The 138125-nt window shown below is 49.9% G+C and overlaps 7 protein-coding genes across 15 annotated transcripts; 4 read left to right on the top strand and 3 right to left on the bottom strand.

Moving 5' to 3' along the window:
* The first annotated feature begins 1620 nt into the window (after positions 1–1620).
* Positions 1621–16113, top strand: LOC120227891 (SEC14-like protein 4). Its single transcript, XM_039225923.1, has 12 exons — positions 1621–1689; positions 4329–4404; positions 10265–10308; positions 10622–10681; positions 10820–11008; positions 12465–12560; positions 12848–12908; positions 13874–13957; positions 14287–14393; positions 14470–14609; positions 14694–14863; positions 15974–16113. The coding sequence occupies exons 1-12, from the start codon at positions 1636–1638 to the stop codon at positions 16111–16113; spliced, it is 1221 nt and encodes a 406-aa protein (XP_039081854.1). The 5' UTR covers positions 1621–1635.
* Positions 16114–28256: 12143 nt separating this feature from the next.
* On the top strand, positions 28257–36287 carry LOC120227892 (SEC14-like protein 3). The gene is made up of 11 exons (XM_039225924.1): positions 28257–28321; positions 28584–28627; positions 28762–28821; positions 29911–30099; positions 30993–31088; positions 31726–31786; positions 32922–33005; positions 34116–34222; positions 34613–34752; positions 34849–35018; positions 35869–36287. The coding sequence occupies exons 2-11, from the start codon at positions 28616–28618 to the stop codon at positions 35988–35990; spliced, it is 1041 nt and encodes a 346-aa protein (XP_039081855.1). The 5' UTR covers positions 28257–28321; positions 28584–28615; the 3' UTR covers positions 35991–36287.
* Positions 36288–54164: 17877 nt separating this feature from the next.
* On the bottom strand, positions 54165–57041 carry MTFP1 (mitochondrial fission process 1). Its single transcript, XM_039225875.1, has 4 exons — positions 56852–57041; positions 55970–56097; positions 55357–55589; positions 54165–54372 (listed from the first exon to the last, which is right to left on the bottom strand). Exons 1-4 carry the CDS (start codon positions 56916–56918, stop codon positions 54300–54302), a joined length of 501 nt encoding a protein of 166 aa, XP_039081806.1. The 5' UTR covers positions 56919–57041; the 3' UTR covers positions 54165–54299.
* Positions 57042–60054: 3013 nt separating this feature from the next.
* Positions 60055–81017, bottom strand: SEC14L2 (SEC14 like lipid binding 2). 4 transcript variants are annotated; one of them, XM_039225909.1, is made up of 12 exons: positions 80748–81017; positions 78512–78587; positions 74063–74106; positions 73627–73686; positions 73180–73368; positions 72021–72116; positions 71785–71845; positions 71309–71392; positions 66649–66755; positions 66403–66542; positions 66086–66255; positions 60055–60311 (listed from the first exon to the last, which is right to left on the bottom strand). In XM_039225909.1, the coding sequence occupies exons 1-12, from the start codon at positions 80799–80801 to the stop codon at positions 60181–60183; spliced, it is 1212 nt and encodes a 403-aa protein (XP_039081840.1). In that variant the 5' UTR covers positions 80802–81017; the 3' UTR covers positions 60055–60180. The 4 variants fall into 4 exon arrangements, with proteins under 4 accessions (XP_039081840.1, XP_039081837.1, XP_039081838.1 ...); XM_039225906.1 differs by lacking the exon at positions 80748–81017 and adding an exon at positions 80458–80529; XM_039225907.1 differs by lacking the exon at positions 78512–78587 and having other exon boundaries at positions 80748–80796.
* A 12299-nt stretch (positions 81018–93316) lies between these two features.
* On the top strand, positions 93317–100346 carry RNF215 (ring finger protein 215). Its single transcript, XM_039225732.1, has 9 exons — positions 93317–93682; positions 93920–94063; positions 94547–94618; positions 94699–94784; positions 95202–95358; positions 98730–98849; positions 98929–99072; positions 99318–99420; positions 99510–100346. The coding sequence occupies exons 1-9, from the start codon at positions 93398–93400 to the stop codon at positions 99530–99532; spliced, it is 1134 nt and encodes a 377-aa protein (XP_039081663.1). The 5' UTR covers positions 93317–93397; the 3' UTR covers positions 99533–100346.
* Positions 100347–102044: 1698 nt separating this feature from the next.
* CCDC157 (coiled-coil domain containing 157) lies at positions 102045–116779 on the bottom strand. 5 transcript variants are annotated; one of them, XM_039225715.1, is made up of 12 exons: positions 116568–116755; positions 113428–113580; positions 110887–111145; positions 108988–109159; positions 107591–108236; positions 106789–106866; positions 106239–106429; positions 104777–104905; positions 104395–104563; positions 103189–103328; positions 102450–102538; positions 102045–102363 (listed from the first exon to the last, which is right to left on the bottom strand). In XM_039225715.1, exons 3-12 carry the CDS (start codon positions 111132–111134, stop codon positions 102126–102128), a joined length of 2100 nt encoding a protein of 699 aa, XP_039081646.1. In that variant the 5' UTR covers positions 111135–111145; positions 113428–113580; positions 116568–116755; the 3' UTR covers positions 102045–102125. The 5 variants fall into 5 exon arrangements, with proteins under 5 accessions (XP_039081646.1, XP_039081636.1, XP_039081651.1 ...); XM_039225705.1 differs by having other exon boundaries at positions 104729–104905; positions 116568–116750; XM_039225720.1 differs by having other exon boundaries at positions 104729–104905; positions 107798–108236; positions 116568–116750.
* SF3A1 (splicing factor 3a subunit 1) lies at positions 103322–137565 on the top strand. 2 transcript variants are annotated; one of them, XM_039225699.1, is made up of 16 exons: positions 103322–103403; positions 119787–119908; positions 124265–124472; positions 125580–125837; positions 129013–129087; positions 129791–129941; positions 130294–130487; positions 131372–131489; positions 131785–131970; positions 132862–132983; positions 133089–133334; positions 133901–134108; positions 134624–134778; positions 136001–136102; positions 136214–136285; positions 137080–137565. In XM_039225699.1, the coding sequence occupies exons 1-16, from the start codon at positions 103392–103394 to the stop codon at positions 137179–137181; spliced, it is 2331 nt and encodes a 776-aa protein (XP_039081630.1). In that variant the 5' UTR covers positions 103322–103391; the 3' UTR covers positions 137182–137565. The 2 variants fall into 2 exon arrangements, with proteins under 2 accessions (XP_039081630.1, XP_039081622.1); XM_039225691.1 differs by lacking the exon at positions 103322–103403 and adding an exon at positions 116884–117048.
* The last annotated feature ends 560 nt before the right edge of the window (positions 137566–138125 follow it).

Raw genomic sequence — 138125 nt, 5'->3', positions numbered from 1 at the left:
GTGAAAATAGTAAAACTATTCTGTATGATACCACAATGGTCAATATATGTCACTACATATTTGTCTAAACTCACAGAATGCACACCACCAAAAGTAAGCCCTAATGTAAACTATAGACTTTGGGTGATAATGATGTGTCAGTATAGGTTTAGCAGTTGTAACAAATGCCCCACCCTGGTGGAGGCTGTCCAGAGTGGTGGAGGCTGTGTGCATGTGGTGGAGGGAACAAAGTATATGAGACGTCTCCATACTTTCCGCTCAGTTTTGCTGTGAATCTAAAGCTGCCCTAAAAAATAAAGCTTACTCATTTTAAAAAATTCTAAATTGTAAAACACTTAAAAAGAAACAAATGAAATCAATTTTAGTAATGTATCTTATTTATCCCAAAATTTCAAACAAAAATGACTGCAACATATAATCAATATAAGAAATTAATTAATGAAATCTTTCATTCTGGGGGTATTAAGTCTTCAAAATCTGACATGTATATTTTACACTTACATCACATCTTTATTCCACGCTAGTGACAAGCCATGGTCCCAATACTTAACAGCCACATGTGGCTCATGGCAACCAGATTGGTCAGTACAGATCTAGAACTTGCTTCAACCTCGAGGGAGGATAGAGGGGGAAAGGTTCTGGTGGCCTGATTTATCTCCACCTCACTTTCCACCTGCTCCTCTCTTGAAAATTCCTGTCCAGCCAAGCTGTTTTCTCACCTTTTCCAGTGACCTCTGCCTGGTTCCTGGATGTTGTCCTGGCCACCTGTGTCAGCCGCCCACCACCCTTGGCCTCCTGACTCCTCCATCACCCCACCGGGGGCTTCAGCCACCCACTACCACCTCCCCTTCCCCAGCCTTCAGGCTGTAGATCTTACCTAGGAGCTCACCACCATGGGGCCATCCCAGAATTTCGACCTCTGCAGCTCCCTGCTCTGGTGAAAGCATCAATAATAATGATGATGATTATGAAACAATATTCCTAACATTGCATGCTGACTGGCGGTGCAGTGCCAAGCTAACCCGTGGCGGATCATCTTATCTAATCCTCCTGACCATCTTGAAGGCTGGAACCATTTTGCACATAAAGGCTTCTATCAGCTGGTGAGCACAGACAGAGTCCAGCCTGTGTTCAAGGCCGGCGGGGGGGAGAGGGGGGGAGCTTGGGGGCCTCAGGGCAGAAGGTCCTGGGGATCACCTAAAGGGTTGAGCCAGGTTTATAAAAGGTTCCATATTGCTGGAAAGACGGTCTAGGTGTGTTCCCCAGAGCTTGCCCACATGTGTTTTATGCCTGCCACCTCCCCCCCTTCCCCTGCCACGCAGGAACCGGTAGAAGCCCCAGGGATGAGGGTGCCTGGAGGTGGTGGCACCTGTTGCCCTCCCCTGGAGTCCGCGCTCCGGGACCCCTCTGGAGCACGTCACCTCCCAGCCCCGGGTTGGGTGAGTCCTGGCCACCGCCGAAAAACAACCCGAGGGGAGGGGAGAACTGGGCGGGGCGGGGCAGGGCTGGTCCCTGGTCCTCTGGGTTGAACCGATATCTGATCCGCGGGGCAAAACCAGGGGGCGGCGAGGGCTGGCGGCGGGCGAAGACTCCAGGCACACCTACGCCCCGCGAACCCCTGCAGCTGCGGGCACCATGAGCGGCCGAGTCGGGGACCTGAGCCCTCAGCAGCAGGAGGCGCTGGCCAGGGTGAGAGGCTTCGCGGGCAGGGAGGCTTGGGTAGGGGGCGTGCTGCCTGACGCTGCCCACCCGGGCTGGAGCCTCCATTGTTCAGATGGAAAAGGGACCCTGGAGAGTGTGCCTGTCCAGCCTTCTTGGTCCGGGGCGCAGTTGCTGAGGCGGCCTTACGCCGGACAGCACACTTGAGCCTTTCTCTGGGCTACACGGGGTGGCAAATCCAGCTTTCCACTCCTGCCCTCTCAGGACCACAGAGCCTTGACCCTTGTCCCCTGGTAGTGGGGTAGGGTGGTGCTGCCATCCCTCTGGGCAGCTTCGGGCAGACAGACGAGCAGATCTCCTCCCAGAATTGCAACATTTGTTTGGTTTCTTTTTGGCTCCCCGGGGGTCCAAGCCTTCTCCCTGTTGTACATGTTTTCATTAAACAGGAATGGGCTAGTTTTGGTGACAATCTTGCAGGCTGCAGCTGAGAGTGTCAGCCCATGGGGGGAGGGAGGGCATATTCAGGTCTTGGGTACCACTGCATTAATTTGGTTTGCAGATGTCAGGGCCTAGAAATTGTGACTTCAGGTTAGGGGAGGAGGGATTACAGGCCTGGCTCACACTTTGGACAGCTTCACACTCATGGAGAATAGTTTCTTTTGTGGCTCCTACCCTGGAAAGGGTCCTCCAGGGAAGAATGAGGATCCCCGATGAAAGAGGGGAATCCTGGGTGAATTCCTAACAAAGTAAAGAAGGGTCCCAGGTAAAGAGTGGGGTCCGTGGGTGAATTCCCAAGTAAAGAAGGAGGTGCCAGGAGCTAAGGGTCCTGAGCAGAGGGAGGTGTCCCCAGGTGAAGGAGGAGGGGGAGTCCCCTGGTTAGTCCTCTCTCTCCCCACTGGTAATGACCTCAGGGGGAAGCCCCAGCCACTAGGCTCATGGGAAGGGCTGGACACCTGGACTTTGGGGGTGAATTATGATGACGATGCTTATGGGTCAAAGAGCTTTAAATAATGTAAAAAGTTTATTCTTATTTTTTCTGTTACTTAAAATAAATGAATGGTAGTTGTTTAAAACTTAAGGAAAAGAGAAAAAAGTAGGAAAAAGAAGAAGTCACCCATGGTCCCAAAGGTCTAGACAGCCATGCCTAGAAGCATTTCCTTCTACTTTTTCTTAAGCCTGGTTTTGACCACCTCTGGTTGCACTTTCAGAGACTACTTTCTCCCTATGGCATCTTTGTTAAGGTAGTATTTTCTTCAAGTTACTCCAGACGCTTTCCAGCACCTGCTTAGTGGCTTTCTGTCTTACTTGACCTGCTTTCCAAGGATGGAGTGGCTTTAGGATTAGAAAATGTGGACTGTTCCTAACCTTGCAGCTCCCCCTACTCTGTCCCTGGAGAAGACCCTCCACCACCCGCCTCAGTGTCCTCATCCACAAAGCAGCGATGTGAGTTTGGCTCCTCCTGCCCTAGAGCACATCCTGAGGTTCAAAGGAGGGATTCTGGTAATCTGGAAGGGCAGAGGGGTGCAGAGTTATTGTTACTGTCTTCGCTCCCACTGAAAAGCTTCCTCAGGAGCCCAGAGGTTGCAGCTGATCAATGTGCAAGAACCTCCATTCCAAGTGCCTGGGGGGCTGGGCTGGGGGTGATGATAGTGCATGCTGTCATTCGTGTGACTTGTCAGCACTGGAAGTGTTTAAGCCTATTATTCATTTTTAATTATATGAGCAATACATGAATACATTCTCATTTTAAACATCATCCATGAAGCTAAAGGAGGTTTGGTGGATGGCTGTCAAGATAGCTTCCTGTGGCATTGCTAACACTGGCTTCTAAACCATAATCCCCATTCACAGGTCCCCCTGCAAACCCATTCCTCCAGGACTTGCCTTCGGCTCCCTTAATCCCCATGGACGTGAGGTCTCCTCTCCGTCCCACACCTGAGCCTCAGTCCCATGCCCAAACGTTCAGCGGCTTCCCCAAACTCTGCCAGTAGGAAGAGGTTCTGACAGCAGGTCAGCTCCCCTCCTTCTCCAGCCTCGACGGCACCTGATGAGGCATCCCTGGCCCTGCTGACCTTTGCCTGGGATTGTTTCCACAAAGACTCCACTGTCCAGAGCTCCAGGCAGCCCATGTTTGCTGGGTGCCCACATTTTTTTGGCACCTGCTGCAAGCCAGGACTGACACTAAGTACTTTACCTGTGCACACTCCTTTGATTAGCACAGGTTTATCTTTATCCCCACTTCACAGATGAGGAAATTGAGGCTCAGAGCAGTTAAGTAACTTGCTTCCAAATCTAGACCCTCTAGACACAGTATCAAGGGCAAGGTTCCTAAAATGTTCTGGTTTGCTCACATCAGCTTCACCAGGGATCTTTGTGAAAATAGGGATGGCAGGGCTCCACCTCAGTCCTATAGAATGAGGATCGTGGGGAGGCGGACAGCCTTCAAAGTTTGAGAAGGACCCAACTCTTCCTGCCATGGTGGGCTGAGGGGTGCTGCATTCCCACGTGGCAAAAAGGTCCAGGCAGCTGCTTCTAACTGTGCAGGGTCCCCCACCCTGCAGGGTCCCTGGACAGGACTGACTGGCAGACTGAGTTTGGGAAGAGTCAGTGTTGGGGTGGGAACCGTAGGGGTCATGGGAGCCACTTTGACCATTATATCTCCCCCTCAGTTCCAGGACAACCTCCAGGACCTGCTGCCCACGCTGCCCAATGCTGATGAATACTTTCTCCTGCGCTGGCTCCGAGGTGAGGCTGACAGGGTCAGGAGGGGAAATAGGGAGAGAAGGTAGAAGGGTTTCAGGAAAGTGGGTGGAGCTTTGGGAGACAGTGCTACAGAGTGGGGAACATAGGCTCTGGAATCAGCCTCCTTTAGGCTAGAATATGAGCTCCCCTCCAAATCAGCATGGCACAAAAAACCCATAGAGCCTCAGTTTCTTCATCTGTAAAGTGGGGATGGGACTACCAAGGGTTATTGTAAGTGTTAAATGAGAGGGTGTGGTGTCAGGCACTTGGTGGGCACATGGTCCAGGTGAGGTTAGAGTTCATACCCGGGAAGTTCTTAGGATGATCAGCCTTGAGTCCGATAACCCTGAATATACTCTTCAGGACTTGCCTTTGGGTCTATCTCCAGTTCTTTGAAGACAGGGCTGTGTCGTCCTCTTTGGGAACCTGGAAACCGAGCAGGTGCCCAGCAAACACTTCCAAAAGTAGATGCAATTAAAGGTAGAGAAGGAGTTTCTTCCAGGAATTGTCACAGTAGCATAAAATTAGAATAACAGAAACCTTAGGGAAAAATTCATTTCAATTCAGCACACCCCATGGAATAGATTTTGAACTTGAACCAGAAGAGCTGTCAGAAGCCAGGCTGGAAAGTGCACACACGGTGTGGTGATAATGCCAGCCTTGGACTCAGGCAAACCTGCTATTGAATCCCAGCTTTGCCATGTGCTAGCAGTGTGCTTATGGCAATCACCCACTGTCTCTCAGCCTTACTTTTCTCTTCTGGGTAATGGGTGTAACACTGCTTCCCACCTTTGAGATGCTGTGAGTCAGACATGAACTCACGGGCGTGCACAGTGTCTGCACAGAGGAAACCCTCCCTTCTGTTCTATTCTATTTGGTCACTATTTTAAATTACCATTTAGTTTTTTTTTAATATCACAATTTTTTTGACGTTTATTCATTTTTGAGAGACAGAGAATGACAGTGTGAGTGGGGGAGGGGCAGAGAGAGAGGGAGACACAGGATCCAAAGAAGGCTCCAGGCTCTGAGCTGTCAGCACAGAGCCCAATACAGGGCTTGAACCCGTGAACAGTGAGATCATGACCACAGCCAAAGTCAGATGCCTAACTGACTGAGCCACCCAGGTGCCCCTTAAACTACATTTTCTACAAGCTATTTTTAGGTCGGTTTGGATTTACAAAGTGTTGTGAAGATAGTACAGGAAGCCACCATATACACTGCACCCAGTTTCTCCTATTATTAACAGTTTTTATTCCTATGGTTCACTTGTTACAGTTAATGAACAAATATTGATACATGATTATTAAGTAAAATCTCTATTTAGATTTCCTGAGCTTTTCTCTTCCAGGATCCCATCCAGGATGCCACATTACACTTAGTTGTCATTTCTCAATAGGCGCTCTTGGCTGCAGCAATTTCTATTCTGTTTTTGACAAGTTATGTCCATGTCATTCTCCTGGGCTAAAGAAGGAGTGAGGACAGTAGATTCCTTTTTTTTTAAGTAATAAAAACCCATTGAGAATTCCAGGGATGGTAGTTATCGCCTCCCGACCTGGAGGGAGAAACCAACACTGTAGGAAATCACTCCAAAATCAACACGATCCCAACACCTCTGGCCAACACAGGAAGGAGCAAAATCATTCCCCTGAACATTGGTCAGGCTTTGTTCATCCAAGAAGGGTTGGGAGGACAGATGCAAAAGGGACCATCACATGATACTGGGGGTGAGATGGGGGTGTGTTGGGCCCCAAGCTGGCTTCTCAAAAACCAGGGAAGAAATAGATCCACTTCTTCTCTGGGGGTGGAGTTCATCTGGTCACCAGCTCAGTTCTTACCCTTGATGAGGCTGTCGCTGCCCCGGGTAAAACTTTCATCCTGTAGGCTCAGGACAAGGTTGTCAGCAGTGAGACAGATATGGGTCTATGATGTGGCAGTCGTCTTGGAGATGTTCTGGGCCCCCCAGATCTTGTGCAGTTTGAAATAGCCAGGGTTCTTGCTCAGGACTTCTCCAAGGTGAGCAAGTTGGGGTTAAGGGTTCACACTAGGCCCGGTCTCAATGCCTGGCCCCATCCTTGCTCCTCTAGCCCTTCTCTGGGCTGTCAGATCCAAGGTGGTTCTCAGATAGCTCGTGCCTAGTCCCACTTTGACCCCCAGACAGTAGATTTCTTGAAGCCCCTTGATACAGCATCAGCCCTCTCTCCTCCTTTGGAGTCTTTCTGGGATTAAAAACCAACTTTTCAGGTACCTGGTGTGTCCTTGAGAAAGGAGTGAAGTCACGGACCCTGTAGGCTGCTGGGTTAAGGGAAAGGAAAAGGACTTAAGGTTGTAGGAGAGGGATCAGGTGTCCGCATGCATCTCATTTTCTGTTGCAGCAGACCTGCTGATGTGGCCCTGTCCCCTTCAACTTCACCTCTGTGGCCACTCCCTGACTCATTAGCTTAAAACGAGGCAACAAGGAGAGTGATCACTGGGGCTGAACTTAGAGCCTTCCCCATCAGTCCAGAGGCAGAGAACCCGCCCTCTGAAGTCACTTCCTTTTGTTTTCTTTATCTCCATCCCATGACTGCATCTGTCTCTCCCACTCAGATGCCAGCTCCATGAGGGCAGGGACTGTGCCTCCCCCATACCTCCAGCCTGGCACATAGTAGGTGCTACTAAAAAAGTTATGAGGGTCCATCAACAGTGCCCAAACCGCTTTCTATAGAACAAGAAACCACCCTGGTTCTCAGAAGAAAAATCTATAGACACCACAGAGATTTTTAAAAAAATAGTTTATTGTCAAGTTGATTTCCATAGAACACCCAGTGCTCATCCCCACAAGTGCCCTCCTCCATGCCCATCACCCTCCTTCCCCTCTCCCCCTCCCCCATCAGTCCTCAGTTTGTTCTCAGCATTCAAGAGTCTCTCATGGTTTGCCTCTCTCCCTCTCCCCAACTATTTTTCCCCTTCTTCTCCCCCATGGTCCTCAGTTAAGTTCCTCGTAATCCACCTATATGTGCAAACATATGGTATTTGTCCTTCTCTGCCTGACTTATTTCGCTCAGCATAACAGCCTCAAGTTCTATCCATGTTGCTCCAAATGGCCAGATTTCATGCTTTCTCATTGCCATGTAGTATTGCATTGTATAGATAAACCACATCTAAAACAGAAATTTTTTAAAAAGCTAATAAATATTAAAGAGATGTCTGGGTGGTTCAGTCGTTTAAGTGGCAGACTTCAGCTCATGTCATGATCTCGCAGTTTGTGAGTTTGAGCCTTGCATTGGGCTCTGTGTTGACAGCTCAAAGCCTGGAGCCTGCTTTGGATTCTTTGTTTCCCTCTCTCTTCAGCCCTCCCCCACTCATGCTCTATCTCTCTCAAAAATAAATAAATGTTAAAAAGGTTTAAAATAAAAAAATAAAAAGCTAATAAATCTTAAAGACATGTAAGTGTGCTACAAAGCTTCCCTCTTTCCCAAACTCAGACTCCAATGGCTTTACAGGTGAATTTTTCCAAAGTTTTAAGACTAGCTAATACCTACTTTTACTAATTGTTCGAGTTGCTTTGAAAGTTGGGACACCTGAGTAGCTCAGTCAGTTAAGCATCCCAACTCTTAATTTCAGCTCAGTCATGATCTCACAGTTGTGAGATTGAGCCCTGCATGGGGCTCCATGCTGGGTGGTATAGCCTGGTTAAGATTCTATCCTTTCTCTGTCTCTCTCTCCTTTTGCTCCTCCCCTGCTCGCATGCACTCTCTATTTCTCTCTCTCTCTCTCTCTCTCTCAAAAAAAGTGAAAGTTACTTTATGAGATTTGAGTAAGTTTGATTCCAAAATGAGATCAGGACAATAAAAGAACATTCTAGGCTTGTTTCACTTATTAATGTAGATGTAAGGAAGTCTAAATAAAACATTACATAATAGAATCCAATAGGGTATTAAAATTACATGGCATGATGAAGGGGAAAGAATAATTCAACATTAAAAAATCTATCAGTGTCATTGCACACATTAATAGAATTAAAAATGAGAAAGTACGTGGCTATCTTAATGCAGGAAAAGCATTTGAAAAAGTTCAAATCTTATTTATAATATAAAAACAAAATAAAAGTCTTACCAAACTAGAAAGAGAAGGGAATTTCCTTGGTTTGGCTTTGTAATGGTAATGTAGCAAAAATCTTACAATACATGTTATGCTTAAGTAGAAGTTTTAGATTAATTTTCTTTAAAATCAGGAACAAGGAGTGCACTGGGATGACTCAGTCAGTTTAGCATCTGACTTCAGCTCAGGTCATGAGCTCAAGGTTTCTGGGTTCGAGCCTCACTTTGGGCTCACTGCTGTCAGCACGAGCCCACTTTGGATCCTCTGTCCCCTCTCTCTGCCCCCAGATGCCCGGGCTCTCTCTTTCAAAAATAGATAAAACATTTAAAAATAAATAGACAGACAGATAGATAGATAGATAAATAAAATCAGGAACAAGGAAAGGATGATATCAAGCAACATTACAGTTTAAGCAGAACTAGAGACCCTTGCCAATGTTATAAGTAAAGAAAAAAGTAATCAGTGGTATAAAGGCTAGAAAGGAAGAGTTAAATTTCTTTCCTAAATTTAGAAATTTCATTTTTAAAATAAAGCATCACATTTTCCATTAAAATGAATTTATTTCTTCAAAAGAAGTAGTCACAGCAATAGTTCCCATTTGCTGAAGTTACTGGGACCCAGGTAATGTGCCAAGCACTTTACATGTTTTATCTCATGTCATCCTTTGAATAACTGAAAAAGATACTATTCCTATTTAGCAGATTAAAAAACTAAGAGTCAGAGAAGGTAAGTGAGTTGCTCAATGTTGCACAGAAAATAAAAGAACAAAATCAGAATTCAAACCCAAGTCTGTTTGACTCCAAAGTCCATGCTCCTCACTACCCTTAACATTAAAGGGGTCGGGGCACCTGGGTGGCTCAGTCAGTTGGGCGTCCGACTTCGGCTCAGGTCATGATCTCATGGTTTGTGGGTTTGAGCCCCACGTCGGGCTCTGTGCTGACAGTTGGCTCAGAGCCTGGAGACTGTTTCGGATTCTGTGTCTCCCTCTCTGTCTGACCCTCCCCTGCTCACACTGTCTCTCTCTCTCAGAAATAAATAAAACATGAAAAAATTAAAAAAAAAAAAAACATTGAAGGGGTCTGTGCTCCCATGGGGATGTCAAATATTACAGGCTAAATCAGCCCCTGGAATGAACAGTTTAAAAAGTCCTGGATACTGAAATCAAGGGCCTTTGATGTCTTCTAGAGGATTAAAGATCCTTGCTGTTATTTATTTAAAAAAATTTTTTTTAACATTTTTATTTATTATTGAGAGACAGAGAGAGACAGGGTATGAGCATGGGAGATGCGGAGAGAGGGGGAGACAGAGAATCTGAAGGGGCCTGCAGGCTCTGAGCTGTCGGCACAGAGCCCAACACAGGACTCTCAAACCGTGAGATCATCACCTGAGCTGAAGTTGGATGCTTAACCGACTGAGCCACCCAGGTGCCCCGAGAGCCTTGCTTTTAAAAATAATGTCTAGAGGGACCTGGGTGGCTCAATTGGTTGAGCATTCGACTTCAGCTCAGGTCATGATCTCACAGTTTGAGGGTTTGAGCCCCTGCTTTGGATTCTGTGTCTCCCTCTTTCTGCCCCTCCCCCCCTCACACTCTGTCTCTCTCTGTCTCTCAAAAGTGAATAAATATTTTTAAAATTTTTAAAAAATAATAATGTCTAGACTCCCAATTTATTCTTGGGGTGTCATGAAAGCCTCAGGCACCCCCACTGTTTCCTCATGAGTTTTTAAGAAACTGTGAATTCTAGGTCCAGTCTTAAGCCTCCTCTTACCTTGGCTCTTCTTGCAGCTTGGAACTTTGACCTGCAGAAATCCGAGGACATGCTCCAGAAGGTAAGGCCCCATTCTCATGAATGTCCTGCCTCCCACACACTGTACCCCAGGGATCATCAGCAAAGAGTGGAAACTCTTGCCCTGTCCTATTCTCATGTGTTTCCTCCCTTCCTGCTTAGATCCCTTTCTGCAACAGACCTGGGTCTCTCCCAGAGCTCTTCCTGGCATTGTCATCCCCAGTTCTATGTCAGTAGAGCCTGGGGATGCTCTGGCAAGGTCTTGGGGCTATAGGCAGAGGGATTTGGCCTGACGCCTCAGGTGCCCTTAAGGCCTTTGTAGCAGGCAGTCCTCAGGTCCTGCCATTTCTCTGCAGCACATAGAGTTCCGGAAGCAACAGGACCTGGACAACATCCTCAACTGGCAGCCCCCAGAGGTGAGCCCCATGTAGCACCCCCAAGATAAGCAGATGTCCCTCAGACCCCCTCCCCCACACACCACATCCAGCCATCTGATAGAGCAAGGACACGGCCTGGTAGGCTGGTTTGAGTCAGGATCTCACCCCTGTGCCCAGGTGATCCAGCTGTATGACTCTGGTGGTCTGAGTGGCTATGACCATGAAGGCTGCCCTGTGTGGTTCGACATCATTGGGACCCTTGACCCCAGGGGTCTTCTCCTGTCAGCCTCCAAGGAGGAGCTTATCCGGAAGCGCATCAAGGTCTGTGAGCTGCTTTTGCGGGAGTGTGAGCTGCAGAGTCAAAAGGTAAGTGACTGGGTCCAGGATGAAAAGCACATGGTGGGCCCAATCTGTCTAAAGGGTGATACCAGCACCAGGTAGAAAGGGGAACCCGCCTCTGCTTTTTCCCAAGCCTCAGCACTCTGGGCTTTGGTGGAACGTGGCTTCTCGTGCAGTCACCAATCCATGAGCCTCTCACATGTTCATGGCATTCTCTGTGGGCAAGTGTCAAGGATCACCAAAGCCCTTTCCCCTCTGACCTTGGGTGAGATGTTGACCTTGGGTGCAGTGAATTCTCTAGTTCTATTTCCTGGGAACCCTAGGAACAGTGGATAGTCAGCTTTGCTTATGGAAAAGATGTTTCCAGTTGTAAACTGCGTAACTATAACATCCGATGGGAGAGCCATTGCTTTCTCAACATCCTTGAGAGCAGCGACCCTTCAAACTTGGTGCATCCATTGTGAGTCCCTAGAAGCTAATATGGAACTACTACAGAAAAAAAAAATTGATTTCTGTGAGGCATAGAGCTTCCAAGCCAAGAAGGACCCACACCACTTTCGCAGAACTTCTCTTTGCCCTGGCTCTGTGTTTCCTGGTTCACACCCTTCAGAATGAATCCAATGCCAAGCATGATCTGTTGACATTGAGTCTGAGTGTCTACATGAGCCTAAGAAGACCACTGGCAGGGAGCTTTTATGTCACTGTGGGATGAATTGCCTAGTGATAAGGACTGGGCCTGCGTCCCCAGTGTCTGTCATGGTATTGGACACAAAGTAGGCCCTCTGCACAAAGATGTGTGGCAAGCCTAAGAAAATTGCAAAGCATCCTATTTAGTGCCTCTAGTTTGAATAGATGTTTGTCTCTCGAACAAGGTGGCTGACCTTATGGGGTCACAACAGTGTCTTCTACTTACTTCCTGGATGTTTCCAATTGGAGGTGATAATTGCGGTGATGATGATACTAGTAACAACATCTGCTGATATTTACCAGGGGCCAGTGTGTGTCAGGCACTGGGCTCTTTGTGAGTTATTTCACTGAGTCCTCACAGAAATTCTATCAGAACCTGGAACTATCCCCATTCACAGAGGAAGGAAATAGGCTCAGAGTGCTTAAAAACCCACCCAAGGCCACACAGCCTGCCAGCAGCATAGCTCTGGTTTGACACACCATGGGACCACAGATGCTGGCTGGCAAAATATGCTATTGTACATGGAGATGCCCAATGAGTGACAAGTGAGATCTTTAATTCTACAGTTAACTAATTCCAGGCAATCCTGTTGAGCAAACAGTGTGACAAAGGTCACTGTGCCAGCGCTCAGATGCAGCATCTTCTTAGATCCTGGGTGGGCTGTTTGGAAAACCCTGTGGGCAGTTGGGGGTGAGAGTAACTGGACAGTGGAAGTAGTGAGTTCCAGGTCTCCCTGGCCAAGACCTCTTGGCTGGAGTTGTTGCCTGACCTGTATATCTGTGCTGTCCCGTGTAGCTGGGCAGGAAGATCGAGACGGTGGTGATAGTGTTTGACCTGGAGGGGCTCAGCCTGAAACACCTGTGGAAGCCAGCTGTAGAGATCTACCAGGAGGTAGGTAGGCAGCTTGCTTGAGACTAATAGGGAGCCACCATCCACACCAGCTTCCCATCCATGGAGGAGGAGTTGCCCCCCAGAAGCTCCTAGGGCAGCCAGAGAAGCTGGCCTGGGGTTTCCCCCTCCAAGGGGAAAGAGGAACATGAATATCACAGAAGAAGTACATCTCATGGGGAAAGTGGATGACCAGGGGGTGGGCTCTGGTCTCAGCAGTATTAGAAGCCACCAAGTCCAGGCATAGAGTGTGCTGGAGCATGACTTTGACCAGACTTTTCTTGCCACAGTTTTTTGCCATATTGGAAGCAAATTATCCTGAGATGCTGAAGAATTTAATTGGCATTCGAGGTGAGCCTATAATGGGGGTGACCCTTTAGGGAAAGGGGAGGGGGAATAGAAGGGAACAGTGGTATCACCCAGTTCAGGGCTTCTCAAACCATCATTTGAGATGATCAGGTTTTTTGTTTTTTCAGTCAGTCCTTCATAGACTGATACTTTGGGAATATACAAAATTATGCTCTGGTATGTAGCAGCAAATGTCAAATAAGTTCTGTTTCTAAATGTACACCCTTAGTTTCTTTACCTCTCTGGGTGTTGATTGGTGGTAACAGGTAATTCATGGACCACATGGGTTGATAGACATGCTCTGAGTGGGAATGTTCCCTGTCTGTGATGGTTGTAGAATGATGGGGCCACCATGTGTATCCTGGGGTCAAATGATCTGCTTTCTAATCTAGCTAGCTCTGTGATTTTGATCAAGTCTGCTTAACTTTACTGAGCCTCAGTTTTCCCAACCTGTAAAATAAGGGTGCAGTGATACCTCCCTGTAAGGCAGCTGTGAGGTCACATGAGAAAATCTATGGAGGAGTAGTACAGAGCCTGGCCCACAGAAAGCACCCAGTAAGTGTAAGCAATTCAGGTGGGACATGAAGTCTAATGCAAATGCCGCATCTACTTGCACCCAAGAGAATTCCAAGACAACACTATGAGACAAGGCTACACTATGAGTGTAGGAAAAAAAAGAGGCACCATTGGGAAATCCACATTATTGACACCCTACAACTGGGTAGGGGAGGCAGCCATTTATTGAGAGCCAGACACTATGCCAAGTGTTATGCATACATTGTTTAAATTTCTCCATTTTATAGTTAACAGCACTAAGACTCAGAGTGGGTGAGTAATTAGCTGAAGGTCACACAGCAGGAAGTAGCAGAATCTAAATCTATCCACTCCTATCCAGATCATGCCCTTGGCCATGAGTATACCTCCAAGTCCTCTAGTCCAGCTTCCCAAAGGAGTTTCATGTGTTTCAGCCCCCAAGCTCTTCCCTGTGGCCTTCAACTTGGTCAAGGTATTCATGAGTGAGGAAACACAAAGGAAGATAGTGATTCTGGGAGGTGAGTGACTTGGTCTCCTGGCTATGCCCATCTCTGCATCTGCCTGAAAAACAGAGGTCAATGTGAAAGGCCCCATTTTTCCCTGACTCGTCCTGACTCAGGTACCAACCTTGACCTGACCCCTGCTGTCCTTTGCACACTCAGATGATATTTCAGGCCCGAGACCCCAGCCTGGGTGGCCACATAAAACATTTGGGTGCTCTCAAGAGTAGGTGCATAGAGGAGCAAACCAAGGACACATCAGGTTTCCTCCCTGGACTTGACTCTTTTCCCCTCTGTCAAGCATACCTGAGTCCTCACAGCCCCCCTCCCCCATCTTGCTCCCACAGGCAACTGGAAGCAGGAGCTGCAAAAGTTCATCAGCCCTGACCAGCTGCCCATGGAGTTTGGGGGGACCATGACTGATCCTGATGGCAACCCCAAGTGCCTGACCAAGGTACTAGGTGCCCAGAGGATAAGAAGGGAGGGGTGATGGCTGGGGTCAGTGTTCACTCACCAGCCCTTACTCATAGATCAACTATGGGGGTGAGGTGCCCAAGAGCTACTACCTGCGCAACCAGGTGAAGATGCAGTATGAGCACAAGATAACTGTGGCCCGAGGCTCCTTTGTGCACGTGGAGAATGAAATCCTATTCCCGGGCTGTGTGCTCAGGTAGGGATGGCGGCCACTCCACACCTGGGCACAGATGGGCACAGCCCAAGCAGGTGGTCATTAGTAGGGCCCTGTCCTCTGCAGGTGGCAGTTTGCATCACATGGGGCAGACATCGGCTTTGGGGTTTTCCTGAAGACCAGGATGGGGGAGCGGAAGCGGATAGGGGAAATGGTGGAGGTGCTCCCCATCCGGCGCTACAAAGCCCACCTGGTACCTGAGGACGGGAGCCTCACCTGCCTCAAGCCTGGCGTCTGTAAGAGCTGTAGGATTCACAGGAGTCTTTTTCTCCTTCTGGCAGAGAAATGAGCTGATATCTCTTGCCAGGCTGTCCTGTTTGCCCTCTATTTCCAGCTCTCGGGGAGGGTATGGGCATCTGTGCAAGATTCTAGATCCTGTGGTTGCCAGGGGAATTGGCTTCAAGGTGTTGGATCTGGTGAGTGGCCCCTGGGTGTGGGTACAAGGGTAGAGTGCATTTCGGAAAGTGGGATGCACAGCCCAGAGCCATAAACTCAACTCCCAGGTAGCCCTTACACAGCACTCAACAGGCTAAGAGACAGGTAAGTAAACAGCCAGGGGCTTAGCTTTGGGAGTCCCAGCCTGCCCAGGTGCATAAGCAGACCCACTGTGGGAATCCCAAAGAGATGATTATTCCATGTGTTTATCCTTCATTCTCAGGCCACCCAAGCCAGATGAACATATTCCTCAGAAACCATACTGACCTTCCACCTCTATCAGGAACAGAACTAGGAGAAGGGGAACCCAATGTTGAGGAGGATGGGTTTTACTAATGCTTTGCTTAATACATACCTCATTCACCTTTGTGGAAAGGGAGAATTAGAAGGGTTGAGACTGAGAAATCTGGATGACTTATCACGTCCCAGAGTTCACTTTGCATCTTGGCATTGAAGGGAATGCCTTCTTTGAAAGGCAAGATGGAAAAGTGACTTATGGAGCTCGGCCCTCTCCTCTGGGGACAGCAGGGCTCCTCTCTGGGTTGGAGCATCAGGATAAAGGAAATGTATTCCTTCCCTTCCCTTGCTCAACACTCATTGGATAGTCCTATCAACCTCAGTAGGCCTCAGATTCCCCATCCTTAAAGTGGGGATGATATAGTACCTTCTGTGGGTCTGCTTTGAGGATTCAGAGAGCTATGGGCGCGGATGTGATGCCTGGCACATAGAAGGAGCTGGTGCGTGCTCCTGGTTATTATTTTTCCTTTAGTTGGCACGAGGAGATGGTCTTGAGAAGTGGACTGGAGGCTGGGTAGTGGCTGACCATCCACAGCCCTAGGCCTATTCCCAAAGGCACCAGATGTGCAGATGAGTCAGGTTTACTTTGCCTGATGACTTCTCCACCCTTGCAGATGTTCTGCGCTTTGACAACACCTACAGTCTGATACACATCAAGAAGGTCAGCTACACTGTGGAGGTGCTGCTCCCAGACAAGGCCTCTGAGGAGAAGATTCAGGGTCTTGAGGCAAGGAGACCATCTCCAGTGCAATGAAGACCTCGGCTGTCTCAGTCCCTGTGCTTATCAACCACTTAGCACCCCCTCCCTATCCCCTTCCCTCCTAGGCGGGGTGGTGTTTGGAGAAGCCACTTCTCCCCCCACCCCCTGCATTACCATCTCAGGTCTTTGTGCCCCCCGCCCCTGGCAGAGCAGGAAGGGGACATCCAGTGCATAGGCCACCGTGAGGATTCAGACAGACATCTGATCCCCTGTTTGCAGAGACTGAGAATGGGGATGCTGAAGATGAGCCAGAGTCCACCAAGAGAGGGTCCTACCAACAGAAGCTGCCCTTATTGTCACTCCTGACGAGGTCCACCAGTCTTGGGACTCACCCACACCTAGTGATCCAGCTTGGGGGTGTGTGCATGAGCCCCAAGCCATGCAGCGGCTCAACGTCAAGTCTGAAAAGCAAGGAAGCCCCCATCTCGGCACGTGGGTGCTCAGCAGGGATGGACAAGGCCAACTGGAGGCAGCTGGGTGGAGGGATGGGGCCAGCTACGTGGTGGAGCTGAGGGTCTTGGTTCTGGCAGGGCACCAAAGCCCCTTCAGAGTCACCTTACTGCCTTTGGAGGGAAGGTCAGAAACGGAGCATGAGGCCCAGTGGGGATAACCATCAGGAGGAAAAGCCACGCTCAGCCACATAGAACTAAATGAGCAAAAACTCAGTCTCTCAGAATTCTCAGTGACCCCTGCCTCTCCCTTCTCACCTGCTGTGATCCAGCTGACATTCAGCTTTGGTTCTCTCTGGCTCTGAGTAAGGACCAGGATCATAGCAGAGCTGGAGTGATCTGGAACATGCTGGAATAAGGTAGAATGTGCCTGGGTATAGCTCTCATCCCAAGGTGCTCATCCTAGACTCTGATTTACTTCTTGGAGACCCATTAAGCTTTTCCTCCATCTTTGTGTCTCACTAGGGGGACAGCTAATGTCTGCCAGCACCCCACCACCCCACCCTAAATGTGACTCAGTAGCTGGCCAGTGATGGCTTCCATTTCCCAAAGGCTGGCTCTCCTGGGCCCCACAGCCCACAGTCAGGACCACCATCTGCTCTCCTGGATAAACTGCACCCAACAGAGCAGCCCTTGCCCGGAATGAGCCAGTGAAGCTGCTGAGTGGTCAGATGTCCCTGTCAAAGGATTCCTTGCTGCAAAGCGTTAGCATCCTGGCCATCAAGACCTTTGCCAGAGACCTGAAGCCTCAGCAAACACCAACATCCAGGTGTTTTGCAAACAAGAAGCTGGTTCTGGCCCCTTTCTTGTTCTTGGATTCTGTGATTTCATTTTCACTGTTTAATAGATTTCCTGATTTCCCAGGGCCTGTTCTTCCCAGGCAAAAAAATGATGAGGCGTGTGAAGGTGAGTCTTCAGGTGAGCTCTGTGAGGTCCTTGGGGCCTCTGGCCCACCATCTGTGGCAGCCTCATCACCCATGGTTCAGCACACAGTCTGAACAGGGGCTCTACTGCTATGGAAAGCCAATGAACTAAGGAAATAAAATGTGAAAAGCCAGGGCACTGAGGCATCCCTGGCCCAATGGTGGTTGAAGAGTTTGGCATGAAGAAAAAACTTCCATGCCAGCTCCAAGGAGACAGCTTGGGGCTGTCAGGCACTTGCAAGCACCGTTACTGCATCCCCAATATAAGAGGCTTTCCCAGCACTCCCACTGCACTGCGTGACCACCCTCTGTGCAGCCTCCCCAGATGCAGAGACACTTGGTCATTCCAGAACCGTCTTCCTACTGGGCTGGCTGGGATTGTAAGGTTTCCCCTGTCAGGTTTCCCTGGGCTCACCTGTTGTCCTGACTGGGGGCTCACAATGCCTCACTTCTACTTCACATACTTCACCTAAAAACAAGGGGTTCATAGATTTGAACCCTGATCTTTGCTTTTCCAACCACCCACACCTATTTTCCACCATCAGCACAGCCTCCTCTGGCTTCCTTGCAGGTAGCAGATTGGCCCATACCATGCACAAAGGTTTAATTTGCACTGGGCTACCTGGGCAGTAACAAGTCACAGAGGGGTCGGATATGGGTACCAGTGACTGAATCCCAGAGCCGGCAGAATGCACCTCATGTTAAGCAGTGAGTACAGTGGTCATCTTCAGAAGTGAAGACAGGACATCAGGTGGATAGAGGGGCATGTCTTCCACAACTCCATCCCTGACTCAACATCATCACTTTTTTACAGGAAAAAAAAGAAAAAAAGAAAGTAGCTCAGAGAGGAGCTGGCTCACCTAAAGTTTGCTTCTTCCTTCCATTCGTTCATTAGTGTTTATTGAGAGTCTGTCCCCAGTGCCCAGGCACTGCAGGCCCTGGAGACACTGGGGGTGTTGGGCTTACCCAACTCTGTGAGCAGGATGCTTGTCTGTATGGAGGGAGGCCAGAGTGACTCTGATGGGCAGTCTCAGGTGGGCAGCTTGGTGTGGCAGGAGCCAAATTCTGGGGGCACATCCAGCCAAAAAAACCCTATGGGGGATCAGACGTGCTTTGCCCAAGGCAGGGACCCCTGAAGAGAGAGCTGAGGGTTTAGGCAAGCCTTCCAGGCTGAGGAATGGAGTGAGGGCAGCTGTGGGATGTTTGAAGCCAGAGAAAAGCCAGTAGGGCCCTTGGGTGATGCTGGTAATAGGTCACTGATGTTTGCTGTTTCTTTGTGAACAACTGAGTACACATTAAGTGATCATTAATAAAACCATTTCATAATGGAGGTTACAAAACAGAGACTTGTTGTTCATCAGAAAAGAATGACAAAATCTTGGCAGGCAGCCATGGATCAAAACTCTTGCTCAAAATGAGGTGGTTGGAAATAGTCAGGCCTTACCTGTCCAGAGGAATGGGGGCGGGGCCTGTCCTTCCCTGGGACATATCCCCTAACTGGAGAGCTCCACAGTCTGCAGGGCAAGCAGGCAGATAAGCAGGCTGGGGGGTACCCATCGGTTTTTTTGAGGGCAGTTGGAAAGGCTCCCTTGCCCCTCAATCTCTACCTCAGTTCAGCTCACCTTCCAAGTCCCCAGGCCAGAAAGGACACCAGCGTGGGACAACCACAGCAGCCCAGAACAAGTCTTAGCAGGGCTCCAGGCCATGGCCCTCAACAGTTTGTACAGTTCCTTTACATGCATCCCTGAAGCAGACAGGGATTATAGCCAGGAAACCAAGGCTCAGTGAGAGGAGTGCCTTGGGCCACAGCTTGAGTGTTCAGTGGCAGAGTTAGAGCCAGCACCTGGGTTAGCGGCCAGCAGTGACCCTGCCCTGCCTTGCAGGGGAGGAGAGAGTCAATGTGGGCAGGTGTGCTCCTGCCAGGGAGGGCCAGCCTGGGCCAGAGGGCCCATAAGTGGGACAGTGTGGCACCGGCCAGAGGCTGAGGCAGCTGCCTCTCTATGGGATGAGACAGTGCCAGCTCCTCTCCATGCCTACGGTGTGCTAGGCCCAAGCTGATGCAGGAAGCATCATCCCCTGTTTACTGATGATGATGAGGAGGCCTAGGGCAGGAAGTGACTTGTCATGTCACACAACATAAAGAGTGGAAGGTAGGACCTAAAGTGGGGTTCAGGTGTGCCTGGGTGGCTCAATTGGTTAAGCAGCTGATTCTTGGTTTCGGCTCAGGTCATGGCCTCACAGTTCATGAATTCAAGCCCTGCACTGGGCTCTGCACTGGCAATGCAGAGCCTGCTTGGGATTCTTTCTCTTTCTCTCTCTGCCCCTCCCTCACTTGCACTGTCTCTGTCTCTCTTGAAATAAATAAACTTAAAGAAAAAGAAGACATGAGGTGGGGTTCACAATCCAGATAGGCCAGGTGCTAAATGTGCACATTGGGTGGGCAGGCTTCACACTTGGTGACTTCAGAGGGCAGGCAGCTGCAGCAGACTTGAGCAAACGGCATTCAGCTGACATTGGCGACCTCCACTCTCAGCTACCAGGGGGTGGTGTTGAGCCAACTGTTCCTCTCCTTGTGGCGGAAGCAGGAACAGGGCCCCTCAGCATCCCGCTCATGAAGGCTGGTTTTGCAGGCGGGTTGAGGTGAAGTTCACTGGGCCTGAACTATTTGTGGGCTCATCTGGAGCAGCAGAAAAGGTGGTCCCACCTTGGTTCAAATCCTTGTTCTGCCACTTGCCTGGCTTTCTTTCTAAATCCCTGTGGACTCCATCTTCCAACCTGCGCCTGCCACCCTAGTCAGGGCCTCCATCATATCTTGCTTGGATTATTAGAAAGGAGTCCGTGAGTCTCCCTGTGCCCATTCCCACCACCTCCCATGAGACTCCACAGGGCAGCCAGAAAAAAATCTTTCTGAAATGAAAATCTGATCATCACTTCCTATATAAGCTCTTCACTGGCTCTTCATTCCTCCCCCCCCCCCCCAGGAAATGTTTGGTTTCATTGGTGGCTTATAAGGCTCTTTGTGACCTGACCATGACACCCCCATTGCAGCTTCACCCAATGACTTGAATTCACCAACTCGTCAGACTCCTTTCTGCCTCCCTGCTTTTGCTCATGCTGTTCCCTCAGTCTAGGACTCCCTTCCCAGTCTTGTTCTGCTCACCCTCAAGGTCCTCCAGGCCCTTTTTTCCTTGCCAAACCCCCTGGTCCCTAGCAGAGTGAGAGTCTCTTCTCCATGCTGTTGGAACAAGAGGGCCAGTGTTTATTATGCATTAGAGTCATTGTCTGCCTCATGTCTGTCTCCTATTCCCCACCAGGCACCAGTCCAGGCTACACTCCCCAGATGCTCAATAAAACCTTACAAAAACAGTAGATAACCATTTACTGAGTGCCTATGCAGGCCTGCTGCCCTTATGCTATCTTGTTTAATCTTCATGGGAGCCTTGTCAAATAAATATAGTCATCTTGGTTATATAGGAGAGGAAAGTAAGTCTCAGAGACAGTCATTTGCTCAGTGATGGCATCAAGACTGGAATTCAGGGGTGCCTGGGTGGTTTGATCAGTTAAGCATCCAACTTCAGCTCAGGTCATGATATCACAGTTTGTGGGTTTGAGCCCCGCATCAGGGTCTGTGCTGACAGCTCAGAGCCTGGAATCTGCTTTAGATTCTGCCTCCCTCTCTGCCCCTCCCTGGCTTGCACTCTGTCTCTCTCTCTCTCTCAGAAATAAATAAACATTAAAAAAATTTTTTTAAACAAAAAACAAAAAAATCAAAGACTGGAATTCAGGATATTTGACTCCAGAGCAAGGTGTTTACCTTGCCCATCCACCCCCAGAAGTTAGGTCATACCAAGAGCACTGCCAAAAAGCGGAGCCAAACAGCATGACTCAGCACCAGCAAGAGACCCAAGTAGGGGTTGGACAACCACAGAACAGAGGAGAAGGAACCAGAGAGGATTGGCTTGGCTTGCTGTACCCTTGTCCTGGAGTTGATAGTAGGCTGGATGACCAGCCTGTCAATAACTATAAAAGCCAACATTATCGGGGCACCTGACTGGCTCAATTGGAAAATTATAAAACTCTTGATCTTGAGGTCATGAGATCAAGCCCCACATTGGCTGTAGAGATGACTTTAAAAAGTAAATACACTCCTATAAAATAAAATAAAATAAAATAAAATAAAATAAAATAAAATAAAATAAAAGGCAATAGTATTGGTCACTTACTTTGAGCCAGGTGGTGGGTGGTTACTGGCTTCTAACTATCTCAGTAGCCTTATAAGAGAGGGATGTTATTTGGGGCAAATAATGTTCACACAGAACGTTAAAGGTGAAGCCAGGATTCAAACCCAGGTACCCAGGGTTATGTTACATCACCATCCATTTCTGAACTACTTGGGAATTTTTGCTCAGAGTTGGGAGAGGAATTACAGCTGCTTGGTGGTTTTTTTGTGGTCACTCCCAGACTCAGCCTCCCCACAATAGTCTTGGGGACTGCAGGTTTCCCAAAGATGGCAATAAAAGCAGAGACCAGTTTGGCATGAAGAACTTGGAACACACAATACCCTTATGGTGCCCCTAGGTATTGTGAGAAGGGATATGCCAGCTCCTGCTCTGGGAAGTGTATAAGCCACCCTACTTTGCAGCCTCCTTCACTATCTGCCCCCATTTTTCTATCACCATATCAACCCATTCCTATGATAAGCAGCATATTAAAGAAGGAAGGAAAGGCCTGTGAACTTGACCAGCTTTGTCACCAACTCAATTTTTGGGGATCTCCTCCAGCAAGAGTTTTGACTTCTCAGTGGCTCTTGGCACTCCAGGGCACAGACATCAGAAGCAACTATACCACCAACATCATCATCACCACTGTTCTACTAAATTTTACTTTTTGATCACAAAGGGAAATTAAACAATGAGGAATATATACCAGAAAAAAATTAGAGCTGCCAGGTTGCAGGATATATAGAAAAATCAGTGTATTTCTATACATTAGCAACGAATATTCAAAAAATGAAATTAAGAAGACAATTTCATTTATATCAGCATCAAAAAGTAAAATACTCAAGAATAACCTTGACTAAAGAAGTGCAAGATTTGTACACTTGAAAACTACAAAATATTGTTGAAGGAAATTAAAGACTACATAAGTGAAAAGACACCTATGTTTATGTTTCAGAAAGCTTAATACTGTGAAGATGGCAATATTCCCTAAAGTGATACACAATTTCAGTGCAATCTCTACCAAAATCCCAACTGCATTTTTTGCAGAAGTGGACAAGCTGATCCCAAAGTTCATGTGGAAACGCAAGGGACTCAGAATAGCCCAAAATATCTTAGAAGAGTAGAATGAAGTTAGGGAGGACTCACACTTCCTGATTTCAAAATATTATACAAAGCTGCTGTAGTCAAAACAATGTGGTACTGGCATAATGATAGACATAAAGATTAATAGAATAGAATTGAGAGTCCATAAATCCACTCAGCTATGGTCAAGTGATTTTCAACAAGTGTGCAAAGACAGTTCAATGGGAAAAGAATAATCTCTTCGCCAAATAGTGCTGGGACAACTGTACTACAACATGGATGAACCTTAAACATTATACCAAGTGAAAGAAGACAGCCACAAAAGACTGTATGATTCTCTTCATATGAAATACCCAAGACAGGGAAATCTGTAGAGATAGAAAGTAGATTCGTAGTTGCCAGAGATTGGAGTAGGGAAGCAGGAAATGGTAAATGACTGCTAATAGGTACAGGGGTTGTTTTTGGATGGGGAAGGGTGATGAAAATGCTCTATAATTAGATAGTGGTGATAGTTGCACAACCTTGTGAATATACTAAAAATCACTGAATTGTACACTTTAAGGATGGTGAATTTATGATATGTGAATTATAACACTTAAAAGTTTTAAAATTATTTATTTTTGAGAGACAGAATGTGCAAGTGGAGGAGGGGCAGAGAGAGAGAGGGTCTGAAACAGGCTATATGCTGAAAGCAGAGAGTCTGACACGGGGCTTGAAGCCATGAATTGTGAGATCATGACCTGAGCCAAAGCTGGATGCTTAACTGACTGAGCCACCCAGACACCCCTAAAGATTTTTAATTTAAGAAGGAGACAAAACTGCCCAAAAGTAAAGATGAGAAGTATACTGTCTCAGATTGCTACCTAGAGCATCATCAGAACTCTGGTAAGGCACCCCCAATTCCCCTCCGTCTCCCCTTTTCAGGCCATCCCCATCTCACCTTACAGCCATCTGAACCCTTGCCACCTGCCTCTTCCCAGCAGCACTCACCCTACGGTGATGCTTCTCCTGGGCCCCCTCTGTACTCGCCCAACTGGTTCTGGTATGACCCCATCTAGGGGAAGGTAGACAGAAATGTGACCATGCTGGGGCCCAAGGGACCTGAGGGAGCAGCTTTTTCACATTTCCTAGCAACCCCCTAGAAGGAGGGATTCCAGGGTGTGGTGAGGGTGGCTCCATATGCCCCCCTGCCATTGTTTGCCTCTGTGACTGTTGCTATGTTCCCCCGAGAGTTTGGCAAGCTGGTAGCTAAACACCATCTGGGGATTTACTTGGAGAAGACAAGTAGTGGGTGAGGGGTGGGGGTTCTCTTTTGCCAGGGCCTTTGTTTCAAAGGAGGGAAGTTAATTCTGCTGCCCTCAAAACACTCTGTAGCCTGAGGAGTGTGGACCCAGGCTTCCTAACACACAATGATGATTTAGACCATTTATTGAACACTTACTATGTTCCAGGCACTATGTTAAGTCCTCCAAGAGGAGACAAGCCTGGGCTGTGGTTCTGGTGCAGGTTCCACAATCAGACAGGCTTGGGTTCAAATCTTGGCTCCCCATTTTCTGGCTGAGTGACCTCAGAAAATTTTCTTAATCTCTCTGAAATTCCATTTCTTTGTAGAATGGGGATACCCTTATCTGTTTCCAAATGGTCCAATAATGATGTAATAATGCTCTGAGGAAATGCTCTACAAATGGGAGACTATGAGCTCCATGCAGGCAGAGACCTAATCCATCTTGTTTACTGCAATATCTCCAGAACATTGCACATGCTCTTCACTTTCCCACCCCCATGCCTTTTCCCATGCTGTTCCCTCCACCTGGAATGCCCTTTCCTCTACTCCAATCTCCATTAACTGACATCCTTCCTTTCACTCAAATACCACCTGCATCCCATTGGGGTGACTTCTATGTCTGGCTCATCTCCCTGATTAGGATGGAAGCTCCTGGATCTGAGATTGTACAACAGCAGAGCACTTAATTGCATGGACATAACTCTGACTAAGTTACTTAACTTTTCTATACCTCAATTTGCTTAAATTAAATTATTAAACGAGCTTAATAATGGTACCCCTAGGGGTGTTCTGAGGCTTCAATGAGGTAATGCATTTAGGATGGAGCTTGGCATGAAATAAGCCTTCAATAAGTGTAGTGAACCTGCACTGTTCAATATGGTAGCCACAAACCACATGGAGCAATTTAAAGTAAAATTCGTTAAAATTAACCAAAATTGAATTTAATTCAATTCTTACTTTAATTCCTCAGCCTCACTAACCACTTTCCTATCTAACTAGAAGCTACCAAATATGTCCAATAAGACAGCCCAAATACAGAACATTTCCATCATTGCAGAAAGTTCTATTGGATGCTGCTATGGATGATGATGCTGTGTGCACAATAGGCGCCCCTCCTGGCTCTCTCTGCTCAGACTCTGATGTCCCTAGAATAACTGGGGCACCTCACACTAAAAGGGTGAGGGAGAGAAAGGAGACTGGTGGGAAATAGGCAGGATTAGGGGCTAATGAAAGGGCAGTGGAGAAACCCAATCTCCACCTGCTACCAGCCTGGCAGGAAGTGGGTGTGGACAGAAGCCGGGGACTTTGCAGAAAGACGCTGGAATGTGAAGTGGGGTGGAGTTGAGGTGTGGAGTTACCTAACTGCTCCTGAATATGCTTGGTCAGGTGCCTCAGATGGAAGGAGATGGCCAAGGATATCCCCCCTTCTCCTTCTGGGCCAGACTCTATTAGGGCCCAGAGCAAAAAGAGTGTTCAGCACTAACTGATGTCAGCTAGGCTAAAGAAGTTGCAAGATAGCCCAGGAATGGGGACACAGGATACTTACAAACAGGGAGCCTGGGAGAGTTCTGGGCAGAGTGGCTTGTGATAGCCCAACCATTGGGGCTAAGGCTAGCCCAGGGGTCATTTCAGCCCATGTGGACCACCTCAAGTCCTGGAAGAGGTGATCACATGAATGTGCTGTGATCTCAAGCAGATGTGCTCCTGGTTTCTTTATAGACAGCCATTGATAACATGGCCTCTGCTCTCTTGGAGTTTCTGGCAGCTGGACAAGAATAATCCCATAGACGTTATGACCATTGACGGTCTATATATCTCCTTAGATCTTCCCTCTGACTGCATAAGGACAAAGAAAACACTGATAGCCCCATTCCATAAATGAGGCAAGTGACACTCAGAGATGTTATCCTGAAAGGGAGGTGTCATATAGGAATGGGGAGCAGGGCTGGCCTTGCAGGCATGTCTAATGGTGGAATATTCAGGCAGCGTTATAGAAATCAAAGAACAGGGAAATCCTCTGGGCTTCGTTCATCACCTCGCATACTTGGTGGACACCCCTCACTGATGAGGTGTTTTGAAATCACAAAAAACAGGGGTGCCTGGGTGGCTCAGTAGGTTAAGCATCTGACTCGACTCTGTCTCCTTAGATCAGGAGACAGATTTTGGCTCAGGTCATGATCTCAGTTTGTGAGTTCGAGGCCCATGTCGAGCTCTGTGCTGACAGCGTGGAACCTGCTTGGGATTCTCTCTCTCTCTCTCTCTGTCCCTACCCAGCTTGTGCATACTCTCAAATAAATAAACATTGAAAAAATCCTAAGAAACACCCTTACTGCCCCCCAAGACCATCAATATGCACCACCTCTCCCTTAGGGCCCAGGGCATGAGGGATCGCAGTGATGGAAAAGCAGGCAACAGGGTGTGGGGTACTCAGCCCTTCCCCATGCTGAAGGTGCAGGGTCAGCATTGCATCATAGGATTGGAAAGACATCAGGAAAAGTGGTGACAGCTCTGTGGGAAAAAACAAGCCTTTAGCAAGGACACATTTGAGTTCCATTTCTCTGCCCCAGCCTTTCTCTTCTAACATATGGATGCTTGGTGAAAAAGAATGTGAGTTTCCCACCCCAACAAACTGAATAAATTGTTTACTACCCTGATCAAGTCCCAAACTCTTGCCAGTCAGAGCTGGGTGTAAGGGGTGACCTTTGCATAACCCCAGGTGTTAGGTCTCTTCATTAGGGAGATGGGTAGACTGAGGATGGGGAGATAAAGAGTGCTGGCAGGGAACAGTCCTCACTCCTTCTGACATTCCCCCCTTCTCTGGAGGCCTGGGAGCATGGGTGGAGGTTTTACAGACACACAGTCTGGGCTCCCAGGCCCTCTGGCACACTATCCTGTGCCCGCCTGCCCCCCCAGACCTGTCTCAGAGCCAAGCACGGGACCTCACTTAATCTCAATTATGTAACGTGCAATCCAACAGTTGGCCAAGAAGGAGGTGCCTGGAGCCACACCCAGGAGTGGGGCAAAAGGCTCTAGCTGGGTCAGGACCACAGATCAGGCTGGCTTGGCTTCTGCCTGCAGTGGCCCACACTCTTCTAGACTCATCCAGACACCATGAGTGGCCGAGTTGGAGACCTTAGCCCCAAGCAGGCAGAAACCCTGGCCAAGGTGAGACACCCTTCCTCTAAAGCCCCAGAAGAAAAGAGTTGAGGATCAGGGGAAGGGGGTGGCCAGAACCCTGCCCCACTCTGTTGGCTTAGTGTGTCTTTGACATTTTCTCTTCGCTGTCACCTTACCCAGCGCCAAGCTCCAAAGCAGCCAGTGACATCAGCTCTGTCCAGGGGAAGAGTTGAGTGAACAGTACCACATCCAAGCAATAATAGTGTGTGTGCCAGATCAAACTTGATTTCTCATGTAGGAACCAGGACTAGAGAGCTTTACCAAACAACTGTCCCTTTCCTATCCCTTTCAGGCCCCTTAGGTGGGAGCTGAAGAATGCTAATGGTCTGCCCCTCTGAGTCTGTTCCCCCTTCTTCCCCAGGACCCTGAAAGATGACCTGTCCGTAAGAGCGAGAGAGACAGGGCGGGGTGTGTTGTCATCCGCACGGTCAGGGGGAGAGGACATGTAATCACTAACTGTGCTTTTGTAGAAAATGGGATGAAAAAAGGCAGAAGCCTTGGATAGGCCAGCACATGGAAAGAACTATGAATATCTCCATATTCCAATCCACTTACCCACCTCCCATCCACTCATTTATCCTTCCTTTCACCCATCCCTCCACCCCACCCATCCATCTATCCATCCCCTCTGCTCTCTATTCACTGACCTATTTCTCCTTCCTCTACTCACCTATCTCTCTTTCCTTCCATCCATTGATTTCTCCTTCCTTCTTTTTCCATCCATCCACCCACTCATCTGTCCACCTGTTCCTCCATCCATTCTTCTTTCTATTCATTTACTTAGTATCTATCCTTCCTCACATTCACCTACCCATCTATCCATATATTCATCCAATGATCCATCTCTCCTTCTAGCCATCTGCTCACTCATCTTTCCATCATCATGCAACAGACTACATGCGTAAGAGAAGGCATGATGAAAATAATTATTGGGTCTGAAGGCCAAGGTTTAGTGCAAAAGGCACTTTAACCAGCATCTCCCTTTGCAGTTCCGAGAAAATGTGCAGGACGTGTTGCCTGCCCTGCCCAATCCTGATGACTATTTCCTTCTGCGCTGGCTCCGAGGTGAGGGCAGAAGTGGGGGGTGGGGGGCACCTGGGTGAGGGGCATTGAGAGGGGTCTGGTCCCAACTGCTCCAGAACTCTCGGGATCTAGCCACTCCCTCTCACTTCACATGTTCAGGTCCAGGAGAAGGGAGGGTGCAGGGAATGAAGGTCTTACCCAGGCCCCCAGTGCTGTGCCTAGCTCCTCACAGCCCAGGACAAGGACAAGGTAACTACAAGGTAGCCTCTTTCTTGCCTCACACCTTCCTTACATCTTCACACAGCTCGGAATTTTGACCTGCAGAAATCAGAGGCCATGCTCCGCAAGGTGAGACCCATCCACCCCTAGGGATTTGGGGAAGGGCTTTGTGGGGAACAATCCATGCCTTGAGCCCCCATCTCCATCCCCTCCTCAGAGGTGCTGGGAGTCCAGTGGGGCCTTACCTCTTCTCTCTCTTTCAGTACATGGAGTTCCGGAAGTTCATGGACATTGATCACATCCTTGATTGGCAGCCCCCAGAGGTGAACCAACACCCCTACACACACACACACACACACACACACACACACACACACACACACACACACAACAGGTTTTTACAGACATAGCATTCAAGCAGCCTCTGGCTCACTGGAGAGCATGAGTGAAGGCCAGAAAGCCCGAGAAGCTTTTAGAACTGCTCACAGCCTACAGGGACCTCTCCTATAATAATTATGAATATTTCCTGGGTGCTTATGAGGTCCTGACCTGAGTTAAAACTTTAGCCACATGAACTTATTTAGTCATCACAGCTCAATGAGGTGGGTACAATTATCTCCATTTTACAGATGAGAACACAGGTCCAGCAAAGGTTAAGCAGCCTACTTGAAGTCCCACAGGCCCAGTATGGAGCTGGGATTTGAATTCACAAAACTGGGCACTTCACCACCACAGTTAGCTTGTGCCTCTGAGCCCTCACCTCTAGGGTCTTGCTCAGAACATTATGTCTGTTTAGTGAAGAACTCCTGGGACTGTTCTCTCCAACTCCTGTGTAGCCCACCAAGGAGTTGGAGAGAACAGTCCCACACACTAGTACCTTAGTAAAGCAATGGACATGGTTTCATTTGTAGAGCATGAGCTCTACAGGCCAGGCATTGATACTGGGAACTTTCCCTAGCAGTCCCCTAAGGGAGGAATTATCCAAGCCATTTTACAGAAGAGGGAATGGAAGGGGACTCAGAGAGGTAGTGTCACCTGTTCAAAGATGCACAGCAAGGAAGCAGTAGTGTCTATATTTGAACCAGGTATGTTGGCTTTCAGAATCCATGTTTTCCATCACTAAACCAACTTCTCTCAATGGAAAGGGATGTTGGGAGGGGGGTCAGAATTAAGGGTTTCGGAAGCTTTCAGCCAAGCCTAGGTAAGGCCTTGGCTCTTCCAGATACTCACTGTGAGCAAGGCCCTCCCCTGAGAGTCCCTTAGTTTTCTCACCTAGACAATAGTGCCACCTTCAGGGAAAGGACAGTGGTTGTATCATGCTGTGTGTAGGCTTGGGCCACCCAGGTCAGCCTAGTCTGGGGATCTCCAGGGAGGTGGGTAATGCCAAATTCTATGTATCTTTCCATGCCCAGGTAATCCAGAAGTACATGCCTGGAGGTCTGTGTGGTTATGACCGGGATGGCTGCCCCGTGTGGTATGACATCATTGGGCCACTTGACCCAAAGGGCTTGCTCTTCTCCGTCACCAAGCAGGACCTGCTTAAGACCAAGATGAGGGACTGTGAGCGCATCCTGCATGAGTGTGACCTGCAGACAGAGCGGGTGAGGCCCAGGCTGAGGAGGGGTGGGCCCACGTGGGAGGTGAGGCTGACAGGGAACACGGTCCCAGGAACACACTTGTGCTCTCTTCTATCACTATCAGAGGACTCTGGGATCAAACTTCAGCTCTGCTGCTTCCTAGCTGTGTGGTCTTGGAGGGTGGTCTCACATCTCTGAGCCTGTTCCTTACCTATAAATAATAAATAATGGTTGCAAATATTAAATGAGATATTGCAAATGTATGGCCCAGCACACAGGTCCTCATGCATATTTCTCAGCACTAGTTACTGTTATTGCCTCTGAGTCTTCCCCTGCTGTTCCTTGTGTCTGGATAGCTCTCCCCCTAGCACACGACTACCTCCGACACTTCCGTTAGCTCTTTCCCTTCTTTATTTCAGGTCTCAAACTTAGATGTCATCTCTGAGGTCCCTGTCTGGGTTAACGTGTATTCCCACAGTTCCTGTGCTGTTTATTTGCAGCATCTATCTCAGAACTTACAGTGATCTGGTTGCTTGTCAGTCTCTCTATGCAGACTGTGAACACTTTGAGGACCAGAACTGTGGATTATTGAGTATTATGTGTTATACTCTCAGTGTCTGGCACAAAATAGGTGCTTCATAAATATCAGTTGAATGGCAGTAAGAAAGGATGGATGGGTAGGTCAGTTAGTGGGTGAATGGACAAATGGACAGATGGATGGATGATAAATGGATGATGGATGGATGAATGGATGCATGTGTGAGTAAATAAATTCACTGTTTTGTCTACTTGTTCCTTTGAGGACAGAATAAAGGACAGGGAGATTCCCTGAAGGGTCATGTGCTAGGGTCACTATGTCCCAAGTTCTGAGCCTGCACTCTAAACCTAGGGACTAGTCTTTGTTCTCATCCTTGCAGTTGGGGAAGAAGATTGAGACTATTGTGATGATATTTGACTGTGAGGGCCTGGGACTGAAGCACTTCTGGAAACCTCTGGTGGAAGTGTACCAAGAGGTGAGGAGAAGGCCCCTGGGTGACCCTGCCTGCTTTAATGATGAGCTTGGCCTGCTGTGACCTTCTTGCTCACTCAGAGCCAGGATTTGGTAAAAGATTGTGGACTTCCTAGGCTCCAGCATTGCAAACTCAGAACCCAAGGACCTTAATGTGTTTCCCAAAAGATCTCACAGAACAGACCTCAGAGTCAACACTGTACTGACACCACAGGGTTCACCTTATGCCAACCCTTCCCAGCTCTGTCATCCCTGGTTCTGTGACTCCAGCAAGTCACATCATCCTTCCATTTTTCAGTTTCCTCACCTACAAAATAGGATATTGACATTCTGCATTTCAAAGGGATGTAGGGATAGTCTAGTGATTTGATATGTAAATTATGTACACAGTGCTTGGCAAATAATGAGCATTTAGTATACAGTAGTCATTAATATTACTATAAGATTTACTCTAAAAATTCTTATTATTAGAATGTGGTTGTTATAGTCTGACGTGGAAAGATCTCCTCCAGAGGCGAGTGGAAGTGATGGAAAGATCTCCTCCATAGCCCTTTGAACACTCCAGATGGGAGATTGCAAAGGTAGCAGGAATAGGAGAAGATGCGATGTAGGCTCTGATGGGGTTTTTCTTGGTTCCACAGTTCTTTGGCCTCCTTGAAGAGAATTACCCGGAGACCCTGAAGTTCATGCTCATTGTGAAAGGTGTGGCAAGTGACTTCACTTTTTTGTGCCTCTGTTTCCTCATTTGTGCCCTGGGGACAATAAAAGTGCCTTCTTTCCTGGGTAGTAGCGAGGCAGATTGGTTGCTTGGCTGTATGAAAATCACTTAGAGTACCTGGAACAAAGTACTCCATAAATAGAAATGTCTATGGTTGGCCTTACCGTAAGAAGAGGCAGTTCCAGCACTAGCTCTTCTAGGAATCTTCCCTCTTATTTCCCACCCACATTGATCTCTCCATTCCCAAACTGCTTGTGGCACTGGCACCTGAAACAGCCAAGTCTCACCTTTCCTATCTGCTGCCTTCTGGAGGCCTGTAGTTGTCTTGTGTGTGTTCACCCTGGTTTTTCCCCCTGAGTTGTCTACTCCTTGAAGGCAGGGCCTCTGATTTTCCACTTCTGTTGTATCCTTCGCAGACCTGGGACCACGTAGATGTTCAATAGGTATTTGTGTTGTTGTTTGACTGGATTGGTAGATGGAAGGGTGGGTGGATGTTTGATGGTTGGCTGGTTATTTGGGTGGTTGGTTGATTAGCTGCTTAGTTGATTGTCTAGTTTACTGGCCAGTTGGTTAGCTGTCTAGTTGAACAACTGGTGGTTGGTTGGATAGTTGGTTGGTTTGTTGATTGGTTGGTTTGTTGGATAGTTGTTAGTTTAGTTCACTGAGTGACCAGCTGGCATTTTGGTGGGGTAGGTAGGTGAGTAGCTAATTGGCAGATTGGTTGGCTGGCTGACTGGTTTATTGCTTGGCTGGATCTTATGCTGCAGAAGGCAATTGGATGGGTAGTTATCTGGTTGCTTAATAGACCGATGGGTTTTCTAGTTGGCTGATTTGATAATTGGTTGTTTGACTATTTGGTAGGTTGGCTGGTTGACTGGTGGGATGATTAGAAGATAAATTGATTGGCCATTTTGTTGATTGGTTGATACATTCGATGACTGATTGGGTGGTTGGTTAGTTGGTTGTTTGTTGGATGGTCGACCAGTTGTTGGACTGTTTGTCAGGTGCAGGGCATTTTCCAATTCATGACTCCTTCATATTATTGGCTATGGATGTTATGGAGAGAATGGCCCAATGGAATTATTTTCTCCTCCATTATCTCTGCTTATATCTCTCCAGCCACCAAACTGTTCCCTGTGGGCTACAACCTCATGAAGCCCTTCCTGAGTGAAGACACTCGCAGAAAAATTATAGTATTGGGAAGTAAGTAATTCCAGATCTATCCCCTGAGCTCTGTGCCATTTAGACTCAGAAATTCATCTCCAAAAGTGAAGCAAAATGTTTTGCACTACAGAGTCTTTCCAGTTACCTCTTCCTCATTCCTTCTCTTTGGTGACTAAGGCCTTCACAACTTCCTCCTTATCAGTTTCAGTTTGGTTGATAGTCAATCTTTAGGCTATGAGCCTCATTTTCCTTTCAACATTCATCACCTCAGTGCTTCTAAAGGCAGTTTGGGCTGAGATGGATGAGAAAGAGCAGCAGGAAGAGGAGATGTGATCCAGAGAAGAAAGGGTCAACAAATGCCATTTATGTGCTATATGATACCCAACAAGGCCCTTGACCTCCTAAGGCTTTAAAGCCTCCTTGAGAGAGAAGCTTGGTTGCCTCACTAGGTTAAGCATCTGACTTTGGCTCAACAGTTTGTGGGTTAAAGTCCTGCATCAGGCTCTGTACTGACAGATCAGAGCCTAGAGCCTGCTTCGGATTCTGTATCTCCCTTCCTCTCTGCCCCTCCCCCACTTGCACTCTGTCTCTCTCTCTCCTTCTCTCAAAAATAAATATTAAAAAAATTAAAGTCTCCTTGAGACAATTAGATAACTCTTTTTTTAAAAGATTTTTTAACCTTTTATGTATTTTTGAGAGACAGAGAGACAGAGTATGAGCAGGGGAGGTGCAGAGAGAGGAGATACAGAATTGGAAGCAAGCTTCAGGCTCTGAGCTGTCAGCACGGAGCCTGATGTGGAGCTCTAACTCATGAACTGCGAGATCATGACCTGAGCCAAAGTTGGCCACTTAACCAACTGAGCTACCCAAGTGTCCTGAGACAATTAGATAACTCTTATCTTCATTACTCATGACTGGAAGACCCTCAAAAATGTGCCAATTCCATCAGCTAGGAGGAAACATGTTTCCATAGCAACATAATGCTGGAAGACATATCCTGCATCTTGAAGCCTGGGAGGCTGGGGAATTGGCCCTGGAAGCCTAGTCCCTGTAGGCTTTCTCCCCAAGCTCAGGTCCCCCTGGTGGGAATGGGGGACTGACAAGCCCCATCCATGCCTAATAACAACCCTTCAACCCCTCTGCCCACAGACAACTGGAAGGAAGGTTTGCTGAAACTCATCAGTCCCGAGGAACTGCCTGTTCAGTTTGGGGGGACACTGACTGACCCAGATGGGAACCCCAAATGTTTAACTAAGGTATGAAGAGCCCAAGACAGAGGAGGGGAAAGGAGTAGAGCTGAGTGCCTTTGACACCCACTCATTCATTCCATAAATGTCTATGGAGAAACCCCTGTGAGCCAGGTTTTGAGCTTGACAGTCCCAGCCCTACAATCATCAGGCTCTCAGCAGCTGTAGAGGCAAACAAAAAATGAGGAAAATTTGACTCAGAAGGATGAGCTGGAAGGGGAAGTTTCCAGAAGAGGCCTTGACTCTGTAGGGTCAGGGAAGGTTTCTCAGGGGGTGGGAGAGGATGGGATGAGCAGGATACTTCCAGAAGATGTTGAAAGCATCTCAAGCAGATGAAACAGCACAAACAATGCAGTGGCCAAAAGAAGGAAGCAACCTCATTCAGTCCTGTATCTGCAGATAAACTATGGTGGAGAGATCCCCAAATCCATGTATGTGCGGGACCAAGTGAAGACTCAGTATGAGCACTCAGTGCAGATCAACCGTGGCTCCTCACACCAGGTGGAATATGAGATTCTGTTCCCAGGCTGTGTCCTCAGGTAAGATCCAGGCCATCAACCCATCCCTGGCTGGGTCTTAGACCCTCAGGTTCCCATCAGACTGAGCAGGAATTTGTCCCCTTCCCACCCACCCAGGTGGCAGTTCTCATCGGATGGTGCAGACATTGGTTTTGGGGTTTTCCTGAAGACCAAGATGGGGGAGCGACAGCGGGCTGGTGAGATGACAGAAGTGCTGTCCAGCCAGCGCTACAATGCCCACATGGTGCCTGAGGATGGGAGCCTCACCTGCTCAGAAGCTGGTGTCTGTAAGTCTACCCTGGCTGGGTCCCAGCTCTGGAAGGCTGGAGTCACCTGTCTTACAGTTTAGAGGGGGAAATAGAGGGTCAGTGACCGCCCCACCAGGAATATACAGCCTAGGTTAGTGCTATTCATTCACACAGTTGCTCATTCAGGCCACACTCTCAAGCATTTACTACACACCAAGAGCCAGAGACATACAGGCCTTGCAGAGAGTGAGAGCCCTCAGGACAGAGGACACAGGCAAGGGACAATAGGGCAGGTGCAACATTTCACAGGAGGAAACTGGGGCTTTGAGAAGTAAATCAACTTGTCCAGAGTCACATAGCTGACTGTGATGCCAGGGTACCACCTCAACCTAATGGTAGCTGCATAACCCTGGGCAAAATCTTACCAATCTAGACCCTTGGCTTGCTCACCTATGAAACAGAGATTACAACCCCTGCCTCTTGGGGTGGTTGTAAGGAAGTAGAGGGTGTGCACAGGCCTTATCCAGCACCTCACCTTATCCAAGAGGGCTGGGAGGCCTTTGACACTCCCAACTGCCCTCCTCACACTCCTACAATGAAAGTGTCCAAGTGTGGAGACAGCAGGATGCACTAGCCATTGTTCTTATTGCCAGTTGATGCAACTAAAGCCAGGCTGGGCACACACCAAAAGCAAATCAGTGTCTCTTTACAGACATGGCTCAAGGGTGACAGCTCCCATGGGAAAGGGAACAGGAGTAGTGGGAACTTGGCCCAACTTAGCAAACACAGCAGTTAGGAACACAGCCTGTCTTCACTCCTGTGGCCAGGGCAAGGACACGGGGAGTACGAAGCCAGTCCTAACTACCCATCTGTCCATTTGTCCCTACAGATGTCCTGCGGTTTGACAACACCTATAGCTTTGTCCATGCCAAGAAGGTCAGCTTCACAGTGGAGGTGCTGCTCCCAGATGAGGGAATGCAGAAGTATGACAAGGAGCTCACCCCTGTCTAGGCAGCTCCTTCACTTCTCAGAGACCCCTAGCCCTCTCATTTCTCTATCTATATCCCACCCCCTCAGAAATTGATCATTACTTCTCTTGACACTGTGAGATTAGTGAGTAGAGAAAGAAATGCCTTGGGGAAGACTTATATGCTGTGGTTAGATCAGGAAAGTTATGAGAGGCACAATTTTAGAGGATGCCAAGATTGTAAAGAGGGAGAAACAAGGCAAAAGCAAGAGGAAAATGTCACTGAAACCCAAGAAATAGGAAAATGAATCCTTAGCTTTTGTCCTTACTTCTTCTATGGCATTTGTGTGTGTGTGTGTGTGTGTGTGTGTGTTTGAATTTCTTCCCTATGATCTATGAGCCACGTGGGTTACAGATGTATCTAAATTGTTTTTACCTCTACTCCATATACTCAATGTATACATATGAAGTTGAATGAAGGTAGTGAGCAGGTAATTCATGGGTATGCCTGACAAGAAGGAACCTCACCTGGAGCAGGTTTCAGCACCTCGGACAGAGACAGGGCTGTGGAAGGAGTCAGGTGATGCAGCCCCTAGGTTTCTGGGAGTGGCTGCCCCCTCAGGCAGGTAGGAGATGCCTACATAAGGCTTTGTCTGACTCAGGGCACACAGCTTTCCCAACCCATCACTCCAACCAGTACTCAGTTGCATACTGTTTGGTCAAGGAAACTCATGGCAAATTGGGCCAGGGCCTATGCTTCTAAACCTAGCATGCTCCACTATTTGCATGGGCTCTGAGAAGCATGACCCCCTGACACCCTCTATGGCCCTGGGTGACTAAGGGAGAGGTCGGGACTCCCTGATGTTCTTCCTTCAAGTCAGACACATGGAGACACTGGCTTGAGCGCTACATCTTGACACAACTCTTGCCAGGAGGAGCAAAATTACATAGAGAATGTGGGTGGGTGGGAACCAAAGGGCTGGCTGGTCCTTGGGAATGAGTTGCCCAGGGCCAAGCTGCTGGAGTGAGCCAGAGTGGGGGGCCTGACTTTGAAACCAATCAAGCAAACGTTCAACCGTGGCTAGCACTTTCTCTCTGCACTTACAGACACAAGATTTTATCTCCACTTTATAGATGGGAAACTGAGCTCCCAAAAGGCACTGGCCTTGTTTCATGTGGCACATGGATGGCAGAAATAGCACTGAAGTTAAGGCTACCCTCCCCAACCTGCTCACTCCCACCAAATTCATGTTACTATAGCAACGTGCCAGAACAAGACAAGACTGCCAACTCTCAGAGGTAGGAAGGGTGAGGGAGGGAGAAGGAGAGGAAAAGGAAAAGAGGGTTGTTAGATTTATGGGGGGAAATGCAATATTTGGAACATATTTAAAATTCATTGTTTATCTGAAATTAAAATTTAATAGGGCATCCTGTATTTTATCTGGCCACCCTACAAGTGAGGGAGAAGGGAGAGTGAAGCAAGGGAGAAAGGGAAGAGGAGGATGGGTTCACTCTCTTGGAAGGGAGAGTGAGCCAAGGGGTCCTTGGGAGAACGTGGCTCAGGCATCAATGATGCAGGGTGAATGGACAGGGTGGTCTTACCTTTGCCCCCAAGGGAAAGGCTCCCACATTGCAGTGGGGTCAGAAGGAGGATGAGGGGGTGGACCCTTTGCACCCTTGAAGCTGAGGCAGCCATGAACACCACTGGATGCCCTCATTTGCCCAACCTCCTCTATTGCCACTCAGAGATGTCACTTTGAACAGAAGGATACTTGCTACCAAGAGACAGGGCAGCACAGGGAGCCCAGGCCAGGGCTGGAGCTGAGAACCAAAAAGTGTCCCTCATCATCTGCTAACACCCACGGCAAATCAGCTCCCACCTCATTTCCACCATCAGTGGGGCAATAGCCCTCCCCAGCTCCCAGCCTCACTCAGGGGTCACTTAGCTCCAGTTCTGAATGTCCAGGAGGTGGTGTGGAGGGAGGGGAAAAGGCCCTACTTTGTTACCTTGGCTGATGGGCACACGACTCCAGCAGTGGTCAGCAAGCAGCGTAAAGGCAGAAAGACTGAGGTCTGCATGCTCTCTACAGTATGTGAAGGTCAATTACCTTTCAGTTCCAACGGCCCAGAAATGACTGGGAAGGAAAGGCTTCATCTGCCCTTGGTAGCTACAGGCTGTTTCCCATAAGAGGGATCAAATTTGGCAGTCTGGGACACTTACCATGCAGGACCCAGGCCAGGGCAACCCATAGGCATAAAACAAGCCAAATGGTGCCAGATAGGCACCTTTCCCAGAAATCCATCACTGCAGTAGCCTCTCCAGAGAGCCCACGTTCACATCATGCAGTTACGAGGTCATATGTGACCCCCAACACACAGTGCTAACATACACAAGTGCCTGAGAGAGTTAAGGCAAGACCAGAGCACCAGAGAAATAGAAAAATTTATTGTGTGTAAATAAAAGAGTGGCTTAGTTGTCTTCTGAAGGGCCTGCTGCCTCCAAGCTTTCTTTGATGGTAGACTGGGACACCATATCAATCTCCTCCTCAGAAGAGGGTCTCTCCATTGCCACAGCTATGCTTCCAACTCCTGGGCAGCCAAGGGGACGGTGCAACATGAAGGCCTGGACTACCTTCTTCAGGGCCAGCAGGAACAGAATCAGCAGCAGAGTGACACATCTGAAGGCCAACACCACAGCCACCAAGTGCTTCAGTGTCTTGCAAGAGGCTGGGAAGGTTGGGGCCAGGGAGTAGCTCAGGACTGGGAGGAGCGAGGCCTGCCACACAAAACAGCTGGCACAGACCTTGAGCCCAGAGTTATTCAAAGTAGAAAAAGAAAAACCAGAAACATGTGGGGAAACAGGATGTGGCTTGGGATAGGACAGAGCAGGGAGATCAGGACCAAGAGCAAGTGTCCATGGGCCTGGATGGTGGAACCTGACCTTTTGGGGCCTAGGCTGCCTCCCAGCCCTGCACCTACCTTTAAACCATGATATCAGCAGCTTCTTAATTGTCAGTGGCCGCATGACTACCATATGGGTGTTCTCTTCATCTGGGAACTCTGTGGAGGGGAAGCTGTTAGCCCTGGAATCTTCTTCCCCTCCCAGTTTCTGGCAGACACCCAGAGCCAGGTAACTCCTAAACAGGTTGTGTCCAACAGCTAAATGGGGGCAGGAGGCAAAGGGCAATGAGATGTCACCTAACAGGGTTTAAGAGAAAATACCTAAAGAACACAAATATCCATCCACAGGTACTGATTCAATTCTAATACCTCCATTCCACGGACTACACCATCATAAATATAAACGAGGTATCTGACCTACAGAGGTGTCTGTAGAGTATTATAGAAGGTTAGAGAACATTATAAAAATTGGACCATTATATTAATGTGTATATACAACAAAAGCTGCTTGGATATGGTTACACTAAGATGTTAGTTAACAATGGTTTGAATTGTAGGTTTAAATCTTTTTGAAATCTCTAAATTGTCTTGGATGGTTATATATTTTTTATATTTGTTTGGTAAAAGGGGCAGCAGAATGTAATTAGCATACACATCATGAGGTCCTGTCACCAAGCAGAGCAAGCTTCCTCCTCACAGCACCCATACGGGTTACCCAACAGCCCACAGCCCACTCCACCGAAGCTACAATTTTTTCCTGGCCCCTACCCCCTGATTCACCACCTTATCTACCTTCCCAGCCCAGGGGCTGTGCCCGTGGCAGATTCAGTAACATCCATCCCCCCACACAAGCCAAAAATCCCCAGTAGACCCTCTAACCTGGTCCCGCTCTACTTACCATGGCACTGGCCTCTTTTGGGGTGGGAAGAGCCAAAGTCACAGCAGTCACACACAGAGCTCTCCTACTTATCTGCGAGCTGCCAGTGGTCCAGACAGAAAGACATGCTCAGTCAGGAGGGTAGGAGGGCGACAGTCTGCCCCGTGTCCCAATTCCAGCATGGCAGTATTAGCTGGGTGACAGCAGGCCATCACTTGGCCTCCCTGGACCTTCCTTTCCCTGGTTTTCCTCTATCAGGGAGAGGCCGCCTATACCTCCAGGGTAAGGATTTCCATTGGTACAGATGAAGTATCACAGTACAGGGCCAGGTGAGGCTTTTCAACCTCTCTCCATTGCCCAGCTTCCAGGACCCAGGGCCCACACATCATGGCAGCAAACATGCTCATTTTAGAAATGGGGCTCCAAGAGTCCCACATCTTGAAGCAAAGAACACTCACCTATATAAGGGAGTATTATAAAAACAGGATTTCTGACCAGACTTGAAGGGTCTTGTCCAACTCCAGATGCTCACCCAGCAAATGATACACACCTGGAAGGATGGACTAAGGAAGAATCTGGGACCCCAACACTCACTTAGAGGTTCTTCCTGGGCGCCCATGGCCCCTGACACAGACACCCACGTGTAGGACTACATCATACCTAATTTATCCCCCACCAGCTGAACACTGCAGGGAGGAAGCCAGGCCAGTCTGTGGGTGGCACAGCCCCAGTCTATTACAGGCCCTTAGAGGGCAAGAAAATTCTTATTTCTCCTTTTTTATGAGAATTTCCTCACTGCAGCCCTGGTTTCGAACAGGGCCCTAGTTAAGCTACAACTTGGTCAGACACTGGGTTCTATGTAGCTGTTAACTTTCATAGGAGAGTACAAAAATGTTCTTCTATGCAGAGAAATATGCTTAATGTTAAGAGTGGGGGCCAGACACAAATTTTGTAATGGCACATAGAATCCCATTTTATAGGGGCTCCTGGGTGGCTCAGTTGGTTAAGTGTCTGACTCTTGATTTCACCTCAGGTCATGACCTCACAGTTCATGAGTTCAAGCCCCACTTTGGGCTCAGTGCAGACATCATGGAGCCTGCTTGGGATTCTCTCTCTCTCTCTCTCTCTCTCTCTCAATCTCTCTCTCCCTACGCCCCGCCCCCCCACTCACATGCACTCTCACATGCTCTCAAAATAAATAAACATTAAAAAAAAAGAATCTTATTTTATAAAACACTAACTTAGCATATACCAAAATATTGGTGATTCTCAGGGTTTCAGGATTTTCATTTCCTGTTCTATGCATGAATTAACAAGTAATGTTGAGAACAGAAAGCAAAAGTCAAGTGTCAAGTATGGCTCTTTGTAAATAGACGTACACTTAGGAAATTCCAGTACCATCTTGGGACAACCACCAAGCAGTAACGGTTGTCTATTGTACATCTGTGTTTCCCATGATGACAGTATCTTAGGAAGATACAAAGGAACAAAGCTCCAAGTAGTCCCAGGCTTTCAGCGCCCAGAGGGACAGAAGCCATGGTTCCCCAGGTTCCCTCACCCACAATCACACTTACCAAGATCTCTCTGGGGTGAGTGGACAATGCCAACACCCACCCCCAACATGCAATCCTTAAGCCAGGCCTGATCCCAGACTTGATCCCACACATGGAAATGTGAGACCCCCGAGGGACTCACCTTGTGTTCAGAGCTGCAGCCAAAACCAGGGCTGTGGGTGCTATCCCAATTCCAGATCCCTATCCCATTGCCATTCTTAGGGGTTAGGGTTGCCAGATAAAATCCAGGGCACCCAGTTAAATCTTTTAAACTTTAGTATAAATCAGTCTCATGCAATATTTGGGACATATTTATACTTTAAAAAATCCATTATTTATTTGAAATTCAAGCTTAACTTGATATCCTATATTTTTATTTGCTAAATCTGTAGACCTTATCAGGGGATCCAGCACCCCCTTTCTGGGCTGACCTCCAGTTCTGCCCAAAATAGTCCTGGGAAAGGAATCCAGGTAACAGTAAGAGAGTCCCCAAAACCTCCAGCTGGGCCTGAGACATGGCCCTCACCTCATTCTCTCCCACATCATCGTTGAGCATGAAGGTGTCCACGCTGAACTATAGTGTCTCATTATCCTGTCGGAACCAAGGGCCAGACCTGGAGCCTATTGAGAGGCAGCCTATTGGGGGACAGTCAAGGGGACTACAGGCATCTTCAACTCAGAGACTAGCAGGAACAAGTTTCCCATGAATCCACAGAGAGGCTCATATTATGGGACCGTTTTGCTCCTTAAAGCCTCATTAGAGAATGTCCACCCCATTACCAGAGTTCAAGGACAGCCTTGTGGTTAGCCTAAGCAAGGGGCAGATGTTACAAAATCAGCCACAAGTGACAAGACCTTAAGGCCTCTACAGTGACTCAACAGCTTGCATCCTCACTGGCAAGGATAGTCCATCCTTTGCCAAACTCACAGCCCAGGTGGGCAGTTTCAGACCAGACCCAAAAAAGGGCTGGTCACCAATGACCAAGTGCAACAAGATAGATCCCTCTACATCATTACACCAATGGCCCAGCTAAGCAAGACTCCAGGGTAGGGATAAGCCCCTGCCCTCCCTTTCACTCTCCCCATAGCCTCATAGACCCTTGGTTGAAGACAAGGGTGTATATTATCTGGGAATGGTTCAGGTAATGGCTCTGAGAGCCCGCACACTCATCCACATAGTTTCATGGCCTAGTTTGACACCGGCTGGACGTGGGCTTCAAGAGTCAACCATGAGCCTTCTACATAGGGAGAAGCAAGGCATCTGGGGTAAGAGAAGGATGAGGGTTATTCCTGGTAAGAAGTCATGGCCACCTCCTAACAAGTATCTACTGCATGCCTGTTAGTCACAACCATAATTCCATTTAATCCTGAATGGTCCTAGAAGTGTTTTCTATACCCATTTTACAGGTGGGATGATGGAGGCCCAGAGATGGTTGAACCTCAGTTTTCTTACTCTGGTCTCATCTACCAAATGGGTGAACACCTGTTCCACCAAGGGCAGAAGACTGAGGCCAGACACAAGATGGTACAGGTGGATCACACTCTGCCCCTCCCCCTTAAGCAATCCTCCGGGGTCCACACTCCATCCCCCTCCACTCATACTCACAACAGCCCAAGACTCAATATGCAATACCTGGAGAATCAATTGCAGGGGTTTTGAGGTGTGGGGTGAAGACTTCTGGAAGGGATCCTTCAGAGGGTCAGGCCGGGTCCATGACAGGCCAGCTGCAACAGAACTGTTTGCCTCCTGCCCAAGGAGCAGCCTAGGCTGAGTGGCTGCTGAGAAAGAGGTGCCACAGGTCAAGGGGGTCCAGTGGGTCCCCACAGCCAGGCTGAAGGGCCAGACCTGGGCAAGTTACCCTGGAGGAGGTAACAGGGGGAGGGGAGGCCAAAGAGAAGCTGCTCAAATAAGCTTGACCAGCACTGAGTATCATCATAGCTGCCATCGGGGGCAATTTCACACACACTTTGTGAGCTGCACAACCACTTCTATTTTTCAGATGTGGAAACTGAGAGGTGGGAAGTCCTGCTACCATCTGCCCATGGTTGTTACATGCAGCTTATCCGCCGCAGAACTCAGATTCAAACTCCTAAGCAAGGGCTCTTCCAGAAATATATTTAATATTTTAAAAAAATTTATTTTCTTTATATTTATTTATTTTTGAGAGGGAGGGAGAGAGAGACAGAGAGAGAGACAGAGAGAGAGAATGTGTGAGCAGCAGAGGGGCAAAGAGAGAGGGAGAGAGAGAGAATTCCAAGCAGGCTCCGACCTATCAGCAAAGAGCCCAATGTGGGGCTCAAACTCCTAACCCATGGGATCATGACCTGATCCAAAAATCAAGAGATGGACGCTTAACCAACCAAGTCACCCAGGAGCCCCTCTTCCAGAAATATTTAAAGGTTGGAGTTTTTCATATGGCAAAGATACCAAATGGCATTAAGATGAAAGCTAAGTTTACCTTTACCCTCTCTCTACCAGAAACTTCTTCTCATCTGTGTGAGCAATAATGTAAAAGCGCACTCACCCCTGCATGGCCCCAGTTAATTCTTTTTACCATTTGGGTTCTTGACCACCTCGCCACACTGTCTCAAGAAGTATTATCTCATCCCAGAGGGCAATGGGCAGACCAAAGGCCAGAAAGGAATTTTAGGCTTTTTGGGTGTCCATTTGTTTTTTTTTAAGATAAGAATTTAAGGCATCTGTTTAACATTTGCTAGGTGTTTACTGCATGACAGGCTCTGCCTTAGAAGCCAGGGGTGCATAATTGGGATGGGCCTTTGCCCCCCAAGTTTGGCCTGGCTGGGGAGCCCGAGCCTCAAGAAGCAGGACTGCCCTGGACTCCAGGAGGGTTCTTCTCAGCCTGGGACAAGGCTGAAAGGTTCCCAAGAGGCAGGGTGAAGTTCAGGGAAGAAGAATGGGTGACCCAGGGTTCTAATGTCATTAGCTTGCAGTGGGGGGAACATCAAGGAACTCCAGGGACTGGAGGCTTTAGGAGGTGAGGTCAAGCTTTGAAAAGCAACCAGCACAGCAACTCACAGGCCATCAGGAAAGAAGTTCTCTCCTCCAGGTAGCCCCAGGATGCCAAGTCTGGGTCCTGCTGCTCCCAGGCCAGACAGTGTGGGGTGGGGGTGGAGGGCAAGCTATCCTCAAGGGGGCTCACCAGACGCACTGCTGATGGGGGAGGCTCAGCTCAGAGAGGGCAGGGGGAAAGAAGGGCCCCACTCAGCACTCCAGCTCCCAAGGGAGCCCCATTGCTTAGACCTTACCCAGCTGCAGCAAGACCGCAGCAACCTGCAGAAGCCCGCTGGGGGCGGCCATAATGAAGAAAAACCACTACTGCCCTCCCAAGCCCCCTTAAATTGGCCCAGAGGAGGCTGGGAAGGGAACAAGCCTCATCTGGAGCCCACAGGTAAGCCAAGGCATGGCTGAGCTGGGTACAGGCCAATACACTTCCCTACCAGCTCGCAATGCCTCCTGATTTTTTTTTTTTACAAGTAGTTTATTGTCAAATTAGTTTCCACATAACACCCAGTGCTCATCCCCACAAGTGCCCTCCTCCATGCCCATCCCCCCTCCCCCCCACACCCATCAGTCCTCATTTGTTCTCAGTATTCAAGAGTCTTTCATGGTTTGCCTCTCTCCCTCTCCCCCACTATTTCCCCCCTTCTTCTCCCCCTTGGTCCTCTGTTAAGTTCCTCCTAATCCTCCTATACGTGCAAACATACGGTATTTGTCCTTCTCTGCCTGACTTATTTCGCTCAGCATAACACCCTCAAGGTCCATCCATGTTGCTACACATGGCCAGATTTCATTTTTTCTCATTGCCATGTAGTATTCCATCATATAGACAAACCACATCTTCTTGATCCATTCGTCCGTTGATGGGCACTCAGGCTCTTTCCATGTTTTGGCTATTGTGGAGAGTGCTGCTATGAACATTGGGGTACATGTGCTCCTTTGCTTCAGCATTTCTTTATCCCTTGGGTAAATTCCTAGCAGTGCTATTGCTGGGTCATAGGGGAGTTCTATTGTTAACTTTCTGAGGAACCTCCACACTGTTTTCCAGAGGGGCTGCACCAGTTTTCATTCCCACCAACAGTGTAGGAGGGGGCCCGTTTGTCCACATCCTCGCCACATCTAGAGTCTTCTGATTTGCTCATTTTAGCCACTCTGACTGGTGTGAGGTGGTATCTCAGTGTGGTTTTGATTTGTATTTCCCTGATGAGGAGGGATGCTGAGCATCGTTTCATGTGTCTGTTGGCCATCTGGATGTCCTCTTTGGAGAAGTGTCTGTTCATAACTTCTGCCCATTTCTTCGCTGGGTTGTTTGTTTTTCAGGTGTGGAATTTGCTGAGTTCCTTATAGGTTTTGGATATTAACCCTTTATCTGATATGTCGTTTGCAACTATCTTTTCCCATTCTGTCAGTTGCCTATTAGTTTTATGGATTGTTTCCTTTGCCATACAGAAGCTTTTAATCTTGATAAGGTCCCAACAGTTTATTTTTGCTCTTGATTCTTTTGCTTTTAGGGATGTGTCAAGTAAGAAATTGCTGCAGTGGAGGTCAAGGAGGTTGTTTCCTGTTTTCTCGTCTAGGGTGTTGATAGTTTCCTGTCTCACATTCAGGTCCTTTATCCATTTTGAGTTTATTTTTGTGTATGGTGTGAGAAAATTATCTAGTTTCATTCTTCTGCATGTTGCTGTCCAGTTCTCCCAACACCATCTGTTAAATAGGCTGTCTTTTTTCCATTGGATACTCTTTCCTGCCTTGTCAAAGATTAGTTGGCTATATACTTTTGGGTCCACTTCTGAGTTCTCAATTCTGTTCCATTGGTCTGTGTGTCTGTTTTTGTGCCAATACCATACTGTCTTGATGATGACAACTTTGTAGCAGAGGCTAAAGTCTGGGATGGTGATACCTCCCGTTTTGGTTTTCTTTTTCAATATTACTTTGGCTATTCAGGGTCTTTTGTGCTTCCATACAAATTTTAGGATATTTTGTTCTAGTTTTGAGAAGGATGCTGGTGCAATTTTGATTGGGATTGCATGGAATATGTAGATTGCTTTGGGTAGCAATGACATTTTAGCTATATTTATTCTTCCAATCGATGAGCATGGAATGTTTTTCCATTTCTTTGTGTCTTCTTCAATTTCCTGCATAAGTTTTCTATAGTTTTCACCATACAGATCTCTTATATCCTTGGTTAGGTTTATTCCTAGGTACTTTATGGTTTTTTGTGCAATTGTGAATGGGATCCGTTTCTTGATTTCTCTTTCTGTTGCTTCATTGTTGGTGTATAAAAATGCAACCGATTTCCATATGTTGATTTTGTACCCTGCAACTTGGCTGAATTCTTGGATCAGTGCTAGTAGGCTTCTGGTGGAGTCTGTCAGGTTTTCTATGTAGAGTATCATGTTGTCTGCAAAAAGTGAAAGTTTGACTTCTTCTTTGCCGATTTTGATGCCTTTAATTTCCTTTTGTTGTCTGATGGCTGATGCTAGGACTTCCAGCACTATGTTAAACAACAGTAGTGAGAGTGGACATCCCTGTCGTGTTCCTGATCTTAGGGGGAAAGCTCTCAGTTTTTCCCCTTTGAGAATGATGTTAGCTGTGGGCTTCTCATAGATGAATGCCTCCTAATTTTAGAAAAGACACCAAAGTCCTCCTTACTGACGAGGATTGAGTGAGGTTTGTAAGAGTTCATGCTGATGGAAGGCTTCCGCACAGTGGGCTTCATGTTCTCATCTGTAGAATGGTGATGGCACCTACTGCATTGGCTCTGATGGAGGTTATATAACACAGTGCTTAATACCGTGCCTGGCAAACAGTAAATGCTCCATCCATGTTTGCTGTGAATGTCTTTCATAACTTTTGTCCAAGGGGAGGGAGGAGCTTGATGATGGAGGGTGCTGTACGTCAAGATGATCCTGTCTGGGAGAAAAAGTCAAGAAGCGTTCGTTCATGCTGCAGGTACCATCGGAGCTGGGGCTGGGAACATGGAGGTGGAGAGGACATGGCCTGAGTGAAGCCACAGAGGCTAACACACAGGACACATCCAGGGAATGGTGAAGATTCAGCAGAGGCAAGAATTCAGGTGCAGGCATGAGTCATGGTGAGAGATGAGGCTGCCAAGACCTCAAGGCTCTGAATGTGAGGCTGAGGTGTTTGGACTGGATTGTGGGGGCTGTCCAGAGTCATGCGAGGTATCAGAACGGAAGGCCTTTGGGGAGATTCAGCCACCAGCATGATCAGCTCAGAAGAATGTTCCTTTATGCATTGGGCATTTAAAGATTTCCCAAGATCTTAATTCGTACAAATAAGACCATGACCATCACCTTCAGCTGCACATCTTTGGATGATCATCCAATTATTTTCTCTGAATAAATTCTTAAGAGTGAAATCCTTGAACCATATAATTGACATAATTTATATCTGGATTAGTCATCAGATGGGATGATTCAATCATTTGCTCTTGAAGTAGAGGTCACTTGACACACTGATAATAGCCAGTATTTGTGGAGCTCTCTCTGTGAGCCCTGCTCTGGCAGAATGCTTTGTGAGCCATTTCTCCTGTAATTCTGGCAGCAGCTTTAGGAGATCATTATAGAAAATTGTACGGTGAGGAAACCGGGGTTCAGAGAGGTTAGGTAACCTGCTCATAGTCACACAGCCTGTGAATCATCTCTGCCCTTATTGTGTAGAGACCCACAGACTGGAAGGCAGTAGGGACAGAATCAGAATTGGGTTGAGGGGAGAGAGGTTAGGAGAGAAGGGAGAGAGGGAAGTTGGAAGAGATGGGGAGAATGTGGAGTTATGTGAGCAGGGAGAGGTTGGGGGGCAGACTGTGTGAGCTTGGGCCAGTGACTCCAACTCCAGGAAACACAGATGTGGTTGTAAAGAGTAAATGAGCCACGTCACAGAAAGTGCTTAGCACAGGACTTGGCGTAGGCCCCCAGGGGTTCACTAGCATACTGTTCTCAAAAACCCTGGAGGCAGTGTGAAACAGCCAACAAGGCATGTTTGGTGGTGCTGCCTCTTTGTGGTGATGCTGAGCATTGCATGAAGGTGGCCACCGGGGGGGACCCACCTCCCAGAATGCTCTTGGACAAAGGCCCGGGGAGCATTGGGAAAAGACAAGCCTTCCTGCCTGCGAATCCCAAAAGGGGCCTGCCCCTCCTTTCAGGCAATGGAGGAAGTATCGGGCTGGAGGGAGCCCAGAGGAAGCTCCCAAGCCAGTACTAGGGGGTCAGAGGCTACCCTGAGGGGGAAGGAATTGAGTGGCTTTAGTCAGGGAAGGGTGGGTGGGCCTACAGCAAGAGGTGGGGTACAGGTTGGAAGGGAGTGTCCCAGTAGAAGGAACACTGTATGAGAAAGCCCAGTTAAGACAAATATCAGATCTAAGAAACTAAGAGGGACAGAATGGCTGAAATGAAGATTTGGGAGTGGAGAGCAAGGGGTGGGGGGGTGTCATCCAGACCATGCGGGGCTCTAAGTAAGACCCCCCCCCACAAGGAGTCTGGACTCTTTTCTGAACATTTGAAGAAGTGTTGGCTAGATAGAAAAGCTGGGGGCAGGGTGGGGGGAGATAAGCCAGAGGCTTTTGCCCTCATCCAAGCCTGGAGGGCACAGATAGGCCACTCGGTGGCAGAGGATTGGGGCCAGAAGCCATATGAGTGAATGGGAACACCCAGGGAACAGTGAGAAGGGCCTGAGCCAGAGCATCAGGTGCTGGGGTAGCAGCCAGAGGAAAGTTGGAGTGGAGGCTCCAGATAAGCAAGGGACGCAGCTGAGGCCACCTTCCCTTCTCCCTGCCTGGCTTTTTTGGGAGAGGAAGGACCAGAGCTGGAATGAGTCTTAACTACAGCCTTGCAGGCTGTGAGGACTCTCCCAGGTCACTTGCCCTCTCTGATCCTAGATGTGGGTCTACACAGGGGGATGGTGCTTTGACCCACCTCCTGGGTTGGCAGGAGGGCCAAAGCACTGGTGTGCTGGTAAATGTTTAAATTACTCACTCCCCAGGCAGGGGACCCTGATTTGTTGATGTTCACAGTATAAATAGTCCCATTGTGGGGCACCTGGGTGACTCAGTTGGTTAAACATCTGACTTCAGCTCAGGTCATGATCTCATGGTTCATGAGTTCGAGCCCAGCATCAGGCTCTGTGCTGACAGTTTGAAACCTGGATTCTGCTTCAGATTCTGTGTCTCTCTCTGCCCCTCCCTTGCTCATGCTCTGTCTCTCTATCTCTCTCAAAAATAAATAAACATTAAGAAAAATGTTAAATAGTCCCATTGTGACCTATTTCAAACTATCCAAGAGAAGTTACTGAACACAGAGTTGAGAAGCAACATGCAATAACTCTAATAGAGTATAGCCACCAAACAGATAACAAGAAATATAACCTCAAGAGCATAGATAATTGTTAAGTCTAGTAAAATCATCAAGAAGCAACACATTTTGAGTATTACTACCTGTTCTTTTTTGCTTGAGTTTGTGTGTGTGTGTGCGTGCACTTGTTTTTGAGACATAATTGATATATTAGTTTCAGGTGTACATGATTTGCTATTTAAATATATTGCAAAATGATTACAATAGTCTAGTGAACTTCTATCACCACATATAGCTATGATATTTTTCTTGTGATGAGAACTTTTCAATACCTGTTTTTAATATAACACATTTTTATAAAGTTTTATTTACTTAAGTAATCTCTACACCCCACATGGGGCTTGAATCCATGACCCCAAGATCGAGAGCTGCACTGAGACAATCAGACACCCCAATATATTGCATTTATTTATTTATTCATTTATTTATTCATTCATTTATTTATTTATTGGGGGGTACAAGTAGGCAAGGGCAAAGAGAGAGAGAAGCGGGACTTATGTTCACCCAAAGCAGGGCTTGACCTCACCTGATGAGGGGTTTTGTGCTCACACAAAGCGGGACTCGAACACACAAACCATGAGATCATGACCTGAGCTGAAGTCAGATACCTAACCAATTGAGCCACCCCGGTGCCCTAATATAATGTATTTAAATCTAAGTTTACCTCCTTCTTTTTTTCACCTTATTTAATTTTTTTTCCAGCTCTTCCCTAATTTCTTGGCTTGGGCCTCCCCATAGGAGCCAGGCAGGTCCAGAAGCACAGCAGTGGCCCCTTGTCCCACCAGTCGCTCTGCCGTGGCCAGACCCAGGCCAGAGACTCCTCCAGTTATTACAGCAACCGGGGCCTTCACGCTTTGACGCACTGCAGGCATCCTGCACCAGCCTCTCCCCGTTATTTAATTTTTAATAATGGCTATGTTTAAAATGATTCCTAAAAAGGTAACAATCTCAGCTCTGGCCCCTATGAATAGTGCTAGCACACCACTCACTGGCCCACAGCAAGAGGATGTGCAAAGTAAGCCTCCAGATGGGCCTGGGTCTCAGGCATCTAGGAGAGGCCCAACTTCTGCCTAGGGGGCTGCAGGGCAAATATTAAAGGAGCACAAAGAGAAGCACCCTAATTCAGAGCCCCCAGGCAGCCCACAGGTTTGCATCTCCCCCACCCCCACTCCTGTCCAGGTTTACACGTGGCAGGCACAAGACTTGCTTATTCCCAGGGGCATTATCACCTCACAGATGACCCAACACTAGTTCCTGCATTGGGGGACCTCATTCCCCAAGCTGTCTCAGGAAAATCATGAATGGTAGAGTCATTGGTGACTCTATCATGAATGGTAGAGTTATTGGAAAGCTTCAGTAGGGTTTGGTGGCTCCTTAGACCCACTGCCTCGGCCTGCAGCTGGACGTATCTGCAAGGCTCTGTGCCCTGAGCCAGTGGCAGTGGGTGAAGATGCAAAAGCCTATGCCTAGGATGGACATCAACACCACCATGAGCAGAGTCCCTGTCATCCGCATCAGCATCAGCAAGCTGGGGAGGCTCCCTGGTATAAGAGGCAGAGGTTGATCAGGGCCTGAAGAGGCAGCAAGTACACCAGCAGGGACTGGGAAGGGGCAGGGCAACAGCTTCCACCAGCCAGACCGTGTTGTTGACTGAGAGAGAGTATGGGCGTACTAGGCTAAGCGGTGCTTATGTGACCTCAAGCCTCAGTTTCCTCATCTCTAAAATGGGGTTGGTCATTGATCATGTCTATTGCATGATTCTTAGGAGGATCAAATGAGGTCATCACAGAAAAATGGAAGCTGCCAGGCAACAAAGGGTAGCATTTATTAACAATATATGGTGGGTGGCAGTTACCCTTCTTCAGGGTGAGGAGGCTCAGAGGGATGAGTGGCTTCCACAGTGATGGGGTGAGCGAGCTTACAGCTAACTTGTCTGAAGTTTTGGGCTTTACTCTGGCAGGCCATGAATGAGGACCAGGTGGCGGAAGGGGGAAGGAAGAACCTAGGACCGGGTCCTGCTGGGATTGCCAAGTGTCTTCCACTGTGAAGGGGACCCTGAGAATGGCCAAAGCTCTGGAAAAGGACTCCTCCACTCACCTCTGGGCTCCATGGAGTCAGAAGCCTAACTCAACTAAAAGGACCATGTCATCTGGTGGGAAGCCTCCTCAGTGGCCTTCCCAGAGGCTAGAAGACAAAGATATCCCACCAGAAGTCTTTAGCCCACCCAACCTCTACACACTTCTAACCTTCTGACCTAGTATCTGTTCACTGATGCTGAAAGTTGAGAGAAAATGAAACTATTTATCCCAAAGCAAGAAAAGAACATGTTTACACCATGATGTCGGTGACTAAGAGCCCCGTCCTGGTAAGGCGCTTACCTAGGTTGTATGAATGGAGTTGAATGGGTCTCCAGGTTTGTTTAATAAAGATGAGACTAGAAGCTCAAAAGTGGCAGACCAAGCGAATGCTCTCATTTTATATTTGGGGAAATTGAGGCCCAGAAAGAGAAGGGATTTGCCCAAGGTCATAGTAGAGGGCTCTCCAGAGGCCAGATCCCTCCTTGATTCTCCTGATCAACAGATAACTTGAGTGGGTCTTGTAGTTTGGAAGGGTCAGTATCAGCTTCCTCAGAGGTCTTCAGGAGCATGACAGTACCTCCCATAGGCCCATCCCCCCAATACTGTGAGTGCCTCAGAGCCTACCCATAAACCCTATCTATAAAACCAAGAAACTCCAATCTGCCAAGGCTCTTTGATGGGGTGACCAGGAGCAGGTAATCACACAACAGGAACACAGTCTCAGAAAGAGCTGAGGGGCAACACAGAAGGGGCATCGGGGCTGGTTATGAAGAATGTTCAAGGTTGACCAAGAGGAAAAGTATTTCCAGCTGAGGAAGAGTGTGGGGTGGGATAAGAGAGGCTAGGAGTCAGGTGATAGGGAAGAACACAAGGCCAGTGCAGGGCCAAGAGCTGTGCCCCAAAACACAGAGGCCTGACTCTGGCCAGCAGCATCCAATTTTCGGGGGAACCAAGAGGGTGGGAGGTAGAGACTAAGCGAGCAGGGAACTGGTGGTAGAACCCAGAAGTCATAGGAATGAAGGTGCAAGTGCAAACCTGGTGTGTGGTTGGGGAGGGTGCAGGACTGGAGAGGGGCAGAGAGAGGGCCAGAGAATTGAGGGAGCTCAGAGCATTTAAGGGAGCAGGAGGGAGCAGCAGGAGACTGGGCAGAGGTCCAGGGGGGCCTGAGAAAGGAACCCAGCTGGTGTGGGATGAGAAGGGCAGCAGAGAAAGGCTTACATTGAGACTCCCAGACATTAGACCACCCTACAGCTGCAGGCACACCCCAGAGCATGAGCCACAACCTGAGCCCCCATTCTGTCTCCCCAGCAGTCTTGCCCAGTCCCTTGGCTCCTAGAAGTCCCCATCCAGGTGCAGGGGGTCTCTCTGGGGTGGGGTTAGCTCCCCAGTCTGTGCCTGGGCTGCAAAGGAGCATGGCCAGAGTCTCAGCTGGAACTGATTTGTGGCTTGGAGCAGGGCTGAGTAATAGGGACCTAGGCCTATTTCTGCTCCACATCCAAAACGCCATTCCCCACCTCTCTACCCCTCCAAGTTGTTAACAGCCAAAAAAGAGGCTGGTCCAGAATCAAGGAGGAATGTCCTCCTCTCTTCAGTCTCCCAAAGACAGCTCCTCCCCCCTAATACCGGGTCACTCCTTTTTCTACAAGACTCCTGAGTCTCCTCATGGGAGTCTCCTGTGATACTCATATGCAGGCTGTCTTCACCTCAGGCACCTTCAGGCTCAGGTGGTAGCTGTCCAACAGGCTCCCCTTCCTCTTCCAGAGGTACTGGTGCTTTAGGCTTACAAGGAGCTCAATGCCCAAAGGAGGCTGGCAGCACCAAGGGTGGGGTCCCCGGCATCTGCAGGGGAGCACTGGTGTGTGTGTGGGGTGGGGGGGAGAGGGGGAGGTACAGACAGGCCCAGTGCTGGCTACTGTGAGTGATGCATGGCCAAAGTCAGCCTCCACCTCTGAGGGCCCCCAGGCCTGCTCCCCGCCACCACACCCCTGCTCACCCCCAAGAGGAAAGGAGAAGAGAACTCAACTTCTTGAGGCTTTATTGGGCCAGGGGCTGTCCTGCCTTCCAGGCAGGCCCAAGTAGCTCCTGCACCAGGGATGGGCTGGCCGGAGAATCAGTCCTGAGTGTGCCCGCCACTGCACTCCTGCATCTCTTTGAGTGTCTGCTGCTCTTCCGTTCAGCCACACTGCCATGGGGCCAAGCCACTGGGACCCCCGGGTCCCCAGCTTGCCAAGTGATCTTGGCTGTACTACTGGCCGTGTCTGGGCCTTGGTCTGCTTATCCTCCATGGGAGGATGTTATTTCTCTGTCAAAAGACAGGTCTACTCCACAGTATCAAAGAGTCCATGGAAGCAGATGGAGTTCAGGTCTCCCCTTCTGTGAGTCACTGCAGCTGCTACTCCTTGAGGCCTTTGTCTCTCACTTTCCATCAGGCTCAAATATACTCAATGCCAGGGCCTCAGACCCCAGGGAACCAGGCATCCATATTCCCTGACAGGAGGAGGAGGTTGGACCAGAGCAGAGAGTAGGCCAACTCACAGGCCAGGTACCAGGGTGAGGTCAGGAGGAGCTGGGCTTCTCCACTGAAGGGTAGAGCTTGCGCACGCTGGAGTCCAGGAGGAAGTCCACTGACCTGTGGGGTGGGGACAGTGATGAGCAGGTGACCAATGGGTGCTAGTGGGGGAGTAGGAAACAGGAGGTCAGGGCCAGAGAAGGGATTCCTAGATGCAGGACACAGTGCCATTTCTTTATTCAGTTGGGGAAACTGAGGCACAGAGAGGTTAAAAGGCTCACCTCGGGCTTTTGGGTCACCTATGTTGCCTTGGGAAAAGACTGCTCCTCCCACTCTATGTCGATGTGGGTTGGCCCCATCTCTGGTTCTATGACCAGGCACATGACCCAAGCCTGGCCAATCAGAAAAGGGAAACTGGCTCAGGACTAGGCACTCAGTCCAGAATAGACCAACGACAGCCTTCCTTGGGATTTTATTTTATTTTGATTGATTGTCAACTCTAAGAAACTTCCTATGGGTCTTCTTGCTAAGCTGGTGGGATGGAACCTGGGAACTGCTGGAAGCCATATCTGTTCCCCTGTGGGAAAATGAATGAAACCAACAAGGGTTGGTGTTGGAAGAAAGATAGCAGGATGGGGAGACCAAGACCCCTAATGACATCATTTGGGTGCCTAGATCCAGCCATGCCTGAAAGCAGCAGAACTCTGGACTTTTCAGTTTCATGAAACAATCAATCCTTATTTTACTTAACCTAGTTTAGTTGGGCTTCTGTCACCAAAATCTCCCCAAACCCATCCCTTCCAATGTGCACCTGTTCCTGCCTGCCTCTGGTTGTTTTGTAACACTAGGTTTCCTTTCTAGAATTTATTGGTCCTGTGTCCCATGCCCTCAAGGCATCCCCCTTACCTTTACTGCCAAAGTATCTTCCAGATCATATGCCAAGGGCACAGGCTGTCCTTTCTACCTGAGGAGCCTGAGTGCCAGCCCTGCCTCTGCTGCTACTGTTGCAGTGTCCCTCACTGTGCAAAGTGGGGACACCATGTCTCTCAGAGCTTATCTCTACCTGTAGAGTGGATGATCCCTGAGGCTGGAAGGGGCACCCACCTGTCAATGGGGTGGATGATGACAGGGATGACCAGAAGCCCCAATGCAGTGGTAGTCCACTTGCGGATGGACAGAGGCCAGCGGGTGGCAGTGCCCAGGATGTAGAGAGAGGCAGCACACACGCGGTTGATAGTGAAGCCTGGGATGGCCACAGAAGCCAGAGCCTGCCACACGAAAGTGTCCACCACAGCCACGGTCACCCTGGTACTGCGGCCTGCTTCAGGGCTTCGTACCTGGTAGGGAAAGGAGATACTTAATCCAGCAGGGCAGGGGTAGGAAATGCTGTGGACAATGGGCATGAGGTTGGACCAGGGGAGGGAAGTGGCCGGTGGGGGGTGGAGACAGAACTGCACTACTGTCAGGTTCTGGATTGTACCAGTTCAGGGCTGAGGGTGGACTCATTCACAGCCAGAACTGGGGTATAGATTGTGTCACATGCAGGGCTGGGGGCAGGGTGTAGCAACCTACAAACAGCATGGGGGTATGGACTGCACCAGACAAGGTTGTAGGGGTTGGACTGTCCCACAGGGGATTTTACCACATGCAAGGCTGTGGACGAAATCACAAGGGGAGTGGACTAGGGTCGGCGGTTGAGAGGCAGGCTAACACTCACGTCTCCTGCCTTCTTGCCCTTGTCAATGGCATCTGCCAGCACGTAGGAGCTGGATACACCATAGCTCAGCCACACCACAGCCGCTGGCACCAGAGAGCGGAATGCCTCTCCCACCTCGTTGGCATAGCCTGTTGGGGAGGAGACATTTAATTCCAGGGGTAGGAGTGGGGATGGTTTGCTCCACAAGGGGGCACTAGTCCTAATTCCCAGCCTGCTAAGCCAGAGCTGGGTGACCTTAGATAGGTGATTTTACTTCTCTGAACTTCCGTTTCCCAGTTTGTAAAAAGGCGTCCATAAAACCCACCTCCACTCTAGGGCCATTGTGGGAGCGCTGACCACAGTCACCATTATCATCACTCACTTGCCTTCCCAGTCTGGGTTCTAGAAGCACGTGCACTAATGCGGAGATTAAGAGCAAATCCCCCCATGAGGCACTCACCGTGCGCCAGGCCTTTCCTGTGCCTTATCTCTTTCTACTCTTACAACCACCACCCCATGAGAGGGACACTGTTCATTCCTTTATGCTGAGAAAACCGAGAATCAAACTGAGTCAGTATGAGGCCAGATGCCCTGACTCTACAGCCAGTGCCTGGGCACACGGGAGAGGCCAGCTCATTCTCCCGGTTCCTCCAAGTCCCGTTGGGGCTTACACCTGGGAGACTGACCAGTACAGATCCCGAGGGCAGAGGTGGTCTGACCTGAGCTGTGTGACTCTGGGCAAGTCTCTAGCCCTCTCTGAGCCCAGTCTCTGGCCCAGGCAGAATGAGGACTAAGATTCTTCCACCTTCTCCGGGCCCCTGCCCAGCGTCTGGCGACTCCTACCTCTCCAGCCACATTGTGCGGGGTCGCCGAGCCCCTCGCCCACTCCCGGCCCCCGCTCACCTAGGTACCGCACCCACGTGTCTCGGAAAAGGTCGCGCTCGGCACCCCGCGGGGGCGGCTCGGACATGGCGCTTCCACCTCCGCACCAGCCACTGCAGCCCGTCCTGCGCCGATACCACCTCAGCTTCCACTACCGATCCAGTCAGCCGCGGCAGGACCCGCTCAAGGTCCAGAACTGAAGGACAGGTCGCGCTGTCCCCGCCAGCAGGGAGCGTCTGCAAATTACCCCGCGCACTGAAGCCCCTCTCCCAGGCTTGGGCTTTCCAGATTAATTTTCTTAACGTTATTTTCTGGGTTTGAGTGGTTGGCGCAGTCCTTTCCCACGACTGGCTGTAGTTTCAAGCCTTAGAGACTGGGGTTCAAATGCGGGCTGCATTTCCTAATTACACCTCATAGCTGTGTGACTTTAGGCAATAGACTGTACTTCTCTAAGCCTCATTTTATTAATTTATTAAATGCGGAACACAATGTTCACTCCTGGGACCGTTGCAAAGATTAATTATAAGCAATCATTTGTTAAGTTTACTACTGATCAAACCATTGACTAAAGACTCTAGACAGATTACTTTTTTAAAGCCTCCCACCAATCTGGGACCGCCATTTTACAGATGAGGAAATAGAGGCACAAAAAAGATGGTCACTTTTCCAGGTCATACAGCTAAGTGGTAAAGCTGGCATTTGAATCCAGGTCGTGTGTCTCCAGATTCCGTGCTCTTAAGGGGAGTTGAGTTAATGAGGCTGGGGTAGTGAATGGTGAGCACTCTGGCCAAGGGGGTGCCTTCCTGGCAGGTGCTGTGTTCATTTATCAAGCTCTGGGGTCTAACTGGGTTGGTATAACCCTCAAACCAAACTCTGAATGGGGGCCGGACCTTGAATGAATGAATGAATGAATGAGGCAAGGGAAACAAGACTTAAGGGAAATGAGAACAGAATGTGTGGTCTTGAGGGGTAATGATTACTAAGAAACTCTTCCCCAGCTGGACCTCAGTTTACTCATGTGGCAATGAGTGCACTTCACTAAAGCTCTGAACCTTTGGATTTTGGAGGTATCAGCCAGGGAAGATGCAGCCATTAAAGACAGGTAGTCCTGGGTTCAAATCCCAGTTGTGCCATCTATTGGCCACGTCAGTAAAATTTACGAGTAGCCAATATTTACTAAGCTCTCACTTGTTAAGGCTGTCTTCTAAGCGCTGTGCACATATTATTTCCTTGAATTTCTGCAACAGCCCAGGGCCCTAAGCACAGGGTTGTTGCGTGGTACCCAGTAAGCGCTCATTAAAGAATTAGCTTTTATTGTCATCAAATGAAGATAGGGAAAAATAAAGACCACTGATTAAATATTAAGGGCCCCATTTTCAGCCCTGGCCGTCTCTGTCATTGTACGGTCGTGCTGCCGGTTGGCGTGACCTCGCTGGAAGCTGGGCTTGGTCCCAAAGGGATCGCCAGCCTCGGAAACACCGGTAGTGCTGACGCGGAATTAGGAGACGGTCCCTAGCACCACGTGAGCGTCGCTCGTCCGCTTCCCTCCCACTCTGGGCCCACCGCAGGCACTGCACGTACTCCCCAGACCCGCGCGCTAGAACCGCCGGCGCGTAACGGGTCATTGAGCGGGCGGGGCCTCCACCCTGACCCTGAAGGCGTCCAGGAGCACGCCCTGGTGCCCTTAACAAAGATGGCGGAAGACAGCAACGGGCTGGGCCAACCGGGAGGCAAGCTGGCTGAGCCCCAATGGAAAGCGTGCGCCAGAGGCTAGTAGCGCGTGGCTTCTGCGCATGCGCCCCTCCTATTGACGGCTAGGCGCTGCTGAGGCATAAATTTGCCGTTCTGAGTGAAGGGCAGAGAGGAGCGAGGGGGTGGGCATTGATTTCCACTTCCTGTGCACTGAATGTTGCTTTATTCATTGGTTACTTTTCCTAACAGAGCGTTGTAAACCAAGATCGGAATAACCCCTCCTAAGTGGTCTGGTTGGTGCCCAAGCAGCCTCAGGCTGCTCAGGTCAACATCAGTCCAGCCCCTACTCAGTTTTCACCTCCCCACGCTGGGCCAGGGCCTAGGTCCCGGAGGGAAAGGAGTTCCTGCGAGGGCCCAGGAGGGGCCGTTTTCCAGTGTTCATTTGCAGGGCTTGGTGTTAAGTGCTGTGGTTGCCCCCAGGGTCCGTGCCCTCCAGTCCCTGGTCACCCCTTGGCGCCATCCCTGTTTGTCACTGTGGATGGAGGGTCTGGGGACCTGTGAGGCTATTTGTGGCTGCCCCCAGATGCTGGCCGGGGCTTTGGCCCCTTGCCGGGGCAGCTTCCCCGCCAGACACCAGGAACCCAATGGGCTGGTCAAACATCTCCCACAGAGATGGGACAGCCAAAGCACTGCTGAGGTCAGTCAGGAAGCGGCCTGGCCTCCTGGCCTGCACCGTGGGAGACTCAGACAGGGAAATGCACTCACTGAGATCTACTGTTTCCATCCCACTTGTCATTTTTGTGTGGGGTGCTCATGTGGAGAGTTACTTGATGAGGCTGGCAGCACTGAAGAGGGGGGTGGAAGCCTCAGGACTCACCCCCACCCCTAGCCTCCCTGGCCCATCATGGAGCTGGGATCCTGGAGGTAACTTCCCTGTGCTTTGTTTGCATTGGAGGACAGTGGCTGACTACTAAATCTCACTGTCCAGAGAAGCTGAGTCACTGACAATCAGCAATTAAAGAGACAGCCAGTGGGTCCCAAGAGTTGCAGAAATCTCAAGGTGGTCTCCCTGTCTACCCTTGAGTGGGAAGATCTATACTGACTCAGGCCATCTTCTAAGACGCAGTAGGCAAAGCCAAAAGATCCCAGCCTTGGTAATAGAAAGTTTAGAAGAGCTTGTGACCCCCACCATAACTCTAGCAACCTGCTACCTTGCCACACTCCTCATTGTGATCTAGACTTAACATTTTCATTTGGGAACAAGTTCCTCCCCTACAGCTGGCTTCTCTGAAGTGTTAGGTCTCAATCTCTCCCCCTTTTTCTAATTTCTTCCCTACTGCCGCCCCCATCTCCCTCCCCCCTCCCCCTTCCTGTCTCAGCTGTCACTGGACAAGTGAAGTTGGCACAGCTTATAGGATGGTAGATCCTATCATGGTGCCCAGCCCCTGGAGACTCCTTAGCAATTTGAGAGGCAAGGGGACTCTCTCCTGCTACTCTCCCTCTTCCTAATTCTGAAATGAAGGTTTCCCAAATCCAGCCCAAGGTCTTCTTGTAGCCCACTTTTTTGGGGCATCTGGGTACTGGGCAAATGACTGCTGCAAGGGACAAAAACCGAAAGGGAGACACTGAGGGAGCCAGGCCTTCTGTGGGAGGAGGCATTACTTTGGGGTGACTGCCCCCAGCTGTTTCATCTTCTCTTCTGAGGCTTTGTCTGGAAGCAGGACCTCCACAGTGAAACTGACCTTCTTGGCATGAATGAAGCTGTAGGTGTTGTCAAAACGCAGGACATCTGAGGGGAGGCAGAAAACCAGACATTCAGGCAATTCTAACAAAGGGCAGTGAGTTTTGTTGACTGAACAAAGGTGGCATAAGGATGAAGGTGGCACAAGCAATGGTCCTTCACCTTCTGAAACTTAAGTCAAGCTAGGTTGACAAGTTATTCACAGAGAGAAAAAATATATCAGACAGAACACGGCGAGTGCCAGATGAATGAGAGACGACCATATCTGTTAACAGCTTGGAAGGAGAGGACCTTATGGACTGAAATAATGTAAAAAGGCTTTTCAGAGGAGTTAGAACTTGAACTGGGCCTTGAAATGGCACAGCAAAATTAGTACCAGCAGTAGCTGTCATAATAATAGTAATGGTAACAATGGCTACTTATGTGTGTCAGCCCAGGGTTGGTAATCTATGTATACTACTGTACTATTGCTCCAAATAACTATGAATTCAGCATTAATCTTGCTTTATAGCATATAAAAAGGAGGTCGCTGTGTCACATGGTGAAGTGACAGCTGCGATTTCCCTCTGGTCTGCATTGTTGCCTGCCTTGGGCCCTGGAAAAAGATGAGCCCTGTTCAGCTTCTGGCCAAGGTAAAAAATATACAGAGTTTCTGAACCAGGAATTCATCCCACAGAAAGATAAATGAACAAAGATGATCATTTTGCCCCTGTTCGTAATAATAAATGATTAGGAAAACTCAAAGTGGGCATGCAGTTGGCAGAGAAGGCTTTGAAACCTTGGCTGAGGAACAGACTGCTTTTAATCTAACCCTTTTCTTTTTGAGAAGTTGTTCCATTTCAGTCAAATACCCCTTCAAGAGAACAGAGTGTGAGAACAAATACACTCGCTCTGCCTTTTCCCTATCCTGGACTTCTCTTGCTTTTCCCGGCAAAAATTAAAACTTAAAACAAGCCCCCCCCACCCCCAAGTATATTTAATCCTGAAACTTAACCTCTCCCCTTTCCTGCCCCTAAATCAAACGCATAGTTTAAACCTTGGGTAGACATACCACCCTCTCTTTTTTCATGGTGTGAAGGAAGTGTTACTCATTGATTTTCTCTCTGCACCAGAGGTATTTCAGAACCAGCAGTCCCTCTGGAAAGAGACACTTCCTCACTGTCCTGGATGACAGAGCCCTAGCAACTAGAATCAGTCACGCTAGAGCAAGGGTCTGAGCTCCTTGGACTTAGCGCGAGCATCAAGATGGCTCTGCCTCGTATGATATTTTGCTCTCAGAAACAAGGAAGGGGCTGTTCTAAGGCCCAGGCCGAAGGGAAATGGAGTTCATGAACTGCATGGTTCATTTTGGCATTAATCATGTACTCACAGACCTATAGGGCCCTCAGAGATCCTCCAGGCTAGGGCTCCTCAACCTTTGTTGGGGAACTGGCCCCTTGAGAATCTGATGAAATCATACAACTTCAGATCCCCTGGGGCCCATCATGGACCCTTGGGTCAGGGGGTCCCAATGGGAAAGGCACCATTCTGAAGAGTGTTGGCACATGGGTGTAATCATGCCCTCTTGTTTATGTATGGAAACAAATATATATCCTAAATTAGCTTCCTTTTATTTTTCCCAGTGGGAGATTATATTGTTTTTAAAATTATATATTTAGATGGGTTATATTATCCATGAATTTCATTTCAGAATAGTAAAGGGGATATTAGACATTCCATGTTATAAAAGGGAGGTGTTTGGTCTTTGAAGATTCACGGTCACATCTATGGGGAGTCCACAAACCCCAGATTAAGACCTCCTGCTCTAGGGGTGCCTGACTGGCTCAATTGGTTGAGCATGTGACTCTTATTCTCAGGGTTGTGAGTTCAAGTCCCACATTGGGCATGGAACCTACATAAAAAATTTAATTAAAAAAAAAGACCTCCTGCTCTAGCCCACTCCCTTCATTTTAAGAAGGAAAGCAAAATCTGGGGTGCCTGGGCACTCAGTCAGTTAAGCGGCCAACTCTTGACTTTGACTCAGGTCATGATCTCATAGTTTGTGGGATTGAGCCCCCCCACACTGGGCTCTGTGCCTACAGAGCTTGCTTGGGATTCTCTCTCTCCCTCTCTCTCTGCCTCACCCCCTGCTTATGCTCTTAAAATAAACAAATAAACTTAAAAAGAAAAAAAGGAAGGAAAGCAAAAACTACTTAGAGACACCTGCTCAATACACTTGGAGTGTTGGTGGCACAGGAGGACTCAGAAACCAGGCCTCCTGGAGCCTGGCTGGACTGTTTTCTCCCCAGCACGGCCTGGCAGTACTGCTGAAACTTCATCTAGTCTTCTGGTCTTCTAGACCATGCTAAGGACTGGCAGACAAAGTCCAGATCTTTTCTTCTGAATCTTCTTTCCAAGTATTCTACACACAGGCCCTCAGGAAATATTAGTTGAGGGAAAAAAAATCATAAGTGAAATCAATCCAGGCTTTGTTTCTCCTTCTCAGTCATTAAGTACACCTGGGCAAGGACCCGTGTGGCCTGGGGAGGATTAATGTGCTCTTACCACTGGAGGATGGCACAGAGTTTTAATTTCTCCACCGGGCGATCATGTTCCACTTTGCAGGGAGTCACCTGGTTCTCCAAGGGCACTGCCCTCCCACAGGTAAGTTTGTAACCTAACACTGTGTTCTCTCTGGGCTCAGGTCTAACTTGAGCCATGGCTCCAGACAACAGCTGATCCCACCTCATTGTGTTTACACCTGGGAAGGGGACGTGGATACTGTGACCTGCCTCTAATCTTCCATGGAATGGACAAGAAGCAGCTGTCAAGGCCCCCCAGGCAGATAAACTTTCCATCTGGGAATGTATCCAAGAAGAGCTAAAATATATTTGGGATTTGCAAACCTGAGCCTCATTATGTTATAAGGTTCCTGATCCTCTCTCAGGCTGTGTCAGTAATGGACACTGGTGGAAAACGGGTGGGGCACTGCTGTTAGCTGCATGGATTTGAGTAAATTACTTCCCTGGTCTGGGACTCCATTCCCTCTTCTGTCGCTTCAGGACAGACCTGATCATCTCTAGGATAGGCTATGGCCTAGAGATCTGGACCAGGACTCTAGGATCGCCTCACGTCCTCTGTTTTTTGGTGTTTACACAAGCTACTTTGTCTCTTGTCTATATCTCAGCTTCTCTGTCCATTAAAAAAAGAAAGCAACTCAAGCTTGGGATGCTAGGGTGGCTCAATTGGTTAAGTGGCTGACTTTTAGTTTTGCCTCAGGGCATGATCTCATGGTTTGTAAGATCGAGCTCCATGTCAGGCTCTGCACTGACAGCATGGAGTCTACTTAGGATTCTCTTTCTGCCCCTCCCTGGCTTGCTTGCTCTTTCTTTCTTTCTCTCTCTCTCACAAAATAAATAAATAAAGTTAAAAACAAATATTTTTAAAAATTCAAGCTTGGGGTGCCAGAGTGGCTCAGTCAGCTAAGCATCTGACTTCAGTTCAGGTCATGATCTCACAGTTCGTGAGTGTGAGCCCCTTGTCAGGCTCTGTGCTGACAGCTCAGAGCCTGGAGCCTGCTTTGGATTCTGTGTCTACCCTCTCTCTCTGCCCCTCCCCCACTCATACTCTGTCTCTCTCTTTCTCAAAAATAAATAAAACATTAAAAAAACTTTTTAAAAAAATTCAAGCTTATATACAAAATACTTTATGTTCTATGGATAATAGTATCTGGGCTATTATGGATAATAGTATCTGGTGTGCTAGGACTTGTTCTTCCTGAAGCATACAGTAATATGCCTTCTCCTCCAAAGACCTGGCTGCTCACTCACTAACAAGAATACTCCTCCCCAGGGAGCCATACCACAGAGCATCTGTGAGGAAGGGGCAGTAGAGACTGAAGGTTGCCTGGCATGTGGGGAAGTACACGGCATCTGAGATTGGGGTGATGGTGTGAGGCATCTGGGGGCTAGCTCAGATCTCCTGGTGATGCCACCCTAGAAATGGGGTACAGGGCTTCTCCCATCTCCAACACCATTTCTAGGATGGCCCTTCTCCCTGCCAGGTCTTGCCCTCATACTAATAATGGTGATTACAGTGTGTTGAGTGCTTGCTGTATGCTAAGTGCTGCATAGACTTATCCCCAGGAGGTAGAGAATTTGATCCCACTGTAGCAATTAGGAAACTGAAGCCAGGGGGTGGGGTGCAAAGTCACTTGGCTAAGGACTAGTTTTATAGTCAAATCCAAGTCAGCCCAATGATAAAGCCTTTGCTCTCATTGATTTTCCATGCCTGGCCCATTGGCTCTGATAGAAAGAAAACTGGAGATTGGAAAGGAATTGTGTGTGTGTATGTAGCTTTTCTGCTTATAACTGTTGTATATGGTCATTGTTAAATAACTATTCGCAGAACTCATGTAAGAAATTAAAGCTCTCGGGGCGCCTGGGTGGCTTGGTCGGTTAAGCGTCCGACTTTCGCTTAGGTCATGATCTCGCGGTTCGTGGGTTCGAGCCCCGCGTCGGGCTGTGTGCTGACTGCCAGCTCAGAGCCTGGAGCCTGTTTCAGTCTGTGACTCCCTCTCTCTCTGACCCTCCCCTGCTCACGCTGTCTCTCTCTCTCTCTCTCTGTCTCCTAGAAGTAAATAAAATATTAAAAAAAAAAAAACAAAGAAATTAAAGCTCTCTATAAGCTTACTACCATCTCAGAGATAACCACTATTCTCCAGAATTATTTTCAATATACACCTTAAAAAAGAAAAACAGAGTGCATACCATATGCTATGTTTCACTCTTCGTTTTTTTAAAAACATGTACCAGACATCTTATGTGTCCATTTATTCTCTCTAATGGGTATATTGTATTCCATGTACGTGTATGCACGGACCATAATTCATTTAACAAGATCTTATTAAGGCCATTTAGTTTACTGCCACTTTCCCAGACTGCTAGGAACACCCCTGTACCTATATCCTTTTGTCTTTGTATTTAAAATTTTTTTTAATGTTTTATTTATTTCTGAGAGAGAGACACACACACACAGCATGAGCAGAGGAGGGTCAGAGAGAGAGGGAGACACGGAATCTGAAGCAGTCTCCAGGCTCTGAGCTAGCTGTCAGCACCAAGCTCGACGTGGGGCTTGAACCCATGAACCGTGAGATCATGATCTGAGCAGAAGTTGGAGGCTTAACCGACTGAGCCACCCAGGTGCCCCTCTTTGTGTCTTAGTATAAACATTTCTGTAGAATACATTTCTGGAGGTAGAATTGCTAAAAGAGAATTTTAATCGATACTACAAAGTTGAGTGAGGTTAAACACTTTTTCAAATGTCTGTTTGCCATTCTTATTCCTCTTGACTAACCTTCCTGTTCATGGTCTGTGCCCATTTTTTTTTTTAAATCAAGGTGGAGATGAATGAAGCTCAGAGGGGTCAAGACTGGGCTTTTTAGCATTGCTCACCCTGGGATCCCTGCACCTACCCAGATAAATTCTGCCTCTCTGATGTCTGAGGAGAGGAGCGTCCCCAAGAACTGTCTGATGACAATCACAGATCCAGTTGGTCTTGGACCAGAGAGCAGGTATTCTGAACCCTGGTGATCACCTAGCACCATGACTCACCCTCTACCTGGGAGTGTTTGATCTGAGTCCCAGTCTGCTGCTAACCAGCAGGGTCACCTGGTCATTGTACTTGTCCAAGCCTAGGTTTCCTCATCTATGTAAGGAGAGGGTTGAACTGATGGCTCCCTATGTCTAGTTCTAACAGTCTGAGAGCACAAATCCATGGAGAAAGAGGGACCTCACAGGCAGACAGCCAAGGCAGGGGCTCTAGGCCAAGTCGGAGATACTTACAGATGCCAGGATCACTGCAGGTGAGGGTCCCATCCTCAGGGACCAGGTGGGCATTGTATCTCTGGTTGGAAAGCACCTCCGTCATCTCCCCTGCCCGCTGCCTCTCCCCCATCTTGGTCTTCAGGAAAATCCCAAAACCAATGTCTGAACCATCCGACATGAACTGCCACCTGCAGGAGATATCCACCCAATGAGACATGATTCCATTTGTGTGTGCACTCTCTCAGGTCCTGCCCCCAGGGCTTCTCCCAGCCAGCCCCCCCACTGGCGTCGATGGCTGAAAGGCACAGGCCACCTACACAGGTCCAGAGCACTACCTGAGGACACAGCCGGGGAAGAGGATCTCATACTCCACTTGGTGGGAGGAGCCACGAGAAATCTGCACACTGTGCTCATACTGCTGTTTCACCTGATCTCGCACATAATACTTCTTGGGAATGTCACCCCCGTAGTTGATCTAGAAGCAGAGCACAGAATGAACTGGAATGTGCATTTGAGCCAGGCTTCCCGAGTGATCCCCTAGCCCATATGGGCATTGCGGGAGGGGGCATGCAGTCCCATACCTTGGATTTGCACTTGGGGTCTCCATCAGGATCAGTCATGGTACCTCCATACTCCATAGGCAGCTGGTCAGGGCTGATATGTTTCAATAAAACCTCCTTCCAGTTTGCTGGGCAGCAGAGGGAAGGAAGGCGAAAAAAAGGGTCACCACTAGGCAAGATTTCCTCACAGCCCCGGTGGTCAACACAAAAGAATCAGAAAAACCCTGTCTGTCTCAGGAAGCAAAACACAGGCATTAGGAGTACATGGTGTGTACACAGGTCTGCAGGGGGTTCAGGAGGAACCATCACCCAGAGGTGAGGCCCTGTCCTGAACTAAGAATCAGAACACCCAGAGTACTGTCTCCCCTGCCTCTGCCCAGTTTAGCAACCTTGGCCAAATCACTTCATTCTGAGCCTGGTTCTTCCCACCCTGCAAGATGTCAGTGGGGGTGAAGTGAACTAAGTACTTGAGAAGATGCCATAAACTGTTAGGTGCCCTACACTCATGAGAATATATTATCACTCCTAGAAAGGGGATACAAATATCTGCAGTGCAAGGAGAGGGAACAAAGAAAGGAACATCCCACACAAGGGGACAGCATATGCATGAGGGTCTGAATCAACATGATTTGAATTTCAGGTAGACTGAATTTCAGGAGGGCACAACCCTGTGTCTCATCTCCTACTTTCATCTACACGAAACATGCTCAGTCATGAGTTACTGAATGCACCACTCTACAGTGGACCCTGAAATGGGTTCCCTTGGCTTTATCCCAGCCACAATTTACTTCTGCTCTGTTTTTCAGGCTGTCTAAGCTGCCAGTGACTTGCAGTTATTTTTTTAAATAACCAAGCCTTTTCCTGACTAGGAGAGTTTGACTCTAGTGCAACCAATGCTGAAAACCAGTTTGCCACTCCAAATTCCTAAACTAGTATCAGCCAAGTACAGTATTTTGATGCTGGAAACCTTTCCATGCCGACTATATAGACCATAAATAGGCAGCAGCTCCAAGTCATGAGGTACAACCCAGTGTCCTCTGTTGCTGGTGCTGGCTGGAAGCCCACAGAGACTGTCCATGGTCTCCCAGCCCTCTGGTTTCTAGGGTCCTGGGACCATGCAACTCCTGGGACACAGCATCTGTGGTTTAATCTGTGCTCCTAAGCTCCACTGACTAGCCTGAAGTGAATGTCTTCCCTCCTCTGCTGAAGATCCTGTATCTCCTGAGCCTGAGATGGATTTGGTTGAAGGGTTTCAGCTGTGGGTGGGAGAACAGACGGCACCTTCTCTACAGCTCCACTGCCAGGAAATCCAACCACCTCATGCTCATGGTGGGTGGTAGCAGCAGAATCATCAAGAATCATCAGAGCCTTTTGCTCAGATTTTGTATGTCTTCCCCCAGCTCAGCTGGAGAGTTGGAATAAGGCCAGAAGGACCTTCCCATCTTACAGAGAGAGTAACTGAGGCAACAAGAAGCAGATCTTGTTGCTGCCAGAGTCAGGACCAGATTCCAGATCCTTTTCTAGAATGCTTTCTAGAATGCTCCACGCTGCTCCCAGGGCTCACTAATACACATTGGGAAGATTTCCACTTTCAATGTGGTGAACACTCAGAAACCTTCAGAATCCATATTACCTACCCCTAAATTCAATTTCACAGGTGGCATCAAGCCTGCCAGGAGCCCGTGTCAATCTACATTTGTAGTCTTTTCTTCCCACCAACTCCACTTAATGCTCTGGTAAAACTCAGCTCCTCTCTATCCCTGGCTGGCTTGGTTCCTGTGCATCTCTTGCGCCGGCTTCTCCCTTGTGCCCTGATATTCTCCCAGCTCCCTGGCACGTCCAATCCCTGCCGGCTGTGGTCCTGCCAGCTTCATTGATCACTCTTCACTCTCCCCGGTGGGCTCCTCTTGCTCTGCCTGCCCTTGGACTTGGATAGTCCCCACAGTTTAGCCTCTGCTCTTCTGTGGGCAGACTTTATCTACTCGCAAGGTTTTAGCTGCTGCCTATGTTTGATAACTCCCAAACTTCCAAACTGGAGTTCTGTCTTCAGCTTCAGGCTCAAATACCCCCAACATCTAAATATCTCAGAGACCCCCCCAAACTCTACATCAAGGTTATTCTTCCAGTTCTGTTCTGAACTGAATTGCACCAGAGTGATTGCAATACTCAGTCGCTCATGCCAGACACCAGAAAGTCATTCTAGATTTCTCTTCCTTCCTTCCTACATCCAGTCAACTGAGTTTTGCTGTTTCACTTCCTAAGTCTCCAGCCCATCCTCTCCTCTCCATGCCTACTGCCACTGCCCCAGCTCAGGCTTGCAACACCTCTTGCATGGACTGTGGCCACAGTGTGCAAACTAGTACCTCTCCTTCGCAAGCTTGCCAGTAAAATGTGTCTCCATTTAAAATCTGATCCTGGTTGGGGTGCCTGGGTGGCGCAGTCTGACTCTTGATCTCAGCTCAGGTCATGATCTCACAGTATATGAGTTTGAGCCCTACATCGGGCTCTGTGCTGATAGCACAGAGCCTGCTTGGGATTCTGTATCTCCTTCTCTCTGCCCCTCCCCAACTTGTGCTCTCTCTTTCTCTCAAAATAAATAAACTTAAAAACTTAAAAAATTGGGGTGCCTGGGTGGCTTAGTCGGTTGAGCGTCCGACTTTCGCTTAGGTTATGATCTCGCGGTTCGTGGGTTCGAGCCCCGCGTCGGGCTCTGTGCTGACTGCCAGCTCAGAGCCTGGAGCCTATTTCAGAGTCTGTGTCTCCCTCTCTCTCTCACCCTCCCCTGCTCACGCTGTCTCTCTCTCTCCTAGAAATAAATAAATAAAAATATAAAAAAAAATAAATATGATCCTGGTTGGGGTGCCTAGGTGGTGCAGTCAGTCAAGCATCTGACTCTTAATCTCAACTCAGGTCATGATCTCCGTTATGTGAGTTTCAGCCCTACTTCGGACTCTGTGCTGATAGCACAGAGCCTGCTTGGGATTCTGTCTTTCCTTCTCTCTGTCCCTCCCTGGCTTGTGCATGCGTGCACACTCTCTCTAAATAAATAAATAAACTTAAAAAAAAGAAAGAATAAAAATCTGATTCTAGTTAAGATGGGGTACACATACACAATGGAATACTACTCAGTAATGAAAAAGAATGAAATCTTGCCATTTGCAATAATGTGGATGGAACTGGAGGGTATTATGCTAAGCAAAATAAGTCAGAGAAAGACAGATATATGATTTCACTCATATGTGGAATTTGAGAAACTTAACGGATGATCATGGGGAAGGGTAGGAAAAATAAGATAAAAACAGAGAGAGAGGCAAACCATAAGAGACTCTTAAATACAAAGAACAAACTAAGGGTTGATGGGGGTGGAGGGGTGGGGAAAATGAGTGAGGAGCATTAAGGAGGGCTCTTGTTGGGATGAGCACTGGGTGTTGTATGTAAGTGATGAATCACTGGAATCTACTTCTAAAGCCAAGATCACACTGTATATTAGCTAACTTGAGAACACATTTAAAAAAATAATAAAATAGGGGTACCTGGGTGGCTCAGTCAGTTAAGCCTCCAATTGAGGTTCGGGTCATGATCTCACGGTTCGTGGGTTTCAGCCCTGGGTCGGGCTCGGTGCTGACAGCTCAGAGCCTGGAGTCCACTTCAGATTCTATGTCTCCCTCTCTCTCTGCCCCTCCCCTGCTTGCACTCTGTCTCTGTGTGTGTCTCTCTCTGTCTCTCTCTCTCAAAAATAAATAAACATTAAAAAAATAGTAAAATGGCTAGAAAGTTAAATAGTGAATAAATAAATAAATATCCAATCCTGGTACTCTCCCTGCTCAGAATTCTTCCGTGGTTCCCAGTGGCCTGTAGTCATGCCCAGGCTTCTCAGCATGGTGCCCTGGGTTCTCTGTGCCCTGACTCCTGGCCCCCTGTACAGCAGGACCTCTTGCCATGCCCTGTTGTGCTCTCTACAACTCCCTAAGCCACGGTGTGTCGGGTCTTTCCTCAGTGCTGTTCTTTCTGCCCAACAGCTTCCTGCCTGGCTTCACCTGGCTGCCTCTTACTCATTCCATAGCACTCAGCTGAGATAGGCATCCGCTCTCTCCTGGGTCAGGAAGGGGTGAGTGTTCCTGCCCAGTGTCTCCACCCACATTTTGATTCCTCCCTTTTACATGTAACATATTGTCTGCATCTCCCTTCCCCAAGAGGGCCGAGGGCTCTTCAAGGGACTCTATCTTATTTATCTTTGTCACCTAGTCCACAGGGCCTGGCACACAGTAGGTGCTCATGAAAGGAAGCCACTCCTAGTTGCCCCTACTTGAAAGCAACCTCTGCTCCTATGACCTCCGTGGCACCTTCTCTCTGCCGTTTCTAGTGCCTTTTCTAGCTTGTATCATCGCTTTCTCTCTAAAGGTCTGTCTCCTGTTACCCTGTAAGCTCCTTGAGAGCAAGACTGGCATTTTGTTCATCTTTGCATCTACAGTGCTGAGCTCAGTACTTTCTTCTAGAGTATCTGAGAGAAAGAGTTCTTATTAAAACAGAAAGGCAGACCCTAGCCCAGTGCCTTGCTTGCTCCTGGGTCCCACTGCTACCAAACCAGCAGAGGAAGCCTTCACCTTAGATACATCTAAAGCAGTCCCCAGTTTGGGCCACAGAGCATCCAGTGGCACTGAGAAGAGTCAGAGCTACTCACCCCCCAGGACCATGATCTTCTTGCGAGTGTCCTCACTCAGGAAGGGCTTGATGAGGTTATAGGCCACAGGAAACAGCTTGGGGGCTGGAACAGAGTCCAGGCAACATGAGACCAGGAGCAAGGCCCACTTTGTCCCTAACAGTGTCCTCCACAGCCTCTTGTGTCAGGCCACAGACTCCCTAGTGCTGCAGAACCCACACAGGCTGCCCAGGGTGTGAGGCTTGGCACAAGCGCTTCTTTGACATGCAGCTCCCTGTCTAGACAGGGGGTATTGCCTTCCTACCTCACCCGTCTGGCTGGCTCCAAGGAGGTAATAAATCCTAAAAGCTTTGTGAATTGTAACTCGGTCTGCATATGTCAGGGGTCTCCAGATCCCCTCCTCTGGCTCACCCCATTCTACTCTCCTGAACCTGCCCCAGTAACATTTTGGGCCCCTCTTTCCCATCTGACTTAATCACAGATAGTCCCCATCTTACCTTTAACAACAAAAAGACGCTTCAGTGTCTCAGGATAGTTTTCCTCAAACATGCAGAGAAACTGTGGAAACAAATCACAGAGTCCGGAGTGCCCAGACCTCTGTACCAGGGAGGCAGGCCCTGCCTCCTTCAGGCTAGACTCCGCCCCCATCACCTCACCCACCAGGCATCCTAGCAGAGAGGTTCACCCCTACTTTTTCTCCTCCTCACAGCCCCCTTCCAGCCCTGTCCCTCACCTCTCCATAGGCCTCCACTGCAGGCTTCCAGAGATGCTTGAGGCCAAGCCCCTCGCAGTCATAAATCAGAGTGATCGTCTCCACCTTCTTCCCCATCTGCAGGGTACAGACGAGCAGAGAGACATATCAGGCTTCTGCGATGCAGAAGCCCACCCCAGTTCAGGGCATTTGCTGATTTGGTCGTGGGCCCATATAGCAACCAGATCTGGGCAGGGCCATACCAAGGGTCTTCCAAATTGAAATAATCACCCCCATGCCAGAACTGTGGCCTAGGCTGGTCACTCTTTCTGCCTAGGTGTCCCTGTTCTCATCCAGTAAACAACTGGTTGGATCTAGATTAAATCTGAGGTCCCTTCTGTTCTGCAGTTTGAGCTGGTGGCCTCCTCCTTCCTCTGTGTGCAGCACCTGGTAGTGCTCTGTCTGTGGGGCCTCACTTGGCAACTTTTCTGGTGAGCAGGCACAGAGACTCTCCGTCTAACCAAAGCCCTGAAGGGTGCATCCCCACCTAATGCTTCTCTGTGTCCCCAGCCTGCAGGGTCTCTGCACACACTGAGCTCTCAGTGCATGTTTGTGAATGATGGGGTTGAAGTGTTCCCAAATTTATCACATCATTTCACCAGATCCTCACGACAGCTGAAGAGGAAGGCAGGAGAGAAGGTCAGGGTGGCTCTGGCTCTCCCTTCTCAGAGAGGGAATCACCTGTCCCTACCTTTTTGTTTTGAATACAGACTCTGAGCTCATCTTGCTAGTGGTACCCAAACACTTGTCCAAGGACAGGTTGGTCTGTGACAAAGATTTTACTGGTGCCCAGATGAATGAGAAAAACAATGATAATGTAGGAATTTATTTATGAAACTAAATTTCTTTGATTTAAAGGACTGTTCTTTATTCTGAGATTATGCCATTCCTATAGTTTTGGGGGCTGATTACGACAATAGTAGCCGGTAAATTTTCTTTTTAAGTCCTTGCTTGGAAAAATAAATATTTGGCAACATATGTCAGTCCCCAGAACTTTGACATTTCAAAGTTTGTCATCTGAAATCCAAACATATGGGCCTCAGCCCTGAAGCTATGCTTAAATCCCTGTGTGATGTGCCTGCTTCTGCTTGAACACCTCTACTGTGACAAACTCGCTTTCAACCATGCTAAACCCACTTGCCTTTTCTGTCTGGTGGACACACTCCTGAAGAAGCCGCTCGCAGTCCCGCATCTTGGTCTTGAGCAAGTCCTGTTTGCTGGCTGAGAGGAGCAGACCCTTGGCATCCAGAGGTCCAATGATATCATACCAGACAGGGCAGCCATCCAGGTCATAACCACACATGCCCCCTGACAGATACTGTTGGACCACCTGGGCAAAGACACAGAGGAGGCACCTGGTCAGCAGGCCCAGGGCAGTTGTGCCTTCCCTGTATCCCGAGGCCTTCCCATGGGTTCATCAAACTCTCCCTCTACAGCCTTCCCCTGGGTGCCAATGGATACCCACTCTGGGAACCACTGGGGCTCACTTGGAATTGTCAGACCTCTCCTCTGAAGGTCCCAGTCTGCCAGACTCAGGACACAGATTGTGGGTCCAACATAGGGATGGGGCAAGATCATTTGTCCTTACCTCTGGAGGCTGCCAGCTCATGATGTTGTCAATGTCCTTTTGCTTTCGGAACTCCACGTGCTGCAAACACACAGTCAGGGCTTTAAAAGAGCAGAAGTGGGGGGAACCCTTACGAGGCATTTAGCAATAGATGACAGTACGAAGAGGCCACCATCACATCTCAGGTATGTCATGAGAAGGCAACTGGCAGGAATGGAAAATAAGGCACTGCCTGTTTTAGAGGACTGGGCAGAAGGGATTATACTTCTTGGCTGGCCCAGACCTATAAAAGTTCTGTGTTTCCATGGAAGGGAATGCACTTTGTCACAGAGGTATAAGGCAACAGCGGTCAGCTAATTCTCAGATATGTCACACAAGTCAAAATCTGTGATTGGATGGGCAGAGTAGGCAAAGACAAACAGGCAAGCATCAGGATATGAAGCTAAATGGATCTCACCTTCCGGAGCATGGCCTCGGACTTCTGCAGGTCAAAGTTTCTAGCTGTAACAGGGAAACGTGGTCAGGGTTAGACCAGCAGACTATGCATCCAAGGACAGGGAGATTTCTTTATTCCCACGCGGGAGCTGACTCCTAGATCACCCCACAGGCAGAAGCTAATATGAAGACCTTCACTGGGGGCTTCTGGAACACCATAGCCCCTGAAGGTCAAGGATCAGGGCAGGTGGCTAGAGCCTTGCAACTTCAGGATTAAAAGAATTTTACCCTAGTAGATGCAATAGATGAAAGAGCTTATCTTCACTCATGGAAAGTAAACCCTGGACCTCTTTATCATTTTGCCTTTCCCCTTACACAAAGTTAATCTTCACAGTCTAACATCCAGTTCTGAGAACTTGACCCACAGTTCAAAGATGAGCACAGCTGCCCCACAATCTGGGGTGGATCTGGCAGAACATCCCAGTAGGATAGAGGAGTTGATGAGCCTCAAGTCCACCTTGCCCTATCTTCAAAGGACCCACGCATACCCTAGTGGGACACAGAGGGCCCTCTTCCCATGGTTCCTGGAAAACTTCAGAATTCAAGTTCAACTGGGCCAATGCTTCATTTTATGCTCTAACCCCAAGTCGTCCTGCTCAATCTTGAACACAAGGACCTCAATGCCTCCCCTCCCCAAGCCACCTGCTTCCAGGTAATCTGAGCTGCCATTTGCACCCAGTCCTCATTGTTACACTGAGTGGAGATCCACTGCCAGGACACTTGGAAAGTAGGGTTGCTTCCTCAGTCATATGACAACCTCTCCAGTACTAAACTCTGTGCTGCCACCTGAGTCCCCTGGGCTATCATGTTGCCCACCCATGGACTCTAACCATCCCTCATAGCCTCGTTTCAAGTCCATCCACACAACTTTCCTTTAGAAGTTTCCCAGTTTAGGGGCACCTGGGTGGCTCAGTCAGTTAAGTGTCTGACTTTGGTCAGGTCATAATCTCACAGTTCGTGAGTTCAAGCCCTGCGTCGGGCTCTGTGCTGACAGCTCAGAGCCTGGTGCCTGCTTCACATTCCATGTATCCCTCTCTCTCTCTGTCTCTTCTGCACTTGCTCTCTGTCTTTCAAAAAATGAATAAACATTAAAAAAAATTTTTTTAAACAAGTTTCCCAGTTTGCCACTGCTCTTCTTAAAGTGTGCTGTCCAGAACTGGGTGCAGCACCAGGAACACCTGGTCCAATAAAGCCTTCTCCAATAAAGCCTAAAAACTTTCTTGGCAGCAGTCACACCCTTAACTCAGATGGAGTTTACAGTCAATTGAAACCCCCAAATCCTTTTCAGCTGTGCTGCTGCGAAGCCTCCATCCCATATGTTGTGAGGTGGCTTTCTGGACCCATCCCTATCAGATTTCATCTTGTTACAGTCAGCTTCGTTTCATCCCCTAAAGAGTTTTTGAGATCCAGACTCTGACCAGTTTTGCCAACTGACCTATGAACTGTACCTCCCAGCTGTATGTCTCTGTGGAACTGATTGGTATCTAGATCTGCTGACAGCCCTGGAAGCTGGGCCAGACAGGCTGCCCTCTGGACTGTCACCTTAATCACTGATCTCTGGGAGTGGCCGAGCACATTCCCTGACTCTGCTATCATGAAATCCAGTCCACTCTCCTGCACCCAAAGGGTGAAATTTGACCAATGCCACCCCTGTCATTGGTGCTGGACACACATGTGTAGAACTAAATAGCTTTCACTCTCAGGAAGTTTCTTCTGATGGCTACCTTTCACGTGCCATCATGGAAGCAAGGGGCAGCTCTTAGAGGAATATAATCTGGGTTTGCATCTCAGGCCTTCCACTTTCTTGCAGTTTGACCTTGGACAAGATACCACATATCTCCGACTAAATCATCTATTGATCTTGAAACACATGAAAGATGCAAAGCAACATGCTACCATGATGGGGGAGCCCAGCTGGTCTGTGAAGGAGTGACAGTGAACTGTGAGCCCCCTTATCTCCAGGTGGCTCTCCAGTTAACCAGTATCTGCCGGCGTCCAACATCCAACGTCTTCTTCGAGGGCCCTCCCCAAGTTGCCACTTGGCCCTGACAGGACCCGGCCTGGTGCCTCCCCATGCATGCTGAGTCAGGCCTCTCCACGGCTCTTGCCGGCCTGGTCAGGGGCAGCTCAAAGTGTGGCTTAGGGCACTGCCAGAGAAACTGGCCCAGGAACAGCTATCCTGGGTTCTTATCTGATCACCTCCTAGTCCTAGTGAAGAAGACTGAGACCTCCTTTGCCCCCACCCCTCACTGACATGTGCGCGTGCACACGCGCGCAGACACACACACACACACACACACACACACACACACACACACACAGGGTGTTTCTACCACCTCCTTGTTTTCATCTGGCCATCTGACGCTCCTTGCTGGGGAGCCCAGAGCTCAGCCCCAGTCATGGTGAAGCAGTAGAGATCTGTGTGCCTGCTCGTAGGACCTAGGGGCCAGCAGAAAACTGAACTCACATAAGGGGAAGGGTCAAGAGTGGAAGCCTGAGCTCACACCTAGGTTAGAGGAAGACATTCTGTTGGCATGCGCCTTGAAAATGTTCCCTTTAGAATCAAAGGTAGAGAGAGAAAATGTTTCCTTAAAGAAAAAGGCAACAAAAACCGTAATTGAAATTCATAGCAAAGTCTGACCAGGACTGAGCTCCTGCCCAGGAAATGAGAGGCACAAAGTGCAGGGGAGATACTTCCTCTGTCTGTAGAGGCAGAGCTTGTCTTCAGACAGGAGCTGCAGCTTACTAGAGAGACTGGTGGCCTGGGAGTCTGGGGCCCTAGGTTTCTGCCCCCATTCTGCTTCTCATTAGCTGTGTGCCTTTAAATAAGTGCCTTCCCCTCTCTGAGCCTCAGTTGTCTCATCCAGCAAATGAGGATGACTATACTCTTCCATATGCCTGCAAAGAGAGGGGTTATCCCAGGACTGGGGAGTTGGGAATTCCTGGGGAACCAAGCGCCAGAAGCCCAGGTGGTCTTCTCTTAGATAAAAGAGCTGTGTTATTTTGTTCAGCTCTCTGAAACCACATGTCTCTACCTAACAGCAGCTCGGTGGGGTGTTTGATCATCTTGCAGCTGGCTCTTTAAGGCAGCACAGTCTTCCCACGCTGCCTAACCGCCCACTTCTAGCAAAGGCCCTTTGGCAAAACATCCTCCATCCCTGGACTGACGCCATTGCACCCCCGTGCTGCCCCTCCACCCAATGCGAGTGGGCTGAGGGTGGTGCTAGTGGGGCAGTCACAGGGGGAAAGGGCAAGTGGCACTTCCAGAGGCACACAGGGCCCCATGTCGCTTCCCTGGCTGCACCTGCCCTGGGGTGCCTACTAGCACCTTTTCTGGAGAGAAATGGAAAATACACCTCTTCACCTGTCCCGAGACCCCTAAGGTGTATATGTGTGTGTGTCCATTCTATAAATAAATAATCAGGCATGATTGGTACTTTAATATTTGGGGCTATGATTCTACATCACAACTGAATCTCTCCCAGTCTAACACAGTGGAATTTTCTCTATTATTTCAGTGTCTGGTAAGAAAGTTTCTATAAAGGAAAAAAATGTGTGTCACAGGATCTGGAGAAGGTAACACATGACTTGAGCCACAGGAGAGGAAAAGGGAAAAAAAAGGAGAGATTTCAAGAGTTGGGGCATGGAGCAGAGTTGGACTCTGATGCTAGTAGAAACGTGTACATATCATTACCACTCATAGAGTTCTGTCATGTTACATCCTGTAATAGGCAGGGTACCCTGTCTGGTCCTGTTCTAACAGGGAGGAGCCTAAAGCAGATGTGTGCCCCTGGCCAAGGTGCCATAGCCAGGCCAAGGCAGAGCCGTACTAGAACTGGAGGTTCTGGAGCCTGGTAGTGGCTTGAGGGCAGTCTTGTCAACCTTGGTTTGGCTGAGTGCTCCCCATGTTCCCTGTGCACTCTGCCCCTCCTTCAAGCTGCCTAAACTGCTGGCAGCAGATGGCCTGCCAGCCCAAAAAGCCGCAGAGGGGGCTAGACTCTCCCAGGGGCCTGCCCTCTGGTTGTACACTTGGCTCTGCCTCTGACTACCCACATGGCTGGGTCTTCCTAGACTTTTCCTCAATCCATTTCCCCAAGTCCATCAGGAGAGTGCATTTATCAAATGGATGGAAAGGGCACTGGGCTGGGAGTCAGCCCACCAGCTCTAGTCTTCTCTCTGCTTGTATCTCAAGCACTGTGTGACTTGGAGCAAGTTACTTCACCTCTCTGAGCCTCAGTGTTGTTTCTACCCAATAAGAGGGTCAAGGTTATGTAGTTGCCAAGAGTCCTTTGGATTCTAAAGGTTGACTTCTCCAGATTCTCAGATTGCCAGGGGCAGGGTTTCCAGAGTGTACCATTCTGTTACCCAGAACAAGGTTCTGCCCAGCCTCCCACAGCCCCAATTCCCTCACCTCGGAGCCAGCGCAGGAGAAAATAGTCATCTGGATTGGGCAGAGTAGGCAGCACATCCTGGACATTCTCCCGAAACTGTAGGGAGAAGCAGTAGGGTGAACGGCAGCTCCCACCCTGAACACCTTCTGCCCAGGACTCTCCACAGGGACTTTGCTAGACCCCTCTTCAACACGGGTCAACTCTGTAGACACTGGCTGAGCACATGGGCTGCACAGCACACTGTGTTGCCTCAGTGGATAGCAAAGAGGAGGCAGGAAGGGAGTAAGACACTACCTCTGCCTAGCTGTGTTCACTGCCACACTCCAGTGTACCAGGTGGGCATACATGTTTCCAGCTAACTGTGATAGTACACGCTCTGGCACCTGACACGTGCCACAGTAAAAGGTGTCAGCTTGCCAAGCATTCCCTGTGTGCCCCGCACTGAACTTGGCACTTATCTTATTCATGCCTCACTCAGAGTTCCTGGAGGTTTCACTGTCCTTATTTTACAGATCAGGAAATTAGAGCTCAGAGAGGCTAAGTAACATTCCCAAGGCTGAACAGCTAGTAATCAGCAGAGCTGGGATGCAAACCCAGGTCTGTCCGAGGCCAGAGAGAGCACTCTTTCCACTGTAGTCTTCTGCCCTTTAGTAATGGACTGGTGAGCAATATGCTGGGGGAGCAGAGGGAAGGAAAAGTTTGATTATGACTGGCCTAGGAAGACAGTGGTCTTATGACTTCAAAAAAAAATGGCATTTGCGTTGGGCTAGAAGGACTTCAAAGGCAGCAGGAGGAGGGAGGAAGGCAATCCAGGTGGAGGGAAAAGTTCCAACAGGAAGCCATGAAGGGGGAAAGTGCAGGGAGTGCCAAACAAGGGATGTGGACAGTGACCTCAAGGGACACCACATCCACCTCCACGTAGGTGAGCATACCCCCACATGCTCTCCCCATGCCTCCTGCTTCTAGCCACTCACCTTTCTCTACTCACTGACCTACAGGACAGCCACAGAGGGGACCAATGAGGACCTGCCACCTCTGCCCCTTGCCTAGATCAGCCAGGGACTCAGACCATCCCATCCCATCCCCAGGACTCCCAGGGAAAATGCTCATCCAGGGCCTAGGCATGAAGCCACCCCTCACCAAGGACCCTACCCAGCCCCTGGTTTCCAGCTTAATAACCACCTAATCCCTCCTCTGCGTGAATTCCCCTGCAGGTCAGCAGTAAAACCTGAAACCTCCCTATCCAGCCTTCCTGGGATAGGGGAGGCCCAGCCTGGGGCAGAACCTTCATGGGGTTGGTGCCTCAGCCCCACTGCCATAGCAGGAGACATCTGGTCCCCCACCCCCTGCCCAGCAATGGAAAACTGCTCAGCTGTGGAGCCTCCAAACCTTCAGACAGGACCCAATGAGTTCTGGCTGCAAGAACAGCCAGTCTCCCCTCTCCTCAGGGGCAACAAAAAGTAGATTCAGTTGGTGGAGAGGGGGCTTAGCTTTCAAACTGCTGCCCCCTTCTCTGCCCAGGTGCCAAAGCAAAGCCAGGCGTTCCTTCTAGCCTTCTGAAGAGCATCTGCCCCAGTCCCAGGGAGGGGCCTGGATTGCAGGACAAGGGAGGGCTGGTCTGAGCTCAAACTAACCTCAACCCAGTGAGTCGCTGATAGGATTCCAGGCTGCACATGAGGGTGCTCCCTTCAACAACATCGGGTCCAACCCCTCATTTCATTTATCAAGGAGCACACAGAGAAGGACGGATTTTGCCCAAGGTCGGCAGGGAGACTTGGTGCCCCAGAAGGGGTTCTCCAACTATCCTAAAGAGCTGTCAGGGCCCTGTTCAGGGCGCCGCCGCCCCCGTAAGAGGAAAACCTCCCGGAAATGGGAGGAAACCTGGGGCGCTGCCCCAGCCCCAGCCCCCAGGGCCCGGGTGCCAGTCTTGAGAATGAATATTGCCTTTGTGCCCTTAGCTACCTACGAGGGCTTCCAAGCAACCACTTCTTCCCAGGTGGCATCGCCAAGGTCTCGCTCGGGGCTGAGGCTGAGGTGGCCAAACTTCCCCGGGGCCTCCTCGGCGGGGGGAAGGAGGGAGGGGCAGGCCTCGGGGAGAGGGGCGCGAGGCGCCAGGTGCCGCCAGCCGCAGCTCCCCGAGCCGCCCGCCGTTCCCGCACCGTCGCTCGCCCCCCGCCCAGTTCCTTCCTGGCTCGCAGCCTTTGGAAGGTGAGGCCCCGGGCGGGGGGTGGGGGTCGGACCAGGGTGAGGACTCACCTTGGCCAGTGCCTCCTTCTGCTTGGGGCTCAGATCGCCGACTCTGCCGCTCATCGTGGCTCCGGCTCGGGCGCGGCGGTTGCGGCAGCTGATGGAGCACGGGCTCGTTCTCAGCCACCGGAGTAAAGTCCCAGCCTTTTGCCCGGGCCTCGGGGCTGGCCGCCAAGCCCCGCCTCTTAAAGGATCCCGAGGGGTGGAGTAGGGAGGGATGCGCTGGGCGCGGGAGCCTCTGGAGCGTCGCCTTCTGTCCTCCTGAAGTCGGAGACCTGGGCAGGAGGCTACGAGGAGTGCCCCACGCGGGCCGAGGCCAGTGGACATTAGAAGGTCAGGAAATCTGGGTTCTGGTCTCAAATTTATCCTTAGCTCGCCTTGTGACCTTGGAAGAGACACCTGACTCTCTGGGCCTCAGTTTCCCCATCTAGGTGCTATCTAATGACCTCTCCTGCAATCAGACCCCGTAGGGCAGAACCTCACTCCCCCAAATGGTAGGGAGCTTGACTCCTGCCACTGTGGGGAGGCCAAGTCCTGAAGCCTAGACACCATCCTGCGATGAACCATGGTACCGGTACTGGGGTACTGGCCGTTTCTCTCTGGAGCCCCTGCCCTCCTTCGCTTTGCCACCGGTTTTGGACATCTGCTGTCAACCCAGCTTGGGGCCTCTCAGTGTTGACAGACTTTCTCCTGCACCTGTGAGGCAGGCAGGCCTAGGGGACAGGGAACCACAGACCAGGTCTCCAACCCAGGGCCCTGACCTCTGCTTCTGACCTTCCCAGCTCTCCAAGAGCTGCTCCTTAGCAGGCAGAGAGTATTGTTTCCTCTCTGGGAATCAGAAGACCTGGGTTTGAGTCCTAAATCCTCCACCGCTCTCTGCAGACTTCAGCAAGCAGCTTCACCTCTGTGCACCCAAGCTTCTTCATTCACAACATGGAGGTGATGATCTGGATTTCAAGTCAGCTTGAGAGGATCAAGGGAGCTAACGTACACAAGTCACCCCGTGCCTTATGCACTTGTGCTTAACAGGGTTTGCCTCTGTGACCACTCCCAAGTCTGCCCTACACACCCTCCTTTTGCTGCCTGTCTGGCCAGGCTTTGGCCTCTGGGTGGGGATGTAGGGTGGACATGGAGGAAGCCACAGTAAAGCCATGGCTCAATGAAAGCAGGCTTCCTATCAGCTTATCTGCTTCCCCCACTTCTGCCTAGGGTTCAGAGCTCTGGGTTTCTATAATTGCAAGTCTGACTTTTGTGACAGATGCTTTAGGGCCAACTCTCTGTCCTGCCAAGTCTCACAGCCCCTTCCTCATACAATGAAGCCCTTTCCTCCTTTCTGTGTTCAACAGCCTCCTCCCTCTGTCTGCCCCACCCCTCAAAACACACACACACTTCATACTCTCTTCCTACCTCTGTGGTAGCAGCTGCTCACATACCCTGGACCATTTTTTGCTCCTGCTGTGTGCCAGGCCCTAGTCACTATTCTGGGAACCCTGAAATGAATCAGACACCATCTTGCCTCCCAAAGATAAGACACAGGCACCATCACCTAGAATATAAGAGCGAGATAAATGTTCCAAAGAGAGCAAGCTCCTGGGAGGTTAGGGCAGAGAATTTGTTTTGGGTTGTAAGAATCCTAGAAGGCTTTGTGGAAGGGGTGACATTGGAGCTGCATCCTAAAATATGGAGTAGGGAGGAAATGGAACAGAAATCCATTCATTCCCTTCTGGTACAATGGCATAAGCAAAGTTTGGGTGGTTGATGGGAAGCATGGCTACCTCCAGAGAGGAGGGGAGAGGAAGGATAGGCAGGGGGAACTGGCAGAACCACAGTGTGTCCCTGCTTAGTAGCATCAGCCCTGCTAGACCATGAGGTCCTTGGGAACATCACCCTGGGTTACTCATCTCTGAATCCCCACAAGCCCCCTACCCTCAACACAGCATCCTACACACAGGGGCTGTTCAATAAATGTATGCTGACTGAATGAATGTAAGAAATGCTCCAATAGGCACAGAGTCTGGTGCTGAGGGAGCCCTGGGAAGGAGACATAAGCACAGATCATTCAGGGATCAGGCAGCTCATCTCACTTGACAGCTGTGGAAACAGATGCCCAGAGAGAGCACGACCCAAAATCGTTAGTGGCGTGACAGATGTGGAGAACTTTGCCAGGTGCCTGGCACACGGAAAACTGCCACTTACTGCCTGGAATTCATACAGAGCTAGGCCCAGGAGCTTGTGGGTATCCTGCCTCTCAGAGCAGGGACCCCACCAGCTCTGCACTCAGCTCTCCAGGAGAATAGAAAGCAGGATAAGATGATCCCAGTTAGAAGGCAGAGGTCAGCTACAGCAGGCCTGTGAAGACACCTGGGAGGACTTCACTCTGCACCTGACATGGCCCCTACCATGAAGGTCTGCTACAGGGTGCAGAGTTGAGGGTCTTGGATTCAGCTCTGTGACTGAGAAATCCCCAACCCCCACCTCTGGGAGGAGTTTTTCAGTTGTCCCAGGAGTTCTGCCCTAGTTAAAGAAAGAATCATTGCCTTCTGGCTTAGGGCAGAAAAAGGCTGCCTTCCTTGTTGGACATGTGGCTGAGGTCCTTATATAAGACCCTTCCAGGGGCAAGATGTAGGGCCCATTCAAAGGAAAATAGTAGAATAGCCCCTTTACAGCACTTTACAGTTTACAAGGAGCTTACAAGGTACACGGGCTGGGGTGTGGACTAGCCTCGGAGTTACCTACACAGGCTACGTGGGGAAACACAAGGAAAACATTTATCCAGCAGGAAATTACCCTCAGCCCCAAACAAGCCCCCAGGAATCTGGAGTTACCCACAATAAAGGTCTAAGTGAAGTACCCTTCTTCCAGTCCGCCTTTTTCAGGTCCTGTGACTACCTCCTTCTCCTTCCTCCACTGAAACTTACCTGTCTCTGGCCTACTATGGAATAGCTAGTTAATCTGATAATATAAATCCTAGAATAATAATCTGGTAAATTCCTCTGAGCTGGTTACTAACAAAGAGCCCCTCCTCCACATCCTCACCTTTTCTCTAGCCCCCTACTCCTGTCCAGCAATTCTCTCTCCCTGCTAGGTATAGTGTTCCCCTGCTCAAGAATCTGCAGTGACTCCCTAGTTCCTTCAGGGATCAGCTCAGTCTCATTGACTTGCATTCAAGGCCAAGGCCTATCTTGTCCCAATGTCCTTTGTGGCCTTCACTCTCACTCCTCCCCTCCACACACTTAGTCAAAGAAGCTCTGTCCTGATCCTCAGACATATCTTGGCCCTCCTGCCTCTGTCAAAGTTGCTTCTCTCTCCTATTTCCTCCTGCCAGTCCTTCTTCCAGATCCTCCCAGGCCATCAAAACCCCAATCAAATGCTGTTTCCAGGAACCTCTCCCTGATATAGCCAATCTAATGTGAGCCCTGCCAAACAGTAGCCCCTCTCTCTTGAACTTGACACTGACTACTCTGTATTGCAGTGGTGACTATCAGGTAATGGCCTGACCCAATAGGAAGGGCCCAGCATCCTCAGTCAGGCGGCCTGAGGTGGGATCCAGGCCCCACTGCTTGCCAGGTCTGTTACCAGTGTGCTGTGCTGAGTATACCTTGCCAGGCAAGGTGATGTTAACAGCTGGAAGAAGGCTGCCAGGCCTAGGAGGTCTAGAAGGAACGTGGGGTCACTAATGGTTCTAGTCTTGGGAGTTAGTGCCCTGGGGCTGAGATTCCTCTACAATGTGGCTATTGGCATAGGCAGGAGCACCGTACTGGGAGTCCAGAGCCAGGGCTTTCTTTCCTTTTTTTTTTTTTTTTAAGCTTATTTATTTATTTATTTTTGAGAGAGAGAATGAGTGAAGGAGGGGCAGAGAGAGGAAGAGAGATAGAGATTCCCAAGCAGTCTCCATACTGTCAGTGCAGAGCCCTGCACAGGGCTTGATCACACAAACTGTGAGATCATGAACCTGAGCTGAAATCCAGAGTCGAAATCCAGAGCCACCGAGGCTCCCCAGAGCCAGGATTTTGACTGTGTTCTTGAGTAAATGTGCTACAGTGACTACTTAGCAATGAGCACTGGGGAGAGGGGGTATGCTCCTGGGGGCTATCTGCTTTGACCTCTGGGCCTTAGTTGACTCTTCTCTAAAACAAGGGCACTGACCTCCAGATCAGAGGCCCCTGAGTGCGTTGTCCTCTGATTCTCTGGTGTCAGCGGGAAAGGGGTGGTGCTGAGACTGGCACAGTGGTTTGAGAGTTAACAGTCTTTTAAACCCTTCAACAAATATTTGTGGAACACTCTACTTCCATGGGGCCAGACAGGAGAACTTTCCAGAAAGCCCTTGTGACCATGCAGAAGGGCCCTGACTCCAGCTTCCATGCCTCCTCTCCTTATCCCAAGCCTGCCATGCAGAGTTTCAGCTGACTTAAATTTTTTTCCAACAAAGTAGGGGAAGGAATGAAGAAATCTGCACTGCCTAGGATGACATGGCCCTGACAGTGGAGGTGACAGCAGCAGAATGAGGAAGCAACAGTGATAGACTGACTCCTGTACCTGCCTGCACTCTCCTCCAGGTGGTCCAGGCTTCAGCTCCTGACTGGAGCTGGAAGCCAGAGCACCTTTCATGTCTTGGCTCCATGAGTATTTAGGCATGAAACCTAAGGCATCAGGACACCTCAGAGAACAAGGCCAACCAGGCTCTGCCCTCAAGGAGTTCCTGGTCCATAGGGAGAATAGCTAAGGCAACAGGTCAGTCCAGTATAATGTGGCCAGCACCACCATATTGGTACAGTCAGGAAGCTCCACACCCGGTCAAGAGACCTGAAGACTGAGCATGAGTCCACTATTTTGGAGGAAGCAGGAGGCCTGGAAACCATTCACTCTCCCCTTTTCTTTCTTTCCTTCCTCCCACCCTCCTTCCTTCCTTCTTTCCTTTCTCCCTTCTTCCTTCCTTCCTTCCTTCCTTCCTTCCTTCCTTCCTTCCTTCCTTCCTTCCTTCCTTCCTTCCTTCCTTCCCATATTTAACTGAGCACTGTGGTAATCCTGGAGTAGGAAAGCTTGCCTCATGGACTTACAGTATTGGGGTTGGGGGGGCATGCCCAGGCTGAGCTAGGGCTGTGGAGAAGTGGAAAGGGCTAATAGGGGATCAGATAAAGAATCAGGGCTTGGGGTACATGCATGTAGGAGGGGCAGGTGTCAGGAAGGACCTTTGAGTGGTGCGGAAGGGCTATTCTAAGACCCTTGAGCTGGGGATGCTCTGTGTGGATGGCAGGGGTGGGGAGGTCTTTTTCCTTTTGGGGCTTCAGCATCCTTGGTGTTGAACAAGACTGGAAACTCTGCTAGGGTAAATTCAGACTGCAGGTGGAAAGCACCTTTGAAGTCTGAAGAGCCACAGATGGATCTCCCTTGGGGAGGGCAGGATATGTGTAGGAGAAGGGGTGGGATAAGGTGCCCCCTTGCCAGGCCCCTCAGGTCCCAGCCCCAGCCCTGCCCAACTGCCCACAACACAGGATGGCAGCCCCTCTATTCCCTTACCCTTTCCTCTCCTCCCCAGCCCCCAGTGAGGAGGACTGGAGTCTTCAAAGACATCAGGCTAGGAGGTAGCAGTGGGGGTTCCTCCCCTGAGGCAGCTCCATGGCCCCTGCTGTGGCCTCCCCCACCTGCAGTAATGCAGTGAGAGTAAGGAAGCCTGGAGCCAAACCCCAGCTTCTCAGAGGGCAAAATCACCTGTCTTCTCCAGGTGCCTGTTCTCTGGGGAGAAAAATAATCCTTGCCTCTCTCCCAGGGTTGCTGTGAGAATTTCAAGTGAAATAATGGCTGAAAAACTGATGGGTGCACAAATGTGGGGGATTATTAGTACTATTATGTGTTAATTCTGAAGGCACAACAGAACAGGAGAAACTGAGCCTGCCTCGCTCCTCCCAAGGTGCCCACTTCCTCTTCATTTCTGCAGTCCACCCAGGCTTTGTGAAGACACAAATCCCCTCCCCGCCCCACTTCCCACACCCAAACCCCCCTAATTAAGTCCTTTACCTTCCCAGCTATCATTATCTAATCCCTAAGCCCTTTCTCACCCGTCTCCAGTTGTCCCAGGGAGTCAAATCCCTTTAGAATGAGGTGGCCCAGTTAGCTGTGAACCCAGAAGCTGGGGGCAGGGAGCAGGGACTTCAGGATTCCCCCCAAGTGGAGGAGAGAGTGGAGGAGGGCAGGAAGGGTGCTGGAGACCCTGCCCTGGCCTCTGGACTAGCTGGCATGAGCCTGGAGACTTCCTTTGTGCAGAGTGGGTTTTCATGTCTCCACCTGTACCCTGCATTCAAGATAGAATCCAGATTCTACAGTCAGACTTGTTCAGGGCAGGTCAGTGTCTTTGAGAAACAGAATGGCATGGGATGTGCCCCCCCCCCCCCCGCCTCTGAAGTCAGAATACCTGGGTTCACGCCCTGGTTCCATCACCTACCAAGGTTACCTGACCTCCATACCTCAATTTCCCTTCCATAAGATGGCAATGGTAATCTACTACCTCACATGACTTTGGTAAGATTAAATAAGCTAATTTGTGCAAAGGGGCCTTGAACAGTGCCTGGAACATAGTAAATGTATCGGCTGTTTTTATTTGTACTTCTTGTTTCTTCCCCCCATGATATTCTTGCAGTTCAGATCTTAACTCACACACCACCTCTCAGAGAGGCTTTTCTTCCCTTGGTACTGAAGCTGAGGTAGCCCCCAGTACCCTATCCCCCATGTTATTTTTTCTCCTTCATGTGGCACTTGGAAATTGTCTTGCTTGTATATGTGGTGGTGGTTTCCTATCTATTCTGAAGGGCTGGAGCCATTGCGGGTCCTGGTCACTGTTCCATGTCCAGTGCCTAGAACTCAGCAGGTGTTCCGCATTCATTTGTGGGCAGGACTCAGCACTCACTCTGCCCCCCAAGGGCTGGGACCAGGGAAGGAGCAGGCCCCAGCCACTCCTCCACTTGGTAGCTCTTTCTCCCCCTGACACCACAGTTAAGATGCTGCTACTCTGTACCTTTGCACCTGCCCTGGGTGATCTTTGGCAAGTCACCACCCCTCTCTGCACGTCTGGGTGACATAAGGGAGATGGCAATGTAACTAGGCAGATTTTTTAAATTTGCTTTTTTTATGTTAGTTTATTTTTGAGAGAGAGAGAGAGTGAGCACAAGTGGAGGAGAGGCAGAGACAGAATGGGACAGAGGATCTGAAGAGGGCTCTGTGCTGACAGCCCAATGCAGGGCTTGAACCCATGAGCCGTGAGATCATCACCTGAGCTGAAGTCGGATGCTTAACCACCCAGGTGCCCCGACAATCTAAGAATTTTCTAAGAAAATTTGTTGTATGTCCTGGAGCTCATGCCTATTAGGTGAAAGGACCTCAAGGATCTCTGAGGTCTGAAAATAGAGCCCTCCAGCCTAGCCTTCTCTTGTTGCCACTGGTCCTGAAAGCCCCCATGGGGGTAGGGGCGGGCTGCACTCCCCTGAGCTAGGCAGGCATTGCCTTACTGAAGGCCTTCTCTGAAAACAGCAGAGTGCAACACGAGGCCCCAACATGGTCCCCGGGAACTAGCCTGCCACCTGGTGACAGCTTGATTACATTGGCCCTCTTCCATCTCAGGAGGGTAGTCCTGGGCAGCAGACACATATTCTGGATAGGGACTTGCCTTCCCTGCCCTTCATCCTACTTCTAGCATTGCTCATGGAATGCTTTGTCCACTTTAATGCACAGCCTGGCATCACATTAAAGAATTCATTTCACAGCAAAGGAAGAGCAGTCATGGGCTTGTGCTCATGGAATTCACCAGCTTTCCCACATATTCTATTACTGGTGTTGATTCTAAAACATTTCACTGGCCCAACCCCGTTCCACTTGGGGTAACACATCCCATGCTTCACACTTTTTTTTTTTTTTTAAATTTTTTTTTTAATGTTTTTTATTTATTTCTAGGAGAGAGAGAGAGAAACAGACAGCATGAGCAGGGGAGGGTCAGAGAGAGAGGGAGTCACAGACTGAAACAGGCTCCAGGCTCTGAGCTGGCAGTCAGCACAGAGCCCGACGCGGGGCTCGAACCCACGAACCGCGAGATCATGACCTAAGCAAAAGTCGGTCGCTCAACCGACTAAGCCACCCAGGCGCCCCCCATGCTTCACACTTTTGTTAATAGCTTCATTTCTTACTAGGTCCCCTGTAACTTTAGGGGGTGAAGTAGACAAGGTGCACTGGGGCCTCCTCTACACAGTTCACAGCCCAGCCCAGGGCCAAGAAACCTTGTAATCCAAGACACAAGCCACTTGGAATCACAGCATGTCTGGTGAAAGCCTTCCCCACCCCCAAAGTGTTTGGTCCAGCTCCCATTTTACTTTATAGTTGGGGACATGAGCCAAGAAAAGGGAAGTGGCTTGCTCCTAGGAACATGGTAGAAAGAGTGACTGCCCTGTCCCTGCCAGCTCCCCACCCAGCCCCAGAAGTGAAGCAAGCTAGGACCTGAGGGGCTTGGCTCCTCTGGAAGGGCCCACAGGGCTGGGCAACCTCTCTGTCCATCCCTGAAGGCAGGGAACCCCAAGGTGCGGCACCAGATCCAGCTGCCTGCCTCTTCTTCCAGCTAGGATCCCTTCCTTCCCTGTTGGTTCCTCTAGTCTCATCCTCCTCAGATGCTGTGATCCCAAGCAGGGCCTCTCCTGGCATTCATTCCCTGCAGTCAATCTCCTGACCTTTGCTGCCCTGTCCTTGGGCTAATACTCCCTCCAACAGTAGCTCCCATCTTCACTGGTCCTCTGCCTGCCCGCCCCTCCCCCCACCCCCCAACCCACCACACACAACAGCAGAAGGGCCCTAGCTGGGCTGGGCTATACCCTGCCACGTTTACACTAGCTCCCCAAGCACTTGCCTCTTCAAGGGTAACTAAGGGTTACCCAGTGGGAGGACAGACCACAAGGGACTCTGATTACTCACCAAGTTTACAGGGGTGCTCAGACTCCCACTGATGGAAAGCTAGGATGTGGATATTCGTGGGGAAGCAGAAACTTGTTGTTCCAGGCTGGTGACAGGTAAAGGCAAGGCTCTGTGCCTGGTTCATGTGTGCGCATTAAGGGGGGCAGTGAGGTCTCCTTGCCTGGGTGGGCAGGATGGGGGTTAGGGAGTAAGTAGTAAGAATAGGGATTGGCAGACAGTGGAGCCAACAGCCTGGCTGATTACAGGGTATGTATTTGCAACCCTATCATTGGGGCTGACAGATGGGCTGGGACATCCACAGACCTGGAGAAACAAGACTGTCAGTGGACACCAAGGGACCCACACAGTGCATCTTGCAGATTGTGAAAAGTACTTTCTTCTTCTTTTTAAATATTTATTTATTTTTGAGAGAGAGAGTGAGAGCGAGAGAGAGAGCAAGAGCACATGTAAGGGAGGGGCAGAGAGAGAGAGAGAGAGAGAGAGAGAGATACGGATTGCCTTGAATCTGTACATTGCTTTGGGTAGTATGGCCATCTTAGCAATATTAAGTCTACCAATCCATTAGCATGGATGTCTTCCCATTTATTTATCTTCTTTAATTTATTTCAGGAATATTTTGTAGTTTTCAATACACATGTTTTTCAGTTCCTTGCCTAAGCTTATTTCCAGGTAATTTAACATTTTGTGGAAACTATCATAAATAGAATTATTACCTTAATGTTCTTTTAAAATCATTCATTGATGGTGTAGAGATACACAACTGATTTTTGTGTGTTTATCTTATACATCCTGACTTTTCTTAAAAGTTTATTTATTTTGAGAGAGAGAGAGAGCATGTGCAAGCAGGGGAGGGGCAGAGAGAGAGAGAGAGAGGGAGGGAGGGAGGGAGAGAGAGAATCCCAAGTAGGCTCCATGCTGTCAGGCTGGAGCCCAATGAGGGGCTGCATCTCACAAATTGGGAGATCATGACCTGAGCCAAAATCAAGAGTCGGGCCCTTAACCAACTAAGCCACCCAGGTACCCCTAAACCCTGATGTTTTGGGGCTTAAATAGTATATATTATTTGAAGACTTGCTTTTTGTGCTAAACATTTATTAGAATTGTCTATGATGATACGCACGACTAATACATTTGTTTTTCTCTGTTGCATGGTATTTTACATATGAAGATACTACAGTTTATTTCTTCTCTTAGTAATGACAAGTCAAGCTATTTTAGTCTTTTACTATTCAAGCAGGGCTGCTCTGCACATACCCAGGGAATGGTTCTCACCTGGGACTGTACATTAGAGTCATCTGGAGTATAAGCTTTTTGTCATTACCAGCAACAAGGCCCCACCTCCAGAGATCTGTTGATTTGGAGTAGGGTTTGGTAGTAGCAGTTTTTAGAAGATCCTTAGATGGTTCTAATGTTCAGTCTGGTTCAGTGGTTCATAGACTGAACCACTATTCTAGAGCATATACCTAGGAGTGGGATTCCTGGGAGTGTACGTTTTCAGTTTGATTTGATGGAAAATTGTTGCCAACTGTACAGTACAACCAAGCCATACCACCCTCAGTAGCATATAGATCCCATTACTCCACATCCCTACCAACCCATGACACTGTCAGATTTTAAATTTTTGCCAGTTGATCTCTCATGTGATCTTAACTTGTATTTCCCTGATTACTGACGAGATTGAGCACCTTTATATATTTATTGACCATTCTTGTTTCTCTTTTGTCAGATGCCTATTCCCTTATCTATGCATTTGTACATTCTGCAGAGAAATCCTTTGGTTGCAAATACCTCCTTCCAGTTTGTGGCTTCCCCTGCCATTTTATTACAAGGTTCTGATTAACAGAAGTTTGTCATTTTAGGGGTGCCTGGGTGGCTCAGTCAGTTAAGCGTCAGACTTTGGCTCAGGTCATGATCTTCTGGTGTGTGAGTTTGAGCCCCATGTCGGGCTCATTGCTGACAGTTCAGAGCCTAAAGCCTGCTTCAGATTCTGTGTCTTCCTTTCTCTCTGTCCCTCTCCAGCTTGCTCTCTCTCTCTCTCTCTCAAAAATAAACATTAACATTTTTTTTAGAAGTTTATCGTTTTATTATAGATGCGTTTTTCAATGTTTCCCTTTATGTTTTTACATAGTAAAAAAATCTCTCCTGACCTTGAAGTAAATGCGACAGTCTTTTATATTTCTCTCTAAAAATATTTAGAGTATTACTTTTCATATTTAGATCTTTAATTCACACAGAATTGATTTTTTTTTTGTGTACGATGCTCAGGAGAGGTCCAATTTCATTTCTTTTCCGTATGGTTAACTCACTTTCTTAGCACAATTTGCCAAACAGTCCATTATACTGCCTCTCACACTCCACAGCTGCAGCGCTCCCTCTAACATAGCCACATTTACATGTGGAGGCCAGTTTCTGGCTTCTCAGTTGGATGCCATTTGTCTGTCTTTCAACTTATATCCTTACATCGGACTGTCTTATTCTCTCCATCTTATTCTTCAGGAGCATCTTGACAGTTCATTGGTGATTATACAGAGGTTCACTATAAAATTCTTTCATTTTTTTCTGTATGTTTGAAAATTTTTTAAATAAAATATTGGGGGGAAGAGTGTTGTGGCTTATCTGGCCTTTGCCCTTTAATTGGGATACAATTTTTATAAAAAATTTATTTATTTATATTTGAGAGAGAGAGAAAGAGACAGAGAATCCCAAGCAGGCTCTGTGTGCCAGCGCAGAGCCCGACATGGAACTGGGATTCACGAACCATGAGATCACACCTGAGCCAAAATCAAGAGTCGGAAGCTCAACAGACTGAGCCACCCAGGCGCTCCAGGATACAATTTTTAAAAGGTTCAGGTTTCAGATGAGGTGGTTCCCAGAAGCCACAACCTTTTGGAGAAAAGGATGAGTTTTAGGACAATGTGCGGACCTTTCACATTCCTGTAGGCATCAGAAATTGTTAGAGATGAGACAGTGCTGTTCTAATATTGTGCCCATTTCACTACCCAGGAAAGTGACCTGCCTGAAGACCCAGCCTGTGGGCCCCCCTAAGGAGCTGTGTCTGGCCTACTTTGTCTAGGCAAGCACCCCCAGCCCTTCTCTCAGGCCCTCCAAGACCCTTGCCTCAATCTCCCCCATCTGCTTCCCACGCCAGTCTCTGGCTCTTTCTCCTGGAGCTAGGTCTGGCGGAAAGATAGAAGCCCAGGAAGGAGGGGGGTGTGACTTGACCAAGGCCACACCTTATGACCTATGACTGTGACCCTAGGGCTGTCGCACAGCAAGGGCCAGCCAGCCTCCAGGCCATCACACATCCCTTGTTCCTGCCCTTCTGGAGCCCCCCCTGTGGCCAACTATCTCCCTCGGTCTTTCCTGCTCGGTCTCTCGGCCAGTCTGACAAGCGGTGACTGCCAACTCTGACTTCCCACTTCCGCAGACCTCTACCCGGGCTCCGCCCCATTCCAGCCTCTGAGGCCGCCGGCGTCAAAGTTCTCCGCAGCCACTAGGGGGTGCGCGCGGCCCAGTCTGGGCGCTGGAGTCGCCGAACCCCTCCCCATCCTGGCGCCCCGCCCCGTCCGGCCCCGGCCCCGCCCCTCCCGGCGTCCCGCCCCGTCCCGCCGCGGCCTAGTTCCTTCGGCTCCCCAACCCCCCGTCCCTCCCCCCGCGCCTCGGACCCCCCCCTCCCCCCCAGCTCCCGTCTTGTCTGCTCGCCGGGTCTGGCCATGGGCTCCGCCGCTCGCCCAGCGCGGAGGTCGCCCCCGCCGCCGCCTCCGCCGCCGCCATCGCCGCTGCTGCTGCTGCTGCCCCTGCTGCCGCTCTGGCTGGGCCTGGCAGGACCCGGGGCCGCGGCAGACGGCAGCGAGCCTGCGGCCAGGGCGGGGCGGGGCGGGGCCCGCGCCGTGAGAGTGGACGTGAGGCTGCCGCGACAGGACGCTCTGATCCTGGAGGGCGTCAGGATTGGCCCCGAAGCCGACCCAGCACCCACGCTGGGCGGTCGACTGCTGCTGGTGAGCGCAGCCGAGCCATCTGGCTCCGCACCCAGGTCCGGCCTTCATCCTGGACCAAGCCCTAGTAGCCCAGGGCCCTCTCCCCAGGCTTCCCAGGCCCCAGATTCCGGCTTCCAAATCCTGAGATCCAGAGGCTGTCCCCTTAAACTCGCTTCCAAATCCTGTCCTTGAATCCTCTGTGTGTCCGACTCCTCTTCTTCCCCCTCCTCCCTCTGCTCATGGTCCCCTGCCCCGCAGATGGACATCGTGGATGCTGAGCAGGAGGTGCCGGTAGAAGGCTGGATTGCAGTGGCATATGTGGGCAAGGAGCAGGCGGCTCAGTTCCACCAGGAGAGTCAGGGCAGCGGCCCACAAGCCTATCCTAAGGCCCTGGTCCAGCAGGTGCAGGGGGTGTATGTGGGAAAGGGGGCTGGAGGAAGGGGTTTCAAGGCATCTGCTAGAGCCAGACTACTATGTGAGCCCCTAAGGAGCTTCCAGAGAAACCCTGGGCCTGGGTGAGGCAGGGGTCCCCAGTTTGTAGAACTGAGTCAGTCCGGAGTGGAAGCAGGGAGGTGGGAGGTGGCCACAGAGAGTCAGGAAGCTTCACAGGCTCAGAGTATCAGATGGGGAGGTTCCTGCCGAGGGTCTGGGGGCAGGCCTGTCCTGCTAGGACCAAGGAAGGCACAGAATCATTTGGGTCCCACAGAGCATCTGGGGGAATGGCAGGAAGAATAAGACTTTCTGCCCTTGACCTCAAAGAGTGTACAGCCAGTCTGTCCAGAGGAAACACCTGTTACAGAGCCAGGAGCTAAGAACCGTGTCGTGGGTGGTGAGGCAGGTGTGTGGGCAGGGTGCCTGCCAGCTTCTGCCTCTGTCCCCCTGCAGATGCGGAGGGCGCTCTTCCTGGGAGCCTCTGCCCTGCTCCTTCTCATCTTGAACCACAACGTGGTCCGAGAGGTAAACCTGTTCAGGCAGTGGGGGTGTGCAGGCCAGGGAAGAGGGGGGCAAAACCAGCTGACCTTCTTGTTCATTAACAGCTAGACATATCGCAGCTTCTGCTCAGACCAGTGATTGTCCTCCATTATTCTTCCAATGTCACCAAGCTACTGGAGGCACTGCTGCAGTAAGTTGGGGTTTGGGTTTCAAAGGACTGGGCCTGGGAGTCTGGGTCCTGAGAGGCCCTGAATCTGCCATGGTCTCAGGGGTCTCGGGATCAGGGCTTTTCCTGTTAACCTCAAAGCTATAGTCTCTTGGTCTGAAAAATGGGTGAGGGGATTGGAAGAAGGTGCCAGGGCCTGGAGCAAAGAGATAGCTCTAGGGACAGAGAATTGGCTCCAGCAAGGAGGAAATTGGATTCCTGATTGACAGGTTCTTTCTGGGACTTGCAGGCCTCCCTGGCCTGGCTGATAGAACTGGAAAAACCAATAGCCAGGAAGGGCCTGGGGGCCAAAGCAGAAGGGCTGTGGGAGGATACTTGGGGTATCCTTTTTCCTACAAGGCTGGGGTGGATGGGTCTGGTCCCTGTGGCTTTCCCTCCCAGGAGGACCCAGGCCACAGCTGAGATCACCAGTGGAGAGTCCCTGTCAGCCAATATCGAGTGGAAGCTGACCCTGTGGACCACCTGTGGCCTCTCCAAGGATGTCTACGGAGGATGGCAGGACTTGGTGTGCCTGGGAGGCAGTCGGGCCCAGGAGCAGGTGGGTGCCTGGGGGGAGGAGGCTCAGGTGGGGCCACACACATGCATTGTCTCAGATCCTGTGGCCTCTCCTTGCCTGGATGGCCAGGACCACTTCTTCCACCTGCCAGGGCTGAAATAAGTCTTCACTGACGTGGTGAGTGCTCAGTGCAGTGCCTTACTGGGCTCATGCACAGTGTCAGCTGCTATTGTCATGTTATTCTCTCACCCAGAAGCCCTCTTAGGCTGCCCATTGCCTGCAGAATAAAGCTCAGGCTCCTTAGTCTGGCTTTCACAGCTCTCCTAATTACTCACCTATCCTTTCTTTCCTAGCTTTCTCTTTGTATTCTGCACCTTGTGCTATTTTCTGGCCTTTGCACACACTCCACTGGGCCTTGTCCATGCCTGCTCTTTTTCTCTGTCTCCGTATGTCCCCGTCTGCCTGCTTTCTTTGGAAAGCTTCCCTCCCAACCTCAGCTCACTGTTCCCCTCTTCCAAATCACAGCAGTGCTTTGTCAGACCCTTCACAGGGTTCTTAGGACAGGCCATCCTGTATATGTGTTGGGGAATGGGTGTCTCCTGAAGGCTGGGGCTATGTCTTACTTGTCTCTGGATTTCTCAATGCTGGGCATTAAAGGGTTCAAAGATACTCCATCCACAAGCATTTATTGAGTCCCTACTCTGAAGGGCAGGCATGTCCTGGTCTCCTGGTGGGCAGCCTCTGGTAGGTGTTGGTGGATGTGGACCATGCAGGGCAGCTTTAAGTGAGGCAGACTTGCAACTTTAGCTGAGTGATCTCAGGCTGTATGTTTAACTTTTCTGGTCTCATTCCCTTGCTTGTGAACCAAGGCCAGCACAAGCCATAGGGTTGTCAGGGGCTCGTGTACATAAAGCTCACAGTGGGCAGGGAGCAGAGGGACAGGTGCTGCTATTCTGAATATCTTCATTGTTAGAAGTTCTTGAATAAGTTAGCAGTCATCAGCAGATAACTTTTGAGATCCTACGACCCTTAGGCCTCCATGGGAAGGGCTGTGAAGGGTCCAAAAGACCTGTGACACCCGGGCTCTGTCCTGAAGGGCTCAAAGACAAGCAGGGAAGATCTCTCACATGAAAAGGCCTCCTCAGTTCAGCCCAGCTTGTACTAATTCCTGTTTGAGCAGCAGGAACTGAACCACAGTCCTGTGAAGGGAAGGAGCGGCCACTGGAACTAGGGGAATGGAAGGGCTTTCTGGAAGAAAAGGGAGCCCCACCATATTTCCCCCTGGAAGGCAGCCCACACAGACCTCTGGGTGGGGCAGGCCTCTGGTGAGGGGCTGTTAGAGGAGAGGAAGTACATGCAGAAAGGCTGGAGATAGGGAAGGGGCAGGCTGGGCAAGGGGCCCCGAGGTGGGAATGTACACAGTCTTCAGATCAGCGTGGCTGGTACAGAGGGCAAAGCTGAATAGCCACGTTGCTGGCCAGGGTGGGCCCATACAATTGTTGGCTAGCCATGATAGCGGAGGTATCTTAAGGGTGGCTGGAGCCAGCTCTCAGCCCCAACCCCAGGGCCTAGTCGCCATCCTTCCAGCCTCAAAATCCAGAGCTACAGAACCCGTGTATCAGAAAGGTCAGATGAACCACTCCCTTACTGCTCGGATGGACAGATCCTGGCCTTCCCTCCTCACCTGTGGGTCCCTAGAATGTGCTGGGCCTGGGGAAGCTGGTCTCCAGCCTGCATCAGAGCTCCAAGGTGGTCATGCCCTCCACTCACACAGTGCTCACAGGCTGCTCCAAGACATGGAGCTCCGGGTTCTGCCATGGAGAGCTTACACTGCAGTGGCCACTGAGCCCTGCCATGTGTCAGCCTGGCTCAGCAGGGCAGCTCCAGCCCTGGGCTCATGGGGCCCCACCTGGGGAGGAGATAGGCCATGGCCGTCACTCTGCTGGGTTGAACACTGGAGCTGGTGGTGGGCATGGGCCCTCTGGGGCACAGCAAATGCCATCTGAGCTCAGCCTAGAGGGTTGGGGAGAGCTTCCTGGAGCAGGTTTACAAGGGAGACAGAGACTAGAGGGAAGAGGGTGATGAACAGAAAGCTGGGGCTCACTGACATCTCTTGATAATGGTTTCTCAGGTACCACCGCTGAGCAAGATTAACATCTTGTGACACTAGTAGGACCCAGCCTTGTCCTGAGTTGTAGCGAATCATTTCTTATCCTCTCTCCCAAGATGATGATGGACTTCATTGTTGGCTGAGGAAGAACATGATGGCAGAAAGCTACTAGGAATGCACAACACTTTTAAATGAATGCATTCATTAGTGCTAACACATCCAAAGACCCTGTGAAACGGTGGGCCTGTGTGGGTGAGCTGGCTGGATTTTGCTTACTCTGCCACATCATTTCCTGAGCCAGCTGTTTGGTAGTCAAAGTCCAGTTGCTATATTGTTGTGGGGGGAGTTAAGTCAAGGTCATTGCATGCCCCCACCCCAGAACTCTGAGGCCCTCAGGGGCCTCACGAAGGCTGAGGCAGATCAGATATGGTTCCCTCCTGCCAGTGGGAGTCTGAAGACCACCAACGGCAGCGCCAAGGAAGCACACAGTAGAGAGTGTGAGGAGGGCTGGGCTGGGCAGGGGGAGGCAAGTGGGAGCATTTGCTTAGCCCTGGAGGTCAGGGAGAGCTCTGGAGCAAGGGGCTTCCAAAGGCATTAGCCAGGGGAAGGGGTGAGGAAGAACTGGGAACATAAGGAGCAAGGAGCAGAGTGGGTGGGAGATCTAGGGCCTTGCTAGAGGGCTGCTAGAGAAGTTTTCTTCAGAGGGTGGGGGCATTGCAGGGAGGAGTGTCCAGCAGGGGTCCTGTATGACCAGGTTTGCAGGTAAGATCCTTGTGACTGTGGGAAGTGGGCTAGTGAGGCTGGAGCAGGTCACACAAAGAGTGAAGGGGTGGGATGGAAGGAAGGGATGCATGAGACCCCTAAGCGTGAAGCCACAGGGGACCATGTGAATGCTCTGCCCACACGGAAGTGGGTAAGTGATGGCACCCAAGGAAGTAGACCAGGAGAAGTATAGGTTAGGGATGGGGATGGGAAGGTGAGCTGGAGAGGGGCTGGGGAGTGTGTACGGCTGCCAGAGAGAAGCTTCCAAGTATGCAGAACGTACTGAGTTTGTTGCCCAAGAGAGGCCTGGGCTGGGGACACATGTGGGTCCCCTCAGCAGCTGGACGAAGAGTTGTGTAGACAGCCAAGGCAGACCCTGGGAGCACACAGATGGGAGGGACAGAGGCTTCCAAAGAGGCAGCCAGGAGCCTGCAGGGACACAGTACCAACAGACCTTACCGGCCTGGCCCTCGAAGTGGATTTACTGTGGGAAGAGTGTGGAGTGGCCCCAAGATCCCTGACACCCTGATCTCCTCCCCAGAAGCCCCTGCAGCAGCTGTGGAACGCCATCCTGCTGGTGGCCATGCTCCTGTGCACAGGCCTTGTGGTCCAGGCCCAGCGGCAGGCATCAAGGCAGAGCCAGCGGGAGCCCGGAGGCCAGGTGAGAGCCAGCTCCTGGGAGCCCCAGTGCCCCCAGCCCTCCAGCCTACCCTCTAACTGTGCCTGCCCTCCCCCAACAGGTGGATCTGTTCAAGCGCCGTGTGGTGCGGAGACTGGCATCACTCAAGACCAGGCGCTGCCGTCTGGGCAGGGCAGCACAGGGGCCCCCAGAGCCTGGTGCTGAGACCTGCGCTGTGTGTTTGGACTACTTCTGCAACAAGCAGGTTAGTGCCCTGGGCAGAGGCCAGCCATCAGCTGACCCATAATGTCTCTCACTCTACTCCCGAGAGACCCAGAACCATTCTGACCAGGCCCTTACCCTCCCAGTCCCCACTATAACTAGGAAAGCAGAATGAGGGGGGATGGGGATAGGCCACAGGACTTTCATTTTCCCAGCTCAGTTAGGGGCCAGGCTCCCCACTTGGAGGCTTGACCTTTGGGGCCTGAATCCTTGCCTCTCACCCTGCAGTGGCTCCGGGTGCTACCCTGTAAACATGAGTTTCACCGAGACTGTGTGGACCCCTGGCTGATGCTCCAGCAGACTTGCCCGCTGTGCAAATTCAACGTCCTGGGTAAGCACCAAGGGTGGGAGCCCTTGGCTGGACGTATACCTGCTTCCCGCCTGACCCTTCCCTCCCTGTTTTTTCCTCCTTCCCTGCAGGGAACCGCTACTCAGATGATTAGCTGCCACAGCTGGGTCTCTGCACATGGGCAAGGGACCCTCCTGCCTTCACCCTGGCCCTAGGCCTGGGCTCGTGGAACAGAATAGCAGATGGATAGGAAGCTCTGCCGGTGGGAGGAAGGATAGGGGCCTCCCCTGCTAGGGGGCAAGGTGCCCCATCATATTCATACTGGGAAGGAGGGACCACAGCCCCCAGTTAAGGATGCAGGGTCTGGACCTGCCAGTCAAGAGGGAAAAGCCACTTTGGGGCCCTTCTCTGCCATCCTGGGGTGTCTGTGCCTGCCCTCCCCACAGGCAACCCCCATGACCTGGGATGGGGACCCTGGGAAAGAGGGTGTGGGGCGGTACAGCTGTTCCCAGGGCTCTGGCATCTCTCTGACCTGCCGGTCCGGGCATCCCTGGGGGCTGAGGCTGCAGTGGCTGGCCCGGCTTTGTGCTTATTTATTGGGGTTTGGATTGCGGGAGGAGCTGCTGGCCTTGGGGACACCCTGGCCTGACCGCCTTTCAGGACACATCTTGGTCAAGGCTGTGATGGTCAACCCAGAGGCCCCTCCGCTGATACTGCCCTCAGCCCTTGAACACTGGGAGGTGTGAGTGCTACCGCCTGTCCGGCTGGGCTCCCTTCCAGGCCTGGCTGGGACCAGAGGCCTCAGGAGCCATCCAGTCCTGTGCTTCTTAGCTGGGCTACACGTGGCTGACCAGGATACTTGAAGCTGCAGGATAAATGTGGTGCATCTTTTAGGGGCAGCCGGTTTTTTTAGATTTGGGGTAGGAGAGGTTTAATAATGAAGTAAACATGGATATATTTTAACATAAGCTACCAGATTCGTGTGGATGTTTTAAGACAGAAAAGTCACTTTGGGCTCTATTGCATGGGAGGTGGATTCTAAGATGGGCCCCACGATCTCCCAGCCCTTCTGAACATGCCCTGTTATAAACCTGCAACTGTGAGTCTATTGGATTTAACTCTCATGATTAGGTTTTGTTATATGGCACAGTTGACCTTAAGATAGGGAAAATATCCAAGAGGGCCTAATCTAACACAAAAGCCTATTAGAAGCAGAGAGTTTTCTCTGGTTAGTGGAAGAAGAGGAAGTCAAAAAGTTGAAGCAGGAAGGCCATTCAATGCATGAGAAATTCTCTGTTGCTGACTTAAAGATGGAGGGGGCCACTTGGCAAGGAAGGCAGATAGCCTTTAAGAGCTGTGTGTGGCCCCGGCTGCCAGTGGCCAGCAAAGAAGTGGACCTCAGTCCTATAGCTTCAAGAATGTGAATTCCGCCAACAATCAGAATGAGCCTGGGAAAGGGCTTCTTTCCCAGAGCTGTTGGAGGAATGTAACTTGGCAGATACTTTGATGTGAGTCTTTTAAGATCCTGAACAGAGAAGCCAGTCACAGAGCCTGCCTACTAGACTTCCAACCTACAGAACTGTAAGCAGAGGGGGGCTGAGCTGTGATGGGTCCTCCCCTCCCCCTGGATTTGGGCCCATGCCTCCTGCCTCAGGGACCCCATCCCAAGGGCTGGATCTCTCCTGTGAGGGGCAGTGCCAGGGCACCCCGGCCTCCCTCAGGTATGCCATGTTCCACAGAAGCAAGGGTTGGGCAGACAGTGGCCATGCCAGCCCAGCTATACACATGGCCCCTCTTGACCCTTCTCTGTAAATTGAGGCACACTACCTCCTGGCCTCCTCACCAGGAGAATGTCATAGGAAGCTGGGAGTGCCTACCGTGAGAAGTCCTCAGCAAGGCCTTAGAGCTTATCCTTCACTGATGAGGTGATTCAAGGCAGGCTGGAGGCTTCATGAGGAAAGCTGGACGGTGGGCCTGGCGTGGTTGGTGGCATCGGTGCCTGGGCCCCAAGAGACAGGCCTGGGAAAGCCAAGGCTTGCTGGGTGTCTGGTTAGGTAAGGCCCTGCCCTGCCTTCTAGGAATCCAACCTCCTGGATTTAGAAAACCCCTTGTGACTCACATTTCTTGAAGGTGAACAGTTTCTCAGTAAAAGGAGGACTGCCTTTCTTGGGTCCTTAATGTGCTCATCCCAGGTTCAGAGCTGGGGCAAGAGGCCTCAGGCCCAAAGCCCAGCCTGGGGCTGGGGAAGGCTTCCCTGCCCTCTGCCTGCCTCTGTGAGCCCAGAGCCAGGACCCTGTTCTCTGACGCCTTTCTGCCTCATACACCCTCACTGGGCCTACCTTGGGAGCTGCTCTCCTTCCCTGACACACCCCCTACCCTGACCCTGCTCTTCACTGGTAGGGGTCACTGAGTCCACATCACCCTTTTGCCCTTGCTGTAGGCCTTTCACCTGGCCCAGGTGCTAGAGCTGCTTTCGGTTCTTGGTGTGCCCTCTTCTCCCACTGCCCTGTCAGGACGGAGGCAGGTAGTGCCCATTTACTGAAGGTCCACAGTGTGCTAGGCTTCTGCTGGCAGGTGACTTGCATGACTGGGGACTAGGTGGTCCCTGCCCAGAATGGGGAAGGAAGGACTCTTCCCCTGGCTGAGCCAGGGCTGTGAGGTCAAGGTTGCTGTAGGCAGATGGCCAGGGTTTTATTACATTGAGAGGGTTGCCAGACATCTGCCCTCTAGCCCCACCCCACAGCAGGCTACATGGGCCGCTCCTGGGGCTGATATGCAGGGCTGGCCTGGCCTTGGCCTGGTGACAGTCTTCTCCTCAGCCTGGCCAAGGCCCGGATGGGGTTCTGAGCGCAGTTGGTCGAGTGGGTCATGTCCTTGCTCGGTCGGCTGCAGGGCTGCTGAGGTGGGGATGCCCGGAGCTGGCACGGTGGGGTCCTGCCTGTACTGGCTGTCCTGCTGCTAGGCAGATGCTGCCTGCCCAGGGGCCTGAAGGAGGACCAGATGGCAAGATCCCCTGTGAGTGAGGGGACCAGCCCACCCATCTGCCCCACCTCTGGCAAAGCCTTACTCACCCTGGAGATGTGTTCTGGGCCTGGGCTGGGGGCGCTGTTCCATGGATGCCCTTGCTGGGAGGGGCCCAGAGCTGGTCCTGTGGGATCAGCTGCAAAAAAAGCCAATATCAGAAAGGCCCAGGGGCACCTGGGTGGCTCAGTCGGTTAAGCGTCCGACTCCAGCTCAGGTCATGATCTCATGGTTCGTGGGTTTGAGCCCTGTGTTGGGCTCTGTGCTAACAGCTAGCTCAGAGCCTGGAGCCTGCTTCACATTCTCTATCTCCCTCTCTCTCTGACCCTCCCCTGTTCATGCTGTCTCTCAGAAATTTAAAAAAAAAAAAAAAAATTAAAAAACTAAAAAAAAAAAAGAAAGGCCCAGGAAATTCTCTGTACTGTTCAGAGAGGGTATCATCACCATGGAGGAGAGGAAGGGCCCAACCCTGTTGCCACACCCCTTCCTCTGAGGGGCAGGGTTTGGGAAGCCTTCCAGGGCTACCCCAGCTGCATTAAGTGTGGGAAGTTTTGCCTTCTGACAGGGCTCCTGGTTGCACTTGAAATAAAGGTGCCAAGGACTGGAGGGGAGAGTTTGGAGTTGGCAGGCACTGTCACAGTCTCATGCCTGCTTGAAACCTATAAGCCACATGTGATGAGGCAGGCTTTCAACAGGTTCCCAGGATGGGGTCTGAAGACCTGCTGGTCAGGTGCCTCCTCCAAGTCCCCAAGGGCCATCCCTCTCCAGTTGGGGAGCCAGGCTGCCCACCTTGAGGCTCCCCTGCTGGGCTACCTCCCGAATTTTGGACAGCATAGACCGGAGCCGCCCATTCTCCTCCTGCAGGACCCGGATGCGGATGTCATTGGCCTGTACCTGCTTCTCTATGTCGTCTGTAACATTGCCGGAGCCTGTGGGGACAAACTCTCTGGTACCTCACCCCACCTCGTGGAACAGGACCTCAGAGGGCACACATGCCAGCTGAGGTATGGCTTGGGTTGGTGGTGGCCTGGCAAGCACAGGTGAGCTGAGCAGTCAGTGTACCGAGCCTCCCGCTTCATCTTCCCTCTGAGGCCTTGTCTCTGCTTCCCACCCCCTACTTGCTGGGAGGTGACTGCAGCATTGTGGAATCTGAGGGCTGGGTGGGACCTTGAGCTCACTGAAGACTTTGTGAAGTGACTCTCTGCCAAAGCTGCCTGTTTTCAGAGGGCCAGAGAGACAGTGAGCTGTCCAAAGTCACACAGCCAGCTCGAGTATGAGTCACAGGAATTCAGCAAAAGACGTTCTTTCCCACGATTTGGGGGATGGAAGTTTCTTCTCTGACTCTATGAAGTCATGACTGAACTGAGCAAGTTGCTGCCTGCTGTGGTTCTTGGTTTTGTGGTTTGTAAAAGGGCGCTTATCCACCTTGTGGGGCAGATGAAGGGACAGTGGAAGAGCCCGGAAAGCAGTGCTCAGGACTGATGATGACTTATCATGAGCAGCTAAATTGTGGATCTTCCTGGCACCTCTCCAAGTGGCTTCACCCCTGGGGTGAGGGCTAGAGGGGCTGGAATGAGAACCCAGGTTGCCTGGCATCCAATCCTCTGCTAAGACGGGTAATTAGCACTCCTGTGCCATGGGCTGCATGACACTGGACAACTGGGGCTGTGGCCCTGGAGCTAGCCCTGTGGTGTGGTTTGGGGAGACACTAGGCTGGGGGACATGAGGAAGTTGAGTAAGGACTGGCATGTGATATGGTAAAGAACACAGGCAGCAGTGTTAGACCTGTACTTCGACTCAGCTGTGTGACAGTGCCCAGTCACCTCACCTCTGGGCTTTGTGTCCCCGTCTACACAGAGTAGAAATACATGATGCACTGTGTGTCCTGGGAGCTCTGCAGGCTGGTGAGTTGCAGACCCCAGTGTCTTGTCCAGGGAAACCCTCAGCTGCCTGTCCGGGCCCTGATGTGCTCTTGCCACCACCTCTGGTCCCTACTTGGGATCTGGGCCTCGACGGGTGTGTGCAGGTCTGGGAAGGCCACCAGCAGCCGCTCCCGCTCCCTCAGCTCCACGAGCTCCCTTTCCATCTCCGATATGGTCAGCTGCAGATCGGTCGTGGACTGCTCCAGGCCTTGCTTTTCCTGCTGCAGGCTCTGCAGTAGCTCCTGGGGGTGGGGAAGGCTCGTCTTGTCCAAGGAATGGCTCCCGACTCCTCTGGGGACACCCCATCCCTTCCAGACACGAGACGGGCCCACAGGCACTCAGCTGGCTGGAGGCCCCTCTGGTCAAAGGGAAGAGCCGTCCCATACCCTTGCTCTGCCCGCTCCCACCTGCTGGGCCAGGAGCTGGCTCTGCCCCTGCTCCCTCTCGCTCCGTACACTCTGCAGCTGCTCCTCCACATGGGCTCGCTGGGCCTCGGCCTCATCCAGGCTGCCCCGCAACTCCTCACGCTCCTGGTCCAGGCTGTCTAGTTGCTGCAGCAGGGCTCGCTGTTTGGACTGCAGGGACTGAGCCGGGGTGGGCAGGCAGGGAGGCTATGAGGCCCACAGGGCAAGGCCCAGCCACGTGGGACAAAGGAGGTTACAGTATCTTTGACCCTCCAAACCCTCCCCTTTGTGCCCTGCCTGTGTACAGGGGAGGCTGTGCATATGCATGCAGCAGAAGGGGCATAGCAAAGACAGCTGTATACCCTAATGTATACCCCCAGGCCAGTCAGGGCCAAGCCCTCCAACCTGAAGACCCCTGCCCTTTTGTAAAGCAGTTGGCCAATTATCAGTCTCGCCCCCTTCTTTACAGTTACAGTCTACACTAGGAGAGGCATTCTGGGCAATACACTTTTCTTCTTCTTAGGTCTTCAGTGTCCCATCAGCCCATGTCAGTTGGGACCCACATTTCCTAATACACACTGAGTATTAAGCAGGAAGAACCAAAGCTGGTCTGTTCTGAGTCCTGGCTCTACCTCTGGCTAGCTGTGCAGCTTTGGCAATTTCATTAATCTCACTGTGACTATTTCTTCATCCATAAAATAGGGATGGCAAGAGTATCTGCCTCCTTCTGTTGTGATGAGAAACAAGAACAAGAGGGCTACAGAGGCGGAAGCCTAGCACCTGGTTCACTGCACACATCTGATACACAGTGACCATAACTCTTTGCAGGGCACTGAGAAAAGCATCCACTTGGAGCTGAAAGGCTTTCCTATACTGGGCCATGACTGATGCTGGGAACTTCCACCTGAGGTCTTGGCTTCCCAAATGAGGCTCTGAGACTAAGACCAGTCAGGACAGTCCCCAGACCTATCCCCTTCTCTAGGTGGCAGGTTACTTGCTCCCTCAGCCATACTCTTGAGGGTTCCTGCAAGGCTACAATGCCAAGGGCACAGATGTATCCTGGGCTTCGGCTCGCCCTTTGGCCTCCCTATCCTTCCTCTGACTGATGGACCAATCACCAGCCCTTGGCATCCAGTTTAAAGGCCACTTCCTCCCAGAAATCATTCTGGATTCCCATAAGCAGATGTGCTTGTCCCTCTCTAGACTTCTAAAGTGCTTTTCCTACCCCTGTTAGCCATCTGGCACTAGAGCTATGGTGGCCCAACTGCCTGTCTGCTGGGTGGGGAGCTCCTCTGGAACAAGGCCTCCTTTGGCTGTATCTGTTCCTGGGTCACTGTTTCCCCGGGGCCCGGGGCTCAGGGGAGGGCTCAGGCTCTTGGTAAAAATCAAACAAAATCCTGGGTGTGTGCTGGGGAGCAGGTACCCTACATGGATAACCCCCCAGACCCCACCAGTGCAGCTCTCTTTTCATGCAGCCCACATTGCAGATACCCCCAGGTGCTGGGGTCCTTACCTCCTGGTGGCGGACCATGCTGTCAACTCGGGCCTTCTCCTTGTCCAGCTCTGTGCTGGCCCAGCGGATCTGCTGGCTGGCCCCATCCAGCCGCCCTGCCAGCAGCTGCACCTGCTCCTCCAGCTGGTGCACCTGCCTCTCAGCCTCTGCCCTATGCTCGGCCTCCTCTTGAAGCTGCCGGGCCTTGGTCTCTGCAGGATTGGGTGGGCATGGGAAGGGGTAGGGCAGGGAAGTCTGGGTGCAAGTCCTTGTGCCTCTGACCCAGGATGGGAACTGAGGTGGGGTGCGAGGGATCATAGCCCATCTCTGGGCTTTAGTGTCCTCAGCCACAAATGGGGCCCTGAACACTGCCTGAAGTGGGTTGTGAAAATAGAAGGTGCTCTCGGGGTGGGAGGTGGCACACCCAACAGTGTGTCCAGTCAGGCCCACTCTCCTTGTGGTTCCCTTTCTCTGCCCCAGAAGCCCAGGGGACAGAGATGGAGGGTGCTCATCCTGCTGTACCACCGAGCACAGGGCATGGGGTTGGGGGCCACACAATGGCATTCCTCACCCACAGCCTGCATGGACTCCTGTTGCTCCTTCAGCTTCCCCTCCAGGGTGGCCACTTTCACCTTGAGGTCACTTGTTTCTATGGCAGCCAAGAGAGGGAGGGCGGGGGGGGTCTTTCAGAGGCTCTCTTGGGCCTGGCCAGTGCCTTCACACCCAGTATACCCTGCAAAGTGGTGGCAGCTATTGCTGTGTGGAAGGGCTCCCTGGACTTGTAGAAGCTCTAGGGAGATGCCAGGAGGTCTGGCTCCCCATTTACCCTGCTTCCTACTGGCTGGCTGCCATGCCTCTATACCTCTCTGGACCGCAGCGTCCTCCACAGAGTTGACAGGCTGAGAAAGGGCAGTGGCTTGCCCAAATCTGTCAGGCCCCACCATATCAGCAGGTGCTGGCCTGCTTCTGGTGCCATAGCTGTACCTCTGCCTGATGGCTTCTGCTGAAGCCAGAGAGGCTGCTCTGCTGGCTGGAGGTGCCAGGAGAGTAGCTCTGCCAGGACTCCCTTTCAGTGACACCAGAGTGGATGAATTCCCTGGCTCCCTCACCCTCCTATGGGACAGCTCTGAGGCGTGTGTTCTATACCACCAGCTCCAGGACTCCCCAGTGGGATTAAGCTCTAGTTGCCTACAGTATAACCAGCTTGATGAGTTGCCTTCCTTCTGTGTCTCTCGCCCACTCCTCAGCCTGGGTTTCTTTACACTGACTACTGGTGCCTGCAGCCCCGTCATGGGGGTTGCTTCTGAGAGAGCCTGTGCTAAGGCCGTAGCAGAGCCCCGGGCACTATGGGTCCAGTGTCTGGGGACACAGACCTGTGAGCCATTGTTGCTTGTCACGCTCCTGCTCCATCAGGTGCTGTGTGGCCTCATCTGCCTGTCGCTGCCGCTCTCCCTGCTCCTGCTTCAGTGCCTGCTCCAGCTCGCCTACCTGCTTCCTTAGTCCATCCTTCTGCCTCTCAGCCTCCTCCAGCTGGGCCCTAAGGGGCCCAACAAGCTGAGTGAGGGCCCCCACATGCTTACTGAGGCGCGTCAGGTCTTTGCTCTGCTCTGCCGCCCAGTGGCCCATGGTGGTGGCTGTCAGTGGCCTGAGCCCCATGCTGTCCTGCACCAGCTGCTGGAACTGGCCTAAGGACGAGGGCAAGTTCTGGCTCTGACACAGGCTGATGACCACCTTGCCCACTTCCCACAGGCTTCCCTGGACGCTGGTGCATGCATCACAGGGCACCAGGGCCGTCTCCACGGTCTGGGAGTGGATGCTCCTATTGTTCTTGATGGTCTTGGCTGGACATTGCAGGGATACTCTGGCGGGGAGGCTGTCTGGCTCCTGGCAGGTCTGGAGCAAGCCTGGCATTGGGGAGGGGGGCTTGATGAACTTGACAGTCACAAATTCAGGGCTCCTGGCTGGCTCGCCCTTGGCTGTGGGCTTGGAGGTGAGGGTCTCCCCTTGGTTTACCCTTTTCTGTGGTCAGGAAAAGAAAGGGAAAGCAGATGAGGGAGACAGGCCTGGGAGGTGACCAGTTTCCTGGGGATATTGTGACAGCCTCTGCTGATACTCAGATCCTCAGATGTTATCTGACACCAATGTGAATGAGAGAGAGAACCTTCTCCTTCCTTTCTGCTGCCCAAACTTACTAAGCCCAGGCCCCCTCTCTGCTGCCCCCTGCCCCAGGCTCCATGTAGTTACATGGCACTAGGCATCTAACAGTGAAGCTGCAGCTGCCAGTTACTGGGTTCTTGCCTAATGGACTCGGTTGCTGTCATGTCACCATAGGTGTTCTCAGTTTTCCTTTCTTCCCTGTTATGGTGATGGTGGTCCTTCTCCCACTGGGGATTTGTGAAAATTATGAGATAAGCCATAACAAATGGGGTTAACATTAACAGTATTACCCAACAGCACCCCGAGAGGTAGGGACTGCCATTATTCCCACTGTACAGATGAACAAACTGAGGCTCAGAGTAGGTAGGGACTTTTTCCAAGATCCCATAGCATAAACAGCAGAGCCAGGTAGCCCAGACATGACCCCCAAGGCCTGCCTTGCTAACTGCACACTGTATTTGGCATTGATTGGGAGGCTCCAGAGTTGGTACTGTTTCCTTCAGGAAGCATGGGGCCAGCAAAGAATGTGGTACACACATGGTGTGCAAGGAAGCTGGAACTGGGGCAGGTATGAGGGTGGCCATGGTTGGGGAGTAGGGGGTAGCCAACCCACCTGGGGGGCTGCCTTCTGGTAGAGCATGCCCAGCCTCAGTAGGCTGTTCCAGAAGCGCCGCACTGTGAGCCCCACAGACATGCAGGGCCCCACGGCCTGGGGGGAGGGCACCGTTTGCTCTGAACCAAGGTTCTCCAAGTAGCTGGCACAGCTCTGAAGCAGCAGCAGGAGCCTGTGGGCAGAGATGGCGGGGTCAGCTAGGTTAGAGCCTAGTGCCAGCATGCCTGCACACCATGCAACTAGCAGCCTTTGGCTCTGGGGTCTTGGGGGGCCTTAGAATATGCTCTGCTGGACCAGCCTCAAAACCAATCCAAGAGTTACTTCCTCTAAGAAGCCTTCCCTGAGAGCTGAGCTTGGGGGCCCCTTCCAGGCCTCCTGGGTATCAGCACTTCTGCCTGGCTGTTCCCCATTGCACTGGGATGTTCTGGGAGACTGGGTCTGCTTCAGTTGTGCTGTGAGTGCTCAGAAGGTGCTGGGTGGGTGGCTGCATTACAGCACATGGCTCAGAGCCTTTACCTTACAGAGGACAAAGCAGAGACCCTGAGAGGAGAAAGGGCCTGCCCACAGCCTCAGGGCTAGCATGCAGGGCAGGGGGGCCCTGTAGTTTCCTGATTCTAGTCAGGATCTCTTGCAGGGCAAGCTGCTCCTGTGACATGGGAAACATGAAGACAGCTGGGTGTCTACATTAACTTCAAGTCTTCAAAATTAGAGTTGGGCTATGTTTAAGGAAGAGAGGCATTAGAAGGATAAGCCTGAATCTGCATGGGAACCAAGCTATTTTAAAGGAAGAGGAATTGTGTTTACAAAGCATACTGGGCAGGTAAGCTACATTGTCTTGTAGTAGGACTCCAAGTGCAGTAGGGTCATTCTAAACCCACTGGGGCCTTGGGCAGAGAAGGCCTGGGGAGGAAGCACCAATTGCCTCTGGGGCCCGCCCCTCTCTGGGCCAGGGTGTTTTCCTTTGTGAATGGGGGGACAGCTGTGCCTGCTGCAGTGCCGGGCAGCACTGGGGGGTAGGAAAGTGCCTGGAAAGAAGACAGAGCACGGCCTTGACAGAGGGGGTGGAGAAGACATGTCAGCAACAGCTTCCCCAGGGGCATAGATAGACTGACTGGGTCTTGATGGATGAGTGGGGCTTGACCAGACCAGGAAGGGCTGGGCAGGGGCACTCTAGCAGAGGGCAGAGTGTATGTAAAGGCACCGAGGAAGGAAGGTGTGTTCTGAGCCTTTCACAGCCTCCAAATAATGCTTTCATACTGGGGGGTTCTTCTAAGTGGTTACCCTGGTTCTTTGGCCCCAGGCAGGTCATCCCCAGACTACTGGTGTCCTTGCCTGTCAGGGGCCCCATGACTTTGTATGTGTATGGGTTTGGAGCACAGGGAGCCTGGGTTGCGGGCCCCAGGAAGTGGAAACCTGATGACCATGTTATATTCAATGATAGTGTGGAAGTGGAGGGGCTGCAGGGCAATCCTCTGGCCTCTTCCCAGCAGGGACAAAATCTGGAAAAACACATCCCATGTCTGACCCTGTGACTCAGAGAGAACAGCATAGCCCACAAGACACCAGGAAGAAGAGCCTGGGATGGAAACTTTGAGCAGCAGCTGTGGTGTCCCTGAGGCACAGAAACTCTGAGGAAGCAGCTGACAGGAGCTGGAAGGGAGCCATCAGAGGGGCGGGGTGGGGGTGGAGGTGGCACTGAGGGCAGGTACTACAGGAAAGCACATGACAGAAGGGATCACAGTGAGGGCCTTGAACTGACCCGCCTCCTAACAGGTACTCAGTTAAAGGTGCTTATTGTTACCAATGTGATCTTTGCTGGAGGGGGATCCCAAGGCTGGTCTACTGGTTTAAGGAGGATGACAGCATCCCGAGATCACCAGGCTTGGTGGAGGCCCTCACCTGTCGATGACCAGCTCCAGCAGGACAGCATGGGACAGCTGCGTGAACTCAGGGTCACCTGGCACATGGTCATAGTGCTCTAGCAGGGCCACCATGTCCAGGTCACAAGCCACACGGTCAGGGAACTTCCAGGAGGGGAAGTGCACAGGCCCAGCGCGAGAGAACACGTCCACAATGGCGCCCTGCAGGTCGGTAAGGTCCTTGCGCAGGCTGTCCATACAGGACTGGCTGCCCAGCAGGTGCGCCATACTTGTGGCTCCTGGGGTGAGCAGAGAAGATCCCCATCAGCCAGAGCCATGTGGCTGCTGCTAGAGGAAACTTTCTTTCTTTTTTATTTTATTTTATTTTTTTCTGAGAGAGAGAGACAATGTGAGCAGGGGAGGGTCAGAGAGAGAGGGAGACAGAGTCTGAAACAGGCTCCAGGCTCTGAGCTGGCAGTCAGCACAGAGCCCGATGCGGGGCTCAAACCCACGAACCATGAGATCATGACCTGAGCCGAAGCCCGACGTTTAACCGACTGAGCCACTCAGGTGCCCCTAAAGGAAATGTCCTAAAACCCTGATCTGCCCCATTCTCCTAGGCCGAAAGTCCAACCTAGACCCTAGGGAAAAGTCTTTCCCAGGCCTGCATCACAGGCCCTTTGGTACCTGCTTTTGGGAGACTTCACCAAAGTCCCTCTCATCCACCCTACGCCATGCCCACACTGCCAATTCCATAGCTCCAGGAGTCCCTCCAAGGGCCTGTATCTGCCAGACCCCTGCTAAAGGCTGGGCAGATACAGCTATAAACTAGAAAGTACCTACAGTCCTTCTCTCCCTGAGCAAACCACTGAATAGGCAACTGACACCTAAAAGAGAGTGTTAGTAGTTACAGCATGACAGGAAGTGCTGGATCATGCTGGGCCACTGTCAGCTCCTGCCTGGACCCCTGCAGCACCTTCCAGCAGGGCCACGGGTCTGACCGCTCCAACTGACGCACTTCAGCTCTAGAGATCTGGGCCAAACCCGACCTGAGCATGTCACACAGGCCAACACCCCTCAGGACTCCCTTGGGAGAAAGGCCACCTCTGGCCATATCCCTCTCCCACCGCCATACTCTGCATCTCAACCACCATCAGTTCCAAACAGCAGTTCAGGTGCCGGCACTCATTTCTAAACCTGGGCCCGATCCGTCCCTCTGTGGGTGTCATGCTTTCCCCATTCAATTCCCATCACCTCGCTAATTCCTCTCATCCTTCAGGCTTCCTGGGTATCACCTCTAACAGGAAGCCTTCCCTGACCACCCTCCAGGGCAAGCCACCAGTAAAAGTGCTCAAGCAATAGTAAGCATTATTCTTGTAATTACTATTAGCAGTAGCAACAGCAAAGACCATCCCTGTCTGGAGCCACTGCCTGCCTTCTATATGTCCCCTTTCCCACTGCAGCCCATACAGAATGCTTCTTGCCCATCTCTGGAATCTGTGGACATCTTTGAAGACAGTGATGAATGGTCTCTGATCCTTGACTCAGAACGTGGAGAAGCATGACAGTCCAGTGGCCCCTTCAGTGTCATCGCACACCCTTCCAGTTTCACCCTCTCCTCTCTGTTCAGAGGGGGGCAGCCCTGTTCTTCCCCACCCTGCAGCAGGGTCTCTTGTCCATTGTTGGTTTCTCAACAGCAGGAAGCACTTCTTTGTAGCATAGCTCTTCCCTTCCCTGCTTGGACAGTATTTAGGCCATGGTTGGTTTCCCTGATCTCTAGCAAGTCCAGGCCTGGTGGAGAAATTTCTTTTCCTCCAACCTATTTGTACCCCAACCTCACTCATCTCAGAAAATGACACTCCCTGCTATATGCAGCTGGACATTTCCTTATATTCCCTTCCTTTACCCCCACAACCCAGTGCCCAGTGCTGCCAATCCTGTGTCCAGACAGACCGCACTGAGAACCCTCCCCTGTGTTTGTCAGTGCCGCTCCACACTCCCTCTTCTCCCCAGACCACCGCCACAGCCTCCCTTAGAGGTCGCCCTCATCCCTCTGCCCAGCACCACCTCGTCCATTCTGAATGTGGCCAGAGTAATCATTTAAAAGGCAACTCACTCCCTGGCTCAGAGCCCTTGAATGGCTTTCTATAGCATAAACACTGGAACACTTTCTTGGGCTCTGTCCTGTGTGGTCTGTTCCCACCTCAGCATTTTACCATCCAGAATGTGCCCTCACCTCCTCATACTTTCTCTAGATAAGACACCTTCCTTCAGGTCCCCAGGCCAGGTGAATTTACTTGTTACACATTCTCAGAGCATTCTGTTCTTTTCCCTTCTAGCATATGCCACACTGGCACTGAATTATTATATGAATAATTATTTGCAGTTAGCAGTCTGTCTCTCTACAAGTCCATGGACTGTCTTTTGAGTTCACTGTGGTATCACCTGGTCACTGGGGCTGAGGGACCTGAGAGACTGCTTGTGCCCACAGCTCATGGGATGCTCGAAGGCACCAAGGGGCGATTCCTGAGGGCCGAGCTGGCCTCTCTGGCCTCCCAGAGGACTTGGGTCCTGTCCTCACCTCTGCACAGGTGCCTGCCTGTGAAGCTGAATGTCTGAGTATATCTGGCCGTCAGATTAGCCTGTGGGCTCTGGGGCTCAGGGTCAGAGGCTCATCCAGGTGCTGGGCTTCCTGTATCCAGTGCAGGGCTGGCCCCAAATAGCTCTTCAGTCCCTGGGAATGGATAAAGGCAAGAGTGAGTGGGCACTGAGGGAGGCTTCCTTGGGGGAGGGGTGCAGGAAGGACCCTGTCCCAAAAGAAGGGGAGGGGGCCCCAGGCTGGAGGAATGGGGTGAGGGATGGCACTTGTGGGGTCACCTACCTTGAGCCTGAGCACAGAGATTGTACTTTAATGGTGCTAGGCCCTGACCACAGGACCTACTGTGTGTTACCTCCTGAATCTACCTTCTTTATACAGATGAGGAACCCAAGGCTCTGGAAAGTTAGGGAGTTAACCCAAGGTCACTCAGGGAGGTAGGATTCTTGGGTTCAACATCTCTGCCCTGTCTTCGGGCCATGCTGCTTCTAGAGCAGCACTGTCCAAAAGAATTACAATGCTAGCCTTATATGGGATTTTAAATTTTCTACTAGCCATAAAAAAGTTAAAAAAAAAACAGGTAAGTTAATTTTAATTATATATTTTATTTAACCTAATAAACCCCAAATACTCTCACTCCAACATGAAATCAATATAACACTATTAAGGAGATCATTTTACAGTCTTTTTCACATTCAGTCTCAAAATCCAGTGTCTATGTGACACACTACATTTCAATTTGGACCAGCTACCATCTTCAAATGCACTACCACATGGACTGGTGGCTAACGTACTGGACAGTGCAGGTATAGACGGTCAGATCCTGTGTGTTCATGAAGCAAATGGTGACTAAGTACCTATGAATTCTGGGCACTGTGTCGAGAATACAGACAGAGAAGGACACACAGAGCCCTGTCCCCAGGAACCACCTCTGAGGATCTCTGAGGCCTTTGGTGTGTCACCTCTGTCAGTTCCACCCTCAGGGCAATGAGTATCCACCCTAAAACACTCATAAACACACACAGGCCCACATCCTGCACACGGATGTTGCTGCGGTGACTGCCTCTCATGAGATATTGCCAACTGTGAGATTTTATATCCCCAAGGAATGAGGCAGAAACAAACAGAAAAAAATAGACTGAAACCTTCTGGGTCTCCTTCCTGGAATGAGAGGGAGGAAATAAATAAAGTAAGCAATCCCGTCCTGGCAGGAGGCATATGCAGGTGGCAAAGCACCTGGAACTCAGGAGCTTGCTTCTGAAGACATCAAGAAACATTGACCTGTTCATCCTCAAATAACTATAGCTGCCATCTGGGGCCAGCTGAGATACTAACTCCTGAACTCTGGTTCTGATAAGTAGAACAAATGCCAAAGCATCAGTAATACGTGAAAGGAAAACACAACACTGTAAAATATCCAAGGTTACCACACATTGTTTTCTTCTGAACACTAGGGATTTGCAGTTATAAATGTGTTTTGAGTACCACCTAGGTGTGTCAAGCGAAGGAGCATTTGACATGGGCTTTCTCTGTAATCCCTGGGTCTTAAGTGGAACCTATAGCTTGAAGATGCCAACCCTGCACTGACTGTTCCTGAGATCATACAAGTGATGGCGCTAATTGTGCCAACACTGCCCTGAGGAAGGAGAGCAGCTAACTCTGCCTCTGAGTTCCCTCATGCTCAAGGTGGACTTTTGACTTGCAGAGAAGGGAAGGGGCCCTCCACTCCCATTCAACATGCAAGCCACTTCCTTGGCTGAGCTATAGGATCCTACCCGTCTGGTAAAGATTATGCCTACCTCCCAGGCGCCTGGTTGGCTCAGTTGGTTAAGCAGTTAAGCGTCCGATTTTGGCTCAGGGCATGATCTCAAGGTTCTTGGGTTTGAGCCCCATCTTGGGCTCTGTGCTAACAGCTCAGAGCCTGGAGCCTGTTTCAGATTCTGTCTCCCTTTCTCTCTGCCCCTCCCCTGCTAGCATTCTATCTCTGTCTCTCTCAAAAATAAATAGTTAAAAAAAAGATCATGCCTACCTACGTCCTGGCCAGTATCTCTGCTGAGATTCAAGGTCACCACTAGGAAAACACTTTGGAAATTCTAAAAACACCTATATATTCCAGTTGTCAGCCTCTGACTCCAGATTGCTAATTGCCTGGATCCCTGGGGACAATAAAGGGATTGAATGAACATAAAGGAATAAGTAACTGCACTAGTAAAGGAATAAGAATGAGTTTAGATTTCCATTCCACCAACTCAGAATTTCACTGTCTTTGTCTGTAAATAAGTTTCTCTAAGAAATAAGTGACGTAAGAGGCGCGTGGGTGGCTCAGTCGGTGAAACGTCCAACTTTGGCTCAGGTCATGATCTCAAGGTTCCTGGGTTCCAGCCCCGCATCGGGCTCTGTGCTGACTGCCAGCTCAGAGCCTGGAGCCTGTTTCAGAGTCTGTGTCTCCCTCTCTCTCTGACCCTCCCCTTCTCACGCTGTCTCTCTCTCTCTCAGAAATAAATAAAACGTTAAAAAAAAAAAAAGAAATAAGTGACGTAAAGCATGTAGTGTTTGGCACAGGGTCAATAAATTCCAGCTATTCTACATTAAGAATAACAACAATGACATTAACCAGCTATGGAGTGTGTGCGTGTGAGAGAGGGATGGGGTAAGACACTAGGGAGGGCATCTCTTCCTATCCTGCCTTCCTATCCTTCACAGTTGAAACTGTTAAACTATCCAGACAAGGGCAAATGCCGGCCTGGATTCCGGACCTGGAGGGGCGGGGGGTTGACGGGACAAGGAGGACAGTATCTCAGAAGAGGAAGTAAAGGGCGGGATTCCAAGTGAGCCTCAGGGAAGCTAGGGAAGTGGTCAGCAGGAACGCACTATTGGGAGAAAACAATGGAATTTAAAGAGGTCTTGATTTGAGATGGTCTGTGGGGCTTGAGAGAGGGACTATGGAAGGTAGAAGGTGGAACCTAGGAAAGGCAGTCCCACGGGAAAAGGGACGGGTGGGAATTAGGGATTGGGACTTGGGAAGGGGCTCTAGAAGAGGTGGACCTGAAGCGAAAGAGGAAGCAGCCTCGAGGGGAATGGGCTCTCCAAACTGACAGGCCAATGGGAGGGAGCGAGGGACCCACCTTTGGAGTAAAGGAGAGGGGGCCGAGGGTCGTGGGGTGCGGGAGGAGAGTGTCCGGCGGGTGATGTAGGACGTCTCCCCAGTTTCCTGCGTTGTAGCCTCAGCCCCTGTGTCTGGTCGGCTCATGGAACTGTCTCCCGCGCGCCTGCTGCTCCTGGGATCGCTCACAAATCCTAGCCAAGTGCCTCGACCGCTGCCATGGCAACGGCGTCTCGCGCAGGCAGCTCTAGGAAAGAGACAGGAAGTTGCATCACGAAAAAGGGGGGGTCCCGGAAGTGCGTCAGCCTCTCCTCCTGGGCTACGAGTCTCTCGGTCGCCGCCATCTTGCGAGCTTGTTGTATCGTCCGTGCGGGTAGCTGCTTTGACGCAGCACCGCTCACCGTCAACGAGGCGGACTGGCAGCCCTGAGCGTCGCAGTCATGCCGGCCGGACCCGTGCAGGCGGTGCCCCCGCCGCCGCCGGCGGCCACCGAGCCCAAACAGGTACCGCGACCCCCGCACCTCAGTCGGCAACCTGAGCCTCGGTCTGGGCCCTCCCCTCCGGCGCGGCTGCTCTTCACTCGTGCAGAGGAAGAAGCGGCCACTTACGAGGGCTTGGAGGGACTGCAAGTCCCAGGAGGCAGCGCGCTTGCGCTGCCTTAGGCTAGCGAAACCAGCGTTCTTGGAACAGTGGTTCTCAAAATACGGTCCGCGGACCAGCAGTGTTAGCATCACCAGGGAGTTCATTAGAAATGCCAAAACGAAATGCTAATACAACTTTAGCAAGATCTCAAGGTGATTGGTTAAAGTTTGAGGAACACTGATCTAGCCCACCCTCAGGTTTTCAGTGGTAATTGGGCCGACCGTCGTCCCCTCTCACCCCGGCCTCTGGCGTTTGCACAGTAATTCTAATTTCCCAGCCTGTAGGATGCGTTTTTGGTAATTCTTAGGATCTCCTCTTTGCTTACTCTTAAGCCAGACACCGTGCCAGGTTCCGACTGAACCAGAATGAATGGAGCACAGCTAGTTTATGAAGTTCACAGTCCTAGTGGGGAGACAGATCTAAATGAATTCTCAACAAATATTTATTGCTTTGATCACCATAAATGATACCAGCCAGCTCTTAAATCAGCTGAGAGGAAAAGAGGTGTGTAAATCATGGCAATATGGTGTGATATGCCCGGTAAGTATCAGATGTAAAAGGAGATTGTAATCTAATCAACATTTCTTTGATGGGGTGAAGGAGAAATTAAAGTAGGTGGAGCCCACCTCCGTGTTAAGTAAATTGCTTTTAGAAAGATGTATTAGTAGTTTGTCAGATAGGTGATTGGAAAAGGGAAATAACATCCTTTATTCATGCAGCAGACATTTTTTGAGCACATATGGTGTGCTGATTACTGCTTTGGGTTCAGTATACAGCAGAGTACATGACAGAAGAGGTCCATACCCTTACTACAAATATTTAAGTATGTCCAGTATCCCTTGTATTTTCCCAGTCACTTGGGGAAAAGTAAACAAGGTAATACTGGATAATTGTAAAGACACCAGGGTAGGAATCAGATGATGTCTCTGATCAACAGTAAATTAAAAAGTGTGATTCAAGCATAGGGTTGGAAAGAGGTGGCAAAAGATGCATTTTGGGAGATTTGAACTTTTCTAGTACACAATGAGGAGAAAGGGAAATTTTAAGCTGGATAATGACATCTATGTGTTTTAGAAATTCTGGTAGGCAGGTTGTGATGAGAATTGCTAGGAGCACAGTTATTCAAAAGATGCTGAGGGCCTGACTTAGATTGGAGTGGGGGAGAGGGCAGACGGGATGGGCAAGCTCAAGTCACAAAATGGCTGGTGGTGCAGACTCTCCAGCTAAAGTGATGTGTTGGAATTCTGGGTCTGTTTTTTGGTCCAGTTAAGCTTTACATTCCTCAGTTTTGTTATATGTAAACAATGGTGTATTCACATCATAAGACTCTCATAAGGGTTAATCTATTTAAAGTTCTTAGAAAATTATTTGGAACCTACTACATGCTTGGTAAATGTTATCATCGAATGTGGAACCTGAGGAAGGGAGAGGAGGCCCATGTTTCTGGCCTGGATGACTGAGTGCATGGTTAGCCATTCATAAGGAAAAGTGGTTAGAGATGAAAGTGCCCAGGAGTCAGTTGGATCTAGCGTTCCGTGGCACATAAGAGTGATCTGGGACATCAGTTTGGGTGGGGTTGTTCAACCTAGAGGTAGTAGGGGAAGTGGAGGATGTGGTTGTGAGTGCCTGAGGACAGTGTGAATATGTTGGAGAACAGACTTTTGGAGAGCCCTAACATAGGGCAGGAGGTGAAACAGGAGCTAGGAAGGAAACTTGGATGGAATGGTGAGCAAGAAGGAAAGACAGATGAGAATGGGACCTGGGAGTTGAGGAGTAGAGAGTTTTGTGAAGGCATGGTCACTGGTCACGTGATCAGATGGCTACTGTATTTGGCATTCTTTTACTTTGGCAAGAGCACTTGAAATGAATGAGAGGTGAGGAGGTAGGAATGGCAAGACAAAGAACTCAGGATATTTACCAGAGGAAGAGGGGAAGAGGACAGCAGCAGAAAAGAATGTGAAGGCAGCGGTGCTGTTTTTTTTTTTTTTTTTTTAAGATGAGAGACTGACCGTTTGTTTACTAAGGAGAAGCAGCTGGTGAAGAAAGAATATTGGAGCTTATGGGGCATTTGATGTTGGGTATTCCAGTGGGGTTTCACAGAACATTTGTGCATTGAGTGGTGGTTAAGACTGGAATAGATGAAGAGGAAAGGGGCATAAGGAGCTGCCAACAGCGAGTTTCCCATTTCTTTATTCAGCAGACAGTCATTAGATATTCCATGGCAGGCACATCCCTAGGTGCAGAAATGGCCTTCTGAATTCTGGGAGATGGCTTCTTAGAATATGATCAGATTCCCACCCCAGTCCCCTATCTTAATCACCTAGGCAGTTGGTAAAAATGCAGATTCCCGGTGTCACTGAGACCACTTGGCTATGGGGGAACCAAGGAGGCTGCTCTTTTCACTGGTTCCCCAGGAGAATCCCACTCAAGTATAGTGCAGTTAAGAGAACCCCTTTTCTGGAGCAGAGGGTCCTAACTCGAGGAAGGTCCAAGGGAGAGAGTCTACATTCTCAATAATATTTTAGAGAAGTTCGACAGTGGGGATCCAGTCCCAAATCAGGAACTTCAAGATATTATTTTTCTTTTCTTGTTTTCACAGCCCACAGAAGAAGAAGCTTCTTCAAAGGAGGATTCTACTCCCTCGAAGCCAGTGGTGGGGATTATTTATCCTCCTCCAGAGGTCAGGAATATCGTGGACAAGACTGCCAGCTTTGTGGCCAGGTAACGTTAGCTGCTTCTGTGCTGTCAGCCTAGGCCTGTTAGCTCATCTAACACCACAACCTGGTGGTGAGATAGGCAGTGGGCAAGCTTGGTGTCTCCAGCACAGCATGGCAGGGGCAAAATGTGAATCACGTTCAGCCCCAGAGTCACCAGGAACCTGTGCTTCCAAAATGGGCCTAAGGAAGTGCCTAAAAAGCTGCTTTGTCAGGGAGAGTATGTGTGTCTGTGAGCTGCTGACCTGAGGAAAACAAAGAAAGGAGTTGATTGTTCTCATTATGCAAGAACTGTGCTCAGAGCTTCAACTGACCCATCTGCAAAATGGAATAAAATGCCACCGCAGAATTGTTTTAAGGCAGGAGAGGAGGAGTGGGACTGAGTCCAGTTCACGTGCATTATGTATGTGTTAGCTATATTCATGGAAGGCATGGAAATCAGTCCGAGTTCCTCTTCCTCTTCTGCATCCTTTAAACACACTCCCACTATACTCTGGTTTCTCTTCAGATCGTAAACACACTCCCACTTCCTCAGATGGAATCATCTTGATGGCTACTTGACTCCAAAGGTCAACACGTCCCCTAGTTTAAAGTATTTTGGTAGCCAGCAGGCCACATGCAGCCTACAGAGCTCTTGTTTTTCCCCATAGTAAAACTAGAATTAGTTGCCACTGTTTAAAAATGAGGAGATTGCACAAAAAATCTGGGTTTCTGGCTTCTGTGGATGAAGTGGACAGCTCATTGCATGGAAGCAGTAGCTGGCCTAGAATGGACTCCTGCCCTCAGTCAGGGCATGTACTCCAGAGGGCCACATCTTGACCCCAAGGCAGCATCCCCATCATAGTACATCATTTAATACAGGGCTCCTTCCTTTCCTAACCTCCTAATATAATGCAACATAGAAGTTACTCTGCTTGATGTCTTTCACTTGTCAGGCCCCATGCAGATTCATATTATTACATTTCAAAGGCTTTGACTAACTTGGGTAATGTGTTAAATCTGCTCTGTGCTTGATTGAACAATGTCAGATTTAGGGCAGTAAGTGTTGTGTTTATGATAAATGTTTAATGTATCATAGCAACGCTCATACTTCTCTCTTCCCCCTGATAACTTAAAAACAGAATAAATAGGAAAAGGGTGTTAGAGGAAGAATCACCACAGTCTCACTACCAGAATAGTTTCTACCAGCTGTTTTCACTTTCCTGTTTCTTTCTGGGCCTTGGCGTCCTTTTTTTAGACCCTTTAATACTAGTAGATACTTTCATATCCTGCTTTTCCCTTTTGTGTTGTGTTATAAGCCTTTTCCCGTGTTGCTCTGTGGTCCCTTGATGCTGCGCCGTCCTTGATACACCATGCTGAGGTGACAGGCCTTTCTGGACTTGGCTGTCTCCTCTGTTTCCCTTCAAGGTTGTTTCCAACATTTCAATTTGGCAAATGAAGCCGTGGGGAAATCTGAGCATTTTCTCTTCTTTCTAGATTGTTTCCTTAGAATTCTACGTGGCACATTACTGGCTGAAAGAGGGTTTTTCAAGATTTTCTGAAACATTTTGCCAAGTAGCTTTCCAATAATTTTGTGCCAGCCTTTGCTGCCATAGAAATAAGAGTATCCACGCTTTCTTAAAAATAAAAATGTATTCATCCATGTTTCTAGATTTATTTTTGGCTAAGGTGATTGCCTTGTAGGCATCTTTAAAATCTGTGGACTTGCTTTTGTTTACATTGCAATGAGGGAACAGACCAGCATCATCTCACTGTGGGATAAGGAAGCATGCAGGACCTTCTACTTCACTTCTCTTGGGTCACACATGTTGATTTGAGGGAGCAGACAGTAAAAAAATCACTGAGTATGTTTTTCCAAAAGAAATTTTTTCTCTCTGCATTTGGTCTTCGCTGAATTTTCCTGTCAAGAAACTGAAGTGGAAATTACCCTTAAAAGTCCCACCAGCTGGGTTGACTCAGAATCATGTCTTTTTCTGCTGAAATCTATTCCTTGTGTTAGAGAACATAATTCTAAAATTAACATTAAGTTAATTTAAAAGAACAAAATCACTTGGAACAAACATTCTTGCCTTCTTTTTTTTCCCCCCCCAGATTATTCCCAGATGTGGTACGGTCATGGGTTAGGAGGCAGTGATAGAAGAGGCAACAAGAGCCCCCTTTTCTTAGCAGCCCTTTGTCTCCCCTCGGCATTTGCTATGTCTGATGGCCTAGTTTAGCAATATCTATGTGTGCACTTACCTTCCTCTTCGTATATGGTTTGTATTAGAGGGGAAGATGCTGCTTCTCCAAGTATGAGGTTCCAGTTGGACTGATGCACTGTCAGATTGAGACCTCATGGTGTTATTCATGCTGCAGGGTGTGGCCAGAACTTGCAAAGCAGCTAGCCTGGGTGTTGATGACCACCGCCATGGCACAGTTATGGGGCACAGCATTGCCTGTACCCTGTCTCCCAGTCTCTCTTCAACTAACAGGGTCAGGGTGTGAAAGTCTGACGAAAGTGAGCAACCTGCTGCCAGCAGCCACTAGAACTATCCCTTGATGTATTTGGAGTATCCTTTGAGTGTTGGTCTCTGGAGTAGTGAGGGAAGCCCCACAGACATCTAAAACCCAGATCATCTCTAACGTTTATGAAACAGACCTTTCTAGCTTTCGTAGGAGTGACAGCCCTTGCGTTTTAGGCCACCGTATGATTCAGAAAGACTTTGGCATCTCCTTAGCTGATTTGATCTCAGTACTCCAGGGTAGAGAGAGAAGGTAGTATTAGTCGCATCTTACACATGGGAAATTGAGTCAAAGGGAAGTTTGGGCCCCCAACTTCTGGGGGGGGTTGCAGAGGCAGAGGGGCTAGAGATTGAGTTTAATCAATCATGCCTGTGTAATGAAGTCTCCATAAAAAACCCTAATCTAAGGGATTCAGAGAGCTTCCAGGTCAGTGAATAAGGACACATCTGAGAGAATGCGGGAGGGTGGTGCACCCCAGACTCTACAGGAACAAAATCTCCTGTGCCTACGACCTTACCAGACCTATCCCTGTGTGTTTTTTCATCTGGCTGTTTATTATTATCCTTTAAAATATCCTTTTTTTAATGAACTGGTAATCTAGGAAGTTAAAAAAAGAGAGTGAGAGAGCAGGACGTTTAATAACTTCAGTCATTAGTGAACCCAAAACGAATATTGTCCATATATTGTATCTTTAAGGTTAGCATGCTTTCTAACTGATTTAGATGTTGTATACGTGTGACACCTTGAAATATTACCATTGGGACTCTGTAAAAATCAGGGCCTCCTAAATTTCATGAGAGGGGAATTTTTTTTATTCTGAAATTTTAAAGGAATCCAAACTGGGGACCCAGGGTTTATGTGGAAAACTGTCTCGGGTACTGAGAGAGATAGGAGACCTCCCTTCTATTCTTACCGCTCCCCTTGTTATCTGAATGTGCCTTACACAGCAGCACACATCCTTTTCCAGTGTGGGCCTCACCTAGTAGTAAATGAGGTGATTTAGGTAGTACTTGGACAAAGCATTATGTCCAATTGTCTACATTTTGAAGTTTTTTTCAATCCTTGTGGTTACCCAAAGGACAAAGTGTCCGTTTGGTGTTAGTGTGTCTTTAACACCATTCCAGCACTCTTCTCTCTCTTTTTACCTAAGACATCTGGCCTCAGTCTCAGCAGACTTTGAGCTGGGCTTTAATGATACTACTTTGTTTTCATTGTGTTCAATTTTATGCTTTCTTTTGTTAGTAAAGCCACCATACTGATTTTTGCTGGAAGTAGTAATATATGCTTTCTGTTTAAAGTATTTTTAAAATGAATAAAGTTTGTTTTTTTAAAAATTTTTTTAATGTTTTGTTTATTTCTGAGAGAGAGAGAGAGAGAGAGAGAGATAGCATGAGCAGGGGAGGGTCAGAGAGAGAGAGAGACACAGAATCTGAAACAGGCTCCAGGCTCTGAGCTAGCTGTCAGCACAGAGCCTGACGTGGGGCTCGAACCCACGAACCATGAGATCATGACCTGAGCCGAGGTTGGATGCTTAACTGACTGAGCCATCCAGGTGCCCCAAAATGAATAAAGTTTGTTAATGCAATAGCTTAGATAATTTTGGGAATGGCGAGACTAGCAGAGAGCTGCAGGAATGACAGAGGTCTGGGATACCCTGTGGTAGAGGAGGCTTGGCCCAGGCTTGAAGGAAGGCAGATGACTTTGGCCACTGACACCAAGGCTTTCAAGGAAGACCTCTGCAATACTTAGGGATGGTCTAGTTTGATGAGTGGTGACAAGAAGGGGGCTTGAATGGGTAATGTTCTGGGTCTAGGCAATTGTAAGGGTTGTGGTGTTAATTCTTCTCTCTTCCTCCTTGTAGAAATGGACCTGAATTTGAAGCTAGGATACGACAGAATGAAATCAACAACCCCAAGTTTAACTTCTTGAACCCCAATGACCCTTACCATGCCTACTACCGCCACAAGGTCAGCGAGTTCAAGGAGGGGAAGGCTCAGGAGCCCTCGGCTGCCATCCCCAAGGTCATGCAACAGCAGCAGCAGGCCACCCAGCAGCAGCTGCCCCAGAAGGTTGGAGCTCACCCCTCCGTTCATATCCCCAGGGCTAAGAGGGAAGCCTGGATAGAGAGGGGAGGATAATGAACTCTGCTTTCCAAACTTCTCTATCAGCCAGGGAGAGATGAGGTTTTTATGTACTTAGGCTCAGATAGGAAAGTACTGCTGACAGTTGGCATTTCCTGAGCACTGCTTGTCCAGCTCTGTGCTCAGTGCTTTACGAGTCTCATTGACACCTCACAGCAGCTGCTTAAGAGGGACAGCAAAGTGACCATTTTATAGATGAGGAACCTAAGGCTTGGGGAAATATTATTTACCCAGGCCACAGTCAGGATTCCAGAGTTCAAGCTCTTGGCCCCTGCTCTTTGCCTTGACCATGGAGTGAGGACAGTGCTGTAATGTGGCTTGTGAGCCCCTTCTTGAGCCTTCCCTCCCATCTATCTCACCTTCCCAGGGCCCCTCCATCTGGTCTGCTCTAATACCCTAATCCTCACTAGGTCCACAGATAGGGACAATTAAGGGTTGTCGGTGTGGACAAGAAGGACTGGCACAGTTTGCCTCCTGTATAGACCTAGATTGGTTCCTTCTCTTTGCTCTTTTCTTGAACCATGGTGGCAAAGGCTACGTCTTGTTTTATAGTGGGAAATAAAGATTCAAGTAGATTCTGTTACCTTGCATTGTAATTTACTACTCCTAGGGCTTCAGGCTACCTCAGTTTCCTCATCTGTAAAAAGGATTCACAGTACCTGTTCTATCCGTCTTGTGGTTCATGTGGAGTCCTCTCCAATGGGTTGTCTGCACACATGTAGGGCTTACTGTGGCCTCCATGTCCCTTGGATGGGATTTAACATGGTATGTTCCTGTTGGATCTTGTGCCACCCAGTTTTGACCCTCGATTTCAGGGCAACAGCAGAAATACAGAGGGGTAGAGTTCTTGCTCAAAGCCATTCAGGGAGTTGAGGCCACAGTTGGTCAAGTAATTGGTGCTCTTGTGAGTTAGTATTCTCTGACACCATGGGCCAGTGATGTGCACATGATTAACAGAAACGCCAAGGTCCATGCCATCTTGTGGGGGTGTCTTCCCACCCCCTCTCGAGCCTCACAGTCTCTCTTATATCTTAGGTCCAAGCCCAGGTGATCCAAGAGACCATCGTGCCCAAAGAGCCCCCTCCTGAGTTTGAGTTCATCGCAGACCCCCCCTCCATCTCAGCCTTTGACCTGGATGTGGTGAAGCTGACAGCTCAGTTTGTGGCCAGGAATGGCCGCCAGTTTCTGACTCAGCTGATGCAGAAAGAACAGCGCAACTACCAGTTTGACTTCCTCCGCCCTCAGCACAGCCTTTTCAACTACTTCACGAAGCTGGTGGAGCAGTACACCAAGGTGCCTGGGCAGGGCAGTGGCCGGGATGCTGGGCCTAGGGAAGGAAGGCATCTTGCAGAAGCACTGAATCTGTTCATGTCTACAGGAACAGTACTCTTCCATGGGTCCCTGAGTAGATGTAAAAATTACAGTTCAGTGTAAAGTCTTGATTTCTATTGAGTTTTTCTTTTTAAATGTAACATAGATTGCTGGTTTTAAAGAGAAGGGAAATGTGATTGATAACTGCCATTAGGTTAGTGCCTACTATGTGATATCCCAAGTGATGCTAGCTGCTTTTAAGTACATTTAACTTTTCAGTTGCTAGCACAGGATCTGAGAAGCAAGCCCTTAATAATTGTCTCCTTTTAGCCCAATTTAATCTGTATAAGAACCCAGGATGTGTACCCCTCTCCCTTTTTCAAAAGTAGAAACAGGCTCAGAGAGTTGAAGTTAGTTACTCATGGTCTCTCAATTAGTAGCTGCACTGACTCTAACACTTATGTTGTTTTTCACTCTAAAAAGTATCTTGAATTAGAAATATAAGGGTGCCTGGGTGGCTCAGGCGGTTGACTGTCTGACTTCGGCTCAGGTCATGATCTCACGGTTTATGGGTTCGAGCCCCACATCGGGCTCTGTGCTGACAGCCAGCTCAGAGCCTGGAGTGTGTTTCAGATTCTGTCTGCCTCTATCTCTGACCCTCCCCTGCTCATGCTGTCTCTCTCTCTTTCTCTCTCTCTCAGAAATAAATAAAACATTAAAAAATAATAATAATTTAAGGGGCACCTGGGTGGCTCAGTCAGTTGAGCTTCCAACTTCAGCTCAGGTCGTGATCTCACGCTTCGTGGGTTCGAGCCCTGTGTCAGGCTCTGTGCCAATAGCTAGCTCAGAGCCTGGAGCCTGTCTTTGGCTTCTGTGTCTCCCTGTCTCTCTGACCCTCCCCTGCTCATGCTGTCTTGGTCTGTCTCAAAAATAAATAAAATGTTAAAAAAAATTTAAATAAAGAAATATTTAAGTCGGTGTTGAGAATTCAACATAAGCATAGCCGATATTTAAAAAAATTTTTTTTTAGATTTTTTATTTATTTCTGAGAGAGACAGAGAGGCAGCATGAGCAGGAGAGAGTCAGAGAGAATGGAAGATACAGAATGTGAAGCAGGCTCCAGGCTCTGAGCTGGCTGTCAGCACAGAGCCCGACGTGGGGCTTGAACCCACAAACCGTGAGATCATGACCTGAGCCAAAGTCGGACGCTTAACCAACTGAGCCACCCAGGCACCCCAAGCATAGCAAGTATTGATGGAATACTTGTATATGTAGCATGTTTTGATTTAATTTCTAATAATCTTTAAGGTAGTCATTGGTATCCTTATATTATGGGATAGGAAATGGGCACAGAGAAGTTAACTTGGATAGAATAATACAGCTAGGGCTTGCTGAGCTGGGACATGACTTCTGGCATTTTTTACTCCAGACCCTAAGACCTGAATTTTAAGTATAATGCTAAAAAGATCTTAATTATCATGCTATATTATTGTAATCAAGAATCTGAACAAGTCAATATTGGTATTGAAAAATAATCAGATCTGGGGTGCCTAGGTGGCTCAGTTGGTTGCATGTCTGACTTCGGTTCAGGTTATGATCTCACATGAGAGTTGTGAGTTCGAGCCCCACATCAAGCTCTTCACTGACAGTGCAGAGCCTGTTTGGGATTCCTTCTCCCATTTTCTCTCTCTCTCCCTCTCAAAATAAATAAACTTAAAAAAAAAATCAGATCCTTAATTTATTGCAAAGTACACTGATACAGATTTGCCAGTGGCTTGTTTTTCTTGCTATACATGTAGTGGAGGTTGTCTTCCTGCTTTAGTGGCATGGTTTGTATATCTTTTCTTGTTATTTAGAAACATTACATTAAAGATCTGACTTAAAAGGACCCATAATTTATGATTTCCTCTAATTTCATTCTGAGTATTTAACTAAAAAGAATTACAAAGATGTATGTGTTTAGAAAATGGTCAAATCCAAAAATGGTAGAGTAGCTATAATAACAATCGTTTGAAGGCCAAAGGGTTAGTGTAAGTACATAGTATGGATTTTAAGTGAGCCCTGTGTTAATTTTACCTAGTGGACTACTTCCAGGGTCAAAAGTCCCCAAGTATCTTTGTATTCTGTTACTTTACTGTTTCTTCTCCCTCAGAACTTTGGTATTGACATTCAGTACTCTAACCTGAGGGCACTGGTGTCTATCTTTAGCCATGGGAGACTCCAGGAGCAGATTTATTCTTGGGGTAGAGGTATAGTGAGGAGGGGGGCAGCCTGAGCCAGTTTATCAGTAAAAATAATTACTGTTTTGGGTGGTGCCCAAGCGGTTCAGTCAGTTAGGCATCTGACTGTGGCTCAGGTCATGATCTCATGGTTTGTGAGTTCGAGCCCTGCATTGGGCTTTGTGCTGACAACTTGGAGCCTGCTTCAGATTCTGTGTCTCCCTCTCTTTCTGGCCCTCCTTCACATTCTCTCGCTCTCTCTCTCAAAAATACGTACTTATGAAAAATTAAAGTACTGTCAGGGCAGGTGGAATGACTGGATGTTTTGAACAAAGCCTTTATTTGTTGTCTTGACAAACATATGTTCAGAGTTAGAATTTATATTAAATGCTGGAGACACAATAGTGAACAGAAGACAGAGCAATTTCTGTCTGCGGAGTTTCTGGTCTAGTGAGGGGGCAACAGGCAAGTGCGGTGTCAGTGGATGTCACATGGTAATAAATCCTGTGGAGAAATAGAAAGCAGACAGAGATCTAGGAGATGGGGCCTATGGGTGGCAATCTTGGGTGGGGTTGTCAGGGGAGCATGTGTAAAAATGGGATAGGAGCATTTCTGTGTTCTGAGAGCAGCCAGCACATGCTGACTGTACCCTGGGTGATGGACAGTGCATTTGTATACTTTCTGCTGGTCCTTGCAGCAACCTTTTAACGTTGACTGTGCTGACTTTAAGTGGTGGTGTCACCATTTGTAGAAGGAAGCCAAGGTATAAAGGTTAAGTAACTTGCCCAAAGTCATCACAAAGCCAAGTGGAGCTGGGATTGGGACCTGGAACCCCAGGTTCCAGGCTTTTCCTATGTCTTTCCACAGGCCCCAGAAGGCCACCTCTTTGTCCTGTGTTGTCGTGCACTGACAGTTGCTTTAACTATTCCATGTTTCAGATCTTGATTCCACCTAAAGGCTTATTTACAAAGCTCAAGAAAGAGGCCGAGAACCCTCGAGAAGTTTTGGACCAGGTAAACTATATAACCAGTTGCTGAAGGTGCAAGTTACTTTGGGTTTCATGTTTGGAAATAGTGGTGGTACTCTGAGGTGGTACCTTGTTGTGTTACAGGCACAGGAATGGTGGGAAGAATGGCCTTGTGGCCACAAAAAGCCGAAGAAACCTAGACTGTCTGCTCCCTAACTTTCTGTTTTTCTCTCAACTTTACTGGATCTTCCTCTTGTCCTCACTAGAAGCCAACTCCCGAGCAGGTTTTCTGGTGACAGATACCTTTTGAGCCCCCAAGTTCTCAGAGTCCAGGAGAGAAGGCATATTGGTGCTGTCTATTTTGGGTGGTTGCTTGAAGGTTTTGTTTCTCAGACTCAGATTCCTGCTTCTCTTGTGGGTACTTGTTGTCACACAGACTTCCTGGGACGGAGTTTGCTGCTCTGTGAGCACAGAGACCCTTGCCAAATCAAGCAGAAAACTCTGAGGTTATAACAAATGGCTGCCCTTGGGGTCTAGACACAAGGTTTCTGTGGCATTTAGAATTTTTATTCTGTTCAAGCTCTGGGCCTGACTGAGACCAGATGCACATACCAGGAATTTCCCCTTGTGGGAAGAACAGCCTCTTATTTCAAGGGAGATGCTGGCTTTATGAAGGTATTGGAGGTGACTGCCCTGTCAGGAGCAGACCCTGATTCAGCATAGCATCATGCCATTTCCTGTCTCTTCAGGTGTGTTACCGGGTGGAGTGGGCCAAGTTCCAGGAGCGAGAGAGGAAGAAGGAAGAGGAGGAAAAGGAGAAGGAACGGGTGGCATATGCACAGATTGACTGGCATGATTTTGTCGTGGTAGAAACAGTGGACTTCCAACCCAATGAGCAAGGTAGGTCTGTGAGGAAGGGAGGTGTGTGATTTCAGATGGGGAGCCAGGAGCTTAGAACCATCCTGGGATATTTCAGATTCACATCTCTTCCCAGGGAGCAGCGAAGTGCCCCAGAGGGTTTTATCAGTGCCTGTTTCATCTCTGCTCTCAGAAAATTTCAGATTTACTACATTGCCCTCACTTAAACCCAACTGAGCAAACATCGTGGCAGACCTTGGGTGGGTGTCTGGAGCTGGGAGAGAAGTCAGCCCTGGCCCTTGGAGAGCTCACAGTGTGGGGAGGGCAGAAGGATGGGCCTTTGATAAGGAGTGTCTCTGGAGATCTCCCTTTGACTCTGGTCACCTTCTGCCAGGAAACTTCCCTCCCCCTACCACCCCGGAGGAACTCGGAGCCCGAATCCTTATTCAGGAGCGGTACGAGAAGTTTGGGGAAAGTGAGGAGGTTGAGATGGAGGTCGAGTCTGATGAGGAGGATGAGAAACAAGAAAAGACGGAGGAACCTCCTTCTCAGTTGGACCAGGACACCCAAGTGCAAGACATGGATGAGGTATGCTTCTGGGAGGGTCTGCGGGGCTGGCCTTTCCTTCTGGAGCTTAAGAAGTTGAGGGTGCTCTCCACCAGAGTCAGAGATCCAGCTCCGTTGTGAACCTTGGAAAGAGACGTGGGTCCTGAATAAGGCATTCTGGTTGATCAGCTGCTCAAACTCAGGCAACATAGAGCCTTTCTCCAGCTCAGGCAACAAAGATTCATTCATGGGCAAGGATCTGAAAGCTGTACTGGCTCTGTTCTGTGACCTTCCCCCTTTGGCCAGAGGCCCTGCTCCCCACTGCCCCTGTGCCAGCTCTCAGTTAGGGAATGCTTTGCACCACATGCTTTGATGCATTTGAGTTTAGGCCCAAATGATCAGCAGTTCCCAGAGCTTTTCTAACTGTAGCCTCTGCTTCTTTTTGGCCATCTCTACCCCTGCTGAGCCAGGCCCTCTGAGCAGGCATAGAGCCTCTAGAGCCAAGCTGCCTCCTCCCCTTGAAAAAGAATTTGTGTGTGAGAAGAAAGGCCCCCGTGTCTGTGGGAATTGACTTTTTCTTTCCCTCCCAGCATTACTTCATGAGCAGCTACCATTGAGTGCCAGCTTGCCCCCACACCCCTCCCCAGCATGTTTAAGCGCCCTTGGCCTCCTGGGACTGCCTGGTGCCAGCTGCTGGAAATGCCTGGACAGAGTGTTAGTAGCACAGCCCCCAGCACTCTCATTCATGTTGTGAGGAAGCAGCTTGGCCGACTGCCGGCTGGCCTCGCCTGCCCCCAGAAGCTTAGCACATGGACGCTGGCTGGCAGGGACCTAGGCTCCTTGCCACCCTGAGAGCCGCCAGGGCTCAGCCAAAGGGGGTAGCCTGTTGGCCCTTCTCTAAGTCCTGCCATTGCTTTGCTTTTCAGGGTTCAGATGATGAAGAAGAAGGGCAGAAAGTGCCCCCACCCCCAGAGACACCCATGCCTCCTCCTCTGCCCCCGACTCCAGACCAGGTCATTGTTCGGAAGGACTATGACCCCAAAGGTAGGGCCTACCTGCTTTCTTGCCTTCACTTGTTCCTCAGACCTGTCTGTTTCTAAGAGGGCTTGAGGTTGCTTATCACGAAGCCATTGATAGCCCCTCCTTTGCAGGCCTGGCGATAGGGAATAGAGCTTAGTCCTTTCTGGCGCCTAGGTACCTTGCACAATGCTAGGTACAGCATGGGCACTAAGTTGATGTGTCTTGGATGAGTGACACATGAATGAAACAATAGTTTCTTAACATCTGCTTTCCAGTATTCTCATTCAAGCACCTCTTTTTTTTTTTTTTTTTTTTTAAGCTTCCAAGCCCCTGCCTCCAGCCCCTGCTCCAGATGAGTATCTCGTGTCTCCCATCACGGGGGAGAAGATCCCTGCCAGCAAAATGCAGGAACACATGCGCATCGGGCTTCTCGATCCCCGCTGGCTAGAGCAGCGAGACCGCTCCATCCGTGAGAAGCAGAGTGATGATGAAGTGTATGCGCCAGGTGAGGTGGGGGTTCCCCCTCCCCCCTGGTCCACACCCTTTCTCTGACTCAGCCTTGACTCCCTTTGACCCATGGGAATTCTAGACTATGGTCAGCTTGCTTTAAATAAAAAAGCGGGGCGCCTGCGTGGCTCAGTCGGTTAAGCGTCCAACTTCGGCTTAGGTCATGGTCTCACAGTTTGTGGGTTTGGGCCCTGCGTCGGGCTCTGTGCTGACTGCCAGCTCAGAGCTGGAGCCTGTTTCGGATTCTGTGTCTCCCTCTCTCTCTGACCCTCCCCTGCTCACCCTGTCTCTCTCTCTCTCTCTCTCAGAAATAAATAAAACATTAATAAATAAGTAAACAAACAGAAAGCAATAATTGAGGTCAACAAAAACTTTCAAGGAGAGGTACAATCATGATGCCACAAAAGCACTCCCCATTATCGAGAAGAATTCTTCATAAGACTCCTCCAAAGGCAGGCATCTGACATGGATGGCATCCCAGACATCCCAGAGTTGGGAGGGGTGTCCGTCTTGGGGCTGTCTTAGAATGAGGGCTCTGGTAGCTGGAGCACCCTGAGCAATATGAAATGAGACATGATAGGGAGAAAACTGCCCCGGACGCAGGAGACTAAGCTTTTAGTCCTGACTGCTACTTGCCACTTTTGTGACCCTGTCCTCTCCATTGCTTTTTGTAAGTCCAGCAATTGGACAGGCTCTAGTGTACAGGCTTGTTCCTGATTGGGCATCCTTTACCAGGCTCAGAGGACAGGTATGCTGTGTTGGGATCTGGACTCAGGCCTGCGCCATAGGTCCAGCCCCTACCCTGCACCAGGAGAGTTGCTGCTCTGGTAGAAAGGCAACTGGTTTTAGTTTCCTTTATACCTCCTGCCACCATTTTGTGACTACCCAGGTCTGGATATTGAAAGCAGCTTGAAACAGTTGGCTGAGCGGCGTACTGACATCTTCGGTGTAGAGGAAACAGCCATCGGTAAGAAGATTGGTGAGGAGGAGATCCAGAAGCCAGAGGAAAAGGTGCCATTCTGATGGATCCTAGTACTTTCTCCACCCCCTTACACTACTATACTTGGGCTCAGTTTCAGAAGCCCTGACAAGCTATGGCTTTGCTTTCCTTTGCAGGTGACCTGGGACGGCCACTCAGGCAGCATGGCCCGGACCCAGCAGGCTGCCCAGGCCAATATCACTCTCCAGGAGCAGATTGAGGCCATCCACAAGGCCAAGGGCCTAGTGCCAGAGGATGATACCAAAGAGAAGATTGGCCCCAGCAAACCCAATGAACTTCCCCAGCAGCCACCACCTCCGTCTTCAGCCACCAACATTCCTAGCTCTGCCCCTCCCATTACCTCTGTGCCTCGGCCACCCGCAGTAAGCCAGTAGCCACTTTGGGACTGATCTTTTAGAGCTTGCTTCTTGGGGTTGGACATTATTGGCTGAAAAGGACAGCTTCCTTGTAGTGGGGCCCGAGGGCTGCATGGGTCAAGTTGAGAGACAAAGAACTCTTTAATAGTAAGTGGGAACCTCTAGTCTGATCTTTCATCTGTGTGGGAGGATTGGAACAGGGAGGGAAGCAGGAGGCAAATGTGAGTTGCAGGCTTGGGGCAGAGAAGGGCTGCAGGGCTTAACAGGTCTTCGAGGATTGCTGGCCTGTTTCCAGGAAGCTAAGTTGAGGTCATCCTCTTTAGTGGTTTTTTTCGGTGTCTGCCACAAGCAGCTGGTTGAGTCCTAGGCAGAAAGAGTGTCACCCTGGGCCTCTCTTAGCGTAGTTCCTGTCAGAGTCTAGTTATGGGCTGCAGTCTTTCAGCCCCAGGGGAGTGAGTCGGAGCTTTCCAGCCCCCATCCTCAAAGGCTGCTGGTGGCTTATCACCAGCTGTATGTGTCTTTGAGGTCTACCTTTGGCTTCCTGTGATCTGTGAGTCCCTTCTTCCCCACAGATGCCGCCTCCTGTTCGTACCACAGTTGTGTCTGCAGTACCTGTCATGCCCCGCCCACCGATGGCATCAGTGGTCCGACTACCCCCAGGCTCAGTGATTGCCCCCATGCCGCCTATCATCCATGCACCCAGGATCAACGTGGTGCCCATGCCTCCCTCAGCCCCTCCTATCATGGCACCCCGTCCACCCCCTATGATTGTGCCAACAGGTCAGTGCCTCTCATGTCACTTTCCAAGCCTTTGGGTCAGGGCTATGGACCAAGCACTGTGAGCAGAGCAGTGGCTGATGGTAATGCCCAGCTGTTCCAGTTGGGCGTCCAGCCCAGAGGAGAGACTTGGCTTCCCCTTGTGAGCGATCCCAGAGCTAGGAGCCTGGGAGCCAGTGGTCCTGGGGGAGATAGGCTAATGTGGCAGAATTGGGGTCTGTGCACCCAGACTGGTCAGGCCCTAGAGAGATGCAGAGGCCCAATGAGACTTACTGTCAGCTGACACCTACTCTGTCCATCAGTTCTGCTCCTCCTCTAGTCCCCTGTTGCCCAGTGTGGGCAGCCTCCTAGGTCTCCCTGACAGGGAACCTACTGGCTCAGACTCAGCAAGGAGTGACCCTTCACACCTCTGACTGGGAGAAGTGGGACACCTTTGCAGTCTTCCCTCATTTATCACCATCCCTGAGTCCCAGGGCCCTTCCTCCCACTCATGCAGTTGCTTATTCCTGTCTTGGCAGCATTTGTGCCTGCTCCGCCTGTGGCACCTGTCCCAGCTCCAGCCCCCATGCCCCCTGTCCACCCCCCACCTCCCATGGAGGATGAGCCTGCTTCCAAGAAACTGAAGACAGAGGACAGCCTCGTGCCTGAGGAGGAGTTCCTACGCAGAAACAAGGTATGTGATACCAGAGTGCCACCAGTGGCCTGGAGGGTCTCGCGGGGGGGACCCAGTCCTGCCCCAGTTACATACTCCCTGGCCCATCCTATTCTGCTCTCACCGTTTTGGCTTCTGGGGCCTAGCTCAGCTGTTGGAAGCCCATAAGCACTTCTGAGTACACACTAGATGCATAGTCAACAGTTGAAGGACTAGACCAAATATGTGGTCCCTCCGGTGTGAGCTGTCATGGAGACCAGCAGGAGAACCAGCTACATAGGCAGCAGGACTTGAGTGTGAAGAGGGCCTGGATACTGGAGGAAATCCTGAGTGTAGTTTTTAGTTTCTTTGCCACATTCATCTGCGGCTCCAACCCTTTAAAGTTCTCTGTTGTGGGGATTCTGTTGGGATGTTAGAAATAAGGAGAACCTTGACATTGCAGTGCCTTATGAAGCTGTCAGCTTCTAGTGAGGAGGCAGAAACAGTCCTAGCCCTGCTTCCCCAGTGCATTTGACCAGATCTTTTTTGTTTTTTCTTTCTGATAGCAGTTCCTATTTTCTGAGTACCAGCTGAAGTGCCAAGGTAGAGCTACACATTTTATGGCCACTTGTTTCTTCAGTGCTTACACCATACCATGCAGCCATTGTGATCACTTGCTTTATAAGCTTGGTGTTGAGGCTCTGGGAGACATAGTTAGTAGGGAGACTGAGTTAGGAGCCTAGGTCTTCTGACCTTGCAGTTTATGTTCTCTCTTATGGGTGCTTATGGCGTTTGCAGGGCATTCTCTTACCACTTTTTCAGTTCCAACTCACCAAGAGACAGGGTAGGGATCATTTTAAATATCTCTCTCCTCTGTAAAGGTAAGGAAAGGAAAGATATTTCCTGCTCTATAAAATGAGACTTGGACTAGTTGATTTCTAAAGATCTTATGGTTTGAGAGTCAGAATTTCATGTGGTTGGTTTGGGCCAACTTCTTGGGTAGATGACAAAGAGGAAGAGTGCAACTTACTAGGAAGGAAGGAAAAGTGGAGCGTTCTGGGGGAGCTAGAGACTTTCAATCCAAAATCTTAAAAATGGGGGATGAGTTGTGACCTCTCACTAATGGCCTTAGTATTGAATTTGGCCAGAGTCCAGGAGTCCAGATGGACAGGAGACATTGTTCAGACCGGTCCAGGAATAGGAGAGCATAGTTCCTGGTGGGCTCAGGGTTCCCTGGCCATAATGGCCATGTCTTGTTTTGCAGGGTCCAGTGTCCATCAAAGTCCAGGTGCCCAACATGCAGGATAAGACTGAATGGAAACTGAATGGACAAGTACTGGTCTTCACCCTCCCACTCACAGATCAGGTATGAGTTGGTGCTGCTAACTGTCATCAGGTGTAGGGGATCCCAGGATTCAGGGGGGAGCTTTCTTCAGCTGACCTTAGCAAGGGAGTGAATGACCTCTCTGTCCCACAGGTTTCTGTCATCAAGGTGAAGATTCATGAAGCCACGGGTATGCCCGCGGGGAAACAGAAGCTGCAGTATGAGGTGGGTCATGTATCAGTGCTTCTGACCCTTGGGTTCAACACCTCTGCCATCCCAGAAGCTTAATGACCTGTGGAATCAAAGGACTGGGGAGACGTGGGGGTGGCCATGTGAGTCTATCCTAGAAGTGATGATGTTGGCTGGGAGTGCCAGGGCAGGTTAGCCTGACAGAATGAAGCTCTGCTGGGGTCACAGTGTAGTCTTGTGTGAGGCCCAAAAAACTTTTTGCCTCAATGACTAGGGTAGATACCTGGGGACAAGAGGAGAGTGCTTTGATGTGTTTCTGGCCCAGAGGTAGAGCCATCCCAGCTGGTGTGGTCTGGGGTAGTCTGGCTTTGTGCAGGGACACAGAGGTCATAGTCCACCCCAACCTGGTGCCCACCTGGCATACTTTATTCTCCCTTTCAGTACTTTGACAAATCCCTACTCTGAGCCTCAGTTTCATGCTCTGTAAAATGGGACTAGGACTAGTTGATCTCTAAAGATCTTACGATTTGAGAGTCAGAATTTCTTGGGGTTGGTCTGGGCCAACTTCTTGGGGAGTTAAAGAGGAAGAGCATGACTTAACTAGGAAGGAAGGAAAAGCAGAGCATTCTGGGGGGAACCAGAGATCTTCAATCCCACCCTGTCACCACCCTCCTGACTCCCCCCCCAACCCCTGCTCCCTGCCATTGTCCTACCTTCTTTCAGGCTCCTCTATTCTTTGAGTTCAGAGTAAATGGACGTTGGGAGTGGTGAGGCTATACACTGCTCAAGGCCAGATTGTCCTGCGCTAAAACACACCATCTGTTTTTCAGGGCATTTTCATCAAGGATTCCAATTCACTGGCTTACTACAACATGGCCAATGGCGCTGTTATCCACCTGGCCCTCAAGGAGAGAGGCGGGCGGAAGAAGTAGAGGGAAACCTGCTGTCAGGTCTTAGCCACTGCCGTTTCTGCCTCTACTATCCCCCACTGCCCCACTGTCTGCCCCAGACCCAGGAGACCCCGCCTTGCACATTTCTTTCTCTCTTACTAAGTTTGGAAATTTAAATTGTCCTGAGCTTTCTAAGCCACTCTTCTTCCCAGAGGTCTCTGGAATCCTTTTGTGTTTGAGTCTTGATTTGAGGGGATTCGTTTCTTTAGGTAGCATATTAGGAGATTTGAGCCCAGAGATGTCCTGTGGGATAGTGTCATAGTGCCGTATGGCACTTGGCTGATAGAATATGGTTGTTCTCATTATTAATCATTTTGTATTTTGCCATGAGTTGTCTAATAAACCTCTTGTGTCCTTCCTGTGAAAGCAGTGTCCTAAGACTTGGCTCCTCTTCTGCTTTGAGGAATGCTGGACTTTTAACTTTTTTTTTTAATTGTTGTCACCACCAAGTCTTTCATGAATCTGTCTTAGAAAGATTTCTTTTTATGGCTCTTTTAAAACATATGGATCATCCAAAGGTATACCCCATGTATTTAACAGACTGCTACAAAATGCCTTTAACATGCCAGGACCACAGAAGAACAAGGACAAGTGTGATGCACTTCCTGGGCCAGTGGGCAATGGAGAGACACATGTAGATGAGACTCGGGGTACTGTTTCCTGCAGACCTGGAATCACCCATCACCTGATTGGCTCTATGACCTTAAGCAGATGGTTTACTCTGAGTGAGCACAGGGACATGAAGTTTTTTCAACTTTTATTTATTTACAAAATACTTAATTGTGCCACAGCCTTGAACCATTCCAAGGATTTTATAAAATTTAACCAGTTTACTCCTTATTGTTTTAAGTACTTAATCAGTTTTAACTTATGTAATCTTGAATATACTTGTTTTATACTGGGGCACAGAGAGGGTGGGTCACATG

The sequence above is a fragment of the Hyaena hyaena genome, unplaced genomic scaffold (genome assembly GCF_003009895.1).
Source record: "Hyaena hyaena isolate Hyena2069 unplaced genomic scaffold, ASM300989v1 scaffold_19, whole genome shotgun sequence".
Lineage (NCBI taxonomy): Eukaryota > Metazoa > Chordata > Mammalia > Carnivora > Hyaenidae > Hyaena > Hyaena hyaena.
The sequence above is the reverse complement of the archived record's forward strand: the minus strand, read 5'-3'. Positions and strand labels throughout refer to the sequence as shown.

Bases quoted from the DNA above. Each gene is read 5' to 3' on its own strand.
- LOC120227891 (XM_039225923.1), top strand. From the start codon at position 1,636: ATGAGCGGCCGAGTCGGGGACCTGAGCCCTCAGCAGCAGGAGGCGCTG. The intron at 13,958-14,286 runs GTGAGTGACTTG...TTGCTCCCACAG, and splicing joins GAAGATAGTGATTCTGGGAG to GCAACTGGAAGCAGGAGCTG. The intron at 14,864-15,973 runs GTAAGAGCTGTA...CCACCCTTGCAG, and splicing joins CTGCCTCAAGCCTGGCGTCT to ATGTTCTGCGCTTTGACAAC.
- LOC120227892 (XM_039225924.1), top strand. The intron at 31,787-32,921 runs GTGTGGCAAGTG...ATATCTCTCCAG, and splicing joins GTTCATGCTCATTGTGAAAG to CCACCAAACTGTTCCCTGTG. The intron at 34,753-34,848 runs GTAAGATCCAGG...CCACCCACCCAG, and splicing joins TTCCCAGGCTGTGTCCTCAG to GTGGCAGTTCTCATCGGATG.
- MTFP1 (XM_039225875.1), bottom strand. From the start codon at position 56,918: ATGTCCGAGCCGCCCCCGCGGGGTGCCGAGCGCGACCTTTTCCGAGAC. The intron at 56,098-56,851 runs GTGAGCGGGGGC...CCTCCCCAACAG, and splicing joins CACGTGGGTGCGGTACCTAG to GCTATGCCAACGAGGTGGGA. The intron at 55,590-55,969 runs GTGAGTGTTAGC...TTTCCCTACCAG, and splicing joins AGGGCAAGAAGGCAGGAGAC to GTACGAAGCCCTGAAGCAGG.
- SEC14L2 (XM_039225909.1), bottom strand. From the start codon at position 80,801: ATGAGCGGCAGAGTCGGCGATCTGAGCCCCAAGCAGAAGGAGGCACTG. The intron at 73,369-73,626 runs GTAAGGACAAAT...GTCTTTGCCCAG, and splicing joins TGAGCTGGCAGCCTCCAGAG to GTGGTCCAACAGTATCTGTC. The intron at 66,543-66,648 runs GTATGGGACTGC...CTCTGCTTCTAG, and splicing joins ACCCCAAGTGCAAATCCAAG to ATCAACTACGGGGGTGACAT.
- RNF215 (XM_039225732.1), top strand. From the start codon at position 93,398: ATGGGCTCCGCCGCTCGCCCAGCGCGGAGGTCGCCCCCGCCGCCGCCT. The intron at 93,683-93,919 runs GTGAGCGCAGCC...CCTGCCCCGCAG, and splicing joins TGGGCGGTCGACTGCTGCTG to ATGGACATCGTGGATGCTGA. The intron at 99,073-99,317 runs GTTAGTGCCCTG...CTCACCCTGCAG, and splicing joins ACTACTTCTGCAACAAGCAG to TGGCTCCGGGTGCTACCCTG.
- CCDC157 (XM_039225705.1), bottom strand. From the start codon at position 111,134: ATGGCGCACCTGCTGGGCAGCCAGTCCTGTATGGACAGCCTGCGCAAG. The intron at 108,237-108,987 runs GTGGGTTGGCTA...TCCTGACCACAG, and splicing joins ACCAGAAGGCAGCCCCCCAG to AAAAGGGTAAACCAAGGGGA. The intron at 104,564-104,728 runs GTGGGAGCGGGC...CCCCACCCCCAG, and splicing joins GCCAGCTCCTGGCCCAGCAG to GAGCTACTGCAGAGCCTGCA.
- SF3A1 (XM_039225691.1), top strand. From the start codon at position 116,986: ATGCCGGCCGGACCCGTGCAGGCGGTGCCCCCGCCGCCGCCGGCGGCC. The intron at 133,335-133,900 runs GTAAGCCAGTAG...TCTTCCCCACAG, and splicing joins CTGTGCCTCGGCCACCCGCA to ATGCCGCCTCCTGTTCGTAC. The intron at 136,103-136,213 runs GTATGAGTTGGT...TCTGTCCCACAG, and splicing joins CCCTCCCACTCACAGATCAG to GTTTCTGTCATCAAGGTGAA.